Genomic DNA, 144179 nt, shown 5'->3' with positions numbered 1-144179 from the left:
GTTGTGTAATTCTGTCTCACAAAATTTGTACAGAAACACTGGACTTGAGCCATTTGATGGAAAAGTTGTCGCGGGGGCTCTCGTAGGCGTACATGGACTGTTTGAGTTTGGAGGGATGGATGCGAGTTGGCGCTGCCATGTGTGGGGTTAATGCACACGTTTTTCTTTTTTCTGTTTGTTTGACTCGGGGGGAAGTTTGCGGTTTGATTGTTGCACTAATGTTGGAATGTGGTATTTATAATTTTGTTTTTGACACCCAATCTATTTTTTCTCATATGTCAAAATGTCAAATGTTAATATGACTGGATTGTGTCTCTCCACGTGGAATGTGAATGGGTAGGGGCACCCCATAAAAAGAAGGAAGGTTATTTATCTTCTTAAGCGTAAGAAATATGATATAGTGTTTCTTCAAAAAATGCATCTTTTCCCACAGGAAGCTGAAAAATTTGGGAAGATATGGGGTTTTCTTTAGTGCTGGCTCAAGTAAGAGCAGGGGAGTCATTACACTGATGAGTAAGCATCTACAATTCAAATGTCTCAAACAGACAAAAGATAAATTAGGAAAAGTCATTATTGTTTTAGCAGAATTTCAGGGGCAAAGTCTTATTTTGGCTAATATCTATGCACCTAACGTTGATGATCAGGGCTTTTTTATAGATCTTGAAGGGATGTTGCAAGCCGCAGGCACCCCTCATGATATAATATTTGGAGGAGACTTTAATCTTTTGATGGACTCAGTCATTGATCATAGTGAAGCAAAAGTGCGTAAGCCCCCTAGAGCAACATTGACGCTTCACAGGATGTGTAAAAATCTTGGTCTTACAGATATTTGGAGACTTTTGAACCCATCTAGTAGGGACTATACATTTTTTTCATCAGTCCATAAGATTTATTCTAGAATAGATTTTTTTTATTTTTTATCTAAGTCCCTCATTTCATTTGTTGTTGATTGCTCAATTGGAAATATTTTAGTCTCAGATCATGCCCTGGTGAGTTTTGAGGTGTTGCCACATATGGAGAAAATGAAATCACATAGTTGGCGCTTTAATGCATCCCTTTAGCAAAATCCTGAATTCCAACAAATGATAAAGGCTGAAATCAGTGTTTATATGGAGACCAACTGGTCCTCAGTATCCTCTGTGGGCATGGCTTGGGAGGCACTTAAAGCAGTTCTTAGGAGCCGGATCATACAGTATGCCTCATTCACCAAAAAATCCAAAGCATGAGAACACGTGAAGCTGGAAGGGAATATTAAAAGTGCCGAGACAGAACTGATGTGCCAAATGTCATCTGATAGCCTCAGAGAATTGACCCGATTGAAATACAGATATAATACTATTTTGTCACGGAAGGTGGAGTTTTGTCTATTCAGGGCAAGAGAGTCATACTTTGAGTCGGGGGACAAGGCAGGAAAACTCTGGCCAGATATATAAAACAGAGAACTTTTTTCTACCATTCCCTCAGTGAAATCTGCTGGTGGTGACATATTTACCTCAGCCATTGATATTAATAATGCTTTTAAAGAATTCTATCTTGATCTCTATAGTTCCACGTCTTCATCTACTGATGAGGATATTAGAAACTTTGTGGAACCATTAGAACTTCCTAAACTGACAGCTGAGCAAAACAATTCTCTTGATTCTGAGATAACCTTGGAGGAGCTTGGCAAGGTAATTAAGGCCTTGCCTAAGGGCAAGGCTCTGGGACCAGATGGCTTTGCCGCTGATTTTTGTAGATCTTATGCTACAGAACTGGTAGATCCACTCTTGCTAGAAGTTTATATGGAATCATTAAAGAATGGAAATCTTCCGGCAACCATGATGCAAGCCCGGATAAGTCTGATTCTTTAAAAGGACGAAGATCCAAGTGAGTGTAAGAGTTACCGTCCAATTTCCCTGATCCAGCTAGATGTTAAAATATTGTCAAAAATTTTGGCTAACCGATTAAGTAAAGTTATGACATGTCTTATACATATAGATCAGGTAGAGTTTATTCAGGGCGGTAGCTCTTCTGATAACATTAGGTGATTCATCAATATCATCTGGTCAGTGGTGAATGATCAGAATCCGGTCGCTGCCATCTCACTTGACGCTGAAAAGGCGTTTGATATGGTAGAATGGGAATATTTTTTTACGATTTTGGAAATGTACGGGTTTGGGAATACTTTATTGGTTGGATTAAGTCACTTTATAGACACCTGGTAGCGGCGGTACAAACGAATGGATTAATTTCAAATTATTTTACTCTGGATAGGGGCACCCGGGAGAGTTGCCCTCTTTCCCCATTATTGTTCTGTCTTGCCCTGGAACCATTAGCAGCCACGATAAGAAAGGGGGATGATTTTCCAGGGGTAGTGGTGGGAGGTGTGGCACATAAGCTTTTGCTTTATGCAGAGGATATTTTATTATTCATCTCTGACCCTACTAGATCTATGCCTTACCTCCACAGAATTCTAAATCCAAAGCTTTGGCCCTGACAGCGTACTGCCCGGTAATGACTTTTCAGCTGGGCGCCTTCCAGTGGCCCAAACAGGTCATTAAGTATTTGGGTATTATATTCCCAGCAGATTTGTGTGATTTAGTTAGTTAATTTTGACCCTTTAATAAAAAAGGTTTTCGAGTGATGTGGGCAGGTAGGCTTCATTACATTTATCTATAATTGGGAAGGTTAATGTTATTAAAATGAATTGTTTTCCAAAATTCAACTACTTGCTACAATCTCTCCCTATAACTGTCCCCCTCTCTTATTTCAACCAATTTGATAGCATAACGAAGTCCTTCATTTGGAATGGTAAACATCCCAGATTACATTTCAGTAAGTTGCATAGGCCGATTGACAAAGTCGGGCTAGGCCTACCCAAGATTTTGTTTTATTATTATGCATTCGGTCTCAAACATTTGGCTCATTGGTCGCTTCCACCTGAGAGAGCCCCTCCCTGGTTTTGCATTGAACAGGAAGTTCTTGCCCCTATTTCGCCATTGCAAAGCCTTTCTATCATACTAATAGGAGAAATTAAGTTACACCCCGTTATCTGGCATCTGCACTCGATATGGACAAAAGTATCCAGAGTGTTTAATTCGGACATTTATTTAAATGTTGCCTCGAGCATATGGCTGATCCCCAAATTATGCATTATTAAGTGCCCTTTCTGCTGGTCAGAGTGGATTGTGAGGGAGGCTAATACACTCGGTGACCTATATGAGAGTGGAGTGTTGAGATCTTTTGAAAATTTGGTTAAACATTTTGGGATTCCGAGATCTCAGTTCTTTAGGTATTTACAGCTGAGCCACCTGCTCTGTACTATTTTTGGGAGTAGCATACATGCCCCTAAAGTGGCAGATACTCTGGGAGTGGTGATTGCTGCTTTTGGAAAAGGTCATGAAGCATCAGTGTATTACTCCCTGCTAATTCAGAGTCTGGGGGATGGAGCTTTAACTTCTATCAAGAGATTATGGGAGAAAGATTTAAATTTGGTATCGGAGGAGGGAGTGTAGGATAGGATTCTAAAAAACGTCAAGTCTGCATCTAGAGATGCAAGGGTGCGCCTTATGCAATTCAAGATTTTACATAGATTCAATTGGACCCCCTCTCGATTGTATAGGCTTGGTTTTAAAGGCACACCCACCTGCTGTTGGAGACACAACCCATGTTTTTTGATGGTGTGTTAAGATCCAAGAATTTTGACTGAAGGTTCAGAGTTTTATGTGTGACATATTGGGCACTCAAATTTCATTTTTCCCCAGATTCTGTATTTTATGCGATGGGGCAGTCATCAATATAGGGAATAAACACATAAAAAAATATGGTCCTAACCAGTGTCATGATCGAAGTTGTTTTAAGGGGATGGAAGTCGGCTGGAGAGCCCCCATTTCAGGAGTGGTGCTCGGAGATGGAGAGGGTGGCGGCTTTCGAAGAAGGGTCATCTGGAAGACTGGGGAATTTGGATTTGTTTGTAGGGAAATGGGGCAAATATTTGGTGTTCTTGGAGGGCTCTTGGGGTGGGGCAGTGGAGAGAGAGGTGTAGCTATTGATGTGTGTGATTTATATATAAATATATATATATTTTTTTGTGTGTGTGTGTGTATGTGCTCATGTGTGACCGCAGAGGAGTTTGTTGAGGATCGGGGTGGGGTTAGGGGTTGGGGATTGGGAGGGGTGGTAGCAGGGGTTAAATGTTGATTCTGTATATATATATATATATATATATATATATAGATATATATATAGATAGATATATAGATATATATGTTTTGATTTTCTTTGTTGTGTGAATCAATAAAAATGTTACAAAAATGTTGTGTGCTTCAGAAGAAAGAAAGTCATGCACATCTGGGATGGCATGAGGGTGAGTAAATGATGAGAGAATTTAAATTTTTGGGTGAACTATTCCTTTAACTTGAGGATGTGCATGTGAAGTAACTGGACCAGCCTTAGAATAGCATTTTTTTTTTATGATACCATTGTCAGATTTACTGCTGATTTGAAAATGTTATTTGATCGTGATCTTTACCAACCTTTTGGAGTTTTCAGTCTTTCCACATTCAAGTAAAAAGAAGCTGTACCTGTAAATCACTCATATCCATAGAAAATAGCTGCCCGGTAGCATTCCCAAGATGGCACCAAGTGAACTGACTAGCTTTGAATGGGACTTTGTATATGTTGTGTCCTTTTCACCAGACAGGATGTGACATTATTTATCAATATAATTTTACATTTTCTGAAAAAAAACTTGTTGCCACGTTAGGGATAGAACAATGCTTAGTTATGAAGTTGTCTGGCTGCAATTCTTCAATTGCTAGGTGGTTGCTAGGTTGTCTGCCATGGTTATCCCATCATACTAACAACAGAATGTATGCATATATCAGGCAATCTATGTACTGTATATACAGTATCAGACTCGTATTTTAGATAATTAATTTGAAGACCCCATGCAATCAAATGAGAGTTTTGTGGCTTTAAGTCCATATTTGTTTGCTTGGAGGTTATATACATGCCAGTGTACGCCTAAATGTAGACAAAATTTCCTTTTCAACAGAAATGTAAAATATGCTAATACAAATCGTTCTCTTCGGAAATATGGACTCAAAATATTGCTAACTCATGCTGCATTACACAGTTGTTGTCCATGTATACAATGTCTCTCCTCCTAGAATTGACTCAGTTTGCAAATCGTGTTTCATGGCAGTGATGACTCTAAAGCCTGTTGTCTATTTATTTATTTATTTATTTATTTTAAGGGACAAGCCATTCAATGTGTCATGCCCAAACTTCCTGTTCAATAGCAATAAGGAAAACAACACAAATCAGCTCTCGACAAGCAATTTCATGGTGTTTTTAACCGACCGCAAACAGGGGCGTGTCCAGGATTTTCTTTTTGCCAGGGGTGGCAAAGGTGTGGCAAGAGTAGTGTAAGGGGTAGCACCCAGTAAGTTTGTCTGATGGGGATAGGGGGTGGTTGGGATTTGTCTACTGAGGTGGAACGTTGTGTCCTCCCGGAACGTTGTTATGGACCACACGTGACGCGGACGGGTTAAACCATTGCACACCATCCAGGATGTGAGCGGGGTCCGAGTTGGGGTGGCAAAGCTCATTTTTAGGGTGGCCCTGCCCCTGACCGCAAATGCATGCTGCAGCTCTGCCTGTTTTTTTGTTTTGTTTGTTTTTTGTTTTGATAGGTTCTTGTTTTTTTTTCACTACAGCTAATTAAAAGCCTCAAGGGCAAGCAAACTTGTTGCAAGTTTATATCAAACAAAAATGATCACAGCAGGTGCACCACTCTCTTTAAGGAATGCAACAGAGGAAACTAAACCAAACAATGGCAATAAACAAGTTGCTGTTTTATTTAGCATCAGCTGAGTGACAGATGTAAAGTGGTAGCTGGAGAGAGGTGCTGTGAGTTTTTCAGTGTAAGCGTGCCAGCTCTCTCTCATTAGATAAATGCTTTGAACACAGCGGCCAATGAAACTGACACTAATGAATGTGATTCCCCAACACTGGCTGCCAACAGCAGGAAAAAATAACTAATAAAGCATGTTCAGTTCAAACGTAGACAGCTCAATATGGATGGAATAATCGAGAGACTTGGCACACTGAAGTCTGGACTGAAGTACATCAATGAGTAAAAAAGAAACGTATGTGGACAGTAGCCCGGAAAAGACTCTGGGGTGAGCACATTTACTCAAAACTGACGGTATAGAGTATCCCTCCTCTCGTTTCATCCATGTCCAATGAATGTTACCTTCTACCAAAAAAAAAAAAAAAAAGCAGACCTTTTTAAAATCATGAAATTCTCTGGTGTGTAATTCCAAAACAATTCCACAAATAAAATTGATTAAGAGTACACAATAGTACTTTACAGACCAGGGCAGTAAGGGGGCAAAAGGGCCTCTCTTAATGACCAGTTCTTGCATCAGCCATTGCACATCTGCACGCTATTGAGACATTGGTGTATGACTCTGTGTCACCACAGCAAACATACACCTGGAGTACATTATTCATAGAGACCTGAGGTCAGGCAGTTTATAAATTGAATAAATGTTGTGTCAGAGAGGTAATTGGGCCACCTTTTTTACTCTGAAAACTACAATAAAGATAAATTATAGAAACAACAATGTTAGTTTGCATCATTCAACATAAAGACGAAAAATAAAAACACTGATTTATGCATCAGTGGAGTCTACAATGGATATCTACAAATGTTATATTAATAAAAATGCACAACCAGCAAATGTTGTTGTTCAAGTGGGTTTTTTTTTTTCTGTAACCACAGAGATACATAACATATGGAGACACACCAAAGACATACTAGCATTCATAAACAGAAAGATCCCACACTCAAATAAATGCTTTATTATTACGTGTAAAATGTTGCTGATCAGTCAGCTGAAAAACTAATTTCATATTCTCATTAGGAACCTGGGCCAGAGGCACATTCTCATGTAAATGTTTATTACTCTGAAAACAGAAAATTAAAATCATCAGCTTGTTTAGCTCTGGAGCAGTGAATCACCACATTTATAAGAACATGAGGGTAAAAAAGCAGAGGGGAAGAGAAGGAGAGAATAAGGTACTGCAGAATGGAGATGATAATAGGAAACCACCTCGTTCTAACCAAAGCAATGAATTTATAGCTACTATGACCTTTTCCTTCCCTCGAGATTTGTTGCCATGCCAACTTAGATCAAATTTTTTGACGTGGTATGAAGTACAGACTGTGTATTTTGTCAAGGCAATTTCTTTTTTATGGTTACAGAGAAGAATGGGCTGTATGTCTGGGAACACACTCAACCCTCACAGGTTTTGTTTTAAATCTGACGACTAGTCGGCACTTGAAACACAAAATTCCTCTTAATATTTACTGTTCACTTCCATAGAGATCTTGAAGTCCAAGGGTAGATATATTATTTATTACACTGAAAAACTCTTCAAAGCAGCTTGAAATGCCAGGGCACTTTATTAAATGTGACAGCAACACAGATGTTTGCCTTATTATGGGGTTGACTTATACAGTCAAGATAACATTATTTCTGCAACAATCTCCCAGCTTCTCTCTGGCTCTGAGGCAAAACTTTAACTCATCTCACACACCCAACAGAGCAAAAAGTATCCACCTTATTTTGCAACGTTTCTGGCAAGTATGACAAAGTTCCGCTATCACTGACCACAATGTAAATAACAAGAAGGATAATAAGACCGTAATTTAGTGATATGGACTTAAACTATCACACAACCACAGGATGTACAGACAAATAATTTCCTAATGACGGATACTTTTCTAAAGTCAGCATTTATATTAAAAGAGTACCTGTAGACTGAGTATTCACTTGTTGCTTTGTGTTGTTATTGAAGACACAATAATAAAATCTGCTTCTTACTTTACCGAGAGCGTGACAATGCAGTTTTTTAATGTCTCCATGTACTGTAATCCTCCATTTATATTTATCTGCAAAACATCAGATGTTGCCTTTTATTTGTTAATTTCAAAAGGCAATCAGTGCCTGATCCCTCATTCATTCTGCCTGAGCAACAGCGTGGGATAAAACAATGGCAAAATGTGATAAATGGCCAAACTATTTGTGCTACAAACCAATGTGTTTCTGAAAATAATGATTAATGATAATAATATGATGACATCTATTGCCAGCCTTCAATATAAAGCAACATAATGTAGTATTTTTGTGTCGCTAAAATATGTCATCTTGAATTTACACTGACACCAAGTGGTGTGGATGCAGCATCATTCAAACGCAATAGTTTTAGTTACTGATGCCATTGTAGTAATGTACTATTCACAGTCAGCCATGATTAATTTAATCCCTGAGTGAAAGTGTCTAATAACAAGGTGGTTATACCAAGATTAATAGAGTTATGTGCCCTTCAAGTGGGATCGGAAATATCGTAATTACACGTTCCGAGCACATGAATGACCCTGTGAAGTCATATTAACGAGTGGGAAACTCAGAATTCCAGATGATACACAAGCTCTGAGCACATGAATGACCCTGCAAAGTCGTATTAACGAGTAGGGAACTCAGAATTCTAGATGATACAGGAGTTTCCATGTTGGAACGTTGGATGGGGTGTGTCGATATGAAAGTTGATGAAAAGCAATGATTTTGCAAAATTATTTCAACTTCTGTAATTTATTTCAATAACATTAACTTGTTATATATGACAGTCAATGAACGACTCACCCTTCGGGGTTTGTTTTAAGCAAATTACTTAATAATATGTTAGATACCATGCATTAATAAATCATATTTGTTGTTTATAAGTGATGCAGGTTAATTCACTGATGTTTATTCAGCAGTACAACAGAAAAAGAGCGTGTGACGTCGTTCATTGCGAAATTGTTTAAGTTTGGCTTCTTCCGTATTTTGTTTCCCACATGAATGCGGTACATGTCATAGTAACGAATGCCCAACTTGGAGGTACGAGCGTCCTAGGTGCACTTGAAGGCAGCATTATTTTCGGCTGGTCACGTGATCCTAACACAACAGCCCCCATAAGGGGATCCTCTCATTGTAGAATAAAACAGCTTTTATAAGGTTATAATATGACTGGAGTCTACATCTCTTGTGAGGGTTCATGATTTTATACATATGTTTCAAAACTACTAATCATTTCTTTAGATGAAGAAATTTTGTAAATGAGGAAAAATACATTCTGAGTCCAAAATGACTTCAAAGTTGGCACACAGGATGACACATTAACAATCATATTTATGATGCAAAATGGATGGATGCGACTGATTTTCCTGTAATTTCCTCCTCCAAATGTAACAGCCCCAACTATAAATATTCCATGAAGTTTGGTGGTTTTTGACTGCAGTTTTACATCCCTTTAAGGACTTGAATGGTATTTATGCAGTTCCAAGCAGTACAAAACTGCAACGATTACAAATGATTCACTTCAGAATCAGTTAATCTGATGAAAATGAACCATGACATATTGGCACGCAGAAGATGCTCCATCTCCAATGATGTGCAGAGAACCCTACTTTTAAGAAATTGAAGATTATTCCACAGGTTTCAGCTAAAGAGATGCTGTTTATGAGCACTAATCAGTGTTCCATCATCATCTTGCACACTCAACATTACATACTCAACATGCACGTAAGGTTGATTCGTTGCAGTCCCAGTTGTGTTTGTGCACTCTGCTGTATCTAATGAATTACAAGATATGACAACAGTTCAGCCCAAACACAAGCCAATCATGCATCACTTCCAGTGAAGCCTAATGATTTGAGTTTGCCAATCCAGTGTGGGGAAAAAAAGATGGCAGAAACAGAGAACAATAGGGAAAAGTTAATCAGGACTTGGTCACTTCATTTGGCAGGCTGAGAACAGGGCAGCTGTTGAAGAGTCTCTATTGTATTGCGTCTGTGGTCCTCAATAGACCCTCATCCCCCTAAAAACCAGGCCACTGACCTAGAAACATACAACACAACCCCAACATCAAACATGCCTCTCAGAGAGAGAAGAGAGGCAGTTCAGACTGTGTAACTTTGAATCATGCTGTGATTCAGGTGAAGTAAGAGCTCTCCACTTTCATACAGAATGCATCCTTGCATTTAAAAAAGCTAGATACAGTGCAAAGAATAGAATGGAATGCAAGTGTCTTGAGATGTGTTTTTAAAAGTTAAAGTTATTTTTGACTTGACAAAATCTCTTAATAATGCGGTGCTTATGCACAAGAGGCAAGAAAAACAGCTAGGCATGGTGCAACAGTCAAAGACTTCATTCTAATGCATATTTACATGGAAAAACAATTTGCTGTGACAGTTTTCATTTAAAGCTAAAAGTAAAATCAGAATAATCTCATGCTTCCTGTTCCATCATAAAGTACAAGCCATTTCTGGAAGAGCATTCACAAAAGACTCCATAATAAATATCTCCATAACATGTGTTCTGACCTTTCTTCAGAGCCAGTCTCTGTTTTCATTTGTGACTTCTGGAGAGAACATCACAGAGAATGTTGCCATTTCATTTCTGCTGCCTGGATAATTTTTCTCACCTTTCCTCATGAAGAGCAACAAAAATGCATGACTACTAAGTAATGTTTAATACCATCATTATCAACATAATTTATTAATTGTAAACTATAATTGTGTTTTGATTGCACAGACTCTATTATTGTTCATAGCAGCAGCAATTAACACAGATGGGCTGTAATATGAGAGGGGACGGAACCAGTACATTCACACATGTGGAATCAGAATTCTATACATTAAGCATACTCGTAGGCACTTTTACTAAGCCCTGTTTGGATGTTTAATGCACATTTCAAAGTGGCATGGTGTAATCGATTTAAAGATGTCCTGCTGAGTTCAACATTATACTTATTAAAAGGCATCTCTCAGTTTTCTTAAAGCAAATAAACTAATTATAAAAGGCTTAATACTTTAATGCTAACAGTTTGCCAATATATTTTATACACTCACCATAATGTACAACAAAATTGATAACAGCTATTGCAGATAATCTGGCAGGATATGTGTTTCTTGGCTTCATTTGATTTGTGAGCATGTGTTATGTTTTCAGTGCTAACATGGTCATCAATAAATTTAAAACACATTTATTTTATAAGCAAAGGCATTTAGTCTGTATAGTCTGGTACATGCTATTATCCCATTTATCACACTTCCAATTCAACTTGTTTTGATTCATAGGATGGTGTGATTGTATGAAATTTAGGACACTGCTGAAAAAAATGAGGCCCATGTGTTTACACACAGCTTTTGAGGAGGTGGGGTTACAAACATTGGGTGGGGGAGGGGCTCTGTCAACCTGATGTTGATAGATGAACCCTCTGAAGATCATGAACACAGAATTAGTACATTAGGAGCTGTGTGATAAATAGCCCCAGCACTTCCACAGCCTCATCAACACACAATCAAACACATGACAAATTGAATGAAACCATGAACATAACAAAACAGTCTCAAAGCTTGGGCAAACTACATAAACACATATTCACACCCTTACACAATCACATCACTGGGGTGGTCGAAGCACAAACCAATTTTTATAAGAACTGATTTAATATAGAGAGGGATCTTATCTAGGTCTGGTCTATTGCATGCATATAATAATAATAATAATAATAATAATAAATATTGCTGCAAGCAGCAATTAATGGGGTTCAAGCCTTTAAGGTCCTTTAAGTACATATGTAACAGATATTAAGTATTAATCGGACAGACTGTTAGCAACTAAAATTATAAAATGCCTTAATTAGAACCATCATTCAGGTATCACAGAGATATGATTTTGTTTTAGGCTGTTACAGCACCACCAAGAGGCAGACATGTGAATTTTTTTCATGTGTCTTCAGATTGACCTCCTACATAAGTGCTTTAAATTTGGTGATTATATGTTATTCCATTCAAGAGTTTTAACCATTTTAGAAAAAGTGGCCATGCCCACTTTGTACATTTTGACTTACTGTTGAAATGCTGCATGGAAAGTTCCAACTCTTTTTGGTAATTATTGATACTGGGACTCGCTGTTGCATTTGATGACATTTTTCGTGAGTGTCCCTAGATGATACATGACAAATTTTGTACAAATGAGACTTACGACCTAGAACAGGGATCGGCAACCTTTTTGACATGAAGTGCCATTTTTTATTTTCCTGGACATTTTTTATTTGTTTATCCTAATTTAGAAGCGCACTTCATTAACTGTAAGACTTTCTACTCACCACAGGAGTTTTCCTTGTTCATTCTGATGAGTGATTATATCCCGCCACAAGCGTGTGTGAATGCAGCATTGCAACAGCTGCCTGATCACATCACAGACTCGGAGCAACAACACCCGGACTCACTTATTATTATTATGGGAGATTTTAATAAAGCTAACCTCACCCGTGAACTGCCAAAATACAAACAACACATCTCATGCCCCACCAGAGACAGAAATATACTGGACCACTGCTACACCACTGTAAAGAATGCATATCGCTCTGTCCCACGTGCAGCTTCAGGACTGTCTGATCACTGTCTGGTTCATCTTCTCCCTACCTAAAAGCAGAACCTAAAATCAGCTAAGCCTGTTGTAAGGACTGTAAAGAGATGGACTAATGAAGCAGAGCTAGAACTAAAAGCTTGCTTTAACTGCACTGATTGGAGTGTTTTTGAAGCTGTAGCCACAGCCCTGGATGAGCTCACAGATACTGTGATATCATATATCAGTCTCTGTGAGGATATGTGCATCCCTACTAGGACATTTTTATCATTCAATAACGATAAACCATGGTTTACAGGAAAACTCAGACAGCTTCGTCATGCCAAAGAGGATGCTTACAGAAGTGGGGATAAAATATTGTACAACCAGGCCAGGAACACACTGACTAAGGAAATCAGAGTGGCTAAAAGAAGCTACTCTGAAAAGCTGAAAAAAACGTTTTCAGCCAATGATCCTGCATCTGTATGGAAAGGCCTGAAAAGCATCACCAAGTACAAGACACCCCTCACTCTGTAGAGAGTCAACTAATGGCTGATAAACCTCCTGGAACCCCCCTACTACCCCCTGCTGCTACTCAATCTGCACTTATGGTCTGTGAGGAGGATGTGTGCCAGGTCTTTCAGAAACAAAAGACTAGGAAAGCTTCAGGCCCAGACAGTGTTTCACCTGCCTGTTTGAAAGTCTGCACTGACCAATTAGCCCCCATTTTCACACAGATCTTCAATAGATCACTGGAGCAATGTGAAGTTCCCTGCTGCTTCAAACGCTCCACCATCATTCCGGTCCCCCCCCCCCCAAAACAAAATCACAGAACTTAATGACTACAGACCTGTTGTTCTCATGTCTGTGGTCATGAAGTCATTTGAGAGACTGGTTTTGGCCTACCTGAAGGACATCACTGGACCCCTGCTGGACCCCCTTCAGTTTACTTACTGAGCAAACAGGTCTGTGGATGATGCTGTCAATATGGGACTGCATTATATCCTGCAACACCTCGACAGACCTGGGACTTATGCAAGGATCCTATTTGTGGACTTCAGTTCAGCCTTCAATACCATAATGTTTGATCTTCTGTCAACCAAACTAACCCAGCTCTCTGTGCCCACTGAAATCTGTCAATGGATCACCAGCTTTCTCACAGATAGGCAGCAGCTAGTTAGACTGGGGAAACTCACATCCGGGACCCTCACTATTAGCACTGGTGCTCCTCAGGGATGTGTTCTATCTCCACTGTTCTTCTCCCTGTACAGGAATGCCTGAACTGCAAAAGATCCCACTGTCAAGCTCCTGAAGTTTGCAGATGACACCACTGTCATCTGCCTCATCCGCGATGGTGATGAGTCTGCATACAGGTGGGAGGTTGATCAGCTGGCTGTCTGGTGTCGTCACAACAACCTTGAGTTGAACACGCTCAAAACAGTGGAGATGATAATGGACTTCAGGAGAAATCCCCCCTCCCCCCCCTCACCATCCTGGACAGCACTGTTGCAGCAGTGGAGTCATTCAGGTTCCTTGGCTCTACCTTTTCTCAGGACCTGAAGTAGGACACTCACATAGACTCCATTGTGAAGAAGGCTCAGCAGAGGTTGTACTTCCTTCACCAGCTGAGGAAGTTCTACCTGCCACAGGAGCTGCTGACACAGTTCTACTCGGCCGTCATTGAGTCTGTCCTGCGTACATCTATAAATGTCTGGCTTGGTTCAGCCACCAAATCAGACAGAAGGAAATTACAACAGATAGTCAGGACTGCTGAGAGGATTATTGGTACCCCCCTGCCCACCCTCCAAGACCTGTATGTCTCCAGAGTGAGGAAACGTGCAAGTAGAATCACTCTCTCTACACACCCTGCCCACTCCCTCTTTGAACTGTTGCCCTCTGGTTGGTGCTACAGAGCACTGAGTGCCAGGATATCCAGGCATAAGAACAGTTTTTACCCTAAGGCTATTTTCTTCATGAACAATTAAACTGTCTCAGGACTCCCCCATAGTGCAATAATGTAAATACATACAGGGGCAGATAGCCATAGGGAGAACTGGGACTTTTCTCAGTGGGCCGGCCATGAAACGGCACCGAACAGGCAGTGATAAGCTGAAACGGGCCGGCGCATTATGCCGAACGGGCCGTGACTGGCCGAAGATTCTGATGTTTTATGGTGGGTACTTTTCACTCTTACTCAAGTAAATCTCTGATGAAAAATGTTTACTTTGACTTCGTTACAATGGGTAGCATTCCTGTCATTACATTATTGGTATTAACTGGTGTTAATAAATGTGTAATTTATTGAGATTTTTGAATGGGACTCTTACAACAGCGGAACTTCACAGCTGCACGCTGTCACTCAAGTCGCGTTCAACATTACAGCAGCAAGCGTACAAAACAAAAATTTCTTCACTCCACACAATGCCTTTATTTTACACCAAGACAAGGATATATTTCAAGATTAAAACTGCAGCTCCGGGGCCTGGGTAGCTCAGCGAGTATTGACGCTGACTACCACCCCTGGAGTCACGAGTTCGAATCCAGGACGTGCTGAGTGACTCAGCTAGGCCTCCTAAGCAACCAAATTGGCCTGGTTGCTAGGGAGGGTAGAGTCAGATGGGGTAACCTCCTCGTGGTCGATATAATGTGTGGTTCTCACTCTCGGTTGGGCACACGGTGAGTTGTGTGTGGATGCCGTGGAGAATAGCGTGGGCTACGTCTCCGTGGTAATGTGTTCAACAAGCCACGTGATAAGATGCGCAGATTGATGGTCTCAGAAGCGGAAGCAACTGAGATTCGTCCTCCTCCATCTGGATTGAGGTGAGTCACTACGCCACCACGAGGACTTAGAGCTCATTGGGAATTGGGCATTCCAAATTGGGGAGAAAAGGGGAGAAAAAAAAACTGCAGCTCCAACTTAAATCTATACTATGTAACTTTTTTGTTAAAAAATAACAAAATGTTATTAATGAGAGAGTGCAACAAAAATCCATCTTCCAAACCATGTCTTTACCCAAATACACTTTGATAAACATATAATAATGATTATATTTTAGAGCTGACTGAATGGATTTTGCGGGAAATTGCATACATACATAATTCGCCCATGCATGTTCATGTGTTCACGTCATATCCGTACTCAGAGAAAATAAGCTTCGGCTACTGTAGTGTGTGTATTGTGTGGGAGTAGCATGAACCTGAAAGTTTGTTGTCACAACGAACAAGAAAAATTTACCATGGATCATTCAAAAAGGCAAACCTCCGGGGAATCACCGGTTGTACAAACAAAGAAACCCCAAACAGAGCAGAGTCAGAAGGGAAAGCAACAGAGTCTGTAATAAAACCCAAATCAACATCAGTGAGACGAGGAGGAGGGTGTGGCCGGGCCGTGACGGCCGGCGCTGAATCAGCTGATCAGCGGGAGAGCGAGATAAAGAGGAGCTGGAGATGCCAGTTCAAGAGAGAGAGAGAGAGAGACATACACATGGCCGCTGTGTGTGTGCCTCTGTGTTTGTTTGTTTAAGTTAAATGTTTCGTTGACTGCTCAGCCGGTTCCCACCTCCTCAGGCCCGGTTCCAGATCAAAATCACTGAAAGTGCTGAAAATAGTGGGGGTGCTCTGTATAAAGTGTAGATGTATAATAATTACAATTTTTTTTTAATAGATTAAATCATGTTTAAATGCTACTTAAACAACATAAAGAAAAGTTTGTTTTTTTTAATGTACAAAACATTTATTGCTTCAGGGTTTTTTCCCCCATGATCTGTCACTGAAAATGACAGCAAAATGCTGTGCCTGCAGATTAGGACATACTGATTTGCAAAATCATACACATTTATATGTTTTGATGTTGCCTTTTGTGCATTTACGATTTTTTGTGTTTGCTGGGATTCAAGCAAATCTGTTTCCAATTTACAGTATTAGTCTTACATATTCAATTGAGCAGGGATGTGCAGTTATTTTGGTACATCAGCCGTTAACATGGAACAGAGAAGATAAAAAGTTCTGCATAGTTATATCTTTTAATCCCAGACATGCACTCAGTGAATGATGCACAATTTTCTGAAGTGTATACAGATATATGGGACCATTCTGCAGCTGCTTGAAGTTTTGCTGCTATACTTTCTATCATGTGGTAGTAAAACTGAATAAAGTCTTAATAAAATTATTAATTGATTATTTTACCATACTTCAATGCAATGGTAATTTAGTATTCAATTTAACACTCTATATCAGGAGTCTGGTTTAAAAGTAAAATAAAATATTTGTGAAAGAGATTCTAAAAGCGTATTTTAATGTTTGCTGCAAAGTGGACCCGTTTACTTGTTTTATTCTGAAAACATTATCAACCTGTTTACACGCTCATGGGTCATGATGGAAGTCTCGTCAATGGTTTGTTTGGCATCCTATTCTGCTTACAACTGAACAAAACTGGCTGCATGACTATGATAAATGATTACTACCAGAGTAACATTCACATACATGTGTGAAGGACTTCAGCATTTCACAAATAACACAAAGAACAAACATTTTCCTCTCGCTTGGTTTTGCTCACATGTCCCCTCCATGCACTACTGAGCCCTACGTTTTTTTTTTTTTTTTTTTTTGCGAAGAGAGAGACAGCACATGCACTCGCATGCACGGTTGCCAGATTGCATAAATTAAGTGTGACATAAGGTGAAATATTTCCTATTAGTGCAAGTATAAATCTCTGATTGGGGTGTTGCATCTATTATCTGGCAACCCTGAGCATATTAAAAGCTTGTGGATGCGTGATAGGTCCAAAAGCCAGATAAATGAAAGATCTAATTAAAAACGTTCATGATAAATCGACCTGCGGGCAGTAGTTTGCCCTGGTCTGCAATTGAGGGTGCTCTAACCAGGCCTGCGCATCCTCCTTGCCCATACCCTACCTGTTACATTCGGCTTGGATTTACAGAGGCGGTGACAACAGAAAGGATTCAAAAGCAACCCAGAAATGGCTTTTTTCTTACTCAGCAGGTAAGATATTTTATTGATATGGTTTTTGTATAGTTGTGTAATCACACTGTGGTGAAATACAATAATTATACTGAAAACGGTGCAGAACATTTCCCTTGCTAGCATACGTGTGTGTTTTTCTTTATAATGACAATAATTTATATAAATAAATCCTTTAGTCCTAGGCTTGCCAAGGACATGTGAGTCTTGAAATGATGTTGACCACTGGTTGGTAACAATGACAATCTATATATTAGTTACTACCATGGTCTGTTTGGCCAGAATATCCTGCAGTTATAAACATTTTACAACGTTTGACCTTATCAGATTAGCAATCATTATGTCTAATGTTAACGAACATTGCCTAACTTTTGCAATGGCATTCATTTCAAAACATCAATGTTTCCAATAAATCAAAACAACAGCGTAAGATATGGCACTTACCTGCTCAGATGACATGTTTTCGGATATCGTCATGGTTACTTGTGTAACCTCCATTCCCTGATGGAGGGAACAAGACATTGTGTCGATGTAGTGACACTAGGGGTCACTCTTGGGAGCCCGAGACACCTCTGGTCTTTGATAAAAGGCCAATGAAAATTTGCGAGTGGTATTTTTATGCCACTCCCCCAGACATACGGGTATAAAAGGAGCTGGTATGCAACCACTCATTCAGGGTTTATGCTGAGGAGCCGAGACAAGGTCCGGCCATTTCAGCGGGTAGTTCAGCATTGTGGCAGGAGGGACACAACGTCTCATTCCCTCCATCAGGGAACGGAGATTACGCAAGTAACCATGACGTTCCCTACCTGTCACTCACTCGACGTTGTATCGATGTAGTGACACTAGGGGTCCCTATACAAAACGCCGCAACTGGCTGAGCTGTGTTACGTGAACTGGCGGTGTGTGACGGGCAGACAACTGTGTGCCTCGAAGCCAGCGCACCAGGCCGACACGTAACCTCCCCCAACATAGTTATGAGTGTCGAACGGCCCTTTGGGGACAAGTTGACTACCCAAAAGATAGAGACAGGCTAGCCCAGTCGTGGCCTCTTTTCCCCTTCTTTTTTTTTCACTCCCTAAAAAAAAGGGGGATTATCCGACTGGGCCAACCAGGTCTAGTTGGAGGGTGTCCCTCCCAAGGGGAGGACACTGCGGAGACCACACCTCGCCCAGAGGGAGGGGGGGATATTTAAGTGGAAAATACGTCACATGGTCTTGCCGATCATATGGGGAAATCTCATGGTAGATCCTACCCAACGGGGGATGAGTTACTACAAACATGGAGACTGGGGCAGAGGGGGCTCTGCCCAAGGAAGACGCAGTTTGCCAACAGAGAAACGAATTACCGGAAGATATACATCGCATGGGGTTACCTTACAGGGAACCGCCATATGTGGAGCACCTACCCCAGGACAGGGCTCTTAGTTAGCACGTGTACTGGGCCGGCAGCGAGTCTCTCCAAAAACTCGACTGCCACAGAGCTCGGAGGTAGTCAACCAGGGAACATAGTTTGTGAACACTACTGGGTATTAATGGCGCACGTCTTCAGCTCAGAGGAGGTGAAAGTGCTATGTGCAAGCCATACACTCGGCCGGCTATCCCGGGCTTATCCGCATATATTGCATGCCACTACCTGGGACGAAACCGGTTCCGTCCGGAGGTTGTAGAACCTCGCAAGGTGTTGGGTGTTGCCCAGCCTGCTGCTCTGCAAATGTCTGTTAGAGAGGCACCCCTGGCCAGGGCCCAGGAGGCCGCAACACCCCTGGTAGAATGGGCTCGTAGCCCTACCGGGGGCGGCACGTCCTGGGCGAGATATGCCATAGCTATGGCGTCAATGAGCCAGTGGGCGATCTTATGCTTGGAGACAGCGCTTCCTTTCCGCTGTGCACCAAAGCAGACAAAGAGCTTCTCAGAGATCCTAAAGCTCTGCGTGTGATCCAAATAGATGCGTAAAGCGTGCACCGGACACAGCAATGACAGGGCTGGGTCTGCCTCCTCCTGGGGCAGCGCTTGCAGGTTCACCACCTGATTCCTAAAAGGGGTCGTGGGAACCTTGGGCACATAGCCAGGTCGGGGTCTCAGGATCACGTGAGAGTAGCCCAGACCGAACTCCAGGCACGTTTCGCTGACAGAGAACGCTTGCAGGTCTCCTACCCTCTTGATGGAAGTGAGTGCAGTCAGGAGAGCAGTCTTCAAGGAGAGTGCCTTAAGCTCAGCTGACTGCAAAGGCACAAAGGGGGCTCTCTGTAGACCCTGAAGAACTATAGAGAGGTCCCATGAGGGAACGAGGCGCGGTCTGGAGGGGTTCAGCCTCCTGGCACCTCTCAGGAACCTGATGATCAGGTCGTGCTTTCCTAAGGACTTAGCAGCAATGTACACCTTCAAAGTGGCAGGGGACAGCCGCCCTTCCAACCTCTCCTGCAGAAAGGAAAGCACCGATCCGACTGCGCATCTCTGCGGGTCTTCCCGTCGGGAAGAACACCACTTAGCGAACAGACGCCACTTAAAGGCATACAGGTGCCTCTTAGAGGGGGCCCTAGCCTGAGTGATCGTGTCTACCACCGCTTAGGTCTTCTGTGCCCCGTCCAGGGGCCAGGGTCTGGTCGTGGGTGCCAGATGGTGCCCCGTCCCTGAGAAAGAAGATCCTTCCTCAGGGGAATTCGCCAGTGGGGGGCTGTTGCGAGGATCGTGAGGTCCGAGAACCACATCTGGGTGGGCCAGTAGGGTGCTACCAGGACGACCTGCTCCTTGTCCTCCCTGACCTTGCACAGAGTCTGTGCAATTAGGCTCACTGGGGGAAACGCATATTTGCGCAGGCCAGGGGGCCAGCTATGTGCCGGTGCGTCTATGCCGAGAGGTGCCTCGGCCAGGGCATACCAGAGCGGGCAGTGGGAGGATTATTGGGAGGTGAACAGGTCTACCTGTGCCTGTCCGAATCAACTCCAGATCAGCTGGACCACCTGAGGGTGGAGTCTCCACTCTCCCCTGAGGGTAACCTGCCGTGACAGCACGTCCGCTGCAGTGTTGAGGTCGCCCGGGATGTGAGTGGCTCGCAGCGACTTGAGGTGCTGCTGACTCCAGAGTTGTGACATACAATGAGAGCACAGAGAGCCTTGGCGGTTGACATATGCTACCGTTGCCATGTTGTCTGTCTTAACTAACACGTGCTTGCCCTGGATCAATGGCCGAAACCTCAGCAGGGCAAGCAGAATTGCCAGCAACTCGAGGCAGTTGATGTGCCAACGCAGCCGCGGGCCCGTCCATAAGCTGGTGGCAGCCCGTTTTGGAGGCGTCTGTCGTGACCACGACACGCCTGGAGACCTGCTCTAGGGGAACGCCTGCCCATAGAAACGTGAGGTCGGTCCAAGGGCTGAAGAGACGGTGACAGACCGGCGTGATGACCACGTGATGTGTCCCGCAGCACCATGCCCATCTCAGGACTCAATGCTGCGCTCGAGAACTCATCACTTTCGCGGGCTCTGAATAAGAGGTCGAGCTCACCGTGAGACAAGCCAGCGGACTCATCCGGAAGCCCAATCGGGGCAGATGAGCATGCTGGGGAATGGGAGGTCCGCGGGGGGATAACCGGCAGAGGCGGTCCCATTGTGGTCCCTAAATCGCCCCCAGTGCTAGCCGCGCTGGCCTCATACCCATGGGTAGAAGAACCGAGGCAAGGAGCCTCTGGGGTGGCTTGCTTACTTACGAAGGTAAGCCGCGACCGCATCGTTGCCATGGACATGTTCTCGCAATGAGTACATGACCCAGCCACGAACGCTGTCTCCGCGTGAGCAGTGCCCAGACACAAAAGACAGTGATCGTGACCGTCAGAAGACGAGAGATAACGAGCGCAACCAGGAATAACACACAAAGGAAAGGCATCTTTAAAAAGACGCATCTTTAAAAAGAAGTTTCGTGTGTGCCGCTCTTTTAGAGAAATATACTCTTTTAGAGAAATATACTCTTTTTATTTCTGCCAAAGCGCCCAGGGGCATTCTCTGCAGTGCACCAATGCAGAGGGGGGAGAAGCCGCTGAAATGCGCTGTCAGATCCAGCAGAGGTGAATGAACAGTCGTGGGAATTCAGCTCAGTGAGCATGACCGTTCGGCTCCGAAGAGAAAATCTGAATGAATGGTTGCATACCAGCTCCTTTTATACCCGTATGTCCGGGGGAGTGGCATGCAAATACCACTCGCCAATTTTCATTGGCCTTTTATCAAAGACCAGAGGTGTCTCGGGCTCCCAAGAGTGACCCCTAGTGTCACTACATCGACACAACATCGAGTGAGTGACAGATAGGAAACTGTCTTTTCCTTTATTTTGTTATTTATTTGTCCATTCGCTCCGATAAGATGTCCTGTATCCATGTGTACACCTATGCCTCGAACCGCATTCAGCCACACAGAGGAGTAGAGCCAAAGCACAACCAAAACAATGTGCTTCTGCAAGTCGCATGCAGTTTTATTTTTAACCACTAGAGGGCTAAAAGTTACATAGTGTAGCTTTAAGAAAACACGGTGAGGTACGTTTCAGAGATTGTGATAATGTGGGCTTGTCTGTGTCATGGTGATGCTCATTCATTTTCAGCATTAATCTGTAACTATGGGCTGTTATGACCTCAGTTTCTAAGTTTACATTTTTATATCAGCGCTGCAACATATCATTGCCAATTGTATAAGTCCATCCGCGTTAAGTTCAAATGTTTTGCCCTGCCTATTGCAATTGTGAGCATTTCTGCACATGCAAAGTTGGCACGTGCACAGCGTTTGACAGATGCTGGCGGCTGTCTTATGGACAACAAGCTTCCAAACACAGATATAAGGTGCAATTTACCCTTAGTGTATAGAACTAATTATCAAAATTATTTCGACACTGACAATGCTGGACCATCACAACTAAATTCACGCAGGATGTGAAAAGCTGAGAAATAATGACAAAAGGCATGAATAAAGCATGATCTTGCTTCAGTGTATAATTAAACATTATATATAATTTGGGACTGTGTGACATTGTTCATGTTTTTCACCGTAATAATTGCTAGAGGTTTCCATAATTCTCTTCTAATTGACATATTCGTCCAAATCTGAGAAGCATCCTTAAAGTGATAGTTCAGCCTTTAATCAATATCATCATTTCCCTGCCCTCAAGTTCTTCCAACCCCGTGAAACTTTCTGTATTCTGTGGAACCCAAAAGTCTCCATTCCCTTTCAAAATATGGAGGGAAAAAAACATGCAGTGAAAGTAAATTGTGATTAAGGCTAGCATTCTGACTAACATCTCCTTAAAGGAATAATTTCCCCAAAATTGAAAATTATCGCATCATTTACTCACCCTCATGCCATTCTTTTTCTCTTTTTTTTTCTGCTGAACACAAAGATTTTTAGAAGAATATCTCAGCTCTGTTAGTTCATAGAATGCAAGTGAATGGGTACCAAAACTTTGAAGCTCAGACAGCACAAAGACAGCATTAAAGGAATTCAAATGACACTGGTTCAATCTATGTCTTCAGAAGGGATATGGTGTGTGTGATCAGATCAATATTTAAATCATTTTTACTAATAAATCTCCACTTTCACATTTTTCTTCTTGTGTTTTTGGTGATTCAGTTCTTTGTGCATATCGCCACCTACCGGGCGGGGAGGAGAATTAATAGTAAAAAAATGACTTTTATATATTATAATGGTATAGATACTTATCTGTTTCTCAATCTCACCCACACCTATCATATTGCTTCTGAAAATCACTGGAGTCATATGAATTACTTTTATGCTGCCTTTATGTGCTTTTTGGAGCTTCAAAGTTCTTGTCACATTCACTTGCATTGTATGGACCAACAGAGCTGAGATATTCTTCTAAAAATCATAATTTGTGTTCTGCAGAAGAAAGTCATACACATCTGGGATGGCATGAGGGTGAGAAAATGAGAGGATTTTAATTTTTTGGTGAACTATCCCTTTAATTTGATGCATGGAAGAAATAAGTCACATGGGTTTGGAACAACATGGTGTTGAAAGATGACAATTTCCATTATTAACAATAATATTAATAATAGTATTGTTATTATTAATAATATTAATCATTCTGTAATGCATGTTAAATGCGTACCATGTACTGGAATATAGGAGAGTAAACATCCATTACGCTGTATGTGAAAGTAACTAGTTACTCACTACTTGAGTATTCTTTTTATTAGATAATTTCTTACTCTTACTCGAGAAATTTTTAACATTATTACTTGTACTTCTACTTGAGTATTTTTTTTTTTTTAAGTAATTGTACTTTTACTCGAGTAAAGTTTTTGGCTGCTCTACCCACCTCTTTATTTCCAGGTCTAATTTTTTGTGTGACCATGGTTTAAGGAGGGTGTACCTGTTTGCTGGGTTGGAAATCTCAAGGATTAATAGTAGTGTTTTCCATATTACATCACGTGATGTTCTGAAAGCAATAAGAAACAAATGAAACACGGAATGTAGGCTGTCATCCACACAGCCTGACTGAAGCAAAGTGGGCGCATTTACTCGCGGAATTAACTGAAAGTGAAGCGTTGTTTAGCCTCCCATTCAGCTCATGAAAACACGCTGCATGATCATGAGGAAGGATTACATCAAGATGTAGATTGGAATGCAGGTGCGGAATTTATATATATAAAATAGTCTACTCCTCTCTCGTCGTTGCTGGCGTGCCAGTGATTACCCCTCCACGTGCCATAGGTTGCCAACCCCTGACCTAGAAGTAGTTTGAGAAAGTAGGTTTTAAATTATATTCAGAATGGCAGACAAGAAGTATGGCCGACCATGGCAAACTGGGTCTAATTGTACTTGGCATGACCCAAGGAATCTAAAAAGAATAGTCACATGATGATAGATCAAAAGTTAAAAGCATTTTTACATATTTCATCATATCTTTTGACGACAAGGTGGCACTGGCCCCACTCTTGTATTTTACAAACACATTGACGTATTATTACGAAAATTGGTATGCATCATTGGCACCATGCCCTGAGTGTAACTTGGTATGCATCATTAGCACCATAACCTGAGTGTATACATAAGTGTGAAGCAGCACTACTGTGTCCTTTTTCTCTCCATGCAACATTGCAACAGTCTTATGACAACTCATATAAATTCACCTTCTTGTATGTATTATTAAGATATTATACAACTTGGCTCATACGAAAAGGTGCAAATCGATATAATATAGGCATTACATTTTAGCTATCCTCCTATCCAACACTTTATTGTAAGAAAAGTAATGTCTGTGAACAAATTTGGTTACTCATTCCACATTTATTTATGCAAAACAAATGACTGTCGTCTCCATCCACATCCTGACACTTTCTTGTTTCCGTGCAACATAACATTTATTTTCCAATTCAAATCATGGTTAGGTTTAGAGTTTGGATATGGGGTTAGACTTCAAAGTTATGTTTAGGCTTGGGGTTTGGGTTAGGGGTTAAACTTACGGAAAGTCATAAGAACATTCATTCAAAACTCAGATGTTTCTTCGTCCTTCGCTGTACATGACAGTGATTTTCCTATTAAAATCATTGTTAGGTTGTGGGTTTGGATTAGGGATCAAATATAAAAAAAAATCATTATAGCATTGTTCGTTGGTTCATTTATTTTTTATTTATAGGAGTGAAAGTCATACATATTTGTATGAGCCAACTTGTATGATTTCTAACAATTTCACTATCTGTTATTGCTATTATTATGACTTGTCATGAGACTGGGTTAAACATTGTCATCGTCCTTGTTACACCTTTTACTGTTAAAATATCTGCAATCCTTTCAAGCATTCATTTGTATTCTGGCATCCTAATTTGTAAATATTTTTAATGTTGCTATAATGTTGTAACAGGAATTCTCATTGTCACACACTAATGCTGCATTCTAGAGTTGCAGCTCTTGCTGTCATTAGTCTGACTCATCAGGGACTTCAAATGACTAACCATGAATATTTTTTCCTCATTCTATATTTGACAGCCATAATGGAGTCCACCAAGTTCATACAGACAAGAGGAAAGATTTACTATCTCATATGTAACTGTTTCTACTGCACCCTTTGAAAAGAGCATTCCTTCTCGTAATTTGAAAAGATTTGTTTCCAGCCCCCCTTTCATCGAAGCAATGTGTTATTCTACCCTCCCCTTCTCGATCACCCTGTTTCTCTCTCTTGCTCTGTCTTTCAAACTTGTGTGTAACCTTTCTCTGCCCTCATTGTTTGGCTTTTGTTTGGCAACAGCTGTTGGGGTGGGGGTTTTTTTGGTCAGCTGTGAGAGCTCCAGACACAACAGGAGCAGATGGCGTTTTGCCCTGCATGAATGGAGAAACGGAGGAGAGGAGCTGCATAGAGTCTGCCTGAATGGTGTCTGTAGAGCACCTGCCCCTTGTAGCTCCTTGCAGACTTTATAGAAACATGGCCTGATCTGCTATGGCTTCCTTACTGTCGTAAATAATTAGACACAGTGAGGGAGGGATGTAAAGAAAGAGAGAAGTGGAGAGAGAGAGAGAGAGATGGAGCATGGCTTGTTGGGTTGTGTCCACATTTATTGATTTCTCTCAGACCGCTAGAATAATGTGCCGTATAGTAAGTTTGAGTTATTGGATATGACACAGCATGCACATGTAATCTATCACTTTGGTCCCCCAGTACACTTTATCAGCTTTGTTGCTATAGTAACATGTGAGCTCAGTAATAGCTTACATTAACAGCCTAAGTAAGTCACAATAAAAAGCAATTTCAGAGAGTCAGTTTTCTCTGAAAAACACAAGTCCATAGAATTCTGAAGAGAAATTGGAAAGAGGCAACTCGGGGAAACAAGATATGGTTTTATATTCTGCAACTGAAGGAGACAGAATTAAGTGGAACAGCCCTTGCTCTCTCTTTCTTTCTCCCAGAGATATCTATTGGATACAATGTTTAGTTCTCTGTCACAACAAAACAAATATTCCTCAATCAATGACAGCTTGCAGTGCAATTTCTAAAATGAATCTCTGACTGACCATTAAATGAATGCAACAATAACATTAGCACATAAAATTCCAGCTATGTGCAAACTGTTTCTGAGTACCAGTCATCCAAATTAAATTGGTTGTGTTGGCCTCAGAAACACTGACTGTACCATGAATTATGTTTGTAGATTTCCTGATGAGACTTTAAAGAACTGTTTAGAAAACTGCTGGCCTTTAACTGCCTCTGTGATCTTGAACCAGGACTGTTTGTCAACCTTTATGAGTTAGACTCTGAGAGAGTGGAAAAAAGTAGAGAGGTCGTTGTTTGTGCACCTCACAGCATTTCTTGACTATGCTTTCCTTCAATTAGTAATGAATGAAAACTGAAAATAAAATTCATCCTTTATATCCTTTGTTAGTTCATGGAAAATCAATGAGTTACAAACAAACAAAACAAAACAAAACAGCTTGTAGAGTATTGGAGAATCCATGTATCATTCATTCAATTAGGAAAATTAAAAATCGGAAAAACAAAAAACGACTTATTTCATTGTTTGTTTATAAAACATATATTAAAAAACAAATAATGACTTTTTTTTCATAATTTCTATTTAACGCTTAGATGATCTTAGGAGCACAAACCATAGAGAGATAGCTCAGCTGTAATAAATGTGGTGAGTTTTGGAGAATAAATAGTAAAGAATTTAATATTAACTGAACAATTAAACAAAGAGAACTTTTATTCTGTCTCACAGCATTGAGGAAGATGACGGTTCAGGTTGACCAATCAGAAGAAAGAGGCGTTTCAGGTCCACCCATATGTGTGAATCAAATATTCAAGCCAAATATTAGTGAAATCAAATAATCAAAACGCACCATGTCCCATGGCTATTTTTCTAATTTTCCTATTTTTAACTTTAGCATTAAATCAGAATTTCGAAAAACAAGTAATTATTTGTTTGTTTTTTTTATATTGATTTAGTAGAAAAAGCAGGTGGCGCCATGTGGGGGTCGGATATGTGAACGGCAACCTCTGAGCACTTTGCTAGTTTTTAATTATTTTTGTGTCTTAAACTGGGGAGATTCGATACACCCTGCTACATAACTGTTCTATGAAGTCAACATGTCAAATAATTCAAAATCCCCGGCCTCTGGAGACATTAAAAGACACTTACATGCACAAGTTGATACCCCAGACAGGGCCGCAGACCAGAGACTCAATTTGGACGGTGCAGCGGGAGAAATTCAACGGCAACTGTCCAGCATGTCTGTGATGCTGACGAAGGTCGTTGCGGACTTGGAGGATCTTGCTGTAATACGTCGATCAATCACTTCCATGGAGGCGAAATTCTCTGAATTGATTACAGGAATTGGGGACGTCAAGAAACGGATCGATTATCTGGAGTCATCAGAGAGGGAATTAGCTGCTAATCTGCTAGCAACAAAAGTAGATTTGGAATGCATTTGGGAAAACTTGGAAGACCTTGAGAATCATAACGTCCGAATTGTTGGAATTCCTGAGTATGAGGAAGGCCGAGATATGGTAAAATTCCTTGACGAGCTCTTTCCGAATCTGCTCGACATAACAGGTCATAAGCTGGAAATCGAGTGAGCTCACAGAGTTCCGACTCAGAGATCGGCTGAGGGAGACAGGACCCGATCAGTTCTGGCCAAATTTCTGAGATCATCCGATAAAGATCTCGTGTTATGCAAGGCGAGGAGTAAAGTAAGGCTTTCTTGGAAGAAGTTTCAAGTTTATTTTATTTATAAAGCACATTTAAACAACGGTCATTGGCCAAAGTGCTGTACAGTAAAATATATAGAAACAAAAACACACACAAGGAAATCAACAATTTGAACATAAAAACATAAAACACATAAAAGGACGATCTCAGGCTGAATTAAAGGCCAGCGAGTAATGAGTCTTAAGCCTCGATTTAAAAAGAGTCAAAGTAGGAGCCTGCCTAACATGCAGAGGAAGGCTGTTCCAGAGCCTCGGGGCTGCAACGGCAAAAGCACAGTCCCCCCTATGCTTCAACCTAGCCCTGGGAACAACCAACAACATATGGTCAGCGGACCTGAGTGGCCTTGATGGAACGTGAGGTTGGATGATCTGGAGATCTGAAAGATAGGTAGGAGCTAATCCATTTAATGATTTGTAGGTGAGCATCACGATTTTAAAATCAATCCCAAAACGAACCGGGAGCCAGTGTAGAGAAGCCAGCACAGGCAAATTATGTTCCTGTTTGCATGTCCTTGTCAAGTGGCAAGCTGCAGCATTTTGTACCAATTGCAGATGTGAGAGGGAAGCCTGACTAACACCGACACAGAGGGCATTACAGTAGTCCAACCGGGAAGAGATAAAAGCATGTATAATTCTTTCAAAATCTTTAAAAGGTAAAAAAGACTTAACCTTAGACAGGGACCTCAATTTAAAAAAAGCTAGATTTGACTACTGAGTTAACTTGTTTATCTAATTTAAAATCACTATCTATAATGACACCCAAATTTCTTACAGTTGGTTTCACATACTTTCTCCGGAAACACTGATCAGTAACTGAGGCTACAGAGGAGCCATTTGAGCCCAAGACCATCACTTCAGTCTTGTCTTTGTTAAAATGTAAAAAATTTAATGACATGCAAGCTTTGATGTCTTCAAGACAACTCACCAGTGGTTTTATGGAATTTGCGTCCTTATGCTTCAGAAGTAAATAAAGTTGGGTGTCATCAGCATAGCAGTGGAACGAGATCCTAAAAGGAGCATATATAGGGAGAACAGAATTGGTCCAAGAATAGAACCATGTGGGACCCCAGGTGCTGACGAGGTTACACAGCTGCCAGAGCAGACTGAAAAGCTTCTATCGGACAGATAAGATCGAAACCATTCCAGAGAAACTACTTTAACACCAACAAAACGCTCTAAGCGAGAAATTAGAATATTATGGTCCACCATATCAAAGGCTGCTGTAAGGTCTAAAAGCATGAGTATAACAGAGTCATCTGAATCAGTGATTCGGAGGAGATCGTTAAAAACTTTTAAAAGGGCAGTTTCAGTGCTATGACGAGTTTTAAAACCAGACTGAAGAGCCTCCAGAAGAGTATATATTTTAGGAAAAGACTGTAGCTGATGAAGCACCACTTTCTCCGATATTTTAGATAGAAAAGGAAGTTGAGAAATAGGTCTAAAATTTGAAAGGTCGGAAATGTCCAAATTGGGTTTTTTAATCAGTGGTTGCACATGAGCATTTTTAAACTCTGAAGGCACAACACCTGTAGCAAGACTACTATTTATAATTAATTGGATCATTGGTCCAATAGTTTCAAAAATCTTTTTAAAAAAGCAAAGAGGAATAATGTCATTTGGGCAGCCCGAGGTTTTCATATGACCGACAATTTCTTTCAATCTGGAGAGAGACACAGGCTCAAACTGGTCAAAAACAGCAGAGCAAGTTGTAGTAACTGAAGGGTCATAAGAAGAAGGAGAAATTTGTGCTCTAATAGAGGCAATCTTCTCTGCAAAAAAGTGTAAAAATGTATCACAGGTTTGTAATGAAAAAACATTAGTTTGAGGAGCATTAAGAACAGCATCAATGGTATTAAAAAGGTTTATGTGAATTTCTTAAAATTATATCAGTAAAATACTTTGTCTTTTCTGCTTTGACAGTTTTTTGGTACCTATACCAGTTTTCCTTTAGAATGTCAAAAGATACCTGTAGCTTATCCTTTTTCCACTTGCGTTCTGCTTTCCTGCTCTCTCAACTGACAGTACGAGTAGTGTCATTTAACCAAGGTTCATTTTTGGACTTCACACACAAAACCACAACATTTTCTTGTTCCTAGACTTTGCGATCGACAAAAGAGAAATGTGATCGATTCAAGGATTGCAAGAAACTCTTACATCAATAGAAGGTCGCTTTTGCACTGATGTTTCCGGCCAAACTGAGAATAGATACTAAGGATGGCCGCAAAATATTTACATGCACATAGCAAGCATTGTCTTTCATAGAGACAATGGGGTGAGTAAGCCATTTGGTGATTTTCATGTTTCCCCCAAGTGAGCTAGACTCGCTGAACATACACTTGACTTTCTGAGGAAGCTGGGCGCCTTTCTTTTTTTTTTTTTGTGTGTGTTGGTCCCGCCTAGCGGCTAGAGTTTGTTTTGTGTAGTAACACTCCTTCAAGAAACTCTTACATCAACGGAAGATTGCATTTGTACTGATGTTTCTGGCCAAATTGAGAATAGATACTAAGGATGGCCGTAAAATATTTACATGCCCACAACAAGCATTGCCTTTCATAAAATCAATGGACTGAGGAAGTCATGGTGTGTGTCATGGTGTGTTTCTCATGTTGCTCCCAAGTGTGCTTGACTGAACTGAACTTGACCGTCCGAGGAAGCTAGGGGCTTTTTTTGTTTCTTTTTGTGCTGGCTCCACCTACTAGCTGGAGTTTGTTTTGTGGAATAACACTCCTTCGGGTCAGTTGTGGATGAATCTGTATGTTCCTTGTGTTTATGCCTCCCATTGGCTGGAGTTTGTTTTGTGGAGTATTTTTTGCAGGACATTGGAAGGATTAGGTCATCTGCTGCAGTCATGAACAGCCGGCTATTTTTTATTTTTTTTTGTGCTGGTTCCACTAGGAGGCTGGAGCTTGTTTGTCTAAAATTTTGCCTCACCGATTAAGTAAAATTATGAAATCTCTTATACATATAGATCAGGTGGGGTTTATTCAGGGTCGCAGCTCTTCTGATAACATTAGGCATCTATCAATATTATGTGGTCAGTGACGAATGATCAGACTCCGGTCGCTGCCATCGCACTTGATGCTGAAAAGGCGTTTGATATGGTAGAATGGGATTATGTTTTTAAGATTTTGGAAATATACGGGTTCGGAAATACTTTTATTGGATGGATTAAGTTACTTTAAAGACACCCGGTAGTGGCGGTACAAACAAATGGATTAATTTCAGATTAGTGTATTACTCTCTGTTAATTCAGAGTCTGGGGGATGAAACTCTAACTTCTATCAAGAGATTATGGGAGAAAAATTAAACTTGGTATTGGAGGAGGGAGTGTGGGCTAGGAGTCTAAAAAATTTCAAGTCTGTATCTTGAGATGCAAGGGTTCGCCTTATGCAATTCAAGATTTTACATAGATTCTATTGGACCCCCTCTAGATTGTATAGGCTTGGTCTTAAAGATACACCCAACTGCTGGCGATGCCAGTCGGATAATGGAGACACAACCCATGTTTTTTGGGGGTGTGTTAAGATCCAAGGGTTTTGCTTGAGGGTTCAGAATTTTGTAGGTGATGTCTTGGGCACTCGGGTTTCATTTTGCCCCAGACTCTGTATTTTGGGAGATGGGGCGGTCATCAATGTGGGGAATAAACATGTGGAGGATTGGGTCCTAACCAGTGTTATGGTCACCAGACAGGTGATTCTGAGGGGTTGGAAGTCGGTTGGAGCACCCCCATTTCAGGAGTGGTGCTCGGAGATGGGGAGGGTGGCAGCTTTAGAAGAAGGGTAATTTTGATTTGTTTGTTGGGAAATGAGGTATATACTTTGTGATCTTGGAGGGTTCTTGGGGTGGAATAGTGGAGAGAGAGGGGTATTTGTTAATGTGTGTGATTTATATATATATATATATATATTATTAGTTGTTTGGTTTTTGTTTCTGTTTTCTTTTGTATGTGCTCATGACCACAGGGGTGTTTGTTGAGGGTCAGGGTGGGGTTGGGTGTTTTAATAAAAATGTTAATCATAAAAAATATTGGTTTTGTAAACGAACAATGAAATAAGTCGTTTTTTTATTTTTCCGATTTTGAATTCCTAACTGAATATGAAATGAACAAATGATACATGGATTGATACACAGATTGTGGAGTGAGTCAGAACTGTTGTACATAACTACCACTAATACTATTAACTAAAACCTCTCATTACAAGATTGTACATTAAAAACAATGAATGTAACTTAAAACTGGCCTAAATCCAGAAAGTTCATAATAAATTAGATATTGTTTAGCCAAGTGAAGCTGAAATGTTATGGGCTTAATTGTTCATGATTGCAGTGGGTGTGTGAAATTTAGCTTCACCAAATAATCTCACTTGACATTAAGTGTGCATAAGTATCCAGCGTTAGCATAAACCATTTTCTGTGAATTTAAACTTCAATTTAATCCAGTTCTGTTCTAACTGCCAGAGCTGAGTGGGCTGCTGGGAACAGCTAGAAGTCCATTTGATCTCCACTTGGGATGAACTGGGCTCTGCATTGCTGACATTGCCTTGATGAAGTACAGGGAGTGTAAAAAGAAAGGCTAGGATTAACAGCACAGCACTGAGTAAAGATATAATGCTTCTTTTCCACGCTACATATCAAAACTATTAATTGTGGAAATAAAACTGAAAACATTTATTGAAAATAACCTCTCCCCCAAGATACTTTGTAAAGCATGGTAGCAAAAGTATCACAATTAGTAATAAAAAATATAAATATTGCATATAAAAATAAACACTAACTCAAATATTTGGTGATATATACATAGTCTGAACACTATTAACTATTAGACATTGATTACTAGATTAAGTAGATTTCTTCTGACCCTGAGATATACTATATATGAATGACTGTCCTGAGATGTGAATTTGTTTAGGCACCATTGTGACTGATCATTGCTGTGATTCAAGCAAAGTGTCATTGTACAGTAGTTGATCACTGCGCTTGCATAGATACAGTAAAACGAGAATTTCATTCAACATCAGAATATTCAAATAGTGCACCCAGTTTAGTCTACTACTTTACCTCGAATAAAAGCATTATTGTACACATTCATTAAACAACTAGTATGCAACCAGTATGCACACACCACACTGTCCTGGGATAATGACTTGTAGGTGTTTTGGGTAAAATAAATAAATAAACCAAACATCATGGTCCTCCTTCAGTCCTGAAAGTCAAGTTCTTTGCTTAGCCTCAGAGCCAGCTGTTAGCCTTTATCATTCAGTCTGAGGAGTCTTTCATACAAATGTTAACTGCAGCACCAGCAGGTCAACAGCACCTAAACAAAGTTCTGTCTTTGACTGAGAGGTCAACATTGTGCAAACTAAGGCTGCCATCCTGCCCAGGGTTCAACATGATTTGTCCCAAAGCTTGTCAGTGAACCACTCCACACTCTGCAAGGCCAGGTGTCTCAAGTAAGGTCAAAGGTTGTGTGTGTTCTTTGGGAGCTGTGAGGGAAGGTTATGGATGTTCACCAGCTGAAGATGACCCTTGCCCTACTCAAGCTCAACCCTATTTGGTTAATCTTGCTAAGTTACACATACAGTGTCCACAAACAGAAATTCTCCATCTGTCATGTAGTTGTTTTATCGGTGAATACTTTATCAGTACTCAGAGCAAATCGTATAACTTAAAGGAATATTTCACCCAAAAATTATCACCCTCCGGTTGTTCCAAACCCCTTTTGACTTTTTTTCTTATGTGGAATACAAATGATGTTTTAATGAATATCTCAGTATTGTAGCTATATCATTTCAATACAATGACAGTGGATAATGCATAGGCATGTGAAAAAAATACAAATTTTCAGTTGGTCGGTTGTTTGAATAACTAGTCGGTATTAAGGAAAATAATGTAAATTATGTAAACCTATATTTTTGTTGAATATGCATCCTTTTTCCACATTTTGTTGTTACAGCCTTTTTCCAAAATGGATTAAATTCATTATTTTCCTCAAGATTCTACAAACAATACCGCATAATGACAACGTGAAAGAAGTTTGTTTGAAATCTTTGCAAATTTATTTAAATAAATAAATAAATAAATAAATAATCTCATGTACATAAGTATTCACAGCCTTTGCTCAATACTTTGTTGAAGCACCTTTGACACCAATTACAGCCTCAAGTCTTTTTGAGTATGATGCTACAAGCTTGGCACACCTATTTTTGGACAGTTTCTCTCATTCTTCTTTGCAGGACCTCTCAAGCTCCAACAGGTTGGATGGGGAGCGTCGGTGCACAGCCATTTTCAGATCTCTCCAGAGATGTTCAATCGGGTTCAAGTCTGGGCTCTGGCTGGGCCACTCAAGTACATTCACAGAGTTGTCCCGGAGCCACTCCTTTGTTATCTTGGCTGTGTGCTTAGGGTCGTTGTCCTGTTGGAAGATGAACCTTTGCCCCAGTCTGAGGTCCAGAGCACTCTGGAGCAGGTTTTCATCAAGGATGTCTCTGTACATTGCTGCATTCATCTTTCCCTCGATCCTGACTAATCTTCCAGTTCCTGCTGCTGAAAAACATCCCCACAGCATGATGCTGCCACCACCATGCTTCACTGTATGGATGGTATTGGCCAGGTGATGAGCGGTGCCTGGTTTCCTCCAGACATGACGCTTGCCATTCAGGCCAAAGAGTTCATTCTTTGTTTCTCATGGTCTGAGAGTCCTTCAGGTGCCTTTTGGTAAACTCCAGGCAGGCTGTCATGTGCCTTTTACAGAGGAGTGGCTTCCGTCTGGCCACTCTACCATACAGGCCTGATTGGTGGAGTGCTGCAGAGATGGTTGTTCTTCTGGAAGGTTTTCTTCTCTCCACAGAGAAATGCTGGAGCTCTGTCAGAGTGACCATCGGGTTCTTGGTCACCTCCCTGACTAAGGCCCTTCTCCCCCAATCGCTCAGTGTGGCCAGGCAGCCAGCTCTAGGAAGAGTCCTGGTGGTTCCAAACTTCTTCCATTTACGGATGATGGAGGCCACTGTGCTCATTGGGACCTTCAATGCTGCAGAAATTTTTCTGTACCCTTCCCCAGATCTGTGCCTCGATACAATCCTGTCTCGGAGGTCTACAGACAATTCCGTGGTCTTCATGGCTTGGTTTGTGCTCTGACATGCACTGTTAACTGTGGGACCTTATATAGACAGGTGTGTGCCTTTCCAAATCATGTACAATCAACTAAATTTACCACAGGTGGACTCCAATCAAGTTGTAGAAACATCTCAAGGATGATCAGTGGAAACAGGATGCACCTGAGCTCAATTTTGAGTGTCATGGCAAAGGCTGTGAATACTTATGTACATGTGATTTTTTTCATTTTTTATTTTTAATAAATTTGCAAAGATTTCAAACAAACTTCTTTCACGTTGTCATTATGGGGTATTGTTTGTAGAATTTTGAAGAAAATAATGAATTTAATCAATTTTGGAATAAGGCTGTAAGATAAAATGTGGAAAAAGTGAAGCGCTGTGAATACTTTCCGGATGCACTGTATATCCCTCTGAAATGTGTGTGATCGGGGTGAAATGAACATAACTAAATAACTATTAGATGTTATTGCACAAAACTCTCAAAGTAAGAGAAGTAAGAAATAAGAAAGGCTCTAATACGGAGTGGCACATAACCGCTTATCCGCATCCTGAATGCAGAATGATGCACTTCAATGTAACCAGAGCATTGGGAGTCTCAGGGTGATCCTCGCTGCACATTAAAAGCGCAGAGCTGCGAGATGATGCGGGTACAAATCTAGTTCATGACTTCAAGCAGTTTAAACCTTTTTTACTGCAACTATTTATTCAAACAGTGTTAGATATAAACAGCAAAAGCACAGCAAGTTATCGTCACGCAAAATGCTCTCAAAAAAAGAAGTTACGTCTCCCAATTAAATAAAACCACCACCAATAAAAATATTAATGTTAGTATTTGACCCTACCAATCGACTAATCAGTTGTTGGATACTAGTTGATTAGTTAACCACCAAGGCACATTCCTAATAGTGCATTATAATCCAAGTCTTCTGAAGCATGCAATATGTTTTTGTGAGAAATAACCCGAAATTTAGATACATTTCAGTAAAATGTTGACATTTTGAGTGAAGCTTGTACACAGTCGCACACATGTTTCTGCTGAAACTTTCCTTGTGTTTAGCACTAAACAAAGAGCTACATGCTCTCGTGAACATGCAAGCCACTGTGAACAAGCTTCTTTCACAGCCCTCATGAACGCACAACATTCAACTTTTCCACTTTCAACTTGCCTGTGTAAAAAGTGTGCTTTAAATGATTGACTCTACGACTAGTCATTTCTCTTAACACACTAATGGAAACTGGCCACAGAGACCACAGGCTACTGACGTCACATTCTCAGCCTCAGGCTACAGACTTTTTGTCACACAAATCATATTGTATCTGTGTAGACAGCAGGGTAATGAAAAATACCAATCAGTCATTGATTGATATTGCCAAAATGAGGCATTCACATTGCATATGACCTTTACTATAAATTAAGATGCATGTATATGCACACACATACATACAGAGTGATGAATTGCAGTGGGCTTGCATTGAAAATTTGGTTATATGAAGTAGAAATATATTATCAGATCATGTGCCTGCAGTATGAACTAGATTCTGTAGATGCAGAGGTGTATAGTAACGAAGTACAAATACTTCATTACTGTACTTCAGTACAGTTTTTTTAATATTTGTACTTTACTTGAGTATAAATATTTCTTTGGACTTTTACTTTCACTTCACTACATTTTGAAAAGAAAATTGATACTTTTACTTCGATAAATTTCTCCAGACTTTTCGTTACTTATGCGACTGAACACCACAAAAAAAATAAAAGCTGTACGTACAAAAATGCATGCAGATCAGCGATAGTAATGTGTGATTCTTTGAAAGAATCATTTGAGTCGAATCTTTTGAAATGTATTCCTTTGAACTGAACAAAAAGATTCAAAAAGTGGTGAATCTGAATCAAAATCACAAGCGAAACGTGCCAGATTACGTGTTCTGTCGTCTGTCTCCATTGGGGATGACAAGAAACTGCTCATATGAGTTTATTTTTTAAATTTTTGACTAATTAATTTAAGTTTAGGCTTAAACATTATGAAATCTGTTAAATAATGAAGTTATGTGCGATCAGTCTCCCGCTTTCCAGACCTGTTCATATAAAAGTCAATCACATGCGTTTACATTTTACATTACCAGCGCTCATGAAAATGTCCAACAATATTTATTTTTATACTCTATGAAGATGTGAATGGTCTTTGCCTAAGCAAAACTAGTTTTCTGGTGGTTGCTAAAGTGATATAATTGCTCTGTAGCACATTTATGCTACAGTATGTGGTATCTAAGGTTTTCTGGATGGTTGCTAGGGCATGCTATACAGTTGTCAAGGTGGTCTTTGCTGTGTGTTTTGGCGCATTGCTACTGTATGTGGTTGCCAGGTTGTTACTATGCTGTTTTTTTCTGTGTTTTTTTTGCACATTGCTCTGCAGTTGACAGGGTGTTCTAGGTGGTTGTCAGGTTGTTGCTATGCTGTTAAGTTGTTTTAACTATGTTTCAGCACATTGCTGTGCAGTTGTCAGAATGTTCTGGGTGGTTGCTGGGTGGTTGCTTATTGGCCCAAATGAAAAGAGCCCACCCCCACCCTGAAGTCTCTGTTCTGGTCACTAATATGACTCAACTCTCTCCTTCAGTGCTCCAAGTTTTATGGATTGTGGCATTCATTTACACTCATCCCATAAATATGATCATTCTGATGTGACTTGAATGTGCCATTAAAGGGATAGTTTATTTAAAAATGAATATTCTCTCATAATTTTCTCACCATCATTCGATCCAAGATGTGTATGACTTTCTTTTTTTTTTTCTGCAGAACTCACACACACAAAAAAAAAAGATTTTCAGAAGAAGATCACTGTTATGTAGGTCAGTTCACTGTAAGTGAATGGTGGCCAGACCTTTGAAGCTCCAAAAAGCACATAAATGCAGCATAAGAGTTATCCATAAGACTCCAGTGGTTTAATCAATGTCTTCTGAAGGGATCCAATTGGTTTGGGGTGAGAATAGACCAAAATATAACTCCTTTTTCGACTATAAATCTTGACATTAGCAGTCTCCTGGGCAATCAGGATTTCAAGCTCGATTACACTTCCTATAGCGCCATCTAGGGCTTTGCGCATCTGTCAAGCACTAGAAAGTGAAATCAAGCTTGAAATCATGATTGTGCCTAGAGATTGCAATGGCAAGATATTAAATGAAAATGAGTTACAATTTGGTTAGTTCTCACCTAAAACCAACTGAATCACTTCTGAAGACATGGATTTAACCACTGTAGTAGTATGGATAACTTTATGCTCCCTTAATGTTCTTTTTGTAGCTTGAAATTTCTGGCCACCATTCACTTGCATTGTAAATATTCTTCTAAAAATCTTTGTATGTGTTCTGCAGATGTCATACACATCTGGGATGGCAAGAAGGTGAGTAAATTATGAGCACTACCAATCAAATAAGTTGCCATGGGTTTAATTAACTGTTCCGTAATTTATGCAATTTACTTGTACTTCTGATTCCTTAGTAAATTTAAAATCAGTTACTTTATTACTTAAATCGTTTTCTCATGAGCTACTTTAACTTTTACTTGAGTCAGTTTGCATGAAGGCGTCTTTACTTTTACTCAAGTATGACAAATGGGTACTTTATGCAACACTGGATAGACGTGATATGATCGCTCTAATGGAAAATAATTCAAGCATGATGTCAAGGTGTCATTTATGCTTGGTGAATTCATGCCGTTTTTTAAATACTATGCACATTTTACTTAAATAAGCCTTTTGGGTATATGGAGAAACAGTTTACATTTTCTGGTACATTTTAAAACATTCACATTTTTCACCTCATTATGATGCAATGATTGAATTTAAATTAGATCCATTAGATGTTCAGTTTTCATTCTGAAACAGCACACAATGATTCAATTCATAATCATTTGTGTGCCAACATCATCAGCAATGTGAGGACATGCAATCAGTTTTGAAAATATCTGCAAACCCTTACTTATTTATTCATCACTGGGGTGTGCCAGAGTTTCAACCCTCATTGTGAGATATTTTTCCTCACTGAGACCGCAAGGATAACAAGGTTTACCAAATAACAATGTACTGCATGCATTATTGATGGTGCCCTCCATGAGACTGTTCGGAATAATAACTGCTATTTTCCAGCCCCTCATTACTGGCTGTTTTTAAAGGATGTGTTTGGTCGCCATGGACACCACTCTTACATTCTATGCTTAGCAATCTTCACCCTCTCTCTCTTTCTCTCTCCCCACTTCTTGTCATTGAAATTCAGGGCATGTAGGGTACTCACTGTTTTTAATTTTCATTTCATCATAACAGCTTTAAGACTGTTGCCAGCACTTATTTGCAGCTTTCCTGCAGACCTCTCCACTACACCCTCTGACAGAACAGATGCTGCAATTAATCACGGAGTGAGAGCGTGGACTTCTCTATGACACAAATCCAGACTCAAGAGCCAATCACTGCAGCCTCTTTTAGAAAAATTGCACATGCATTCTTGAAATTAACTAATTGGGGACAAAATACAGTTTGAGAATTCTATTAATGTGGAGCAATATATGCAAAGAACAGATTCCTACCCTTCTGTTCTCTTTCTGGCCTAACGTGTAAAATACCGCAGATAAAGACACGCCACTGTCCTCACATGCTTATTGTGTGGTTATGATAATTAGCCTTTGCAATCCTACCTTCCCCCACAAATATTGTGGGATGGGGGCTCAGGGGTCATATTAAAAATACACAAAGACATTTTCTAATATATCTGAAGAAATAATAAAAATAATACCTGTTCCTATTGAAATGTCCGTATGAGTTGAATGCACAAAAATACAATTATATTCCCAAATAAACTGAATACTTTAAGTACTGATGTCTTTATTTTAAATCTTACATAACTAACAAGGACACATTGAGGAAATATTTTATACAAAAGTATGGCTAATATAATCTTTGAAATGAATCAGTTCCTTGAAATAAATATTTTTGATTGTTATTTTAATTGCAAACAGTGAGACACAGAGAAATATAATACAAAATTATGGCTAGTATCATTCTGATGATGGAATGCCTCTTTTTAATGTGTTTTTTGGATGGCAACAAAATTTGCAACTTAATAAATGACATGTAAAATTTTAAAAACAGATGGAGTTTCCAACCGACATGAACTGTATTTATTTTACAGTTATGTTTTAAAAGCAATTACTTTTGAACTGTATAAAAAAATACAGAAAACAAATTATTTGCTGCTACTGTAACTCATAAAAAGTAGAAAAGAGTACTATGAGATAAAGCAGGACACAGGTAAGCTTGCCAAATTCTGCATTTTAAAGCCTCACATATTAAAACTTTACAACAAGAGGTATGAAATATATACAACTTAATTTTACTTTTATCTTTACCACTGATTCATGTACAGCTGGCACAATATATACTGTACTTCCATGCCCTTTCCATGATAGTGCATAAACAAAAAAAAAACAAACAAACATCTAATAAGATTCCTGTATAACTGTTTTCATTGTGTAGTGTTGGGTATCATGGAATAAAAATACCTCCATTAGTAAACCATCAGCTTAAATTCAGTAATTTAGCCTTTTTTCATAAAATATGTGTTTTCATTACACAAAAGAAAACGAACAAAACATAATTTATTCAATGCAACTTCTGAGGTAAAATAATTCTTTTCGGAGTGCCGTTACAACACGCTGGAGTGAATGAGCTTTTGAGAGTTTTGACCAGATGAGATGAAACCTCCAAGAACTTCTTCAGCTCTTTCCTCAGAACAATACAGCAGGTCACACAGAGTGTGTTTGGAGACATGATGAGACTGAAGAGATCAATGGAAGTGTGTCAGATTGTCCAATGTTCTATCCAGGAAAACCAAGATTGTTATACATATTTTAATTAAATGTCACTCAAGATTTCCTGTTTGATAACACAGCAAAAAGATGGATGATTTGATTGAGGATTTCCCAAAAGTGACTGTTAAACAGTTGCATCTGGGAGAATGACAAGCAGGATAAGGAAAAATGGAAGAAAACAAGGTAGACTTCTGGCAGGAGAGTGCAAGAGCCATTAAAATATGTCTTTGATGACCAGTTTAGTACTTGTTTATTGTTCAGTTCAGTTCTTTCCCTTTTGTTATACAGTGCATTCTTTCTGAATTCACCATCCACAGAAATCCAGTCTTTTCATTTTGTCTGGTGTTGAGAGTAAATCCAATGACACCATTCTCATAAATAAAGCTGTTAAATAAAACCATCAGGTGTTCCTGTGATCATCCCAAAGTGTTTTACCCACGTCATCATGCTCCGACAGAGTTTACATTCCACAATGGAGACAACGAAAATCAATGAACTAAATGTACATACAAATGACTACTGGGCACTCAAGTCTATGAACAGACCTCCCTGTAGCTCAGCCTATCTTATAGACAAAAACTCCAGCTAAGATGCTTTGTCCTTTTAACACGTTTCGTATATCCATCTAAAACAAAGGACAGTTCTTTGTAAAACATTCATATTTCTTACACACTTCTTAAGTGCAACTTAAAAAAGCAACCTTGTAATGATGCTTTTTATTAACAACTTCCTTCTGCTGTTCTCTTGGAGTTGGGACTCAGGGTTTTAGTTCAGTAGATGCTCACTTGTGACAGGACCTGGGCATGAGCCTGTACCTGGGAGGGGTGCGGCTGGGGCGGAGGAGGAGGTGGGGGGCTGCTGAGAGAGGTGGAGTGAAGTGTGCTAGGCGAGTGCTGCACAGGCGAACACTGAGATTGCTGATGCGACTGCTGGAGATGCTGCTGCATTTGATGCTGATGCATCTGCTGCATCTGATGCATGTGCTGCATTTGCATTTGCTGCTGTTGCATTTGCTGATGCTGCTGTTGCATGTGATGCTGCTGAAGTTGTTGCTGCAGGTGATGCTGGAAATGCTGCTGCTGCATTTGCTGCTGAATCTGCTGGTGGTGCATTTGCTGCTGCTGCATTTGATGGTGCTGCAAGTGCTGTTGCATTTGCTGCTGCTGTTGCATCTGCTGCTGCATGACGGCGTGCCGCGGCTGCATCGGCGGACTCATTTGCGACGGCTGTGGACCGCCCGGTCCCATCTGCCCCAGCAGCTGCGACTGAACGCTACCGGGTGTCATGTTCTGGTGAGCTACCGTGACGGAGGTGATGATCTGGCTGTTGCCAACGCGCATTTGCAGAGGTTTGGGGGCGATGGCTCGAGGCAGTGCTTGCTGGAGCGCCTGTGCAGCAGCAGACATTGAAGGGTGCTGGGACAAAGGGGAAGGCATCACAAGCGCTGGGGAGAGGCTGGTGGAGGCGAGGGTCTGCTGCACTGAGCGAATAGTCTGGGCCTCAGCTGACTCTGCAGCAGCCTGAGACAGAAATAGAGAGCAGTCAGATGAATGTCTACACTGCTTACATGAGCAGACATGAATTCTAGTACTCAACAAATTCTTTCTTTTGTTGTGTCCTCTTCTTTATTAGTGCTGATCTGGTGACTGACTCAACAGAAAAGAGCAGCTCAGAGAAAACTGCTGCTGTCTTACGTTCACTAATCTAAAGAACTTGCCATGGGAGAAATTTATATTATTTAGCAGCCTATGAAAAGATCTGAAATAAAAACTTAAAGGTATAAAGATTTTGAAAAAAACAAAAGGCTAAATTAATTTACTCAATAGCTGAACCAATGTGATGATGATATCAAAATGACATAAATTTAGCATGAATTACATTCTCTAGTAGCTTAGAATTTAACATTCATGAATAACAGTAGTGCTTAATAGTGTGTAAGATGATCTGCTGCTCAAATATCAGCATATAATTTAGCACGAAGTAACAAATATGCAAATGCTGCTGGCTGCCTGGCTGATACAGGGAGATAATGAGGCATGATGGATCATATGAGTAACTCATTCTAATTCATTAGCTGTATTTACTGCTATTTTTACACCTCTAATGTATTGGTAGAAACAAATTCACTGTCACACTTACGTATATAAGATAATTTTGCTATTAAAAGAAATAATTTATCTGAATGCAAAGTCTTTCCAACTGGTTTTTAAAAATGCAATTTTAGGAAATCAGTATATGTTAACTAATGCACACAGACAAATAAGTTGAGTTACAGAGAGATAAACTGCTTTTCAATCTCTTTTCAGCTGTACATTTATTGCTTTCATTGTAAATTTAGCTCTGCAGAAGGTCTTATCTTTTAAAAGTGGTTAAAAACTGAAGGTGAAAGCTATCCAGCCTCAAAGTGAGCCGAAGTAAGTCAATCTTAACTCTCACGTTTTTAATATATGTATATTATATTAGATTCAGAAACAAACTGAATTGTCATTCATACAAACTGCCATTTTTGAGATACATGGTTTTTGTCATGACAAAGATAAAAAAGTTTGGTGAGTTCCAATTGTGAGTATCTAATAAGTCAGATTTTAGTAAGAAATAGAGGTTGACTGATATTGGATTTTGCAGATACCGATAACTAAGATGCTGGAAGAAAGCCGATAACCAATAAATATCGGTACAATACTCCAATGCAAAATACTCCAAGAACCCTCCAATGCTGCCTATTGAAAAAGAAGAAGAAAAAAAAAATACCTATCGGCAAACTGTCCTTATTGATTTTTGCAGATAACTGACTATCAGCCAACTACTGGCGAAGATTAATCTGCTAAAACTTGGTCGACCTCTAGTAAGAATGGTAAACTTATTAAAAACTGCAGTGAGATTGACCCTTTTAAACCAAGATACTGAAGAGGTGAGACTCAGAAGCCACAAAAAGCCTTTTCATATCATAATAACTGTTCCATTATGTCCACATTTCTGTAGTGATCAAATAAAAGTCCTATTAATTTCAGTGCTCACTCTCAGAGTTGTAGCAGCCTGCACTGGACTGTTGATGTAGGCACAACATACTGCTCATGTTTGGTGATAGAAATCTATCAAAGATGGCTAGCCTCATATATCACCTCCAAATAGCAAAGAGAGGGAATATATCTCTGTATAATCAACTCTATGAATCACTGGTAAAGGGTGAGATTTAATAAATTTGTTATGCTCTTTTTCGCTATCAACTTCTGAATATTAGATCATGCTGACTTTACATGGTTTTGCATACCTTGCATGATGTTTTTACATGATGATTTGTGTGTGGGTGGTGTTTTATGTATTGAGGGAGTGGGAAATGCAGGGGCCTGAAGTGTTTTGCATTGACTGACCAGGGAGTGAAATTAAAGCAGTTGCCAGACTCTAGCAGCAACCAGATTACAGTGCAAAATCATCTCAAACAGCTAGAGAAAACCAAGAGTTCATTTGATCGCCTTAGTTCATTTTTCAGTCAAGTTCTTACTACATCAACTCTCTCTCACCATCTGGTATTCAGAGACTCAAACTCAATATCTGTATGTGTCAACACATCATAAAGCCGTGCACCTGGCCTTATTGGCTAGCCCTGCTAAACCCTCTCCCTTAGTACAATACTCTAACTAGGGCTGGGGAAAAAAATGTATTCTGTCACAAATCACGATTCTTGAGCCAAACGATTTTAAAATCATCTCCCTGGTGAAAAATCTATTTTTTTTTATTTAATAAAAAAATACCTGTTTATCTTAATGATACAATGATTAATAGATTTTTGTTATTAAAATAAATAATGTATCTGAATGCAAAGTCTTACCAACTGGTTTTTAAAAATACAATTTTAGGAAATCAATACGTTAACTAGTACACACAGACAAAATAAGTTGAGTTACAGGGAAATTAACTGCTCCTCAATCTCTTTTCAGCTGTACATTTATTGCTTTCATTGTAAATTTAGCTCTGCAGAAGGTCTTATCTTTTAAAAGTGGTTAAAAACTGAAGGAGAAAGCTATCCAGCCTCAAAGTGAGCCAAATCATTAACAGATACTGGTAAACAGAAATACAATAGAAAACAGGATGAAGGGAGAGAATAAGGAAATAGAGTGAGAGGTAGACTGAAATGAGGAAAGAACGAGAGAGGAAGGTAATAGGAGAGATTTACAAACAGAAAAAAAAAATCACCTTTGAAACAAGACTTGCACGGTATGCTGCAAGAGCTTTCAGGTACTCCTTCTTGGCTGCTTCTGTTTTGCTTTTGTAAACCTGCAGAGAACAGAATACGTGAGGTGTGATAAACAGGTAATTAGCGGAACACTGACTGGCAAGCATGCTTCTCACAACAGGGAGAGCCTGCAGGCTTCGTCTCAGCCGGAAATAACAAAACTATAGAAGGGTGAAAATATCAAGCAGTCTGTTACAACACTTGACAGGAAACATTCAGAGCAAAATCGAGAGTAGAAATTAAGAACACTTGTTATACTAGCTCAAGCAAGAAGACCATTGATGCTCCGTAACAGACTGCTCTATTTACAGAACACTCATTGCATCGAAACAAGGTCCAAATATTAAACTGGACAGCAGTTTGTTACCTGTTTCTGCTCCTCTCCCAGTCCATCCCACATAGAAGCTACAATCTTGGACACCTCTCCAAATGTAGCATTTGGGTTCTGGCCTTTAATGGCTGCCTGTGTGTCTCTGAAGAACAGAGCGTATGCAGACACTGGCTTCTGGGGCTCATTGGGATCCTTCTTCTTCTTTTTCTTGGGTGTCTTTGGCTTCTTACCTGTGTCGGGGGCAGGACGCTTTTCACCAATTACCTGGCCGGAAGAGGGTAGCTTATTTTTAAAACTACTGTACAATTATACTTGTGCCTAGTATCGCTCACATATGGGATGTTCATTTGATTTTTATTTAAAAATAATGATAAATTGCAAACATTGCACAAAACTCACCCTGTTTCCTTCCTCTTGATCATCTTCATTAATAGAACTGGAGGGAGATGGCGTGGCCGATTTGCTGGCGGGTGGAGATGGGGATGTGTGAGCTATGTTTGATCCAGTCATATTAAGCCCCAGCTGTGTGTTGATCTGTGACTGGTTGATGGTTGTAAGCTGGTTTTGCGACATCATGCCATTGGGGTTGTGCATACTAATGATGGAGCGCATCACCATGGTGGGGTTTGGAGGGTACTGACGCAGGTGGGTCTGACCAATGCCCTTCAGAACAAACAGATACATACTTATGAGTCAATCTTAACTCTCATGTTTTTAATGTATATTATAGTACTAGATTAAGAAACAGATCAATTAGTTGTCATTCTACAAACTGACATTTTTGAGATACATGGTTTTTGTCATGACAAGGATAAAAAAGTTTGGTGAGTTCCAATTGTGAGTATCTAAAAAGTCAGATTTTAGTAAGAAATAGAGGTCGACCGATATTGGATTTTGCAGATACCGATTACTAAGATGCTGGAAGAAAGCCGATAACCAATTAATATCGGTACAATACTCCAATGCATAATATTCCAAGAGCCCTCCAATGCTGCCTATTTAAAATAAATAAATTAATTAATTAATTAATATCGGCAAACTGTCCTCGTTGATTTTTGCAGATAACTGACTATCGGCCATCTACCGGTGACGATTAATTCGCTAAAACTTGGTTGACCTCTAGTAAGAATGGTAAACGTATTAAAAACTGCAGTGAGATTGACCCTTTTAAACCAAGATACTGAAGAGGTGAGACTCAGAAGCCACAAAAAGCCTTTTCATATCATAATAACTGTTCCATTATGTCCACATTTCTGTAGTGATCAAATAAAAGTCCCATTAATTTCAGTGCTCATTCTCAGAGTTGTAGCAGCCTGCACTGGACTGTTGATGTAGTTACAACATACTGCTCATGTTTGGTGATAGAAATCTATCAAAGATGGCTAGCCTCATATATCACCTCCAAATAGCAAAGAGAGGGAATATATCTCTGTATAATCAACTCTATGAATCACTGGTAAAGGGTGAGATTTAATAAATCTGTTATGCTCTTTTTCGCTATCAACTTCTGAATATTAGATCATGCTGACTTTACATGGTTTTGCATACCTTGCATGATGTTTTTACATGATGATTTGTGTGTGGGTGGTGTTTTATGTATTGAGGGGGTGGGAAATGCAGGGGCCTGAAGTGTTTTGCATTGACTGAACAGGGAGTGAAATTAAAGCAGTTGCCAGACTCTAACAGCAACCAGATTACAGTGCAAAATCAACTCAAACAGCTAGACCAAGAGTTCATTTGATCGCCTTAGTTCATTTTTCAGTCAAGTTCTTACTACATCAACTCTCTCTCACCATCTGGTATTCAGAGACTCAAACTCAATATCTGTATGTGTCAACACATCATAAAGCCGTGCACCTGGCCTTATTGGCTAGCCCTGCTAAACCCTCTCCCTTAGTACAATACTCTAACTAGGGCTTGCAAAAAAAATCGATTCAGTTACAAATCGCGATTCTTGAGCCAAACAATTTTAAAATTGTCTCCCTGATGAAAAATAGATTTTTTATTTAATAAAAAAATGCATGTTTATCTTAATGCTACAATGATTAATAGATAAATATAGGAAGCTATATTTGTGCAAAGTTCCACATTAACAAGGTTTTCTCTCTGAGACATGTTGTCTCCTTAATTCTTTACATTAAGTCCTTTAATGCATCGCTGCTACAGCCATCAAAGTGCCGCTTGTTCACTGTCGGACGTGAAAATCCTCTGCTGTGATCAATATTCCTGTTATTATGCATAACCCAAAAGTTTATTTGAAATGTTGTGGAGAGTATTTGTCAGGCGTCATCCTGCAGATTCTGTCTAACACTTCTTAACACATAGTTTAGTTGTAAAAAGGCTTCTCAAACTGTTGGATGCCTTAAACTACATGTTGCATCCCCACAGTATTTATAATCTAACAGCAGGGTATTCATGCACAGTGACGGGTAATTTCACACATTTACCCACCACTGTCGACAAGAATTGCCGCTACACACGAAGATGCGTGCTTTAAAAAACACACCTGATTATATCTTGAAGAACAGACGAAATAAATCCCGGCGATGCACGTGTCTGATTTGCTTTTTTGTTCAGAAGTTAATTTACACATTGGCGCCAATGCACACAGCCCTATCGTGTCTCACGGAACACGTGAAAATCGCTTTTTTCTCAGTCATCTGGGAGCAGTTTGTAAGAATGTTTTTGTCTATGAGAACACTGAACAGGAGCTAAGACCTCAGGATGCATATGCAAATAACATGCAATGACACTGGGACTAAAGGTGAATTGCCATGTGTGTCATAATTCAGTACAGCCCTAGCAACGGTTCTTGAACAAGTTTACTCTTTAGCCTCCATTTGTATGTTGCAAAATTATCATGATAATAGTATTAGCCTATGGTAATTAATGTTATATTTTATATTCTAAAATAACAAAATTAGTAGGGCTGCCCCCTAATAGTCAACCAAATGTTAGTCGGTGAGAACAGTCTTGGTCGACCAAGTTTTGATTGGTCGGTTGGTCACGTTCAAACCGACTAACACCAGTATTACCACTGGTTGGATGCTAGGTGGTACTATGGGGTAATTTTCGTTAAGCAGGGTTAGGAATAAGTCTACACAATTAAGCAAGACACCTTGATTTCAAACTTTGAACTTTATTTTTTATTTATTTTAACTAAAAATTCAAATGAAACTGGAAAAAAATTAAGTGCAATTAAAATGTGTTTTGTAAAAATTTTTTTGAAAGATAGCTTTACAACAGTTGTGAAGGGCAACATCTCTCTGGCAAAGAACCTACGTCATCTGTGCATTCTCTACCGGTCGGGTATTTCGTTGTCCGGGAAAATACATCATGTGTGTGAATAAATTCATTTTGTTCCCTCTTTTACGATATATATATATATATATATATATATAGGGTTGGGGAGTAACGGAATACATGTAACGGGGTTACAATTTAAATCATTGGTAATTAGAATACAGTTACATTCAAAAAGTATTTTGATTACTGAAGAGATTAATTTGCATTTTATTGTAATTTGTTTCATTTAATATCTAGTCCTTTCAGATGGAAAACATTTATACATATAAATGATGCGATCCAAAGAGCATTTGAACAGCGGTGAAACACTTTCTTATAATGTGTTACATTCATACAAGCAGACAGAGAAGTAAGTTTGAAGTAAGTTTGGAGCAGAATAAATAGAAATAAACCTTGTGTAAATTGTCAGCTTTACGCTAAGCTAAAATGCTATTTCTAGCCATTTTACATGCACGTTACTAGGCACGATCATGTTTTTTAATCAAGAAAATTCACTTTGGATCATAATTTCTATTTTTCTAGTAAGATATTAGGTCAAAAATCGTATTCTTGATAATAATTTTTGTATTGTTTTCTTGTAAAAATATAAAAAAAAATCCTTAAAACAAGATTAATTTGATTAATCTTGTTTTAGAAACAACACTGCATAAGATATTTAGGTTTTTCAGAGAATATATTTTTAACATGTGTATTTTGTTTTACTGTACTGACAGAGTTTTTATAGTCAAAACAAGTGAAAAAATCTACCAGTGCTGAAGAAGTAATCCAAAGTATTTAGAATATGTTACTGACCTTGACTAATCTAACGGAATACATTACAAATTACATTTACAGCACGTATTCTGTAATCTGTAGTGGAACACATTTCAAAAGTTACCCTCCCAACCCTGTATATACATATATATATCGCATCATTTATATGTATATATGTTTTTCATCTGAAAGGACTAAATATTAAATGAAACAAGTTAAAATAAAATGCAAAGTAATCTCTTCAGTAATCAAAATACTTTTTGAATGTAACTGTATTCTAATTACCAATGATTTAAATTGTAACCCTGTTACATGTATTCCGTTACTCCCTAACCCTGTATATTTATATATGTAAGTAATCACCTTTCCATTTATCGTCAGGCAAGTATCCGTCTAAACATGCAGGCGGAAAATTACTTGCAAAAATGAAGACATAAAAACAATTAGAAATGTAAAAATAATAATTATGATTATGATAATAATCACTGAAATATAAATCATGGTTCGAGGTGAACGTGTTTTTGTATTATTTTATGTTTTAATCACAGATGTTGGCTGCAGAGTTGTGGTCACAATGAACTACTACTTTACTGTGGAAATAAAGTGAACTGAACTCAAAGCACCTCCTGAGCTGAGATGTCTGACGTCATTTGCAGCACTCACAGATGATACTGTTCTTGCAAAAAAAAAAAAAAAAAAAAAATCAGAAGACAGAAAGAGTGAGAACCTTTCAAATGCACATGTTCCATGAGACTGCACGCCTCCGTACAAACAGCGTGTCGTAAATGCGCATAGACGGCTTTTCTGTCATCTGTTCTTAATAATATAATAAATTGTGTTTCTTCAAGCGCATGTCTGTGGGCAAATTATTTGTAATATTAATTTGATAATAATAATAGCTTATAATAATTTAATAAATGAATTGGAAAACGAGCCAAATATCATCTTGACATCTTCAAAGGCATAAGCTATTGGCGATCACTCTGACCATCGTCGATCCTCGAGATCATCGTCTGTCGGCACAACCCTAATGCGCATTTCTCTCTATAAATTAAATTTTTTTCCAGACAGCCTCCTTGCTGTTTTTTCCAACACATTCAGAATCATTACCACTTTTGCTGGTGTCGCTGCAGCTTGGTTTGTGCGGGCACTTGTAAAATTTATGTTTTAAAGGCTCATTATAACGGTTTAGTATTTCTCTGTAATGTAGAACTTACTTATAACATTCTTTCTCAGCCCTGGAACTCAAACCATTTTCTGATGCCCCCCCTAACACCAAAAAATATATTTAAGTAATTAAATTAATATCATAAACGTGCAACAGCTTGTTGACTAATGGCTTAAACTAAAGACTACTAGTCGACTAGGAAACTCTTTGGTCAGGGGCAGCCTTAAAAATTTGTTTGAAAGTTAAAATGATATATAGTAGGCCAATATTTTTATTTGTTGAATACAAATGGACATAATGCAGCCTTATACATGGCTCAGACAATGCACTGACTGGTCCATTGGTAGTTTTAAATTGATAGTTTTGCACATCCCTACCTTTTACCTGCAAATGATATATTACAGAGTAAAAACAATTGTCATTTCAGATACAACTGTTCTTCAATAGACATTTCTTTCTGAGAAAAAGGACTTTTATAGGACTTAATCTTTTTATAAAGTTTTTATATCAAAACATCAAATCGCAATACTTACAGAATCGCAATATCGCAATACATATCGAATCGACTAGGAAATATCGTTGTAATATTGAATTGGGAGGTCTGTGGCAATTCCCAGCCCTAATTCTAGCATCTTCCCTCACACAGATTACATTCTCTCTTTTTTAATTCCCTGGGCAAATATTGAATCCGTGCCTAATCAAAAAACACAATTTGCAAAACAATAGCTGTTTTCAACATCTGTTAGGTTGAAAATATATTTTAAAGAAGCATAACACTGCATTTCCAAAGGATAAATCAAGTAAACTGGAAAATGTACAGTATAAAATGAATAAATGAAATAATCATCAAACAAATTAATAACTGAATAACATATATTTGATGGATTACATGAATTACATATTATATTTGCATTTGTGCTAGGTTAACTCTCCTTTCAGTTCCATCATTAGAACAAGAGGGCAGTGACAGAGCCAGCCATAGTCTTTGTATCAGACCTGTCTACTGTGTTCATTAGCCAAGACCATCTGTGTCTAACACTTCAAAACAGTCCCGGCAGGACTACTCAACTAACAGCTACCAATACCTCACTAACATCACTTCAACATTTTTAATCTGTCATTAATGTAAAGAGCGAAGAATCACAGAGATGTATCACAGCCTTTGTGAGCTCATATTTATCATCAAAGTCTTTGGTAGTCTCTATGTTCCGGCTCTTCCCCATGTGAATACCTTATACCCACTTACTCTTTAGATTTTTTTTTTTTCTTTAGTCAAAATGTTTCTGCTTGTACCGAGTGCTTTGGCAAATGAGGTCCTGGGAGTGGACTGGTCTTTAGTTTTAGCACTTTGATCACTGTGCACAAAGCTGAACAGATGTAAAAATAATTCCCATAGAGGATTATGAAAAATAGACTGCAATTTATCTTGAAGCATGATTTGACAACGTTATCTTCCCAATTCCAGACATGAAAATGTGTGATCAAACACCACATGTTTTTGTTTACAAAATAAATATTTATGCATAGCGCACAAATCAGTGCATCGACAAGAATGTGGAATGAATGGAACATTCAAACTAAACCAGCACGAATGGCAGGCAGTTTTTGCTAATAACAGACTTTGTAGGCAATGAAAGAAATGTGATTTGTGCTGTCAGAGTAGTTTAGCTGGTAGACTACGTGAGTCAGTATCTGATCTGTTTATTTATGTCCCCGCTGTACACCCCTCCATTTGCATTTTGATTGGAACATTGTCTACTGACACACAGCTCACATCTACACAGATGCCTTTGATAGTCTTCATAAATCTGTAAATAACTTCTTATCTGAAGAGCACAGAGGCCAGATGTGCCCTATCCTCCACTTTGTGTGTTTCTATGTGCTTGTGGAAATGTTGCTATTATTCATGCAATCAGCCTATCTGACTGTATTCCAGCAAAAAAAAAAAAAATAAAAAATAAATTATATCTTATCTTCATTTCCCAAAATGCATTAAAAGGTTGAGATTCAAGATATTATTATGGGCACAAAAGCTTCCAACATTCTAGGCTGCTAAAAAGTATATTTTGACCAAACTGTCAAGCCACTTGTCCAACACACTAAATCAGATGACAGTTTGGTTCTGCCTCAAACAGTATCCTCACCTCTTTCATCAAAAGCAGTAACCACAACTTTTCAACAAAAGTTGAAAGTTTTCAAAGTCAACAAAATACCCTTTAAAAAAAGACCTATTTTACCACCATATGTTCATAACCATAACATAACCAATACTACTTTCAGACAATCAGGGATAAGAATCTGAAGATGCTGTGTCAAAGGCTTACAGTCTGGGGCCTGCTCTTTAAGATACCAGCCTCAGGATCTGGTGGGGGGTGGGAATGGAATTGGAAAGTTTATTAAAAGCAGCTTGGTATGAGCTGTTTGATGCTGAAAAGAATGTTAACAAGTTAAATTTCAGTTCAATCTTTCCCCAGAGCTCTTGGAAATGTTCCATAACAGAAAAAGGAGTAAAATCATCTATATGGTAATTATGAGGATGAATCTTACAACTTTGGCCAGTATGAAAAGGTCAGCTCTATTATGGATAGTTTATCAGCCCCCTGCACATATTCACAGCTGCATTGGAACCCTAAAAAAACATATTGCTTTATTTTTCAACCATTTATGGGTAACTGCATAACTGGCTGCTCAAGAAAATAAATAAATAAATAAGAAAAATGGAATTCTGAATGCTTGCAGAGACCATGGTAGCATGAAGATAAATTGATTTCTACTTCTACTTCACCTCCATCTGCTCATTCTCTCTCTCTCTCTCTCTTACTCCATCTATAAAACACACACACATTCTCCTGTTCCATACAGCTAATATACTGCTCATGCTCAAGGCACCCCAAACTTTTTGCACCCCTTAAAACATGTCCAAAACATCCATCCAATGCCACATCCAAAAAAGAAAATTCTGTCATCATTTACTAACCCTCATGTTGTTCCAAACCCGTAGTCACTTTTCACTTTCATTGTATTTTTTTCCCCCTATTTAATAAAAGTGTATGGTGACTTTGAATTCTACAGAAAAAAAAGAAAGTCTTATGGTTTTGGAACATTATGAGAGTGAGCAAATGATGACAGTTTTCAGTCCTTCCCCTCCTCTCTTCTCTCCTCCAGTTCATTCTCATCTCATCTTTTCTCCTTTCCTCTTCCCTCCCTCCCAACACTCCCATTGCACTATGGGTATTTAAAACTTGTTCAACGTGATTTCATTTCATTTCAAGTACTGGCTGAGAAAACTAAATTACAGAATCAATCACACAGAAGGTCAGGCTGAGACTTCATTACAAGTATTGCATGCCTGCATGAATATCTTTCAGTTCTTACTGGCCCAATATGTCACAATGGCTGTCTGGTAGAAAAAAAAGAGGCGAAAAAAGAAAAATCCACTTTCAGAGATTGATGTACAACTGATGTCACAACTACTCAGCTTGGAGATAAGATAACAGAAGGTGCAAAGAGAAAGAATGGGGGAGAGAGTGTAAAGAGTGTGTGTGTGTGTTTGGTGTTGGGGGGGGTGGGGTTCTGCAACACTGGTCATATTTTCCATTTTATTCACAGACACAACTGTCAGAGCCTTGTCATTTTGTGAGGAATCACGTTTTAAAGACAAGATGAACCATTGCAGTGTGCTCTGCAATCCCACCAACATCTGCTCTGTACAGACAGGTAAACATGCACTGCCAGTAGCCATTCAATGAGCCACCATTCTATTATTTTTTATATAGCTGTATAAACTACCTGATATAATTATCAGTCAACTCCATTTATCTATTTATTTGTTCAATCGTTCATTCATTCCTGATCTTTCCAAAAAAATAAAATAAAATAAAAAATAATGCCTTGAATAATGCATTGTATTGCTGTGCATCACATGTATGAAGATAATAAAAAAAATGTCAGCAAAGACATTAACTGTGTTTGGATTGTTGTAGTGGCTTTTCCATCCAAGCCCACTGTCTCAAGAAAGATGACATCCTATAGAAAAAAAAGGAAGGGTCAGGGGCACCGTTCCTTCTGAGCTGCATGTGTGCACGGTCGGGCACTTCAAAAATGTCTCCCGCGCAGATGGAAAAAAACATCAGCACACAGTTTGAAGGCTCAAAGGTGTGTGGGAGTCCATATAAATGTTAATATTTTTTTCTAGTAAGGAGCTGAATCTTTGAGTGAAATCTTGTGTGAAAATAAGGTGGAAATACACATTATTGAGTCATGAATCAACACATAAATATAACCACATTTACCACGAGGCGCGGGTGCTATTGGTTAATGTGGAAATGTGGCTGCGCGACCGAGTGTTTAGATGTTGTTCAATGCCCGACCCACGAGTGATAAACATAAATAGCCGCTTTTGTCTTACGTGAATACATACAGATGCAACAAATCAGGTATGTGTCAAAATATGTAAGATGTTGCATTGTAAATGCACTAATTCAGGCTAATAGATCTGCCACTGTCTCTATTATGTTGATAATATTAATCAAACAACAAAATTGAAAAGAAAGCCACTGACTGCACTTTATTTGTTTTTGATTAGCCTTCTTTGCTCTTAGTTTCCTTTATACTCAGGCTACTTCTTTAATATAATGACCATTTACCTGAATTCAAAACATTAAACAATGCTTACTTAATGGAGAAACACTAAGGAAATATGTCAATGTTTTAATATAATAGGTTAATATGTCAATAAATATTTAACATTTTTAAATAAAGAAGTGTGTTCAATAGCATATTATAAATTTTTACTGTGGTATTGAAATTTCAAATATCTTATCGTGTCTGCTCTAATAAGACCCATTTGCCATTTGTATTGGTAGATTTAACATTTTCACGAATCGCATACACTCCGATCGCAAATGACTGTTTTTAATTTCCAAAGTGCACCACTGAGGCCAAAAATGATCTAACGATCTTACATGAACAAGATCACCATTGAAGATCTAACGGTATGAATGGTCCCGTCTAGCCACCAACGTGCTTACTGAACACAGTACATAACTTGGTCGATTTAAATTTAAATAAGTTTAAATATTGAATATGCCATATTATTTACTGTAAGTGGACTAATAAATTAAGCAGTAATTTAGCAATAATTTAATTTATTCTATACTATGGATATCAATTTAAAATAATTTTTATTTGCCTTACCTTAAACATTATTACAATATAAAATACAATACAATATAATGCTTAAAAGATACTTAGAAGTAACTGGAGCACAGCTCATATCCACCATTGAAATCTGCTACTCTGAAGAACCACATGGTTGCTTACTTTGTGATGTCACAGTAATTTTGTATTTTAATCAACATTAATAATCGCGATTACAATATCAAGGGCAGTAATTGACAATTATGATTTTTGCTATAATCGTGCAGCCCTACTGTCCATCTATTTGAAATATTACATCAATCTGATCCTGAATTGTCCTTCTTGGTCTGTCAGACTGCATTAGATATAAAACCACAAATCTTAAATACATAAAAATCACTGAAGGACAATGTTAGAGGTTACAGTGCTAACTTCTGCTAGCCCTTACAGAGTCCTTCATAAATGTGAGACATTGACTTAAACGCACAGCACTGTCTGTACCAGTCCCAGAGAGCAGGACAAACTGAGATCAATTCCATTAAGAGGGGAGAGACTGAGAGTCTTTCAGGAGGACAATGAGTGATGAGCGATAGAGACGAATCAGAGGGATGGTCACAATGCCACCAGGCACAGAGCAGGGTGCCCTCATTCTCCCCAAACCCTCCTAACATAGTCTCCACACAATCAGAAGCGCTGTCCACAGAAATAGCCGCTAAAGAGGAAATGTTGGAGAATCAAATCTAATTCCTACACAGTGCAGTGAGAACTGTCTGTGTTGTAATTGTGTCAAGGTTCCATTTTTCTTCCAGATGCATAAGAGCTTAACTGACCATGAAATGAAAGTTAAAAGACTGCTGCAATGAAATGCTGGTGCAGTGTTAAACTCTGCAATATTCATGAAACTCTTTGGGGGAAAAACATCAAAACCCTGCCGCACATCATCTGCTGGCTAATGTCACTTTGTATCCTTTTATGCATTCAAATTTCTTTGACAGCGATTTCATTTCTATAATAATGGTTTTTCATATATCTTGCCTGGCCATGACATTTTCAATGCTTCCTCTTCGGTGAATCCATGTCAGTGGCATTTAGGAGCCATTTCCCTATCTGAATTAACAGCCATAAAAGCTTGATTGTAAAGCATGATTGTTATGGAGCGAATGATTGCCTAGACCTTCATTTTATCTCATATATTAGTCATCAAAGCGATGCAAGTTAAAAGAACAAATATATTCATCTAAATCTGAGTGTATTTTACTAGACACATTGGGTCTTAGCAGGACTGCTGTCTCTTAAGTCTCTGCTCTCAGTCTGTACGTTTACATGCACAGTTATAATCAAATAACAGTGGGTTTTTGAGTAGTCGAGTTACAGTCTTCATTCGTCTATCCAAGTAAACATGACGCAATGCCTATTCAAATATTTAAAGGAAAGACAGCTGAGGAACAGTTAAATTCACGTTGCACGTCAACTGTCTTTCGGAGCATGAGCACAATGGCAAGGCCAATTGAGGTCTTATTAACATGTGTATTTGCTAGACGAAGCTGAGCTACAATGGCATTTTCTAGGTCTGTTAATCTGACTTTGCAAAAAACCCAAAATGGTACAATTTCAGTTACTAAACTAAAGTACTAAAGCATTTCAATGACATTTAAAAATGATTAATTATTGTTTTATCCTGACTAAAATCAAGATGCATGTAAATGTACTGAATGTCTACAAGAACTAATCCAGTTGTATAACAGAAAATGTAACAGCAAGATTTAACAGCACATCCTTAATTTGTTTTGCACAAAACACCTTTGGCAAACTTATTAGCATTTAGAAGAGGAAAACCACATGGACTGAAATCTTTACTTAAATCCAAATGGTGCTGTAAGTATCTGCTGGTGAATTTGAATATTGAGGCAGAGACCATGGCGATATACCAAAAACATTTTTTTTTTAAATGTTTATATATATATATTAGTGCCCGACCGATATATTGGTCGGACGAAATTATTGGCCGATGTTAGCCTTTCACCGATATATCGGTATCGGCATATATGTTTACTGATATGCGCAGATATGAAGACTTTTTTTCAGAACATATAATGCAGAAAACAATGCTTTAGCATTGGTGGCATAACATAGTTTGCCCAGCAGAGCGTGCTCCGACTCCATTGTTTACAGAGCTGACTCTGAACTGACGGTGGTTCTGCTGACAGGGCGGAGTTAAGCGGTGTGGAGTTAAGCAGTGTCTTCTCGGTAAGTTGCTAACTAGTTTGTGAAATACATACTGGAAAGTTAATAAACAATGACCCCATCATTTTCCCTTTTCAGTGTAACTAATATAATGTTAACCCTGTCCCTGACAACCATGTCACTCATGTTTATCACATCTGTTTGCTATGTTAGCCAGCTATAGTTTGTCATTGCAGTAAGTAACGCAGTAGATTGAAAGGTAAACATCAGAGCATCTTTTTGCAGCTCAGCAGACAACGGTGCGGTGGTGGATTGTGTCTGTTGAGTGTTAATTTCACGCCACGTTGTTACCTAGTTGGTGAGACGCAGTGCTGATCCATATTTTACTGTCTGTGACAACGAGCTTATAGCTAACTAGCTAACCATGTAGCTACTTTCATTGCTTGTCAGCTGAGTGGAAGCTAATGTGTAAACATGTATTCACCAAACTGTTCTGTTCAGGATTCACAGTTTGGTACCCCCTTCAACCGAACAATTCCATTCGTTGCATTTATAAAATGTAATATTTAAAAATCTGGTTTTCCACCATTGAAAGTTTCCCCTGAACTTGTATAGCAGAATACGGTGTAACACCGCTGCCGCTGTTTATCTCTTGACTAGGCAGGTGTAAATACTTCTTGTTTTACAACCTGCCCCTAATTGACTGTCAGTATTAAAATAGTCAGCATTTGACTGATACTAAACAGTACTGCTGTTTATTTAGCTATTTATTTTATTTTTATTTATTCTTTATTTTAATGGTCAGCATTTGACTGATACTAAACATACAGTACTGATGTTTATTTAGCTATTTATTTTATTTAAATGTATTCTTTATTTTAATGGTCAGCAGTTGACATACTAAACAGTACTGCTGTTTATTTAGCTATTTATTGTATTTTTATTTATTCTTTATTTAAATGGTCAGCAACTGACTGATACTGAACATACAGTACTGATGTTTATTAAGCTGTTTATTGTATTTTTATTTATTCTTTATTTTCTTAGTGTTCATTTCTAGAATTTGTTGACAATGTATAATAATAATGTCAAATATTCTTTGATAAAAATATTTAAGAAAGCAGCCTTCTGAGTACCTGAGCAAAATCTATATCGGCCACCACATTGGTAATCTGTGAATTTTCCCCCTCTAAAATCGGTAACGGTCTCAAAAATCCCATATCGGTCAGGCTCTAATATATATATATATATATATATATATATATATATATATATATATATATATATACACACACACACACACACACACACACACACACACACACACATATATATATATACACTGTTGAAGTCAGAAGTTTACATACCCTTAGGTTGCAGTCATTAAAACAATTTTTTCAACCACGCCACAGATTTAATATTAGCAAACTATGGTTTTTGCAAGTTGTTTAGGACATCTACTTTGTGCATGACACAAGTAATTTTTCCAACAATTGTTTACAGACAATTTCGGGACTCGAGTCTGAAGCCAGTGCTGGAGCGGTCTCATATGCATCAACCCGAGCAGCAAAGGTGGCGCTCCTGGATCACCAAGGTGGTACTCGCCTGCCCGGAGTGCCTGCGCCGTAACCTTCGTCGCCCAGAGGGCAAGATCGGTCACAGAGCGCAGCTCCTGCATCACTTCGGGGTCAGGACTACCCACATACAGCTCTTTCAATGCCTTGGCCTGGTGTACTTGCAGGAGGGTCATGGCATGCAGGGCGGAGGCGGCCTGTCCAGCGGCACTGTAAGCTTTGGCCACCAGAGAAGACGTAGACTTACAGGCCCTGGAAAGGAGTCTCGGGTGATTCCGCCAGGTGGCTGCCACAAGTGCACTGCAACTGCCTTATCCACCTGAGGAATCTCCGTGTACCCCCTGGCCGACCCACCGTCGAGGGTAGTGAGAGCGGACGAACCCAGAAATCGGGTCCAGGCAGTAAAAGGTGCCCGCCATGACATCGTGAGTTCATCGTGAATGGAACCGGGGCAGGGCGCAGCCGTGAGTGGCGCTCCGAACCCAGGAACCAATCGTCAATCCGCGAGGTCTCAGGGCAGGGTGGAGGGTTCCACTCCAGCCCACATGCTCGCGACGGCCCGGGCAAGCATGGCAGTCAGCTCCGCGTCAGCCTCAGACTAGGCGGTCACAACCGAAATTGGAAGCCCAGTCAAGTCCTCAGTGTCCAACTGCGCCAACCCGCTCTCCAATGCTGCGATCGACAGCTTATCCTACTCACGAGCTCCGAAAGAGACATTAAGCTCGCCCTGAGGTGAGCTGCCTGTCTCATCCCAGAACTCGAACGGGGCAAACGAGCATGCCGGGGAATAGGAGGTCCGTGGGGGATTACCCGGCGGAACCACTCCCATTAAGGTCCTCAAATCACCCCCAGCGCTAACCAACCGGGCCTCGTTCCTGTAGGTAGAAGGTCCAGGGAGGGTAGCGGCTGGAGTGGCTTTCCCCCAGAAGAAGGAAAGCCACGACCACAATGTTGCCATAGTCATGTTCTCGCAGTGAGGACATGAACCATCCACGAATGCCGCCTCAACGTGACTACGGCCCAGACATGTGAGACAGCGCTTGTGGCCGTCAGAGACTGAGAGATAGCAACCGCATCCAGGAATTACATACAGACGGAAAGACATCTTTAAAAAGATGCTCTCCGTCAGTGCGCGCTCTTTTAGAGGAAATATACTCTTTTATTTACAAAAATATGTACTCTCTCAGCTGTCGAAGCACCCAGGGGCGTACTCTGCATCAATCGCGCAGAGTGGGAGAAAGCCGCTGGAATGCACCATATATCCAACAGCATATGCTTCTCGATGTGAGGTGAATGGAACGGCAGTGGAACTCGCTGCTCAACACCACTTGGCTCCGAAGAAAAAATCGGAATGAGTGGTTGTGAGCCAGCTCCTTTTATACCCGTATGTCCGGGGAGTGGCATACAAATTCCACTTGCCAATTCCCATTGTGTTTGGGGCTCCCAAGAGCGACCCCTAATGTCACTACATCAACACAACATCGAGTGAATGACAGATAGGGAACCATGATTATGCTATATATTGTAAACATGACAGTAACCATATTGATTTTGTGGTTACTATTTTTTTTACTACAAATACAATAGTTAAACTATGGTTACTATAAAACAATGATTTGTATTCAGGGCAAACATGTTTAAGTGTTTGTTACCAAATAGAGTATTCTTACTTTGGATTTGGCAGTAATTATTTTTTTTTTTTTTGTGTGTACATTGCAAATACCGAACTGTACCGAAACTGTGACCCTAAAACCGTAATACAAACCGAACTGAGAAATTCGAACCATTACACCCCTATATATATATATATATATATATATATATATATATATATATATATATATATTTATAATTGTCATTTATTTAATTAATTATTTAATTGTAAATTACAATTGTAATTGTAATTTCAGACTGTTTTTGCATAACAACTCCCTTCAACATAATAATATCTTTATCATGTCTTATGAAAACATAAGAATAACCTGATACCAACCCCGGGGGGTCCATTGTTGATTCCTTCCTGCTCCATCATATTTCTGGAAATGGTGATTGAGGGGAGCTCCAGGCTCTGAGGTGGAAACTGTGGGGTGAATGACCCCCGCTGAGAGCTGGGGTGGTCAGGTAGCCCGGGGTAAGGCAAGTCCATCTCCTGAAGGCCCAAACCAGGCTCTGTCTCAGGAGGAGGTGTGATGGGGGGGATTTCAAACTCCTCGTCACCAAGACTCGGAGTGTGAAACGTCTAAGAAAAAAAGAGATGAAAATCAGAAATGCAAGGACTGATTTTGCTCAAGATTTTTACGAAAGTTCAGCAAACAATGCCATAAAGTTAGTGATGAAATGGCTGGAGAATTCTAAAGCATGTGCAGTACAGCCTATGATAGAGATGAATTCCTACCACCCACACTAACTATCACTGTGTATGTTCTTAATAATATGTTACAAGCACAATAGCAGCAGAAACTAACAGCCAACAGACTTCTCATAAACTAGAAACACATGTAATCTCTGAGCAGAAAAATATCTGTTGAGAAATAGTTTTGAACTCTTGTACAAGAAAATATTTACTCAAATCACTACAATCTCCATGAAACAGCGTGTGAAATTATATCCCGCTCTGAAATGAAATATTGTACTGCCATCAAACTAGCTGGAGGACACAATAAAAGCTTCTTAATCCGTGCTGGCTGATGCTGGTTGGAGGAGAATAGGGAGTGCTGGGAGTGATGGGTTAACAGAATATTCACACAGATTATTTTGGCTGGCCAGAAGTGTTGCACTGTGTTCTTCTCAGTTACACCTCCAAATCTGCTCATCATACAACCAAATCCCTCTGCTGGTGAATTACAGCTTATCGTCACACTTGATTTACTTATGTTGACTTTTTGGAGATGCGATTGCTTACCTGCTTTGGGCTCCTCCTCATAAAGGAATTCTCTGACCTCCTCTTCTCTCTCTCTCTCTCTCTCTCTCTCTCAAATCTCACTTAAAGTATTTAGTAATTTATGAACAATTATTTAGATAATTGACGAATCTAATGATTATTTGACTATTCGGGCTATTATTGCTAAGATTAATCATTAGCTCTTAACCAACTATTCTATGGAAGCCCAGGAGTACCATTTACAAAAGAATAAAGGAATAAATTATCAATTTATTAGTTTAAAAATAAAAATTTGAATAATTTTTTTTATTTTTTTATTTTTATAAATGGACAAATAAATAGACACACTGAAATATGTTTATTTAATTCATGTTTTAAAATATACTTATATTTAGCAATAAAACAGCACATTAATAAGTCATTTTTAAATGCACCTTTTAAGTTGCGTTTTAATAAGCATTTGGGCATTTTTGTTTTTCTTTATCCATTTGCCAGTTGGTTTTCTTCATCAGTTTGCCAACTGGTTTTCTTTATTGTTTGACTTCTTTTACCATTTGCCAATCCATACCTGCTGCCAATTAAAAAAGTTAATCTATTAATTTGAAAATAAAAACTTGAATAAATAAGTTAATTTGTAAATGGACAAATAAATAGACACATTTAAATGTTTAATTCATGTTTAAAAATGTCATTATATTTAACAATAAAATTGTGCATTAATAAATCATATTTATTTCATGTTTAAAATGTCATTAAATGTAACAATAAATGTCTTTTAAATGCACTTTTTAATGCACTTTAAAAGCACCTTTTAAATTGCATTTTAAAAAGGTATTTAACAATTGCTTGTCCTCATCCATTTGCCAATGGCTTTTCTTTTCCGTTTTGCTTTTCCTTTTCTTTCTCCAATTAAGAATTGAGTTTAAAAAAATGCCATTGGACTGCTGACTCATGGGAGCAACCAATGAACTTTCGATTCAGTTATAAGATGCACCCCCTCTCCCACGCGCCACTCGAAGAGGATGTAAAACATCCTGTCATTGGATGACGGTACGAGCAGTTAACATGATATTATTGGATCTGCGAATCCCGCACATAAGAAATGGATGCAAAGCATATCAGAAGTTAATGGTGGCTTGTTCACTGTTGCTGTGAAATGCTGGATGTGGCCCTACCTGTGCGTGCACAGTGATATGTGTCCAGAATGGGAGCTGGTAATCGTGATGCTGTCAACAGAACCAGCCTCCCAACTCACGCCCGAACTGAAACACGCGACGAAGGTGAGCAATTGCAACAGCTCGAGTCGCTGGAGAAAGCCGATGGACTTTCCTGAACTTATACTGAAGAAAACACACATCCCCTTTCAGTTATATCACATTTATTTTAAAAACACTGTATGATCATCTTTAAATATTTTATTTTTATTAAAATAATTGCCTGCATATGATTAAGAAAAGGCGGACTCTCAGAATGACGGTCAGCTGAGAATACAGAGAAGGCAAGCGAGCACACTTTTGTGGAACAAATGGTAGTGTTTAAACTAATGTTGTGTATTACTTGTGTGTATTACAAAAGTGTCTCTTTCGAATGAAAATTAAAAAATAATAATAATAATAATAATATATATATATATATATATATATATATATATATATATATATATTTTCCACACCAACCTGCTGTGTATATCTGTTTATAATGTTGCAAATAAAGTTTGTGCTTAATCTTTTGTTGTGCTCATCTTCATAAAGAAGTTTATTGACTGACAGTAGCTATACACAGAGTAAACACACAATGTACCCATTCTTTTATCACATTCGTCTTTTACAATTGTAGTCTGGGTCTTATGGATTTTGAATTTGAATTTAGAATGAATTTACATTTGTATCTGTATTGATTATGGTATAGGCAAAATTTAATTGACACAGATAATGGCAATTAACATGTCAAAGATGTTTGATGCAAAATGTCCAAGATTTAGGCCAGACATTTTCAGAGAGAAAAAAGCAATAACCAAAACGTGTTTTACTCCTTCACTGCTAGAACTGTGTGAAATGAAACAGTCACTAAACATAATTTTTAATGAAAAAAAAAAAAAAAAGCTTCTGGTTGTGTAAACGAAAGATAACACTTTATTAAGCTTTATAAACAGAAACAGTTTATCAAAGTTTCATCGTGTCCTAGTGCTTATGATCGATGATCTAACAGTGCACAGAAGGTACAGTATGGGCTTTGTTCACAAATATAGTAGAGAGAGCGGTCATACAGTAATTAAACAGGTGAATAGCTGTAAGGTCAGGCAGTGCCGAGAAGCAATTGCTTTAGTAACCTCCGTGAAGTTGGCACCCCATATAATTAAATCATTACCAAATCTATACCATTCGTTTGTGCTGATTTGTGCTGCAAAAATGAACATTTGTGCTGGTTCAGTGTTTGAGATATTAGACATAATTTTTTTTACTGTGTGACATCACCTTCCACCCCTTGTGGTCCAAATCGCTCCAAACCTGTGCTGTTCATTTGTGCTCGATTTGTGCCTTTAAAAGAAACACTGTAACTATTTCCCTTCATTACATATAGCAAGAAACTCTTCGGAAGTAGTGACGTCACTCTCCACCCCATATTGTCCAAATTGCTCCAAACCGGTGCCGTTCGTTTGTGCTCGATTTGTGCTAATTTGTGCCGATAAAATGAATCTCCTATCTATTTCCCTTCCTTAGAAATAACATCTTGTATTCGGGAGCAGTGACGTCACTCTCCACCCCATGTGGTCCAAATCACTCCAAACCGGTGTCGTTAGTTTGTGCTAAATTTGTGCCGGTTTGTGCCGTTAAAAGAAACATCATAATGTTGTCCTTTCTTTGTATTAAACAAGATAGCTTTTGGGAGCCGTGAAATCGCACAGGCTAAACCCCATGTCAATCACTCTTGCCTGTCTCCATCGTTTGTGCTCGCTTCTGGTTTGTGCCGTGTTTGGTATTGTTGAAGCATTCATTTTTTGGCAAAAATTAATCTTACAGCCTATCAAACTCCAAATGCAACAGCAAAAATTGTCCGTGTTTGTGCTGCAATTTATGATTTGTTTATAGGCTATATGTGAGACTGCTGAACAAAGCTGTACATGATGTTTATATAGGCTAATTATTCCGAATTTTTTTCACAAGTAAACAGCCACATTCTCTGTTTGTGCCAAACAGAATTTCTGCCAAATTCACAGCTCTGAATTTGCTTTTATTCCTTTTAATTTAGCTAGAAGCTGGCGTGACTTGCATTGACGGTGTTTGTGTAATTGCATAGGCCAATATGGTAGCTAATATTCAAAATATTTATTTGAAATTTCATCGCAATGTTTGAAAACATGTTAGGTGCCGTTCATATGCTGGAATGCGTTGTTGTTGCACTAAAAGTACACGCAGTGCCACAAAAGTAAAATGTAAAACATAGGTGTCTCAATTCGAGAAGTACATTTAACAGCTTAGGTTCTCTTTTAACTTGACATGCCATCTAAAAACATGAACAAGCCATCAAAGATGTCTATCTAGTTCACGTTTACATTGAAATCAATTATAAAACAGTGCGGATGGACACAAAAACATGCTCAAAGTGAAAGGCCCCTCAGTGTAAGAATAGAACTCTTTAGAAAAGTTTGATCACACTTGCCTATTCTTTATTATTTGTTACTGCACATTTTATAATTTACAGTAGGCTATTAAGTCATCAAAACTAAGAAGTAACACAAAAGTATGGAAATTATGCAGTGACCAAAACAAATTAAATCAGAAACATCTTATATTTGAACTTCTTCAGTTTAGCCTTTTGTCTATTCCTGCTCTGCAAACTCTGTTCATTTTCTCAATCAACTTCAGGTGCATCCTGGGATGCTTTTTAAACAGTATTGAATGATTTCATATGCTGGACACTTGTTGAAATAAAATAAATAAATACTATTAAATAAATAAATAAAACAAATAAATAAAAGGTTTGTATAGACATCTATAATTAGGCACAATTTATGTATTTTTTCTTATTTTTTTCTTTAAATATTTGTGGTTTTATTTCACTTTGTTACACTTGCTGTGTTCCCGGTCAAAAATGACCGGCCATTGGAAATGAATGGATTACATTACACACAGACACACACACACACACACACACAATGTTTTTGTGCATCATCTTTCCATGTACACTCTTTAATGATTTTTATTTTTATTTTTTTATTGTTGTAAATTAGAAAAATACACTTGAATATCTCAAGACAAAACTTCACAATAAAATTCTACAATTGACATTAGCATTGAACGGATCTTCTTACAGCCTTGTATACATACATATATACATACATACATACATATAGTATATAAAGCCATGTATTAAATACTGGTAAATGTATCGATATATACATATACATTAGGGATGTAACGGTTCAAATTTCTCACAGTTCGGTTTGTATCACGGTTTAAGGGTCATGGTTTCGGTACGGTATTTGCTTTGTTCAGAAAAAAAAATATTACTGCCAAATCCAAAGAATAATCTATTTGGTAAACACTTCAACAGGTTTTCCCTTAAATAACAATCATTGTTTTACAACAGTAACCATAGTTTAACCATGGTATTTGTAGTAAAATCATAGTAACCACAATGTAAGCATGGTTACTGTCATGGTTACAATATATTGTAAAATCATGATTACTATATAGAAACTACAGTATTACTGTTATAAAAACATGGTTAACTGTATCAAAACCATGATTTCTGCTCAGAAAACCATGGTGACAGCAGTCATGGTTACTGCAATATTACTATAGTAAAACCATGGTTAATTTTTGTCAGGGACCTTAACAAAAAAACAAACAAAAAAACATTTTCTCTAATTACTAAATCAACATTTTAACATAATACCTGCACTAATATGCTACATTCATCAACATAAAGTGCACTTCAAACTCATCTCAACATACATTCAATATTCAGAAGCTGTACATCACTTTAGAAGGAATAACCTTGCTATTAAAATGCATACCAGAAGGGATGTTGTGATAATGCTGCTCGAGTATTTTAATTATACGTGGTCATCCCACATGAACACCCCAAGTGCTTTAGTTATTGTTTCATGTCTGTCCAAATTAGCACCGAGTGTCTGCTTAAAAATGGAAGGGAGTGTGGCCCTTTCCCTGTAGCGTAAAAGATTAATCATGTATCAATGTATTACTATAATGGCATCTTAATGTCATTAATCAAAGCACATTATTGACAGATTACAGCTGTGCGAGGAAACAGGAAGAACTTGTGTGCGCATTTTAAATAAACCCTCTCATGCATTATTAACATTTATACCATGGGTCTGTTAAATGCCTGATTCTGACTGGTTCTAATGTGTGCAATTATTTTTCAAGGAAACGCACAGCTATAAAGTAGTTCCAGGTCTTGACCGAATAACGGTTCCATATCACTTTGCCAAATTATTTCAGTTATTTCAAAGAGCCCTACAGGTTACCACCACAAAATAACCAGTTAAAACAAAGACATTGGTTAATGTAAATCAGTTAAGAATGTCAAACAACGTCTAAAATATCCTACATTTATTTTAATTTCTGTTAAAAAGATCCCTCATGCTCCCTCGTCTCCCCCACATTTACACACGCTCACACACACATACGCACACACACAAACACACGTTAACACACATACACACGCATGCTCACATACGCACACACATGCTCACATACACACACATGCACACGTGCACACACATGCTCACATATGGCCAAATTCTCCCCATTAACCCTTCTCAATCATGGCCACCTAATAATCCCCATCCATTAACTAGCTCTATAACTCTACTCTCTCCTCTCCACCAAAAGCTGGTGTGTGGTGAGCGTACTGGCGCACTATGGCTGCCGTCGCATCATCCAGGTGGTTGAGGAGAGTCCCCTGTTCACCATGTAAAGCGCTTTGAGTGTAGTGTCAGAAAAGCGCTATATAAATGTAACCTTCATTCATTCATTAACATACGCACACACAGTGGTGATTTCTCAGGGCCAGCAAAGCCTTCTCTGCTGGCGTAATATGCCTAACAAATAAATATTTTTTCATCCTTTCATTCTCATTGACCTTTTTGCCTATGTATTTTCAATCACTTTCCACTCCTAATTCATCTACAAACGAATAGCAAAAAACAAAAAGTTTATCCAACCAGAATTTATTCCTCGATGCTAACAAGCAAAGAGCGACAACTGTTTCACAAATCACATGCCCGAAGCCATGCTCCTGAAGCAGCGCGTGAGTCTGAGCTCCACCCTGTCAGGCCTTCAGAATTTCTGCAGAATCCCTCAACACTGAAGTGAATAGGCATCTAAAGTCAGATTGTCAGATTCATCAGCCAATCAGATTGATTTATTTGTTCTTGGTGGGTGTGGTCTTTAGGATATGTCCAAGTCCAGGCCTTCTAGCTGGCCTTGAGTGACGCAATCACTCTTTAAGTGATGTACGTAATTTGAAAGCGAAGAGTGCGAGATCGGCTGTCATCACTACTGTTATTGCCATTGAGAAAGAGATCCTTATGGATTTAAAAATCTGAGATGTTCTGCATGATCGTGTGATTGATTAAACAGGAAAGGAGGGCTGATTTTCATTTCAAGTAAATTGGTAAGTGCTTTTTGCATTGTTATAGCAACATCAGGAGTTTAAATTAGTGTAAAATTAGGCTGCTTGAGCATTCAGTGTCAGATCAAGTTTTGAAAAGTAATCGTGTACCCTGATGAAACAATTTATTGCAAGCAAAATTTAAATTGCAAATATTATTAGAGAGATTTTTCTTCATATTAGACCTCCTTGGTTCTGGCTTTCGTGCATGGACGTGTTTTTAAAATGTCAATTGGTATTATTAGTTGACTAATACGTAACGTATGATAGGCATACGGTGTCTTATCCATTGTGAAACTGTGTTTTCTTAATGGTATGAATCGCACTGAAGGCCTAGACTTAAAATGCACGGGCCGCGGCTGCGCACACACAGGCTCACATACACACACGTGCGCTCACATACGCACACGCACGCTAACATATGCACACTCACGCTCACATATGCACACATGCACACACACTGAGACTCGAGTCATAACCAATAAATAGAGCCACACCCCCGTGACTTGATCAATACAACAATTTCTATTATCCGAAATAACTTTTAATGTTTCAATGTATTTCGCCCTAATCAGCCTCACACAGCTATAGTGGAAAGCACCGCGCTACCCCCCCTCCCCCCGTTTTGCTTTCACACACACACATACACACAGAAAAGCAGCGCATCCTTCGTTGCTAGTTCTAAAATTATGTTTTCAAATTAGCAGTGAAGGCTTGAGCTGTATCAAAGCAAGATAAACTTGATCAATACAACAGTTTCTATATTATCTGAGATATCTGTGGGAAAAACCCTCGCGCACCCCCACTCACACACACACTCCCACACTCGTGGACACACATTATATGCGTAACGCACACATTTAAGGCCCAAACATACTCGTGAGAGAAAAACAGAGTCATCATGTCAGCACACTCTTGCATCTCAGTGGGGATGAAAAAAGTAATTAAGGTTTATAACGGGAATATGGCGACATGCATCTTGCCGATTTTGAAGCGATGTTACTTCTGACAAGAGCTGCAACAAAAAAAAGGTAATCCCAGAAGCGATCGCTTTCATTTTCTGAGTTTCTCTCTTTCGACACCTCAAATACAAACTTACTCACACACACACACACACACACACACACAGAAAAGCAGCACATCCTTCGTTGCTAGTTCTAAAATTATGTTTTCGAATTAGCAATGAAGGCTTGAGCTGTATCAAAGCAAGATACACTTGATCAATACAACAGTTTCTATATTATCTGAGATATCTGTGGGAAAAACCCTTGTGCTCCCCCTCTCACACACACTCCCACACTCGTGGACAAATGTTATATGCATAACGCACACACTTAAGGCCCAAACATACTCATGAGAGAAAAACAGAGTACTCATGTCAGTGCACTTCTGCATCTCAGTGGGGATGAAAAAGTAATTAAGGTTTATAACGGAAATATGGCGACACACATCTTGCCGATTTTGAAGTGATGTTACTTCTGACGAGAGCTGCAACAAAAAAAAGGTCTCTCTCATTTTCGGAGTTTCTCTCTTTCGATCACTCAAATACAAACTCACACACACATGCACAAACCCACTACCTTATTACTCCAGTAAATCCTCGAGTAAAGCAGTGCAATCCTCCGTTGCTAGTTCTAACATGTCGAATTAGCAAAAAGGCTCAGACTGTATTAAAGTAAGACGCTGAATCCGTGATGGAATAAAGTAGTTCCACTCATAAGAGCATTTAAGGGACGAAAACCAGAAAATTTGTTGAGATAAAACCCTGAATGATGTCTTAAGGTGTGGTAACTGTGGTATAAGTGGAATAATTGACTCCAGCCCGTTGAATTGTTGAAAAATAATGCACACCACCTCGGGTGTGCATTATTTTTCAACAATTCAACGGTCCGTCATCAATTATTCCTTACATATTACCAGTATTCAGCACTCGTGTCGAGCGATGTCTGCAAACAGTTCCTGTTTTTTAAAAGTTTTTGACCATCGCTGTTGTATTTGACTGCAAAAAGAAAATTTTCCCAGAAAGGAGAAACGCAGGGGGCTTCTCTACCAGCAGCTCGTTTTCTCCACTTGCCATTTTCAACTACACACAATGCTTGCAGAACTGTGATGTCATCAAGTTGACCCACGTGAAACACAGGCGGAGCGTCCATCTACAAAGCCATACAGGAGCAGTAGCGGAGGTTGTAACTGCGCCTGTCTGTTTGACGCTTTGTTTTCTTGTGCTCCAGATGAGTCATTAAAATTGAGGTGAACCGACCGCAGTGCCAATGCTTCCCGAACCATGGGTGGTGAACCGTACAGTTCGTTTTTTTACCAAGAACCATTACACCCCTAATATACATATACTCACATACATACTTAAACATATACAAAATAAATAAAACAATAAAAGAACACATTTTAGCCAGTACCGGTCTCCTTAAAGTAACGAAAGAAAGGCCCCATGACTTAGTAAAATATTGGGTTTCTTCCGAATTACAAATGCAATTTTTTCAAGTTTGAGGGCAAACAGTAGGTCCAAAAACCATTGGCGATATGAAGGTGGGGATGTTAACTTCCAATCTACAAGTCACCTGGCCAATAGTGTGGAAAGTGCTATACTATCAACTTCCAATGCTGTTAATTTAATATTTTCTGGAAGAACGCCAAATAGAGCAGTCAATGGATGGGGGTCTATTGCTGTAGCAAAAATTTCTGAGAAACAGCAGAACATTTTCCCCCAAAACCCTAACAGTTTAGAACAAGACCAAAAAGAATGGAGCAAGGAGGCTGGCTCAACAGCACAACATGGACAGGTAGGGTCCAGATCAGGAAATATTTTGCTAAGTTGTGCTCTTGACCAGTGAATACGGTGTAATACCTTAAACTGAATAAGGTTGTGCCTAGAAGTAATTGAAGTAGTATGTATTCTATTCACGACAACATCCTAGGTTGCATCTTCACACGTGAACTGCCCAAATACAAACAGCACATTACATGCCCAACCAGAGACAGAAATATACTGGATCATTGCTACACAACAATAAAGGATGCATATTGCTCTGTCCCTAGAGCAGATTTGGGACTCTCTGATCATTGTCTAGTTCATCTTCTTCTAACCTACAGGCAGAAACTAAACTCTGCTAAGCCTGTAGTAAAGACTGTAAAGAGATGGACCAATGAAGCAGAGCTGGAACTACAAGCCTGCTTTGACCGCACTGATTGGAGTGTTTTTGTGGCTGCAGACACCAATCTGGATGAGCTCACAGATACTGTTACATCATATATCAGTTTCTGTGAGGATATGAGCATTCCTACTAGGACTTATTTAACATACAACAACGGCAAACCGTGGTTTACAGCAGAACTCAGGCAGCTTCGTCAGGCCAAAGAGGATACTTACAGAGGTGGGGATAAAGTCTTGTACAATCAGGCCAGGAACACACTGAATAAGGATATCAGAGTGGCTAAAAGAAGATACTCTGAGAAGCTGAAAAACAAGTTTTCAGCTAATGACCCTGCATCAGTGTGGAGTGGCATGAAACAACTTACAAATTACAGGACTAATGCCCCCAACACTGTAGGTGACCAACATCTGGCTGACGACTTGAACGTGTTCAACTGTAGATTTGAAAGGCCCAATCTCACACCCGCTCTGATCTTCACTTCACACAAACACCAACACCTCCTGCAACCCCCCTCCTCCCCCCTCCTGCTACTCAACTTGCACTTAAGATCTGTGAAGAAGAGGTGTGCAGAAAACAAAAGATAAGGAAAGCACAGGGCCCAGACTGCGTTTCACCCGCTTGTCTTAGATCCTGTGCTAACCAGCTGCCCTCCATCTTCACACTGATTTTCAATAGATCACTGGAGCAGTGTGAAGTCCCATGCTGCTTCAAACACTCAATCATCATTCCTGTCCCAAAGAAACCGAAAATCACAGGACTTAATGACTACTGACCCTTCGCCCTGACATCTGTGGTCATGAAATCATATGAGACTGGTGTTGGGCCACCTGAAGGACATCACTTGACCCTTTCTAGATCCCCTTCAATTTGCTTATCAAGCAAACAGGTCTGTGGATGATGCAGTCAACATGGGATTGCATAATATCCTGCAACATCTGGACAGACCAGGGACATATGCAAGGATTCTTTTTGTAGACTTCAGTTCAGCTTTCAACACCATCATCCCAGCTATTCTCCAGACTAAATTACATAAACTCTCTGTTCCCACGTCTTTCTGTCAGTGGATTACCAGCTTTCTGACGGACAGGCAGCAACTAGTGAGACAGGGGAATCAATCAGCACAGGTGCCCCCCAGGGATGTGTGCTCTCCCGACTACTCTTCTCCCTGTATACAAACGACTGCACCACCAAGGACCCCTCTGTCAAACTCCTGAAGGAACACACCAACACTGACCCCCCTCACCATTCTAAACAGCACTGTGGCAGCAGTGGAGTCATTTAGGTTCCTGGGAACTACCATCTCACAGGACCTGAAGTGGGAGACCCACACTGACTCCATTGTGAAAAAGGCCCAGCAGAGGTTGTACTTCCTTTGCCAGTTGAGGAAGTAACCTGCCACAGATGCTGCTGATACAGTTCTACTCAGCAGTCATTGAGTCTGTCCTCTGCACTTCAGTAACTGTCTGGTTTGGTGCAGCTACGAAATCAGATATCAGAAGACTACAAAGGACAGTTCGGACTGCTGAGAGGATTACTGGCTGCCCCCTGCCTTCCCTTCAAAAACTGTACACTTCCAGAATGAGGAAAAAGGCTGGAAAAATCACTCTGAACCCCACTCAGCCAGCCCACTACCTTTTTGAACTGTTTCCTTCTGGCCGATGCTACAGAGCTCTGAGCACCAGTACCGTCAGGCAAAGGAACAGTTTTTCCCTCAGGCTATCCATCTCATGAACAGTTAAAACTGCCCCATTGAGCAATAATTATGTGCAATTCACAGTTTAGTCTTTTATATTTATCCAACACATCCTACCTCTTCTGCCATTACATTCCCTTGCACTGTATATAACAGATTTGTATTTGCACTACGTATGTGTGTGTGTGTGTGTGTGTGTGTGTGTATATATATATATATATATATATATATATATATATATATATATATAGAGAGAGAGAGAGAGAGAGAGAGAGAGAGAGAGAGAGAGAGAGAGAATTTTGCTGTGCAAAATTTTAGGCACTTAAGATGTTTCACAAAAACATTTGTCTTAAGATGGTTATTTATATCTTCAGCTTTAGTGTGTCAATAGGAAAAATACATTTTAGACTCCCAAACATTACTTTTGCAAATAGAAAAGATTAGAATAGAAGAACAGGGCACTCTGCAAGAGATGGCATTGCCCCCACAGATCCCCCCACTGAAAATCAAGTCAGTCTGGGATTACATGAAGAGACAGCCTAAATAGATAGAAGAACTGTGGCGAATTCTCCAAGAAGCTTGGAACATCCTATCTGCCAACAACCAAGAAAAACTGTGTCCAGGTGTACCTAGGAGAATTGGGGCTATTTTAAAGGCAAAGGTGGCCACACCAAATATTGATTTAGCTTTTTTATGTTTACTGGACTTTGTATGATGTTAACTGATAAATGAAAACTATTTATGGCATTATTTTTGAAGACATCCTCGATATGCAACATTTTTCACAAGTGCCTAAAACCTTTGCACAGTACTGTGTGTGTATATGTATATATATATATATATATATATATATATATATATATATATATATATATATACACATATATATTTATATATATATATTGTCTTATTGTGTATTCTATATATACTTTATTTTCTATCCAATTTTTATTTTTATTCTATTTCTATTTATTTATATATTTTTTTATTATTTTTTTATTATTATTATCTCTGTCTTGTTGCTGTATTGTATTGTTGTGCACTGGAAGCTCCTATCACCAAGACAAATTCCTTGTATGTGTAAGCATACCTGACAATAAAGCTGATTCTTATTCTGATCTTCTAATGTCATATTCAAGTCCTTCTCCCAAAGAGATTTTAGAGCCTTATTGGAAGGGGCTTGTTTCTTATTTATTATATAGTAAATTCTAGAAATAGCACCCCTTATACATTTGTGCTGATCTAAAATGCACTTTAGAATACTGTTAGGTGGTATAGAGGGAAAATCTGAGAACTGTTTCCAAATAAAACTCCAAATTTGAAGATATGAAAATAAATGCGTGTTGGGCAAATATATATATATATATATATATATATATATATATATTTAAGTTGTTCAAACAAAGCAAAGTTATCATCTATAAACAGCTGATTAATTGTAACTAATCCTTGTGCTTTCCAATATTAAACACTCCTTCATAAAGAGATGGTGAGAAAGATGCATTGCCCCAAATAGGTGAGGCTGGAGAAAGACCCTTAAGCCCTAGTACTCTGTGGAACTGAGACCAAATCCTCAAAGAATGTTTAACAATGGGGTTCTTAATTGTAAACACTTCTAGTGGGTGGGATAGAGGAGCAGAGAAAAGATGGCAGTGTAGCTGTGGAACAAGATATAGCCTCCATTTGTACCCAGAAAGGTTTACACTGCTGCAGGTACATATACTGTGCCCAGTACAATGAGTTTCTAAAGTTGGCTGCCCAATAATAAGTTTGAAAGTTTGGCAAAGCCAATAAATCAGCTTATTTACAAGTCACTTGAACAACCAAGTATCTAAATTGACTGTTAACAACTTTGAATTGGAAATCTGAATATTAACATTTCAATGCAGCCAAATTTACTGGAAATAATTCACTCTTTGAGAGGTTCAGTTTGTATCCTGAAAAGATACTAAATGAGTCTAAATTTGAAAGTACTAAGGGAATTGAAACAAGGGGATTAGATAAAAACAGAATAAGATTGTCAGCATATAAAGACAACTTCTGCTCCAGCCCAGCACGAGAAATACCCGGCACCCCTGGGTCGGCACGCATTGCTATGGCCAAAGGCTCGATAGCAACTGCAAACAAAAGGGGGAGAGGGTACATCCCTGTGTTGTTCCCCAACAAAGTGAAAAATAACGTCATGGTTACTGGTGTAACCTCCGTTCCCTGATGGAGGGAACGAGACGTTGGTGTCGATGTAGTGACACTAGGGGTCACTCTTGGGAGCCCGAGACACCTCTGGTCTTTGATAAAAGGCCAATGAAAATTGGCGAGTGGTATTTGCATGCCACTCCCCCGAACATACGGGTATAAAAGGAGCTGGTATGCAACCACTCATTCAGGTTTTACGCTGAGGAGCCGATATAAGGTCCGGCCATTTCAGCGGGTAGTTCAGCGTTGTGGCAGGAGGGACCAACGTCTCGTTCCCTCCATCAGGGAACGGAGGTTACACCAGTAACCATGACGTTTCCTATCTGTCACTCACTCGACGTTGGTGTCGATGTAGTGACACTAGGGGTCCCTATACAAAACGCCACAAGGCTGAACTGTGTTACGTGAACTGGCGGTGTGTGGTGGGCAGACTTGCTGTGTGCCTCATAGCCAGCACACCAGGTCGACACGTAACCTCCCCCAACACAGTTATGAGTGTCGAACGGCCCTTTTTGGGGACAAGTCGACTACCCAGAGATAGAGACAGGCTTAACCCAGTCATGGCCTCTTTCCCCTTCTCTTTTTCCACTCCCTAAAAAAGAAGGGGGATTATCCGACTGGGCCGCCAGGTCTAGTCGGGGGGTGTCCCTCCCAAGGGGAGGACACCGCGGAGACCACACCTCGCCCCAAGAGAGGGGGGGATATTTAAGTGGAAGAATACATCACATGGTCTTTCCAACCATGTGGAGAGCCTTCAAGGTAGATCCTACCCAATGCGGGAGGAGTTACTACAACATGGAGACTGAGGGGCTCTGCCCAAGGAAGACGCAGTTTGCCAGTAGGGAAACGAACTAGCGGAAGATATAGATCGCATGGGGTTAGCCTTACAGGGAACCGCCACATGCGGAGCACCTACCCCAGAACCAGGCTCTTAGTTAGCGCGTGTACTGGGCCGGCAGCGAGTCTCTCCGAAAACTCGACTGCCACAGGGCTCGGAGGAAGTCAACCAGGGAACAACCTTTGTGAACACTACTGGGAATTAACAGCGCACATCTTCAGCTCAAAAGGAGGTGGAAGGCGCTATGTGCAAGCGATACACCCGGCCGGCTATCCCGGGCTTATCCGCTTGTGTTGCGTGCCACTACCTGGGACGAAACCGGTTCCACCCGGAGGTTGTAGAACCTTGCAAAGGTGTTGGGTGTTGCCCAGCCCGCTGCTCTGCAATGTCTGTTAGAGAGGCACCTCTGGCCAGGGCCCAAGAAGCCGCTACACCACGAGTAGAATGGGCTCGTAGCCCTACCGGGGGCGGCATGTTTTGGGCGAGACATGCCATAGTTATGGCGTCAATGAGCCAGTGGGCGATCCTCTGCTTGGAGACAGCGCTTCCTTTCCGCTGTGCACCGAAGCAGACAAAGAGCTGCTCAGAGAGTCTAAAGCTGTGCGTGCGATCCAAATAGATGCGCAAAGCGCGCACCGGACACAGCAACGCCAGGGCTGGGTCTGCCTCCTCCTGGGGCAGCGCTTGCAGGTTCACCACCTGGTCTCTAAAAGGAGTGGTGGGAACCTTGGGCACATAGCCCGGTCGGGGGTCTCAGGATCACGTGAGAATAGCCCGGACCGAACTCCAGGCACGTTTCGCTGACAGAGAACGCTTGCAGGTCACCTACCCTCTTGATGGAAGTGAGCGCAGTCAGGAGGGCAGTCTTCAAGGAGAGTGCCTTAAGCCCGGCTGACTGCAAAACTCAAAGGGGGCTCTCTGTAGACCCTGAAAAACTACAGAGGTCCGATGAGGGAACAAGGCGTGGCCTGGAGGGATTCAGCCTCCTGGCGCCTCTTAGGAACCTGATGATCAGATCATGCTTCCCTAAGGACTCACCGTCGACTGCGTCATGGTGTGCTGCTATGGCAGCAACATACACCTTCAAGGTGGAAGGGGACAGCCTCCCTTCCAACCTCTCTTGCAGGAAGGAAAGCACTGATCTGACTGCGCACCTCTGGGGGTCTTCCTGATGGGAAGAACACCACTTAGCGAACAGACACCACTTAAAGGCATACAGGCGCCTCGTAGAGGGAGCCCTAGCCTGAGTGAATGTGTCTACCACCGCAGGTGGGAGACAGCTTAGGTCTTCCGCGTCCCGTCCAGGGGCCAGACATGGAGATTCCAGAGGTTTGGGCGCGGGTGCCGGATGGTGCCCCTTCCCTGAGAAAGAAGGGCCTTTCTCAGGGGAATTTGCCCTGGGGGAGCTGTCACGAGGAGCGTGAGGTCCGAGCACCACGTCTGGGCGGGCCAGTAGGGTGCTTACCAGGATGACCTTCTCCTCGTCCTCCCTGACCTTGCACAGGGTCTGTGCGAGCAGGCTCACTGGGGAAAACGCATATTTGCGAATGCCAGGGGACCAGCTGTGTGCCAGCGCGTCTATGCCGAGGAAGACCTCGGTGAGGGCGTACTAGAGCGGGCAGTGGGAGGATTCTTGGGAGGCGAACAGGTGCACCTGTGCCTGACTGAATCGACTCCAAATCAGCTGGACCACCTGAAGGTGGAGTCTCCACTCTCCCTTGAGGGTAACCTGTTGTTACGGCGCATCCGCCGAAGTGTTGAGGTTGCCCGGGATGTGAGTGGCTTGCAGCGACTTGGTGCTGCTAACTCCGTTGGAGGAGACGGCGGGCGAGTTATGACATACAGCGGGAGCGCAGACCGCCTTGGCGGTTGACATATGCTACCGCTGCCGTGCTGTCTGTCCGAACTAGCACGTGCTTGCCCTGGATCAACGGCCGGAACCTCCGCAGGGCGAGCAGAATTGCCAGTAACTCGAGGCAGTTGATGTGCCAACGCAGCTGCGGACCCGTCTAGAGGCCGGCAGCTGCGTGCCCGTTGTCAACAGCGCCCCAGCCCATTTTGGAGGCGTCTGTCGTGACCACGACGCGCCTGGAGACCAGTTCTAGCGGAACACCTGCTCGTGGAAACGAGAGGTCGGTCCAAGGGCTGAAAAGACGGTGACAGACCGACGTAATGGCCACGCGGTGTGTCCCGTGGCGCCATGCCCGTCTCGGGACTCGAGTCTGGAGCCAGTGCTGAAGCGGCCTCATATGCATCAACCCGAGCGGGGTGGCCTCCGCCGAGGACGCCATATGCGCCAGGAGCCTCTGAAAATGTTTCAGTGGAACCGCTGTTTTCTGTTTGAACGCCTTCAAACAGGCCAGCACCGACTGGGCGCGCTCGTTCGTAAGGTGCGCCGTCAAGGAGACTGAGTCCAACTCCAAACCGAGAAAAGAGATGCTCTGAACCGGGAGGAGCTTGCTCTTTTCCCAGCTGACCCGAAGCCCTAGTCGGCTGAGGTGTGAGAGCACCAGGTCCCTGTGTGCGCACAACACGTCTTGAGAGTGAGCTAGGATTAGCCAGTCATCGAGATTGCGAATGCGAATGCCCACCTCCCTTAACGGGGCAAGGGCAGCCTCTGTGATCTTCGTAAAGACGCGAGGAGACAGGGACAGGCCGAAAGGGAGGACTTATACGCCTGACCCTCGAACGCAAACCGCAGGAAGGGTCTGTGTCGAGGAAGGATCGAGATGTGAAAGTACGCATCCTTCAGGTCTACCGCCGCGAACCAATCTTGATGCCGGACGCTCGCTAGAATGCGTCTTTGCGTCAGCATCTTGAACGGGAGTCTGTGTAAGGCCCGGTTCAGTACTCGCAGGTCCAAGATTGGCCGCAACCCACCGCCTTTTTTCGGTACAATGAAGTAGGGGCTGTAAAACCCCCTCTTCATCTCGACTGGAGGGACAGGTTCTATCGCGTCCTTCCGTAGGAGGGTAGCGATCTCCGCGCAAGGTAGCAACGTTTCCATCTTTCACCAAGGTGAAGTGGACACCGCTGGACCTGGGCGGATGCCCAGCGAAGTGAATCGTGCAGCCGAGTCGGACGGTCCGGACCAGCCCTCGCGACGGACTGGAAAGCGCAAGCCATGCACCCGAGTTCCGCGCAAGGGGGACCAAAGGGACAACGTCATCGGATGTACCGGCGGGTGGGGCCTCGCGGCGGGGCGGAGCTTGAGGTGCCACACCACATCGTGGCCGTGCTGAGTCCGAGGACATCGAAGCACTTACCTGGCTCCTTGTGACCACCCCCGGAACAGCCTGGGACGGGGGAGGAAGAGGCCTGTCCTCATGACCCGTGGAGACTGTCACATCGGGGGCGGATTTGTGCCACAGCTGGGCGCTCAGGGCGGGAGACCGCCGCTGGAGCGCCAACCTGCCAAATGGAGTGGTGGACGGTGGTCGTGATGCCAGCCGTACACACCGAATATGTGACCCAGGGAACAAGGAAACCACTCTTGCGGAGCTCTTGAGTACTGCAGCCACTTGGGCATGCAGCGCAATTAAATGCAAAAGGTAACAAAAAGAAGATCTGCTTACCAGCTCCAGAGCAGCGGGTTTCGTTGTCCCTGGGTCGCCCGTCTCAGGGGCGCTTCGAAGACCTCCGTGGGTTCTTCGGTGCCGGCTGTGAGACGGGTGGCGTCGGCTTCCTGCGGTGGGCTCCACGCCGGGGCCGGGCCGGAGGGGCGGGCTGCGGCGGAGCCGGTGCAGTCACCGCAGGGGGACGCCCTCGGCGATGAGTAGATGGGGGGATCTTGAGCCACGCCGGGGCAGGACAAGCCGGCTAGCATCCATCTACTGCTCTACCATCGAGAACTGCTGGGCAAAGTCCTCGACAGTGTCGCCGAATAGGCCCGCCTGGAAAATGGGGGCAGCAAGGAATCGTGTCCTGTCGGCCTCACCCATCTCGACCAGGTTGAGCCAAAGGTGGCGCTCCTGGACCACTAGTGTGGCCATCGTCCGCCCGGGAGACCGCGCCGTGACCTCCGTCGCTCGGAGAGCGAGGTCGGTCGCCTAGCGCAGTTCCTGCATCAATCCCGGGGCGGAACTACCCTCGTGCAGTTCCTTGAGCGCCTTGGCGGACTTGCAGGAGTGCCATGGCGTGCAGGGCGGAGGCGGCTTGTCCAGCAGCGCCGTAGGCTTTGACCGTCAGAGACGGCGTAAACCTAAAGGCCTTGGACGGGGGCTTTGGGCACCCACGCCAGGTGGCGACGCTCTGCGGGCATAGGTGCACCGCGAGCGCCTTTATCCACCGGGGGATTGCCGAATAACCCTTGGCCGCCCCACCATCGAGGGTAGTGAGAGCGGGGAAGCTGAAAAGATCGGGACCGGGCAGTAAAAGGTGCCTCCCGCGATCTTGTCAGCTCTTCATGCACTTCCGGGAAGAAAGGAACGGGGCGGGGCGTGGCTTTGAGCGGCGCCGCGAGCCCAGGAACCAATCACAGAGCCGTGAGGGTTCAGGGAAGAGCGGTGAAATCCACTCTAACAGACGCTCGCGGCTGTCCGGGAAAGCATGTCGTCATCTCCGCGTCAGCCTGTGACTGGGCGATCGACCCCGAAGGGAGGAGCCCAGACGAGGCTTCCGACTGGACGAGCCCGCTCTCCGATGCTGCGCTCGAGAGCTCATCACTTTCGCGGGCTCCGAATAAGTGGTCGAACTCGCCGTGAGACGAGCCGGCGGACTCACCCGGAAGCCCGATCGGGGCAGACGAGCGTGCTGGGGAATGGGAGTTCCGCGGGGGGATACCCGGCGGAGGCGGTCCCATTGGGGTCCCCAAATCGCCCCCAGTGCTAGCCGCGCTGGCCTCAAACTCGTGGGTAAAAGGACCGAGGCGGGAGCCTCTGGGGTGGCTCACTTCTTTACGAAGGCGAGCCGCGACCGCAACGTTGCCATGGACACATTCTCGCAATGAGAATGTGACCATCCACGAACGCTGTCTCCGCGTGAGCAGTGCCCAGACACGAAAGACAGTGATCGTGACCGTTAGAAGGCGAGAGATAACGAGCACAACCAGGAATAACACACAATCGGAAAAGCATCTTTAAAAAGACGCGTCTTTAAAAAGACGTTCCGTGTGTGCGCTCTTTTAGAGAAATATATACTCTTTTAGAGGGGAAAAATGCTCTTTCAGAAAATATACTCTCTAGTTTTTCTGCCGAAGCGCCCAGGGGCGTTCTCTGCAGTGCACCAGTGCAGAGGAGGGAGAAGCCGCTGAAATGCGCCGTCAGATCCAGCAGGTGAATGAACAGTAGTATTCAGCTCAATGAGCATGACCGTTCGGCTCCGAAGAGAAAATCTGAATGAGTGGTTGCATACCAGCTCCTTTTATACCCGTATGTTCGGGGGAGTGGCATGCAAATACCACTCGCCAATTTTCATTGGCCTTTTATCAAAGACCAGAGGTGTCTCGGGCTCCCAAGAGTGACCCCTAGTGTCACTACATCGACACCAACGTCGAGTGAGTGACAGATAGGGAACCAGAATTAATGTTATTTGTGCATACAGATGCTTTGGGAGCTGCATAGAGAATTTTATCTAAGAAATACATTTATGACCAAATCCAAATCTTTCCAAACCATTGAAAAGATAGTCCCACGTGACACGGTCAAACATTTTCTCCACGTCAAGTGAGACTACAACCTCTGCGCTTTTAGAGGCGGGGGAGTACATGACATTAAAAAGGCGCTTAATATTGAAAAAAAGAGTGCCTATCACAAACAAAACCAGTTTGATCGGAATTATTTTATTTAGACTATTTTTTAAGCCGAACTGATAGTATTTTAGCTAATACTTTATAGTCACAGTTTAAAAGTGATATTGGACGATATGAGCCACAGTTCAGTGGGTTTTTATCTTTCTTGAGTAGTAGTGAAATCATTGCTTGATAGAAAATTAGCAGTAGCTGAGCATTATGGAGGCTCTCTGAAAAGACTGAGAGCAGTATTGGGCAAATAATTTAGAAAATACCTTATAGAATTCAGATGGAAAACCGTCAGGACCGGGAGCCTTACCGGTTTTCAATGATGCAATCGCCTCAACTATTTCTTCAATTTGTATGTCTTCATCTAATAAATCCCTAAAAGCTTTGTCTATAACAGGAAAATCTATTTTATCCAAAAAGATATTCATTGAGGATGTGTCCTGTGGAAGTTCGGAAGTATATTGATTTACAGAGTATTGTTTAAACTCTACTAGTTTCATGAACTCTATGAGTTCATTTTCTTATAATTAACAGAAATAGCTCCTGAGGATAATCTGAGCTGAGGTATCAAACGGGACATCTCAGATTTACAAATCTGATGGACTAATATTTTACCAGTTTTTTCCCCATACTCACAGACCCTAAGTTGGGCACATAAAAGTAAATTCTCTTTGGGGGCATTTTTTGAAATTGAAGCTCCATAGCAACCGAAGCGTGGTCGGAAATTACTATGCTTTCATATGAGCAGTCATGAAGAGAAGGAAGAAGTTTGTGATCTAAAAAGAAATAATCAATTTGGGAATAGATCTGATGCACATGAAAAAAAAAAAAAGAATATGTTCTTACAGAAGGATTCAGAAAACGAAAAGCATCACAAATGCCATATTTCTGAGCAAGCCGCAAGCAAGAATTGGAATTCAGAAATGTCTAATATTTCAGCCAAAGCCTCTGCCACAAACTTTGTTGGATGTGGGCCTTCCAGGCCTTCTGGGACGCCCACCAAACAGAGGTTGCTTCTAAGGGAACGGCACTCTAAGTCGATGCATTTAGCTTGCAATGCAGCTACCTCCTGGAGAGAAGCCACCGTCAGCTCAAGTGAGTGAAGAGTGGTCATCCATTCTGAGGTAGCATTTTCTAAGCCAGATATGCAATCTCCATAAGCATTGAGATCCCTCTTCATGGATGAAAGTGCATTTCTTTGCGCATTGATGTGATTTCACAACGAACTGTGGCGGATTGGATTCTGGCGAGGAATGTTCGTCATACTTAGCCGTTTCTGGCAATGAGCTGCACGTTGCAGCCAAGTCAGCTTTCTTTTACCATTAGGCTTTTGTAGACATCGTTTAAACCCAGATATCCAGCACAAATGTTGTGAAAGTCACCTATGATGATTATGTAGAATATGAAAGGTATCGCTGTATTTAGTATTAAAGCAAATTTGTAAAAGCTGTTTGCAGACCTCCCAACTTTGCGACCTCACATAGCAGATGGCGAACCAGAAGTCCGGCACAATTTATTTTTGAGTACAGAAATAATCCCAAGCATTTGACCATAAGCCTTTAGATCAAAAGGTTCTAAGCCTATGAGAAAAAAACTTAGTGTCCTTTTGGAATGGTTGTGTAGGCTACATTTATTTTATATTTATATTTTCTTAATAATAATTTTATTTACTAACTTCAAGTTTTTTAAGTTTTTAAGCTTAAAGTAACCATTAAAGTGATTTTAATAAGGACAATTTAAAAATTTTAACAAACAAATTGGGCAAATTAGCTTCAGAAAACGTGACTTTTACCTTAGAAAAAGGTGAGTAATTTTCAGCCCAGGTTTAAATATCAGACCAAATCTGATATTTCCTAACAGAGAAAGAGAGATGTGTTTGAGTTTGATGAGGTGAAAGATTAAATCATGTATGCTTCAACTATACCAAACACGACACAAACCAGAAGCTAGCGCAAACGATGGAGAGAGTGACTGACATGGGGTTTAACCTGTGCGATTTCACGGCTCCAAAAAGCTATCTTGTTAAATACAAAGAAAGGAAAACGTTATGTTTCTTTTGACAGCACAAATCGAGCACAAACGAACAACACCTGTTTGGAGCGATTTGGAGTGATGTCAATGCTCCTGAAAAGTTTCTTGCTATATCTAAGGAAGGGAAATAGTTACAGTGTTTCTTTTAATGGCACAAATCAGTACAAACCAAGCACGAATGAACGGCAACGGTCTGGAGTGATTTGGACCTCATGTGGTGGAAAGTGACATCACACAGTCAAAAAAATAATGTCTGATATCTCAAACACCGAACCAGCTCTTTTGGTAAAGATGTAATTATATGGGGGTGACAACTTCAAAGAGGTGCTTTAGTACAGGATCTGGTGATATTCTTCATCGGCTCGGTACCTCAAGCGGTGAAGTAGCATCACGATTACCAGCACCAATCCTGGACACATATCACTGTGCACAATCAGGTAGGGCCGCATTCAGCATTTCACAGCAACAGTGAACGAGCCACTGTTGGGCTCTGCCCAAGGAAGATGCAGTTTGCCAACAGGGAAACGAATTAGCGGAAGATATACATCGTATGGGGTTACCTTACAGGGAACCGCCACATGCGGAGCACCTACCCCAGAACAGGGCTCTTAGTTAGACCGTGTACTGGGCAGGCAGCGAGTCTCTCCAAAAACTTGACTGCCACAGGGCTTGGAGGAAGTCAACCAGGGAACATAGTTTGTGAACACTACTGGGAATTAATGGCACACATCTTCAGCTCAGAGGAGGTGAAAGGCACTATGTGCAAGCGATACACCCGGCCGGCTATCCTGGGCTTAACCGTTTGTATTGCGTGCCACTACCCGGGACGAAACCGGTTCCACCCGGAGGTTGTAGAACCTCGCAAAGGTGTTGGGTGTTGCCCAGCCCGCTGCTCTGCAAATGTCTGTTAGAGAGGCACCCCTGGCCAGGGCCCAAGAGGCCGCTACACCCCTGGTAGAATGGGCTCATAGCCCTACCGGGGGCGGCACGTCCTAGGCGTGATATGCCATAGCTATAGCGTCAATGAGTCAGTGGGCAATCCTCTGTTTGGAGACAGTGCTTCCTTTCCGCTGTGCACCAAAGCAGACAAAGAGCTGCTCAGAGATCCTAAAGCTCGGGGCTGTCGCGAGGAGCGTGAGGTCCGAGAGCCATGTTTGGGTGGGCCAGTAGGGTGCTACCAGGATGACCTGATCCTCGTCATCCCTGAACTTCACTGGGGGAAACGCATATTTGCGCAGGCCAGGGGGCCAGCTGTGTGCTAGCGCATCTACGCCGAGAGGTGCCTCGGTCAGGGCGTACCAGAGCGGGCAGTGGGAGGATTCTCGGGAGGCAAACAGGTCTACCTGTGCCTGTCCGAATCCACTCCAGATCAGCTGGACCACCTGAGGGTGGAGTCTCCACTCTCCCCAGAGGGTAACCTGCCGTGACAGTGTGTCCGCTGCAGTGTTGAGGTCGCCCGGGATGTGAGTGGCTCGCAGCAACTCGAGGTGCTGCTGACTCCAGAGGAGGAAACGGCGGGCGAGTTGTGACATACAACGAGAGTGCAGACCGCCTTGGCGGTTGACATATGCTACCGTTGCCGTGTTGTCTGTCCGAACTAACATGTGCTTGCCCCTGGATCAACGGCTGGAACCTCCACAGGGCGAGCAGAATTGCCAGCAACTTGAGGCAGATTACGTGCCAACGCAGCCGCGGGCCCGTCCATAAGCCGGCTGTTGCGTGCCCGTTGCAAACAGCGCCCCAGCCCGTTTTGGAGGCGTCTGTCATGACCACGACGCGCCTGGACACCTGCTCTAGGGGAATGCCTGCCCGTAGAAACAAGAGGTCGGTCCAAGGGCTGAAGAGATGGTGACACACCGGCGTGATGACTACGCAATGTGTCCCGCGGCGCCATGCCCATCTCAGGACTCGAGTCTGAAGCCAGTGCTGAAGCGGTCTCATATGCATCAACCCGAGTGGGGTGGCCACCGCTGAGGATGCCATATGCCCCAGGAGCCTCTGAAAGAGTTTCAGTGGAACCGCTGTTTTCTGTGTGAACGCCTTCAAACAGGTCAGCACCGACTCTACGCGCTCGTTCGTGAGGCACGTCCAACTCCAAACCGAGAAAAGAGATGCTCTGAACTGGGAGGAGCTTGCTCTTTTCCCAGTTGACCCGAAGCCCTAATCGGCTGAGGTGTGAGAGCACCAAGTCCCTGTGTGCACACAACATGTCCTGAGAGTGAGCTAGGATTAGCCAATCGTCGAGATAGTTGAGTATGCGAATGCCCACCTCGCTTAAGGGGAAGAGCAGCCTCTGCGACCTTCGTGAAGATGTGAGGGGACAAGGACAGGCCAAAAGACCTTGTACTGATACACCTGACCCTCGAATGCAAACCGGAGGAAGGGTCCGTGTCGAGGTACAATCGAGACGTGAAAGTATGTGTCCTTCAGGTCTACCACCGCGAACCAAACTTGATGCCGGACGCTCGCCAGAATGCGTTTTTGCGTCAGCATCTTGAACGGGAGTCTGTGTAAAGCCCGGTTCAGTACTCGCAGGTCCAAGATTGGCCGCAACCCACTACCTTTTTTTGGTACGATGAAGTAGGGGCTGTAAAACCCCTTCTTCATCTCGGCCGGAGGGACAGGTTCTATCGCACCCTTCCGTAGGAGGGTGGCGATCTCTGCGTGCAAGGTAGCAGCGTTTTCGTCCTTCACCAAGGTGAAGTGGATACCGCTGAACCTGGGCGGACACCTGGTGAACTGAATCACATAGCCGAGTCGGACGGTCCGGACCAGCCATCGCGACGGATTGTAAAGCGCAAGCCACGCATCAAAGTTCCGCGCGAGGGGAACCAAAGGGACAACCTTGTCGGATGTACCAGCAGGTGGGGCCTCGTGGCAGGGCTCGAGGTGCCACACCATGTCGTGGCCGTGCTGAGTCTAGGGACATCAAAGCACTTACCTGGCTCCTTGTGACCACCCCGGGAACAGCCTGGGATGGGGGAGGAAGAGGCCTGTCCTCGCAACCCATGGAGACTGTCACATCGGGGGTGGATGTGTGCCACAGCTGGGCGCGCAGGGGCGGGGAGACCGCCGCTGGAGCGTAAATCCTGCAAGGGAAAAAAGGTGGACGGTGGTCGTGATGACGACCGTGCACACTGGGTATGTGACCCAGGGAAGGAGGAAACCACTTTTTTGCTGAACTGTTGGGTACCGCAGCCACTTGGGCATGCGGCGAAATCAAATGAAAAGGCAACAAAAGATTCTCCACCCAGCCCTCCACCGGGGGATGGAGTGGTCTTACTATCAGCTCCAATGCAGTGGGTTTCGTCGACCCAGGGTCGCCCGTCTCAGGGGCGCTTTGACGACCAGGCCGGGCCGAAGGGACGGGCTGTGGCGGAGCCGGTGCAGTCACCGCAGGGGGACGCCCTTGGCGACGAGCAGACGGGGTGAGGGATCTTGAGCCGCACCAAGGCAGGATATGCCGGATAGCCTCCGTCTGCTGCTTCACCATCGAGAACTGCTGGGCAAAGTCCTTGACGGTATCGCCAAATATGCAAATATCTTGTCGGCATCACCCATCTCGACCAGGTTGAGCCAAAGGTGGCACTCCTGGACCACTAATGTGGACATCGTCCGCCCGAGAGACCGTGCTGTGACCATCGTCGCTCGGAGAGCGAGGTCGGTTTCAGAGCGCAGTTCCTGCATCAGATCTGGGGCGGAACTACCCTCGTGCAGTTCTTTTAACGCCTTGGCTTGGTGGACCTGCAGGAGAGCCATGGCGTGCAGGGCAGAGGCGGCTTGTCCAGCAGCACTGTAGGCTTTGGCCGTCAGGGATGACGTGAACCTACAGGGCTTGGACAGGAGCTTTGGGCATCCGCGCCAGGTGGCAGAGCTCTGCAGGCATAGGTGCACCGCGAGCGCCTTATCCACCGGGAGAATCACCCGGATTACACCAATATAGCCCCTGGCCGCCCCGCCATCGAGGGTAGAGAGGAGGGGGGAACTGAGAAATCGGGACCGGGCAGTAAAAGGTGCCTCCCACGATTTTGTCAGCTCCTCGTGCACTTCTGGGAAGAAAGGCACTGGCGTGGGGCGTGGCTGCTTTGAGCGGCGCCGCGAGCCCAGGAACCAATCATCGTGCCGCGAGGGTTCAGGGGAGAGTGGAGGGTTCCACTCTAGCCTGACGCTCGCGGCCTCCCGGGAAAGCATGTCCGTCATCTCCGCATCAGCCTGTGACTGGGCAATCGTCCCCGAAGGGGGGAGCCCAGCTGAGGCTTCTGCGTCCGACTGCACAAGCCTGCTTTCCGATGCTGCGCTCGAGAGCTCATCAGCTTCGCAGGCTCCGAACAAGAGGTCGAACTCGCCGTGAGATGAGCCGGCAGTCTCATCCGGAAGCCCGATCGGGGCAGACGAGCGTGCTGGGAAATGGGAGGTCCGCGGGGGGATACCCGGTGGAGGCGGTCCCATTGGGGTCCCCAAATCGCCCCCAGTGCTAGCCGCGCTGGCCTCAAACCCGTAGGTAGAAGGACCGAGGCGGGGAGCCGCTGGGGTGGCTTGCTTTATTACGAAAGCAAGCCGTGACCGCAACATTGCCATGGTCATGTTCTCGCAGTGAGAACATGAACCATCCACGAACGCTGCTTCCGTGTGGGTCGCACCCAGACACGAAAGACAGCGATCGTGACCGTCTGAAGTTGAGAGGTAACAACCGCAACCAGGAATAACACACAAACGGAAAGGCATCTTTAAAAAGACGTGTCTTTAAAAAGATGTTCCGTGTGTGCCGCTCTTTTAGAGAAATATACTCTTTCAGGAAAATATACTCTCTTTTTTCTGCCAAAGCGCCCAGGGGCATTCTCTGCAGTGCACCAATGCAGAGGAGGGAGAAGCCGCTGAAATGCGCCGTCAGATCCAGCAGAGGTGAATGAACAGTCAGCTCAGTAGACATCAACCATCAGAATGGGAAAAAAATGTGATGTCAGTGATTTGGACCATGGCATGACTGTTGGGGACAGATGGGCTGGTTTGAGTATTTCTGTAACTGCCGATCTCCTGGGATTTTCACACACAACAGTCTCTAGAATTTACTCAGAATGGTAACAAAAAACATCCAGTGAGCGTCAGTTCTGCGGATGGAAATGCCTTGTTGATGAGCGAGGTCAACAGAGAATGGCCAGACAGGTTCGAACTGACAGAGTCTACAGTAACTCAGATAACCACTCTGTACAATTGTGGTGAGAAGAATAGCATCTCAGAATGCTATTCTGAGATGTGGGTTGGTGCTGTTTTGGCGGCGCAAGGGGGACCTACACAATATTAGGCAGGTGGTTTTAATGTTGTGGCTGATCGGTGTATGTATTATGATTCACTACATCGCGAGCCATCACGTTATAATCTAGCTGCAGCAAGCACACGCGAGGGAGCGCATCAGCCGGGATACAGTTTAGATTGGGTCACTTCTAGGGATGCACCGATACCACTTTTTCTCTTCCGATTCCGATATTGGAAATCTCAGTAACGGCCGATACCGATCCCAAGCTGATACCAGTGTTGTTTTTTTGCATAATCAGTTTAGAATATCTTTACATTATTGTGTGGAACTAATTGGGAGTACTCTTTAATATGTAAAGAAACACAAACCTCTAACTACACATTATTTCAATATAAATGTATAGCTTATTAAGAAACACTTTATTATTAACTTGTATACAGGATAATGTAGCAGCAAAATTAACAATAATTCCAGTCTTCAAGTCTTCAGTAGAAAAGAAACCAGTGTTTTATTTTTGCCTTTTTTTCCCCCAAAAAATGTTTCAAATTGCATCTGGACTTTAAAGGATTCAGTTCTCTTTTTTTGTTCAATTTAGTTGTAAGACATCAGTCCACTTTTCATTCACACAGTTATTTTTTGGAAACCATTCAACTTAAATATTGTTATAAATTGTAAACAAATACTAATGATGACAATAATAATAATAATAATAATAATAATAATAATAAATTGTTATTAATATTATTATTATTGACTTTTAATTGTAATTTATATACAACAGTATTCACTTTGTGCACTTTTTAAACCCTCACGCTTTTATTTTGACATTCTAAACTCTCCAGGAAGTCCTGTATGTGTCTGTTTGTAGGCAAGTTCACAGTAGTTTAATTAGCTTCTTATTCAAATTCTGGTAAAATCCACCTCCGGTGCCGTTCTAAATGCATATTATAAATGAACCGAACTATTGAGCATCTACATCTGAGATGCTGTTCTTCAGTAGCGCTCAAATATTGCGCATCGCTGTGAAGGCTAAAAATAGCTGCGAGTGCATCACCAGCCTGTGCGTTAGATTGTGTCAACAGAGCAGCACCATTCACTAACGCGCTGGCACTGCGCATACTATACATTTACTTATTAAACACAGCCTTTTGGAATTCACAGAGATATTGCACGTCTTCAAGTGGCTTTGAATATAATGCACGAGTCATATGAACTGCTTTAATGGTGTTTTTATGGTTCGGAGCTTGACAGTAACGAACATGACTAACACAGTATCGAATTTGGATCGGGCTCATCGGACCGATACCCGATCCATCTAAAAGCTTCAGTATCGGAGCGGTGCATCCCTAGTCGCTTCACGTGACTCATAGAAGAGGCACTGACAGTACACAGAAAGCCAGTTTTGGAGTTTGTACTCAGTTACATGACCTGCTTCCTTATTATTTGAACTTTAATAAAGGATGCATTAAAGATATAATGCCGGGGGGGGTGGGGGGTTCTTTTAAAGACGTTCGACATGCACGTTTTGCTTAAGCGGAACAACAGTTTTATTTCACAAGAGAGTGTTTCTGTATTTACTTATTTTGTATTTTTGTATAATTGATACTTTGCGATCTACATCACCGTAAGCTGTTTGGAAAATTTGGAGTGCGTCTGGTCTGTGAGCAGTGAATTCTTCCTCTCCTCAGTCAGGCGGGAGCTGCAGTGCTCTTCTCTCTCACCATCATTAGTTTCATATGATCTCATGTTACGTTAAACGAGATCAAATGACTATTCGACAACAAAAAATGTTGTCGACAATTTTTTATTGTTGACGTCGATAATGTCTACTAATTGTTTCAGCCCTAAATTTATTCAGAATGAGTTTATCTTGTTTCATGTCCAATCATGTTCCCCATCTATACTTTAATACTCTCAATGCATTGCCTTCACTGTTTCAAAAAACATATCCACATCATGTCAATATATTATTCATCTCAAGCTGTTTTTCTTTCCTCTTGCTATCACTTTCATGTTCCCACTTCAGTTGCTTACCACTTTTTTCCCCCTATTTTGTAAAAGCAGTATGTGCACAGAGAACATGCCAACAAAATCTTTGATTAGCACATATTAACCCTTAAACGCATACCTCAGTCTTTAGAGACCCGGGACCTCATTCAAACCCCTGTACCTCATCCAGCTGTGTTGTTTTCCTCAATCTATCTTTTATAAATAGTGTAACACTCACACACAAAATATTTTTTTGGTTGAAAAAAAATATCATGGTTGAAGTACCAAAAGTGTATATAGAGTGTTTTTTTTTTTTTTTTTTTTTTTTTATTATTTTTTTTTTGTTGCATTCCATAAATTATATTTTTATGATTATTTCATATCTATTTAAGTTTACTATTACATGATATCTATTTCTTTGTTTATTACAACAGAAATGAGCACTATATTCATACAGATAAATACTGTATTGGACTCAAGATGGCGCCGAGAATGGCTGCTGCGTTGTGAGCTCCGAAACAATATTGTAGTTTTTTGTTTTGTTTACAATTCTTATGTTTTTTGTCTTGGATGTTGTCTGCCTTATTGTCTACGATAGACAAACACTTTTGGACATTGGTTCTGCAATTGCACACCATAAACCGGACTTCAAATTCCACAATGCCGACCCGCTGTTTTCAAACACATCAGCGGAGCCCTTTGTCTTGGCTGCCCGGCTGCGAAAACGCAGAAGGAAAAGGGGAAACAGAGCCGGCGTTCTCATCAGAGTAAGACGTCGCAAAAATCGACCCCCGCTACCCAGTATTCTACTGGCAAATGTTCAGTCTCTGGACAACAAGCTCTGCGAGCTGAAAGTGCGGATCTCTTTCCAATGAGAGACGAGAGACTGCTGCATTATCTGCCTTACAGAAACCTGGATGTCTGCAGAGATTCCAGATTCAGCCATCGAACCCGCTGGGTTCTCCGTACACTGAGCGGACAGAGCGAAAGACCTCTCAGGAAAAAGCAGAGGTGGTGGTGTATGTTTTATGATCAACAAATCCTGGTGTGATCAGAGGAACGTACATTCTATCAAGTCTTTCTGCTCTCCTGATCTGGAATTCCGAGGGAATTCACAGCGGTCATTATCACAGCTGTGTACATCCCCCCACAAGCCGACACAGACCGGGCACTCAAGGAACTGTACGGGATTATAAGCAAGCAGGAAACTGCACACCCATAGGCCGCGTTCATTGAGACCGGGGACTTTAACAAAGCCAATTTTAAATCAATTGCACCAAAATACCACCAACACATCAGTTTTATCACACGATTTACCATTGCTACTCTCCCTTCCAGGATGGCTACAAATCCCTCCCCCGCCCACCATTTGGCAAATCGGACCACTCTTCCATTCTGCTTCTGCCCGTTTACAGGCAGAAACTGAAACAGGAAGCACCCACCCTCAGAACGATCCAGTGTTGGTCAGACCAATCAGACTCTATGCTACAAGACTGTTTTGATCATGCAGACTGGGAGATGTTCCGGTCCGCCTTTGATGACGACATCGAGGTGTACGCTGATAGCGTAACGTGTTTCATCAGAAAGTGCGTAGAGGATGTTGTTCCGTCCAAAAACAATACGGATCTACCTGAACCAGAAACCTTGGATTAATAGCGATGTGCGATGCTGGGCTTAATGCGCGGACCTCCACTTTTAATTCCGGGAACGCGGAGGAGCATAAACAAACCAGTTATGCCCTTCGAAAAACTATCAGAGCAGCAAAACGCCAGAACAGGAACAAGATTGAAGGACAGTTTAACACCACCAACTCTAGAAGCATGTGGCAGGGAATTGATATCATCACGGACTTTAAAAGGAATAAAAACTCTGCCGTGAACACCGCTGCCTCTCTACCGGATAAGCTAAATACTTTTTATGCACAGTTCGAGGGAAATAACACAGCCCTCGCAGAGAGAGCTCTCGCGGCCGAACCTACAGAGGTTAGTTCACTCTCCCATCTCTGTAGCGGATGTAACCCGATCCTTCCAATGGGTGAATATCCGTAAAGCCGCAAGTCAAGATGGCATTCCGGGCCACGTCATCAGAGCTTGCGCGAACCAACTTGCTGGTGTTTTTACAGACATTTTCAACCTTTCCCTCTCTTTGTTTGTAGTCCCCACATGCTTTAAAACATCCACCATTGTGCCTGTACCAAAGTAATCCAAAATCACTTGCTTATATGACTGGCACCCTGTTGCTCTGACCCCCATCATCAGCAAATGCTTTGAGAGACTAATCAGAGATTACATCTGCTCTGTGCTGCCTCCATCACTGGACCCATTGCAGTTTGCTTACCGCAACAACCGCTCCACTGATGATGCCATTGCATCTACAATACACACTGCTCTCTCCCACCTGGAAAAAAGGAACACTTATGTGAGAATGCTGTTTGTAGACTACAGCTCAGCATTCAACACCATAGTGCCCTCCAAGCTAGATGAGAAACTCCGGGCTCTGGGCTTAAACAGCTCGCTGTGCAGCTGGACCCTGGACTTCCTGTCAAGCAGACACCAGGTGGTTAGAATGGGCAGCAACATCTCCTCATCACTGTCCCTCAACACTGGAGCCCCACAGGGCTGTGTTCTTAACCCACTCCTGTATTCCCTGTACACACATGACTGTGTGGCAACACATAGCTCCAATGCCATCATTAAGTTTGCTGATGATACGACGGTGGTAGGTCTGATCACTGACAATGATGAAACAGCCTACAGAGAGGAGGGGCACACACTGACACGCTGGTGTCAGGAGCACAACCTCTCCCTCAATGTCAGTAAGACAAAGGAGCTTGTGGAACTCACATGGTCCGTCCACACTGAGGCCATTGTGAAGAAGGCTCATCAGCACCTCTTCTTCCTGAGACGGCTGAGGAAGTTTGGAATGAACCGCCACATCCTCACACAGTTCTACACCAGCACTGTAGAGAGCATCCTGACTGGCTGCATCTCCGCCTGGTACGGCAATAGCACTGCCCACAACCGCAAAGCCCTGCAAAGGGTGGTGCGAACTGCCAGACACATCATCGGAGGTGAGCTTCCCTCCCTCCAGGACATATACACCAGGCGGTGTGTGAAAAAAGCTCGGAGGATCAGAGCCACCCGAGCCATGGGCTGCTCTCACTGCTACCATCAGGCAGGCGGTATTGCAGCATCAGCACCCACACCAGCCGACTTCAGGACAGCTTCTTCCCCCAAGCAATCAGACTTTTGAACTCTTGATCTCTCACGATCAATATACATCAGCACTGCACTTTATTAATCTTATTATCTCACACTGGACTGTCATAAGTTATATTCTCTTAACAACACACTGGCAACTGACTATCAACTGACAGCCTGAATGTCAATACAGTCAAATATAACCTACTGTACATTTTATATATACTATATATACTATTTTTTTATTGTATAATGTGTATTCTATATTGTGTGTATTGTATAATGTACATTGTATGTTATTATTTGTATACTGTGTTGTGTGTAATTATGTGTATATTAGATTTTAAATTGTGTTGTGTAAATTTGATGTTTATTGTAGATTGGTATATGTCTCATCACTGTCACAACTGCTATGTTGCTCGGAACTGCACCCAAGAATTTCACACACTATTGCATTTGTGTATATGGTTGTGTGACAATAAAAGTGATTTGATTTTGATTTGATTTATATCATGTTGACTTTCTGTGCAACAATGAATTATCATCAATGGTGAATTATCAGTATCCCACATAGGCCTACATGTACACATTCATATTATACTTGCAATTTCTCACTCAAGGTGGCGCTGATGTTTCAATGATTGACTTGATTTACATTGCTATTTAATGAAGAAACAACATAAAATTAAACTATAGCAAGTACAACACATGAACAGTGTGATACGACTGTTGTCAGGTGTACTATTGAAATAATGTAAGTTGTGCATCTATTTAGACTCAATTGTAGATTATGTGTTATGTGTAGCTCAATATTTGTTTGACAGCCAGTTGCATCTCATGAAATTTCAGTGTGAAAGTCATGAATCCTGTTCTAGATTTGTCCTGATTTGTTGCATTATCTCTTTGATTTATGAAAAATAAAACATCAAAATAGTCACATCTCCCTATTTTTCATTTTCTCACTCTTAATTTGCTTTTTTATGTGGCTCCATTCCAGCATTTAACTTTCTCGCTTTTTCCACAGCTGTGAGCAGCAGATCTTTTAAAGGCAGTGGTGTGTTTATCATAGTGAGAGCCAGGGGCTTCCAGTGACTAACACATGTTCACATTACCTCCAACTGAAGCCATTAGAGGCTAGCCCCGCTCTGTCTCCCAGTTCTCCATTAACCACAGCTACAAACTCATTTTCCCTCCCTGTGGCATTGCAGCAGTTAACAGTGTGTTAATGAAAACAGCAGCGCTGAGGCATAAATAATAAAAATTGTGTCATAAGAGAGGAACGCTCTGCATATCATACACATGGAAGTGATCATGGGACAACAGCATACTGGAATTACTCTTAAAGGGATAGTTTACCCAAAAATAAAAAAAACTCAGTCTTCAGAATAAAAATAAATAAATAAATAAATAAATAAAATTAATTAAAAAGATTAAAGGGAGAGAGGAACTAAACAAAAAATAAATACGAAAGCAATAAAATGAGAAGGCAGAGAGAAAAAGAATTACAGAGAGAGAGAGAGAAAGAGGCACGCTTTTCATTTAATTTACCTCATGACCTTTCTCTATGAATAAGACCTGCAGTGCCAGCATGTTTTTACAGTACAATACCACAGAGAGAAAGAGTGAAAGAGAGTGTGTGAAAGAGAGAGAGAGAGAGAGAGAGAGAGAGAGAGATGCTTCGACCTAAATGTCCCAACAACACACACCATCTGATCTGATGATCTAAGATCTGATACGACATTCAAAGATCAAATGTGAGGTACAGTACATATAGTCTTTTTTCACATATTTTTACATATCATCTTTTTCACATAAGAGAATAACTAAAATGACACTGACCTTTACAAATAACAAAACTAAACACTGAACACCTGACTGAACAAAATGAGAGTAGAGAGACAGCAGAGATTAAATTAACATCTGCTCTGGGGGAGTGAGTTGGTGTGTGCTGAATTGAGATGTGGTTGTGGCTCGTCTGCTGTACAGAAGCTGACAGTTGTCAGTATAAGACTGCTGTTGTGGGATAAGGTGGAAAAAACACTGTATGGTAACATAAAGGTAGTTGATATGGGAGAACATGTGTGATTCAGATCAGGTGGGGGGAAACCATAGTTTTAAAGTATGTTCACACGTGATTTGTTTATGTATGTGATCTTGGAGAGGTTTGATAGAATTTTAAATTATACAGTATGTGAAAGCTCCAAACAAACTCGCACCCTTCTAAATTTAACTAGTTTACATGCACAGTTATAATCGAGGTACAGCGGGTTTTTGCATAGTCAAGCACTACAGTTTGTCTGTCCAGGTATATATGACACAATGCGTAATAGAATATTTAAATGAAGGATGTCAGATTTTGGAACTCCACAATCTCCGTGTGTGGGGGCACATGACTGGATTGTTGCTACTACTTCCATCCATCTTCTTTGCCCTGTAACAGCTTTATTTGAGGTGCTTCCATTGTACATGGATCTGTTCAGGGTTTCAATTAAGAACCGCTTCTGCAAGCTTTTTTTGGCAACTTTTTCTTTAAAGTCTGCCATTCCTTGTTTTTCACCCTTTCATGTTTTTCATCTGTATTTAAGAATGCTTATTTATGTTGTGCGTTACCTCTGTTTTTCAGAATGTGGAAATACTGGATGATGCTGAGCTACAATCGCATTATCCATGTCTGTTAGTCCGACTGTAACGATTTACAGTCTGACTGAAGTTTTTACAAATTATTGTTTAAGTCTTACTGAAATCAAACTTTTAAAGTGCATGTATATGTACTGAGTGTGAAAGCAAAGCAGATTCTATCTGTTTTGAGTTGAGGTCAGTGTGAACACAATGAGAACTGGGTTGTTTTTTAACTAAGCTTGCTTTTTGGTCCATTTAAGGAGGTCTAAGTTTGGTTCTTTTAGAGAGGACTCAAGTGTGAAAACACTCTAAATAAGAATAGCTTTCCATTGTCCACCCTGTGTTGATCAAGACCATTCACTCACTATCCAAAATGCACTGCAGGGTTACAACAGATCCAGATGCTGACATTGTGGGGGTCTGTATGTGTATGTCCTAATTTGCTTTTTAATAGTCTAGTCTAAATGGTCACAGGGTCTCAGGGATGAAATACATGTACTGTAAGATCAACAAAAATGAAATTTTTCAAACAAAATGACAAACCAATAGACTTGCAATTCATCCATCTATCAACCCTAATTCGCTAAACTCAGATAACCATGGTAAACCAATTTTACATATTATGAAGCAATAGCCACTTTTACTTTTTAGATTTAGTGAACTGATTCAGCAGAGTCATACAAAGCACTTGTTAAAAGGCAGTTCATCACAATTACTGAGCATGATGGTAAGAGGGCTCGACAGAGCAGAACTCCTAATATCAGTTGAGCAGAGAGAAACCCACTACTCAGATGGCAGTGGCTTAGACTCACCGAGTACACCCTCTCGGAATACCAGCCATTCCAAATCCATTTCTACATATATACTAGTGACTATATGTGTGTAATGAGATTGTGTGATAAGTGATATTGCTGAGGAGAACTCAATATTGTGGAATCAGTTATAGTTCTACAGCAGGAAGGAAGAGGTCACCTTATTGGGCACACTGATATATCATGTTTTCATATCATGTTTCATTACGGTGGTCAAGATAATGAGGTATAATATATTATCATGTATGAAATCGTATTAATCTCTATTGATCAGTGTTTTAATATGTAGAATGAATTACGGATTTGTGAGACGGTTATTGTCGAAGGTCTATTTCAAAAGATCCAAGAATAAAGTGCTGAGGCCTGGTTTACATTTAAACTGATGTTATACACTTATATTCAGGTCTATACACAAAGTGCGGAGTGCCAGACTCAAGAGTTGCTTAGCCTCCTTCTCCCACTATTTATTTCTCTCCCACAGCCTAAAGTTGACACATTAAGCAGATTTATGAAAGAGCTAAAGCTCATGGAAAAGCCATCACACTGTGAAATTACAGCACTCACAAGGGTAAAGTCCTTTTAATTTCTCTTCAGTTTGAGTAACAAGAACCAATATCCCCCCACCCAACAACAAAGACACTTCAGGTGTGGCTAAAAAGACTCTAAATATTAGTGCTTTTGATTTGATTGTGTCATGTAGAATAATACCATCTGCTGTATGGAGAAATCCTTCACTACTTGGAACAATTTCGAATGAGGGACATTTTCCTTCAACACTTAACAGTTCTACTTCCATTGCAGGTGCCAACAAGGAGCTTGGCCTCAGTAAAGGAACACTTTTATCAGAATAATTCAAAAGTGAGTACAACTGCTTGTGACAAAACTGTTACCACACTGCCTTAAAGGGATAATTAATCCAGAAATTACAATTCTGTCAACTTTTACTCACCAAAAACATATGACTGTCTTTACTGTCTTTGTTGCATGAAATAAAGTGAGCTATCTAGCAGAAGTTCCAAGCTGCTCTTTTCCACACAATGAAAGTGAATGGTGACTACAGCTGTCCTTTGTCCCCATTCCTTTTCTTTTCATAGATAAGAGCAGCATGGACATTCTGCTAGATAAGCATCTTGTGGTTCACACAAGAAAGAAAGTCTTACAGATTTGGAATGAAATTAAAAATTTTGGGTTGAAGGAATATTCCAGGTGGTGCTGTCAAAAGTACTGGTACTTCTGTATCAAGTCAGTACAAAAATACAAAAGATATAACAGTGTTTCTGCAGTACCGGTAATACCGAGCACCGACTTATTTCGGTACATGCACACTGTCTGACTGACACGACTGCTTCCAAATGCACATTACCATATTTGCTAATTTTTGCTTTGGTATCGAAATTGGCATCAAGAACCGTGAAATTCCACTGGTATCGGTACCGACTACTGAAATGTAGGTATCGTGACTACACTAATTCCAGGTTTAATACAAGTTAAGCTCAATCAACAGCATTTGTAGTATACTGTTGATTACCACTGAAAATACTCGTCCCTTGACTAAAAAGCAAAAATAGTGGTTACAGTAAAGCACTTAAAATGAAAGACCCCATTTACACCTGGTATTAAGATGCATTTTTGGTGATCCGATCATGTGGTCAGTGATAAATACAGGTCTAAACGGGTCTGAAACTTGGATAAAAAAAAACATAAGAATTTGGTCAAAAACTTATCTGAACGCATCACATTTGGTGTGTAAACACTAATCCGTCCTGTATGCGTCCCAGCAGCAGCGAAGAGCCACCCCCCACCTGTCAATCAACCACTGCGCTAAAACAAGAGTTTAAACTTTGCCGGTTACGAGCGGCAAGGAAATAGCCGTCCGATCTGAAAATTAAAAAAAGTAGATACATAAACAAACATGAGAACTTCACAGATCTTCTTCAGTATGTCTGAAATCAACATGCAGGGACACTTATGAGAAGCACGAGCAACTGCAGCTCAGGCTAATACAGGTTATCCACTAAAATAATTTATAATTCTGCTCAAAAGTTTGCGTTTGTGCTTAGATTACATTTCAGCTGCATCTAGGAGAAATAGTGCGGCATTTTTTTTTCACACTTTCTTTGTCTTTTCTGACTTTGTTGCAGTTTATTATCATGCAGTAACACACTGACATAGTATGTCATCATGAGACAGAGTCCCTCCCCTCCAAATCCGAACACAAGTGGTTACAGGAGATGCATTTAAACAACCAGTTGTAAACAGTGATGTGTCTCACCTGACCACATGTGATCGGATCACCTGAGATGCATCTCAATACCAGGCAGAAATGGGGTCAAAGTGAATGCGGCCAGTTCATAAATGTTACAATAAACACTGTTTTCAAAAGTATATCCACAAGATTATACATGTTACTATGATTTTAGCAAGACAAAATCTCTATTCAATGTTACATTTTATTGTGATAGAATCAACTACAGGAGGCGTATCCCAAATGAATAGTTTGTGCGAGTATTATATCAATTCCAAAAATGCAACAAAAAGAAGTGTAGTATGAGTACCTGGATGATGCACTTCTTCAACCGTCAAAGCGGAGATTGTTGGACACTTCATGCACTCAGCACTCACGGCTTGCCGTAAGTAGCAGAAATCATGGAGTTACCTGGCTGCATGTGGTCTGACAAAACAATTGTAAATAATGGAGAATGTAGCAACTAGCGGAACTTCAGTGAAGACAGCATTTTACAACTGTAAGTTGAAAGCTTTACCATCACTCCAAATTGTAAGTGCATAGTGTATAGTATGCATCATTTAAGACATCTAGGGTTTCTCGGCATTATGTTTCCATGCCAACAACATTGTAATATTGGATATAACTTTAAACTAATAAGGTTATTTTAACACAATAATATCATGTTAATATGTGTTTAGGTCATGTGGCTATACTTTTGAAACAATGTGTATTTTAACATATATGGACTGGCCCATTCACTATTGTAAGTGCTTTCCTGTAACTGTGATTTTTGTATTTTTGTATTTTTTTTTTTATAAACAAGGGACAAGTTGAAATATTTTTTTGTGGAAATCCACACTATACCAAAAATACTGTTGATTAAGCTTAACTTTTATTCAACCTGGAACATTCCTTTAACTATCCCTTTAACTCTAAATCAGAAAATAAAACTGTAGCAAGCCAGTCCACCCAAACTCTTCATCACAAACAAACATACACAAAACAAACATGTGCAATAAAGCCACTTCACATTCACAACCTCACACACAAATTATCTTTGCTTAGCTAGCACAAGTCCATCAATTCCATTGAGATGTTGATATTTTCATTGAAAATGTGATGGAAATAAGGCAGTGGCAATATTGTGTGTAACAGTGAGTAAGAACATGTACTGTATAAGACCAGCAGAACAGTGTGTGTACAAACACTCATAGCAAGTGAAGCCAGCCTGAGTTATAGGACTGGGGATTTGCAGTACATGTCAGACTCAGTGATGGAGGATAAAAATGAGGGAGAAAAAAGAGAGAGCGAGAGTGACTTTTGTGAGGGGTGACACTTTTCTTTCCTTTACTGGCTTGATTGTATCTTTAAATGAGTATGGGGACAGGTTTTTACATGCATACTACTTCAGATGCTTTCACTTCGAGCACATCAGCACGATTCAATAGCACCTGTGGTATATTCCCCAACAAAATAAACACTAATCCTATCTCAACGCTGTGCCCTTGTGCTACACAACCTCTGGTCAGTACTGAGCCAGGTGTTGGCACTGGTAAATATTGATACCTAAACATAGCAGCTCCACTGGAGGAATCATGCAGTCAGATTATAAATTCAGGAGTGGATGTGTATGAACATATAGCCACAGTCATAACAAGCTCTAAGCTTTAAGGTTGTGGGCTGTGGAAAATCTCATTGCAGTTCAGGAAGGCGTGTAGAAAACAAATAATGTCTTATGTAAATGTAGCAGCCGCACATCTGCCACTTAAATTAATCATTTCATTTTAACTTATGGAGGCATGCAAGCACAATTAATTGATTATGTTTTAAAACAATAAATGGTTATGCATAGAAATGACTGCTTAGCAATCATACTATAGCTCGTGGCTTTAGCTCACAATGGTTTACCATCCAATGTAAAAGTTATTAGTTGGGATATACTCACATCTGCCCCTGCTAACAGAGCTCCATTGGCATCAGCCATGTTCATGTAGTTGTTGTTATTACCAAACTGCAAAAGAAACAAGAAAACATTAGTTGTTATTTCACTTGCATCAGTCTCTCAACATACAATGTTCTAATCCACTGATTCACCATACAGGAATGACATTTGCTTTATGCACCAAATAGTAACTACGTTACAAGTCACACTTTACATGTAAGTGCATTAGGTACCATGAACTAACAATAAACAATATTTTTTACAGTATATTAGTTGATGTTAATTTATACATTTATAACTGTCTATTGTTAGTTCATGCATTAACTAATGTTTACATACAAACACTAATTGTTAAATATGTACTAGTATAGGCTAAAATTAACATCAACTAAGATGAATAAATGCTGTCAAAGTATTTTTCATTGTCATTTCATGTTAACTAATGTTAACAAATACAACCTTATTGTAAAGTGCTACCATGTTACTTCTTTATAAGAAATCAGCTGAGTACCTCAGCTGAAAATGTATTCATTCTTCAATTTACCCCTTATGTATATAGGTAAGACTAACACTGGAAGTAACCCAATTGCTTATTCACCTCACATCTTCATGTAATGCATCTGAGAGACAGGCAGGTATGGCTTGCTGCCTATAATGGAAATGTTTACTTTCCATAACAAAAGTGGGGGAGAGTCACACAGACATATTTCTAATGGTAAATTACCTTGCAGGCTGATGAAGGATCACTGTTTTCAAAAAGTGAAAACAGAGCAGATTGAATTGGATTGTGTGTAGGGTGGGTTAATACCTCTCCAATGAATAAAAATTAAAAAAAAAAAAAATCAATAACAACACAGAAACAAGAGCAGAAAAGGTTTTTGAACTTTGAAAATAATAAGCAAATGTTCAAGACATGTGCAAAGATGATGGGATGTTGTGTTTTTTAAAGCCTAATCTTGCACAGGACATCCATGTACACTTTAAAAAGGTGGTAACCTGCAACTGTGACCTTAATAGTTCACCCAAAAAGGACAATTTTCTCACCTTTATGCCATCTCAAATTTGTATGACCTTCTGTCTTCTGTGGAACACAAACAAAGATATTTTGAAGGGGATAGGTGATATATTCATACAATGAAAATCAATTGGGTATAATACTTCCAAGCTTCAAAATTGACATAAGACAGCATAAAGGTAATCTATACAACTCATATAGTTTAATCAAAGTCTTCTGAAGCAATACAATTGGTTTTGGGTGAGAACGGACCAAAATGTAACTATAAATCTTGCCATCTGCAGTCTCCATGCTTCAGAAGACATGGATTAAACCACTTGAGTTGTATGGATCACCTTTATGCTGCCTTAATGTTTGGAAGTGTTGGTCCAAACTGACTTGCATTGACTGAATATAAACATATCATATCTCCATCAAAATATCTTTGTTTGTGTTCCATAGAAGAAAGCAAGCCATACGAGTTTGACATGGCATAAGGGTGAGTAAATGATAAATTATAATTTTGGGGTGAATTATTCCTTTAAGGACCTGATCCAACCCTTACAATTAGTTTTGTTGGTGCAGGTTAAACATTTTTTTTCAGTATATCATTGTAAAAAGTTTTAACCTGCAATTGTTACCTTAAGAAGCTATTACTACCTGATTAAACCATTCAAATTAGTTTTGTTGGTGTAACCTAATGTATTAAGGTTAATTCAGTTATCTTAAATCATATTTTTTACTTGAATAAAACCAGTAAATTCAGATGTTACCACATTAAGCACATTTTTAGCTTAACATATTTTTCAGTGTAGTATGTCTAAGCTTTCTTACCAAATTGAGCTTTTCCTTATTCTAATCCTTTATTATTTCTGTATCCCTCTAAATCAAACATGATGTAATCATTCTTCTGAGCCACAAACACACTGACAGGTAGGAACAATGGAACAGCAAAATGAGGAATTATGGGTAAGCAGCTGTCTATAACCAGACAAATCAAACACAAACACACACACACACACACACACACACACACACACACACACACTCATGGGAGTACACATGCATACACACAAGCATCAACCAGAATAGCCAGAAAAGTCATCCTCACAACAGCCTTAAGGCCCTGATTCAAAGCCTCAACCAACAGCAAGTTTTTGTCTGTTTATAACAAAATGATTCCTTCAGATGCTACACACAACCAAAAGAGTCGAAATAAGAGGGAAAAAGTGCTTTCTTATCTTATTGTGGAGGGCAAACAATAGCAGAAACAAATTAAAATCAGCGCAAAATTAGAAGAGCATTAATTTTTTTTTCCCCTCGCTTTGTTCTCTCCCTCTCCCCCTCATCTTTTTGTCTGAGTGGTTAGTAAGCGAATGTAATTACCGAAGGAACTGTAGCTAATCAACTGCGGATGGTATCCATTAATTAGTCTATGCCCTGGAGAGAGAGTGAGCAAGAGAAAGAAAAGGGGAGATGAAAAAAGGAATGAGCTGCTATGTTAAAAGTCTAACCACCACACATACACGTCTACCCATGCACAACACAAACTCAAACACACACGCCGGGCTCGCGGCAGCTGCAGGACTTGAAGAGCAGGTGTTTTGGGCTGAGAAGGCCTTTTGGAGCTCTCACCTGGTGCTATCTACACTAAAGAGGAACACACACTCATTCATTCAATACAGCACCATAATGTCAGTGGCAGAATGTCTCTCTGAAAATAGAAACAATGAAAAATAACCATCTCTCCACGCTGTTTGTTTGACTGTTGTCTCTTTCTCTGCTATCAAGCATTCTGATCATATCATTAGGTGTCTACACTAAAAAAAAGTGGTAACCTGCAAGGATCTATTTCTACTTGATCTAACCCATAAAAATACTTTGTGGGTGTAACCTAATTGGTCATGTAAATTTAGTCAGATTAAATAATATTCTGGAATTAAAAGTGCAATCAGTAATGTTTTGCCCACTGTACAAAGATGCCCTAACCCCACCCCCACCCTAATCCTAACCATATGGAGCCTGTAAGGTACCTTGCTAGGAACAACCCATGGCACCTTTCTCTCATCATGTAATTTTTTTTTTTTTTGGCATCGTCTTGGACTTAAACTGACACTTATGGGGGTTTTCCACTGTGGATAGTACCTGGTACTTGTTTTAGTACCACCTCGGTCGAGGTTCCAAGCGAGCCGAGCCGATACTAAATGTGACGTCAAAACCCTGCAGATCACTGATTGGTCAGAGAGAATCATCACTACCAGTGTCACTGGATTTGCGACACGGGACATCAACCTGCTAGTTTTAAAGTTAGCAACAGCAATAGCAGTATCATTTGTTCACGCGACTTTCTAATTGTAAATAGAAATGGCTTTGCGCAAAACCACGCCGTGGTCAATAAACGAGGTGCAGACGTTCCTCTCGTTAGTAGCCGAGGAGTACGTTAGTAGCTCTACGGCAGTAGAGGCGGCGCAACTATGACGTTCAGCCTATAATCCCACCCACGTTGAGGCTGCACTAAACTGCAGTGGAAAAGCAAGCTCAGAAAAGTAAAGTGAGCAGAGTCGAACCATAACGTGCAGTGAAAAAGTGCCACTAGTGGCGTGGATGTAGCATCATTCAGACACAGTAGTTTTCAGTTACTGACGCCATTGTAGAATTTCACTATTCTCAATCAGCCTTGAATAATTTTATCAGTGAGTTAGTGTCCAATAACAGGGCGGTTATTGAGATTAACTGAGTAGTATCTGGCTGGTCATGTGATCATAACATGGCTGCCCCCATGACGGGACCCTCCACATGTAGAATAAAACAGCTTTTATAAGGTTACTGTAACGAACTCAGACTGGAGGTCGGGTTAGAATCCATTATGCATTAGAGTTTAATGAACAAATCCAAATCAGAAGGCTCAAACGTGGTCAGTACATCAGGCAGAGGTAGGTAACAGGCAAACAATCCAATAAGGTCAACAAGACAGAAAGGGTAATGCAGAAACGTGAATCCAATAAACAGGCAGAAGATGATAACGAGGCAGAATGAGAATACACTTGATAAACACTTGGTAAAGCAGGTGAACTGGCAATACTTCACAATATGGGAGTGTGAATGCATGGCTTATATACAAGGCAAACAGGAAGTGACATGGCAGGAACTGATGTGGCAGGAAACAGGAAGTGACAGTTCAGAATTCAGGTGAGGGCTCCCTCTGGTGGACGGGAGACCGCTCAGCTGTTACTTTTACTGACATAACTGGAGCTTCCACATCATGCGAGTGCTCATGCTTTTATACATATGTTTGAAAATATATGTTTCAAAACTTTTTGAACATGAAAAAAGTGCACCTTTAGATAAAACCTAACCTATCCTAGACCTACAGTACCCAGTCAACCTACAACGTTTTATTCACTTTCACACATATGACAACTACAACGGTTGATTTTGACTTTATAAACATTTATTTTTCACATTATTACTCACAAACTGCTATGTTATGATATCAAAACACTTTTACTATAATGCATCATTTGAAAAATAATACATTGTAATGCATGTATTACAGGCTCCCCAATATTTACACACTTATTCTAAATGTAATTAGCTTGTGCAGAAGATCACTACAGAGAGTGTTGGAATTTGGACTCTGAAGCCTGGGGTTCGAGACCAGTCATGCATGCAAGCTGACACATGTGACAAAAGTATCACAGAAGTGACGAGAGATGGGGTGGTTGCTTCAGAAAATGTACTTTTCATTTCGCACTTTCTTTTTGGACACCATCAGGATTTAGGCTAGTATCCACAGTTTTCCTGAGGAAACACTGGGTGGCGCCATTATAATTCTAATTGTCTGTTTTATGTTTCTGATCTCAAGATGCGATGTAAAACTACCAAAACAAGCGATCCAGATAGAGAACAACAACCATTTACGTTTTTTAGGAGTAAAAATTAATTTCAGGCTCAACTCGTGCTGTTGTTGGCTGTCATAACAACTCAAAGTAGTTAATGATATCAACGTAACTAACTTTGGACCATCGCTTCATGACATGTTTTTTGACAATTTTTTCAAATGTAGTACCTTAAATATTACCCACTAAGAATATACACCAATGCGAGTGAAAACACTGGAGACCGGAAACTGAAAATGGTCAAATGGTGGAATACTTCCGCGTTCAGGAAAATGGTGGATAGGGTAAGGATGTCTGTTTTGTTTACACTATTGGTTAGGTTTAGGTTAAAGTTTTAGGTTAGGGAGGCAAGTTTTAAAACATCCATTTAATATTCACCGTAAAAACCTTGTCTGATTAGGACACCATTTAGGCCACCCAGCTGGACATTTCAATGGGAAACTAGGCAATTTTGTTTCATGAAACAGTTGCCACGGTCACGTAATGCTCATGAGACCAGGCTGATAAAACCAGGTAGTTCAGATGTTACCACATGAAGCACATTTTATGTTACCTCACAAACATTTTTTTTTTTTACAGTGTACTGTCAGTGGTCCAGTCTCCTGTCTGAATGCCTCAAGTGCCATTTAGGTTTTGTTTTTTTAGTTTTTCCTGTTTAAAGACATGATGGCGAATCGGCAGTGAAATTGTGAGCCAGCTGTGGGTAGTTTGACGAAAAGCAAATGGTTTCGGCTTCAGGCTCTTTTTTAAGTGTGTGTCTGTGGATGAAAGTGAGTTTTCGGAACAACATAGACCAATGGGGAGAAATCTCTGAAAGAAAATTCCAGAGGTCTGTTTTTTTAGGGTCTGACAACATTCACCTCATTAAAGAAAATGAATTAACCTATCAATCTAGAAAAGAATAATTATAAAAGGAAAGCAATTAAAAAACTTAAAGTAATAAAACTGATGGACCTAACAGTACTGCACTGTTAAAAAGTGAATTTGCAAAAATAAATACCATCTCTTGAAGACACAATCGAATGAGAAATAAAGAAAGAGAGATTACAGACAGACAGAATGAGAAAGAGAGAGAGAGATCGCAAGGTGGATTCTCAGAAGATGGAAAAAAGTTCCTGCCTCATTTCATCGCTAATGTGGGTCTTCATAATACAAACAGCAAGGGGAGAGAGATGTGTGTGTTTGTGTGTGTGTGTGTATGAACTTGCACTGCTGCTCATTCACACCATCAGCATTCACCTTGTTTTAAATCCCATTACCTGCCTCTCTGCCTCACATCACTGTCACATGCAGATCCACAACTCATGAATATTAATTGAACAAACACTGCTCTCAAGCAAATACAGTAACATACAGGACAAGAAATGCTGTTTTAAATCATCTTGCTCTTGTCAACTGTACATTTATTAAAAGACATCAGTAAACAGAAATATAACCAAGAAAGTGGGGGGGGGGGTATTCTTGGCTCTTCAGTAGGAGAGCAGACCCTCTAATGTTCATGGCAGGATGGGATTGAGCCAGATGCCAAATGAGATTAGCCATGATGCGAGGATAAGACAAACTGAAAGAATGAAAGAGGGAATGCTGTAAAATGGGTCAGATCAGACAATGGAGCCTCTGTAATTAACAAGATGAGAACCACAATGTAACCACTACCTCTCCCTCATTAGTGGACAGTAACAAGCTCAAGATGCACCCCTAAACTTACTTAAAAATGCTCCAATCAGACAATCTTACATGGTTATTTTTGTAATTATGCGCATAAAAATAATGTGACACTTGCATATTATACTTCAGGATGCATGAAGCTCCTGGTTGGTTTGGGACACCAGTGTCCATACTGAGAAGGGTTTCCTAACCTTAGTGTTTGTATATGCTTATGCAAGTGTTTCCAGGAGGAAATAAGCTATTATTTCAACAGAGTGAATTCAATCACATTGAGTTCCAAAGACGAAAGAAAGCCATCCAGGTTTGCAACAAAATTAGGGTGAGAAAATGATGACAGAATTTTCATTTTTGGGTGAACTATCCCTTTAATATTTTAAGGGAGATAGTAAAGCTCATGGAAGCTTCTATGATGGCATGAAAACACACACACAAATATAAACATGAAACTACATAAGTACAGCCATGGCCAAAAGTACTGGCAGTGACATACATTTTGTGTTTTGCAAAGTTTGTTGCTTCAGTATTTGTAGATTATTTTTTCACGTTTCTATGTTATATTGGAAAACAATGATACACATTTCATAAGTTTTAAAGGCTTTTATTGGCAAAAACATTTAATATATGCAAAGAGTCAATATTTACAGTGTTGACCCTTGTTCTTCATAACCTCTGCAATTCGCTCTGGCATGCTGGATATCAGCTTCTGGGCCAAATCCTGACTGATGGCGATCCATTCTTGCCTTATTAGTGCTTGGAGTTGATCACAATTTGTGGGCTTCTGCTTGTCCACTCACTTTTTGAGGACTGACCACAGGTTCTCTGTGGGATTAAGATCCGGGGAGTTGCCTGGCCACGGATCCAAAATTTCAATGTAATAATCTCTGAGCCATTTCTTTATCACTCTTGCCTTGTGACATGGTGCTCCATCATGCTGGAAAATGCACGGATCATCACCAAATTGCTCCTGGATCGTTGGGAGAAGTTGCTCTTGCAGGATGTTTTGATACCATTCTTTATTCATGGCAGTGTTTTTGGGCAGAATTGTGAGAGAGCTCACTCCCTTGGATGAAAAGCAACCCCACACATGGATGGTCTCAGGATGCTTCACTGTTGGCATGACACAGGACTCATGGTAGCGTTCACCTTTTCTTCTCCGGACAATCGATTTTTCAGATATCCCAAACAGTCAGAAGGGGGCTTCATCAGAGAAAATATCTTTGCACCAGACTTCTGCTGTCCAATCCTTGTACTTCCTGCAGAATTTCAGTCTGTCCTTGATGTTTTTCATGGAGAGAAGTGGCTTCTTTGCTGCCCTTCTTGACACCAGGCCGTTGTCCAAAATTCTTCGCCTCACTGTGCTGCAGATGCACTCACACCCACCTGCTGCCAATATTGAGAAAGCTCTGCACTGGTGGTGACACGATTCTGTAGCTGACTCCTCAGAAGGAGATGGTCCTGGCGCTTGCTGGACACTCTGGGACGTCTCGAAGCCTTCTTCACTGCAGTTGAACCTCTCACCTTGAAGTTCTTGATGATCCAGTTCTTTCGGGTGCAATATTCTTTGCAGCAATTTCCTTGCATGTGAGGCCATTTTGATGCAAAGCGATGATGGCTGCACATTTTTCTTTGGAGGTAACCATTGCTAACAAGAACACAATGATTGGAAGCACTGCCAATACTTTTAGCCATGGCTGTACACACATCTTCACACAGTTCTGGGGTGGAAATTTGTAAAGCGACGTCTTTGCCCAGCATGCCCGCACAAAGAGCCTAAAGCAGAGCTGATCTGCAGGAGCAATCGATCACTAAAAGTCAGTTTAAAGCTAAAATCATTACATGAAAGCACTGCACACAGAGAGAATACAGTCACACTAACAGAGACACTGCTTCCTCTCATCTCTCTCTATTTTATACTCTTTCTTCCCTTTTCTTTCTTTTACTATTCTCTTCTATTCTTTTTTTTTTTTTTTTTTTATTACATTCAGCTAAACCACACTTTTTCTTCTACTTTTTTTTCTTCTTTTTTTAACAGTGGCAGATTTGAGTCTACAATGAGTCATGAAAAAATGAAAACACTGCTTTAAAGGCTGGCTTGATATCTATCACCTTTCACAAACATATCGGGGAAGAGAGAAACAGAGAAGATTTAAACCAGAGCACTAATGCAAAAATGAAGTTACAGAGCTACAAGTGGCCACAATGAAATCTGAGAGCAACTTGAGCTTTTTTTTTTTTTTTTTTTATCAGGAGAATGATATAAACGGATCCATAAAAACATACTTGATCCTCATTCCACTGAGCTTTTTGTAAGCCAGACATTATACAACTTAATGCCTGAAGAGGGATGATTGAATGGAAATGAAAGAGAGTAAATATGATTTTGAAAAATGCAGGATTTCTTATTGGTTGAGTATACTAACTTTAGAGTATTAATAATAATATAAATATTAAACACTTTCTAATTATAAATATTATAATGATTATAAATCTATAGTTTATAGTATATATTACTACATAATTATTATTATTATTATTATTATTGTGTAAGATATTAAAATCAATTACAATGCAAAAAGTGCCCTTCTATTTGTTTGTACATCTTTAAGTGAAACATATCATACAAGATAAGATGTCACACAAGAGTAGACTCGGGGTGAGTCATTACCTTCCACTGCCCTGGCATTTGTTTCTGCTGTGTAATAGAGTTGGACCTACCAGCAAGGCCGTTTTGTCTTATCTAAATACCTCGGATTAACGACAACCCCCATAACTTCCTATGTTGGCGTCACAGGCCAGCTCTTCTATTTCAATCCTTACAGAAAACCTTTAAAGAAACCACTGACTAGCTGAAGCTTCATCTTTGATCTTATCATGTACAGTGTCTACTGGCTCTCTGCCACAGAAAAGCTAACACCATGGATATAGCTTCAGAGATTCCCACAATAGAACAGAACATCCAGTTACCTCCACACACACACACACATACGGAAATGAGGACATAGACGATGACTTACAACTGATATCATTTCAGATGTCTGGACTCTGGAATGTAGCAAACAAGCCCTCTGTAATAAAAATGCAATGCAATAAAAACCTATATAACCCTGTGTACCCCTCTAAAAATGTTAGAGTATAAATTATACTACCAAGTTCCACTTTCAACAAAACTGCAATATTTTCTACTGTATTCATCATTTCTATGCAACATGATCACACGGGAAGTCGGCATGCTGTTTCCAAAAGTTCCGGTACCCTAGGATTAGCAACAGTATGTCGACTCGGACATATTTGGAATGGCTCAACAACAATTACTTTCCCCCATGGCACGACTGGTAGCGCGTTGCGTCAGTTGCATGGGAGACCACAGTTCAATCCCCATTCAAACAAGGAAGTAATCACGTTTGTATAAACAAACACAAGCGTGATAAGGAGGTTGCTGTAACACAGACTCCGGAGAACACAGGTTAAGATCCATATGCAGTTTAATAGTAAACGTGCAACTCATAAACAGACAGGCAGGGTAAATCACCAGTAATGGAACAGCGTAGGCAGATGAGAGATGTAGTCATAAACAGGCAAAGGTCAGGGCAGGCAGCAAACAATCACAGTAAGAGTCCGGGTAAATGATAGGTAAACAAGGCAGGCAGCAGAGTATTAAACGGTGGGTAACAGGCAGAAGTCAAACACAGGCAGGCAGTATAAACAGAGGTAAACGCTCAGAAATGTTAGCAGGAGCGAAACCAGACTTCGCAATGATGATTGTTAGAACAGCGCTTAAATAGTCTATGAAACAGGGAACAGGTGTATGTGTAATCAGTCCAGGTAGGCATGCTGGTAAGTGTAGTTCGAGGTGCCCTCAGAACTCGGGCGAGGGGGACCTCTGGTGGTGAGTCCTTGTGTTCGTGACAGTTGCATTTTTATCCCTAACATTGCATTTTCTCTCTGCTAATGGTTAGGTTTAGATTTGGGTTTTGGTTGGGGGGTAGATTATTTTTTACAACTGGCTTCTGGCGAACTCTCCTGGATATAAATGGATGTCACACTTGTGTATATGCTCTGAAACACTTACCGATTTAGCCTCTGGGGGCAGTGTTTTAAAATTCGGTCAATGTATAACGATTTCGGCTAAAGAAAAATCGGCACACACTAACCGATTTTTATGTGAGATCAGGCTGTTCTATGACTAATCTGTCTGATATAAAACCAAAGACCGGCAGTGTGTGTATTCAGACCTTACGTAATATGGATTTCCTTTATTGCTGTTTGGATACATCTGCAATAGGTACATTGGTAGGGCTGTGAAACACAAACTGTTAAGAGTCAGCTCATACATCAGCTCATTATTCTACAGAACACTCCACCATATTAAACAAATGGATCAGCCTACAGCTGCAGAGAGGAGCCTGTGTGAGGGGCCAGAGGTTATTGTCTAATTTAAATCTTGGCAGTATTCCCAGGCCAGTGCCACATTCCAATTTGTGGCTGTATAGCTTGGCGCCACTGACAAGAGTGCTGCTGGAAACACAGTTATGGCCGCCCTCCAGAAATGTGTTGAGAAATGGCGCAATCAACAGGTTGGGGAAGATTAACAGTGTGGTTGGCATAAATTAGCCCAAATAATGAAAATGTCCAAATATTGATGACTAATTTATAGGTTTATAGTTTGTGCCACACAGACTGCTTACACCTATTGTATACACAGCTGTATGGAGTTAGAGGTTTTGCTGGTATGTGACAAACAAACCAGGCTTTATGCTAAAGAACAACCAATCAATAGACAAGGACAATTCAAGTCCAATTGCCATATGTGTTTATACCTGAACTGTCATCTTGAACGTTCTGCATTTCAAAAGAGGGCTAAGATTACGATGGCAGTGCCGCAGAAAGTACAATATCTAATCTTCCTTATTCACTTCTTGTCATTATGGTGACACTCTGAAAGCTCATGAACAAAAGAGTACTAATGATTTGCACAGATATGCCCTAAAATTATTCCACTCTTGAAGACAGGGTGACAGCAGAGAGATCAAAGAAAAAGTTAAATAAATCAGGGAATTACTGGAACTGTGACACGTATTTTTAAAGGGTTTCATCGTGGTGAGGATGGAGAGAACTTATTTTAAACAACATAGAAGTTATTGAGAGAAAAGAAGTGACAGTTTAAATCATCGTTTGAATCTGACACAGCAACAAATAAAGTATAAAGGAACCTCTGTCCATGTATGTCAATCACTCATTTCTCACAAAGAGATCCTGTGCATACCTCTGAACTTTACAGTTTTACTTAACATCGACATGCATCCTAATTAGATAATATGATAAAAATGTGTAAACAATCACTAGGATTACCTTCTGCATAACATCTTCTTTTGTGCTTCACAGAAAAATGAAAGTCAAATAGGTTTGGAACAGCATGAGGGTGAGTAAATAATGACATAATTAAAATGTTTGGGTGTACTATCCCTTTAAGCAGTTTCTCAAACCGATAACTATGTTTCAGAAAACAAACTACAATCTTTTAGTGCAAGGACAGCATGCAATTTTTCCCCATTTTACAGTGGAAAGTCTGAAAAGGGGGTCAATAACACATCCTATATTTGAGTCTTGACCTCTGTTACAGGCCAAATTGGAAAAGTGCTGTACAAAAATAACAGAGTGTGCAAAGCACATGAAACATTCCACAGGCCAACCATCATCCTCAGCACATCCGTAGACACTGTCCACATCCATCTGTCTTCATTAGGTATGTTTTTGACCTGTTTCTCTGCATATGAAGAGGTCTTTAAGGACCTTCTGTGTGCTCCTAACACTGTTAGCTTGGATATTTTGAAAGTCGTGACCTCACATCAGCATAGCTAGCCAATTTACCACAACAGCAGGTCCGGTAGAGACAATGGCAAGCGGCTAATCCGAGTCCTTAGAGCAAAAAGATATAGAAAAGGTCTGGCATGGAATGGAGCTAAGGATGGTGGGAAAAGAGAGAAAGACCACTTTCATTGACTTGACAGACTGGGATGCTAACATAAAATGAGATGTTATTCGGTCATTTATTTACAAAACAGGCATCAAGCCCTCTTTTCCGCTGGACCCAAACCCTGAAGTGTGGTTTCTCTGAACAGAGATCATGCCTAGTCATTGACTTTAAAGCAATGTCATGCTTATTATTCCTGAACTAATGTTTATCCAGAAATATTGAGCTAAAGAAGACTGTTTTTGAGGGACCTGACAAAGATGAACAAGTGATCCTTCTACAACAGCAAACAGAGTGATTTTCTCTATTATATTAAAGGATAATGGCACATGGTTTATTTCAAAATATACAACAGTTAGTTCCGGTCCTCTTATCTGATTGGATGAGAGACGTTCCATGAGTACTGATGGTCTCATACCATCAGCACTCTGACACTTCACTGTGTGTATCACTCCACTTGTGTTCGTGCCGTTCTAAACTAAAGTGTAAGAGCAGTGCAGATGTGTTAAGAGCTACTGTATATGTGTCTCTTTACATGTTTTTTTTTTTTTTTTTACATTACATATGTTAGCCAGCAGGTGGTGGCAAAAGATAATTTTTGTGTGTAATATGAGCCAGTTGATGAAGTGAAGTGAATCCGCATCAGTCAGTGTTTACATACAACAGCTCTACGTGATCGCTCGTATTACTACTACAGTACTAAAGCTAGGAAATAGCTTTAAACGGCTTTAAACTAACAACTTCAGCATTTCGGCTCATCACAGCTGAGAAACACAACAGACTGATTAATTACAGAACTCAAGGTGCTTACCTCTTACCGGACTTTCCACATTGGAGAGGACGTGCTGTTTAAAATGGCGGAGAAGATTGCGGTTTCTATAGTGAATGACTCCTGCGCACTGGCTACCGTGAAATAGGGAGGAATACCCCCACTTGGACAGCTACTTTTCCACTGAGACAGCTGATCTTCAGAAAGCTGACAGCATCTCTGCTTGGGAGTGGAAACAGGTGATCGCACACGCTCCATCCTCTCTCTCTCTCTCTCTCTCTCTCTCTCTCTCTCTCTCTCTCTCTCTCTCTCACACACACACACACACACACACACACACAAACACACATACACATCCTTGTTTCTCCAATAACTTGTTAGAAACAGCCCAAGCTGTGATTTTAGTTCTAAAGTGAAATTTTTGAATTACTAACGAAGGCTTGGATGCATCGTTTGGTTTGAACCAGCAACGGCAGATTCTGATCCGTCGCATAAGAAAGTAGTTCCATGCACAAATGCGTTTTTTGACCATACTCCGTTTTTCCTCATTTTTTTATTTATTTACTTGTTCATTGAACTGTTGTATATAAGCAATATCACACTCGCAATCATGCTATATGGCCCTAAATCAGCACTGCTGTGATTACCTACGGCCGAATCACAGCAGTGCTGATGTAGGGCCATATCGCACTCTTGCTCGTGTGATATTGCTTAATTACAAAGTACATATTCACATTTCAAGCAGTTTATTTGGTGAAGCATCTTTTCTTCCACCAAATCTTTCGCCACTCTTAAACTCAAAATTGACTGAACCAAAGATGAAGATGAAGTTTTATTTTCATTCACGTCTCCCACTCATCCTGTGACTTTCCAATTAAAATCAGAGTGACTAATTGAGTATAATCGTAGCCAGAAGCATGACGTTTAAACACTGGCAGACTCGCTGTCAGTGTGGACTTGTCATGTACAACAAAACATGTTTAAAGCATAATTGAGGCCAGATGGCTTAATCTGGTGCCAAGACAGACAGGCAGTCCATTTGCATGTCCATAGAGTATTAGTATAACTGTAATCAAGAATCATACAAGTGTCTGTCAGACAAGTCCTTTCACTCAGTGTAGTATTTCTTTAAATCCAGAGACAAGATTCACAAGGCCTTCTTCAGTATTGTGACAGAAGCTTTCAATTGGCACTATGTGGCAATACAAAGTCTTTCACTTCAGCATGCTCTCATTCTCCAAATTAAATTAATTAAATACGGTTGTTGTGTGCCTACATGAGAGCACTCCAATGTGTTCAGTGGCTAAACGGTGAAAGTCTTCTTGTAAGTACTCTACAATGCTGGTGACCAGACAATCACAAATGGTTAATTCATTAAAAATAAGTCCCATGATGGAGACTGAAATCATGAGCAAATCTGCACTGGGTTTGGTTGCACCAGCTGTGCGTAAATTCTCACGTAATTTGGTACGTAAAGTTCACACTAAGGGCTTAGTTACTATTAGTTAGTTTGAAACTAATTCAGTGCTGAAGTTGGTTGCACCACCTGTTCTTAAGGCAAGACTTAACTAGTAAGTCGTAAGCTCTCCATAAAGTGATGCATAGTCGCATAATATAACGTTTACCTGTATTTATCCAATAAGCAGCCTTCAAATTTGTACACAGATGTATTAAAAAGCCCTGCATTTCAGTTTCTCTCGCACTGGTTGATGTTCAAACCTTGTTTGCTCACGTAACTGTCAGCTGTAATAAATTATATTTCCAATAAAAATACGATACGTAATAAAAGTAGATTTAATAAATAGTATATTTGCCCTGTGTAAATAACAATATATAGGACCTGTTTCTAAAATAAATAAGGGGTGATAAATAAATAATAATACAACAAGCTGGAAAAATAGGCATTTATTCATTTTAATATCCTATATATATTTTGAGTGTAAATGAGTGTAAATGCCAACACCATCATATACACTACCGGTCAAAAGTTTTGAAACACTTGACTGAAATGTTTCTCATGATCTTAAAAAATCTTTTGATCTGAAGGCATATGCTTAAATGTTTGAAATTAGTTTTGTAGACAAAAATATAATTGTGCCACCATATTAATTTATTTCATTATAAAACTAAAATTTAATTTAAAAGAAAAAGTTTTTGAAATTGATGACTTGGACAAAATAATAAAGAAAAGCAGCCAATAAGTGCCCAACATAGATGGGAACTCCTTCAATACTGTTTAAAAAGCATCCCAGGGTGATACCTCAAGAAGTTGGTTGAGAAAATGTCAAGAGTACATTTCTGCAAATTTTAGGGAAAGGGTGACTACACTGTAAAAAATGTCTGTAATTTTAACCGTAAAAGACTGTAAAAATGCTACAGAAATAAAATGTTAATTGATTAACGAGTATTGACTGTAAAATATACAACATACAAAATATATAACATTTTTTAATATATTTTAAAAGACAATACAGTAGTTTTTACAATAAAATGTTGTAAAAATTTAAATTTTTAGATGTAAAAAGTATGATTTTCCTGTATAATTAATGGTAAAAATGTACATTATTTTTAACAAGAGAGTACATGTACTTTTTACAGTAAATTATTGTTAAAATTACAATAAAAACATTAATCAGGCGTTCCCAGAATTCCCTGTGTGACCCATTACATTTCATTATATTTTATGGGAATAGTTATGATTCTTCTTATTTTTAATATCAGTTATGTACATTGGGGTGTTCTGTTTTATATTTGATGTAGTTTAGTTAATGTTTATTGCATTATTTTAATTTCACATGTGTTACCCTGATGGTGTTTAGTGTTTGTGTGAGTGACATTGAGCGCTGTCTCTACATGTTTATTGGTCATTGCTCCTGGAAGAGCCACTATTGTTGAACTTCATGTCATCATGTGCCCTTCTGTAGTTACTACGGTGATTAACAAATACCTTATAAAGTAAAAAGCAGACTTTTACAGTTTCAGAAGGTTAATATCAAGTTTATGAGGTTTTTATTTTTTATTTAATTTTTTTACATTGCCATTGTGGTCATGTAAATTACAACAGTTTTAAACTGTAAAATTTAAAGATTGTTCTGTAAAGTTGTTTACATTTTTACTCTATTTTTTACATAATTATTCTGGCAACCACAGCTGCCAGGTTTTTTTTTTTTTTTTTTGTGAAAACAGGATTTTTTTTTTTTTACTATGTACTTTGAAGATGCTAAAATATAACACAGTTTTGATTTATTTTGGATTTTGTTTAGTCACAACATAAAGTTTTGATGACTTTAATATTATTCTATGTGAAAACAAAAAAATTATAATAAAGAATGAGTAAGTGTTTCAAAACTTTTGACCGGTAGTGTATGTCGAAAGGACTAAAGCCTGTCATGCAAAACATGAGCTCACTGATGTCATAAAATATCAGTCTGCTTTTTATTCCATCTGTTACTCTTGGTCAGAGGCATCCGTAAATATTTAATTTATACCTAGGGTTACGTCCTACCTAAGTTTAATGGTGCAATGCTCAAATATTTAGTAATGCGAAAATTGTGAATTAGTGCCCATTTACTTCACAACTAGGCTAAGTTGTAATGTACGTATAGCTGGTGCAATCGGCCCCTGTTGCTTAGTGCAGTTACATCGTCTTCTAGCGCTTCTTCGTGACAGTCATGGTTCAACTGTGAATGTTGCCACCTTGTGGATTCACTTATTAGTGCAAATAATTTGAGGCGCATGTGCATACTGCAGGTTCAGGGTACGCGTGGTAAGAAATAAAACAGGCTGCACATGCTCAGTGCTCGAACACTCTGCAGTTTGTCTCACAAGTCACTAGACGTAGATCAAAATGGTTGTTGTGACAAAAGTGATTTTCTGAATTTAGGTGGAATTTTTAGGTGAACAACATTCCGATCATGTTGCATGCACAGCAGGGCTGCACCTAACGATTATTTTTTTATCGATTAATCTAACGATTATTTTTCCGATTAGTCGATTAATCTAACGACTAATTTGCCATTTATTCTAATGATTTTTTTATCATTATTACTTGATTAATATAACAATTAATTAACCCAAAATAAATATAAAAAACTTGTCTCATTAATATTTCAATATTTTATTAAATCATCTTCTCTTAAACACAAACAAATGTACAAGAAACAAAGTGTGCACTGCAGGGCATTATTCTGCAACAAAAAACAGTGTTACTATGAATGCAAATTTTAATACAGTGAAAACGAAATGTCTATTAGCATAACATATATATATATATATATATATATATAAATAAATAAAAATTTCCAACATTCTTTTCAATGTCCATGTACTAAAATAAAATAATTGATGCCATGAGTGTACCTTCATTAACTATTACTATTATTTTGAATGGCCATGGAAAATGAAGCAATGTGATAACAATTTTACCTGGTCGCAAAAAGTAGTTCGTTAATTTACCTCATGAACTTTCACCTTTTTCAACTTTTTCACCCTTTATGCTTCGCAGAGCTAATGTGTGCTTCTAAATCACTTGCACCTTTATTAGCAACTGACACATAAGTGCCAGCTTTACATGTCATACATTCTGCTTCCCACGGATCTTTTTCACAGGAATTTTTTTTGCAAATCTTCGGTAAATTTGAACTTTCGTTTGGGCATGGTTTCCACTCAGCTGTCATTTGCTGCTACTGTCAATCATCTGTTTGATGCCGAACACAACAGTGCTTTGCGCGTTCACGGAGGGATTAACAGGCAGAAATTTGGCCAATAGTTGCTGCAAGCCTCTTATAATTGACCAACTGGTGTGCGAGAAGGCGGGACTTACAAAGAGGGGTTAAAGCAATGCAAATATGCGTGAACACAATGTATTAGACCAGATGCACATCACAATGCAACTAAAGTCACCCTATGTTAGCAGTATGGTCACCCTATGTTAGCAGTGGTGCAAAAATTACTTTTAACATGGGGGTGATGAGGAAACATTTAGAAAATCAATTTTAAGTGACTACTACTAACAGAAGTACGTGTCGTAATACTAAATGTCATGCTTGGGTGGGGACAAAAAGTAAACAGGACTTACGGTGCTGCCTTGCTGCTGTCTTGACAAAGCGCTTCGGGATGCTTTCGCTTCAAGTGTTCGTTCATGGTGGTTGTACTGCTGTGATAAGCCATTTCCAATTTGCTTAGCTTACACAGCACCACACTGTTGGGTCTCTGGCTAAAATACTCCCACGCTTTAGATGACCATAGGCAAGTTTTTTTTTTAGCTGCAGCTTGTTCTTCGGGGGAATCCATACTTAAACCGGGCGCTGCCATTTTAATTACTCCACTGCAACGCGCCGACACGTGTTATGCAAATTGACGTATTTCTGTAATCGATGATGTCGATTACGTTGATGAATCGTCCCAGCCCTAATGCACAGCTGTCTTCTAAAAAAAAAAAGTACAGTAAAAAAGTGAAAAATAACTGATGAATGATCAAGTTACATAGTAATTTCCCATCAATGGTCAAAAATGAAAATTTTATTGGTTGACCACAAATATGTTGGTTGCCTTTTTGCCAATTATAACTGACACTGAAGCACAACATTGAGCATCCCTTCAGATTACTCTGTGACAAGAAAAATATCATAAACGCCTTCGTAAAATCCAAATAGTCCACGTAATCCCATCTGGGTAATTCTGCAGTGAACACTCTGGCATTCTTTCATGTAAACTTCTCCGCCAGTAACAGCAATCCTTGCAATAATCTCTCTCATCAAATCAACAGCACTGGCAGAACGTCTGGCAGAGTGCCTCTGCCATCACACTTTATGAATTATACAGAAATAGGATATAACATCGCACATGTTCCAAAACATACAAGCGATGCTCTGGGGCCTAATTTATCATTGTTATTCAAGTGCTCACTCACCTCACACTTAAAACAAAATCCTTCTAGATTCTAATTAAGCTCTAAGGTACATCCCAAGGGTTCTGCTTTGGCAAAGAAAAGCACTTTGATTTATGTAGCACTTTGTCGTTAGCGCTTCAGGCCTGCCTGTTGCGAACAAACTAGTGATAAATATGAGCATAGAGCAATTACTCATATTTGTTAATTAACTCCTGCTAACAATGTTTTTCTCCACAATGTAATGAAAACACAGCAGATTGAACACAAATATGCCTCATTATTTCATGTCTCCACCTACACACAATTAAGATGGAAATAATTTTCTGCCATGGAGCCCTTGCTTTGAGGGGCAACTTCCACAGCATACCAAAAAAAGGCTGTTTAGCCAGCACAAGCAGCAATCACATGGAACTGATAGTCTTTAAATGCTGTAATTAGCTCTCAACCTTGTGGCTGTCCGACTGCATCCCACTAATATGTGAACACATGCACTTGTGAATTTCTTCAAATATCATAGCTCTCCTCTGCAGCCCTTAAGCCTCCGTTAGATGAGGGCCAGACGTTCTCTCTCCCTCTCTCTTTCTCTCGTTTAAAGAGAAGATAGCTTAGGAATCTTTTTTAAGGAATGGTATATAAATAGATAGTATCCTACAGGACTTCAGCAGTAGTACTGGATTGAGATCAAAGATGTTAAACATAGATGTCTCACATGCCAAGGCAGAGAGCTCCAGTGAAAACCTATATGGCTAAATAAATCAGATCCTTACATATGCACAGCCTGTCATTTTCATAGACTGAGCAGCATGGAATGTTACTATACTGAAGAGACATTGTTTATATGCTCATCCCACAAAGATTACACTGATAACAATTCTCTCTCTCTCTCTCTCTCTCTCTCTCTCTCTCACCACTAAGAGAATGTGTGCAACAGATCAAAATGGCCGTTCAGCAAAGCATTTACAGACACTGGATGTCAAACAGTATCAGTGTTTCAGCTCGGACTCCACCCTGCTGCCTAATTAGTTGCGATCACAACCTTCTTTTACACTCTCAGTGAGGCTGAGGAGTGAATTGAGCCCGTGTGTAAACAGAGCAGTAGAGTATCCAGCCTACAGAGCATTGACATGTGGCTTAGGAGAGCAATGGGAGATCAATGCTCTCATACAAGGTTTATCAGGCTGAGTAAGAGTCCTAAAACTGTATACCCTAGTAAGACTCCAAACTGTACTGTCCAGCAGGCCAAATGAGCAGATGCTAACACTGCAGCAACAGCTGGTGACCCCTGCAGCAGTGCACAAGTGGACTGACTGTATATTTACATGAAAGTGGGCAGACAGTCACATATATAAAATGCATTGAACAGCAGAATGAACGTTTGCTAAAGGTGAAGTGTGTTATTTATCTTCAACTAGTGGCATCAAACTGGTGTCGCAAAAACTCCGCTTGTCTGACATTGGTCTCTTAAACTTGTAGTCTCATCCCAAACTCAATATTGTTACTGTGTCGGGCCACTCAGACAAACAGAGCAATACTGAAAATGGCACAGAGCACCAGTGTTTACACTTTTCAGGGAAATCAGTGCATGAACGGCTTCAAAACACATCAAGTACAGCTACAAATAATTGTCTATGCATATTCAATATCATAAAAAAATGTAATACATATTACTTTTGAAGTGCAATTCATGCTATCCTCATGCTATGTAATTTTTTTATATGTGGCAGTTTAGGGGAGATATGAAATTTAATTTAAATGCTGCTAAAGTCACAACAAAACTGCAAATGATCAAGCTGAAAATACTTTTAAATCAAACAGCAGGACTACATAGGGATACTTTAAGTCTATTCTCTCTGAAGGACACCGAGATTCTTCCAATCACTGAGCATATTGCTATTCATTTTACTATTTTCACACTTCATTAGCTGTTCACTTTAAATAATTTTGCTCTAATCATTCAGCTTGCATTACAACTAATTATTATACATTACTCCACTGCTCCCTTAAAGCAACTAATGGAGAGGGGGGTGAGGAAAAGCTGGGTTTCTATTTACCTTAGGTACAGAACAAAGGGTGAAATGGTAAGAGTGAAAATTGTATAACAATAGATTAGCTGTAATAAAAGAGTCAAAGTGCTCATCAGTGATGAGTTACATACAGTATATAGTCCCATTAAAACCCTGCGATCTCTTTTCTTCACTCCAGATGCGTTTAACCATTATTTAGGTAAAGGTGTTTCTAAGTACTTAGTGAGAAAAACACCTTAGTGCAACTGAAAGCACAACACTTTCTGTTCGCTGAACAACAGAAGTGTAAATCATGTTTGAATACGACGCTGGAAAAAACACTAAAAAACCATGAAAAACAATGTCTGATTCCTCAGGGTAAACATTAAAATACTCTTGTGTATCTTTCTTTCCTTTTTTCTTAAAACAAAACAAAAAAAAAAATTGCAAATTGCATATTAGTTTCAACCAAACACCATGTCTCAGATATTATGAAGGTCCTCCTGTAGCTAACAGGCTTCTGTGGCACAGCTCTTGTAAAAAAAAAAAAAAAAAAAAAAAACATACCTTAACCCTACATTAACCATAATATACAATGGTGACCAAAAGTTTTGAATAATGTACAGATTTTGCTCTTATGGAAATACATTAGTACTTTTATTCACCAAAGTGGCATTCAACTGATCACAACGTATAGTCAGGACATTAATAATGTGAACAATTACTATTAAAATTTGAAAAAGAAAAATTCAGAACTTAAGAGTGTGTTCACACTTGGCAGGTTTGGTTCGATTAAAACAAACTCTGGTGCAATTGTTCTGTTAGTGCGGTTCATATGAACAAGTGTGAACGCTGCCATCCGAACCTTGTTGCGCACCAAACAAGCGAATTGTGCTTGAATTGTGGGTCTCGGTCCACTTCCAAACGAACTCTGGTGCGGTTCGATTGATATATGAACGCAACATGGACCAAAGACGTCTAAACGGATCAAAAACAGGAAGTAATTTGCCTAATACTGACCTCAAGCATACCTGGTTCTTCTCATCATAGGAGCTATGTTGCCTATTACAGTTCAGTACAGGTTTCGTAACTGCCGTCAGCTGTCCTTGCAGCATATCTTCGTTTGTGTGTGCAGCGCAGGAAATCCTGCCGCTGTTTTGACTCCTTTACACATTTTATTAGCTCTTCATTTGTTCTCAGCTGGTAAAAATACCACCATATATACATATATAAATCTAACGAGCGCATTTCGCCCAGCAGCCAACACTGTTTTGGATGTTCAGCAAGTTCCGTTGCAAAATATACGTCATAAAAGCTGTCCAATCAAGTTGTGACTTTTTCCTGATGACTTCTGTTTCGTATCTTTAGGTTCGGTGTTAAAAATGCCAGTGTGAATGCTAAGCGAACCAGGACTAAATGTATCGTTTTCTTTTTTGGTCTGGACCAAGAGAACCGAACTACAAGTGTGAACACACCCTTAAACTACTTCAAAGAGTTCTCATCAGAAAATCATCCACATGCAGCAATGACAGCTTTGCAGATCCTTGGCATTCTAGCTGTCAGTTTGTCCAGATACTCAGGTGACATTTCACCCCACGCTTCCTGTAGCACTTGCCATAGATGTGGCTGTCTTGTCGGGCACTTCTCATGCACCCTACAGTCTAGCTGATTCCACAAAAACTCAATGGGGTAAAGATCCATAACACTCTTTTCCAATTATCTGTTGTCCAATGTCTGTGTTTCTTTGCCCACTCTAACTGTTTCTTTTTGTTTTTTTGTTTCAAAAGTGGCTTTTTCTTTGCAATTCTTCCCATAAGGCCTGCACCCCTGAGTCTTCTCTTTACTGTTGTACATGAAACTGGTGTTGAGCAGGTAGAATTCGGTGAAGCTGTCAACTGAGGACATGTGAAGCATCTATTTCTCAAACTAGAGACTCTGATGTACTTATCCTCTTGTTTAGTTGTACATCTGGCCTTCCACATCTCTTTCTGTCCTTGTTAGAGCCAGTTGTCCTTTGTCTTTGAAGACTCTAGTGTACACCTTTGTATGAAATCTTCAGTTTTTTGGCAATTTCAAGCATTGTATAGTCTTCATTTCTAAAACAATGATTGACTGACAAGTTTCTAGAGAAAGCTGTTTCTTTTTTGCCATGTTTTACCAAATATTGACCTTAAGACATGCCAGTCTATTGCATACTGTGGCAACTCAAAAACAAACACAAAGACAATGTTAAACTTCATTTAACGAACCAAATAGCTTTCACCTGTGTTTCATATAATGGCAAGTGATTTTCTAGTACCAAATTAGCTATTTAGCATGATTACTCAAAAATAAGGTGTTGGAGTGATGGCTGCTGGAAATGGGGCCTGTCTAGGTTTGATCAAAAATTACTTTTTTCAAATAGTGATGGTGCTGTTTTTTTTTACATCAGTAATGTCCTGACTATACTTTGTGATCAACTGAATGCCACTTTGGTGAAATAAAGTACCAATTTCCTTCCGAAACAGCAAAATCTGTACATTATTCCAAACTTTTGGCTGCCAGTGTAGGTGCTCAATTTTCTTCCTACCTAAATATATTTAAATAGTAGCCCCCAAAACACACACGCACACATTAATACTCTCTCCACAAACTCCAGATGGGAGCCAGCTGCTGAAGTCTTCAATAGAACTTTATTAGAGGCTAAATGCAACATTCAATCACACTTAAGCAGCGAGTGCAGACTGGTGTTTCTCTCAAGGATTCCTCAGAGGCTTATAAAAGACCCATCAGCAATGAAGCAATCATGGTACAATTTTTGGAAACCATCTACAAAGCATCCAGTCTCCAGTATTAATATGCATATCAAATAAATATCAGCAGCTGGCTCAGCAGTGAGGAAAACCATATGGTTGGTGGCTATAAAAATGAATGCAGCTTCACACATTTTTCTCCTTTTCTTTCTATCGCCTCTGGCAGAGGCTTGTCATCAAACAGAGAACATAAGTCTTAATGTGTTACAGTACAAGCAAAAGAAAATGAATGTCCACTGCCCCATCTTAATGAGAACAAAAGCTCTTCCATACAGAGCAGATGTGTGTAATTTTCATTGCAAGAGAAAATACGCTGTCATGGGCATGATAACAATTTCACGGTTTGTGACTCGGAGAGGAAGAGCAAATGTATGAGAGGTCCTTTTCTCTCTACTCTGTCTGTGATACAGCATCATTCTACATGCTAGTCAAATGATTAATTGTCCTGGGTTGTTCTGTCAAGCACAATTTAAACTAATTGGCATGTCAGCACAAGCTGCCAGTCTTTGGAAATCAGTGCCCTTGGAGCAAAGTGCCGCAGCTACAGAACAAAACCATGTACCTGTTTCGCCTCAGGCACAGGAGAAAACAGTAGGTCCTGTCTATAGACAAAGTAACTGAATAAACGAGCCCAAATGAAAAGCAGATAATCCACCTGATGCAAATCTGATATTTGTTAAGTGCTGAAGTAAACATAAGATGAAGGAAATCCACTCAAATAGAAGAGATGGCAGAGACAGAGGAAAAGAAAAATAATGGAGTGTGGGAATGCAGAGTGAGAGAGCATACTCCTGTACTGCAGAGCCACTGTGTACGAGGTCTAACATTTTATTTAACCTTAATTACAGAGAATTGCATTCCCATGGAAAACAAAAGGTATTTCTTATCAGTCTAATGAGCCCCTTTAAGGATCCAATAAAAATAGAGATAGAAAGAGCGTGAGAGAGAGATGGTGCCTTATCAATTTGAGTTCTTAATTCTTATGAAGAACTTAATTTAAAGAAAAGTAATAGTTACCCTATCTTGTGTGAGTGTGGGGGAGGGTGTTATCCATTGTATCAGTAACCAATGACCTTTATAAACTAATGGCAAACATACATTGTTCCCTAATTTCCATAACACTGTCTCCAGCTGCATACTATCACTTTCCTGCTTTGAAAATCGAACAGAATGTCAAGATGAGGAAGGAAGGAAGGAAGGAAGGGAACCAATAAAGAAAGCAAGAAAGAAAAAAGTTTAAAAATATAACACTGCTCTGTAAGTAGCCTTGACTTCACCAACTCTTAGGTCTGTTGTTATTCTTTCTAGTCATTTCAATATGTGTTCTGCTTGCTTATTCAAATGAGTCTTTTGTTTACCCCACTATTGATCTCTTTGCTCAGTGAGCCTTACTGGTATTTGCACACCTGCTGTCTTTGTCAGTTCATACAGGACAACCTGGATCCACAAAGCATTGTGGGTATGTGTGGTGCAACACTGGGCAATCTGACAAAGAACTTCCAGAAGCACTGCTGTATGATTTTATATTGTCACCTGGCACACAGTATCAGAAATATCATTCTTCAGTTAATGAGATCCACCCTCTTTCTTTGCCCCAAGAGTATTGCGTCAAAACAAGGACCCTTTTACAAAAGTTTGAGTGAAGACAGAATAGTCATATAGAGAGGCATGAGTAACTAACTGACCTGAACAATCATGGTGTGAATTACGGCAAGAACCGGAGACCCATTGGAAACTATTTTGTGAATAACCTGATTGAAGTCTTCGCTGATGCAGATCTGAGCAGATCCCTTCCTGTTCGCTGTAACTCCGCCTCGTCACTTGCTTCAAGCACCGTAACTTTGCTCTTCAAGCCCTTGCAAAACCGCATTTCACTGATGTTACCATTCAGTAAGCCAGAAGTCTTTTAGCCTATTAAGAGCACTAGAGTTTTAGTTAATACTGAGCTCTTAGAATTTGTTTTTAGACATTTTTAATTTGATAAATAATAGTCTCAAGAGCAGCTTTTGAGAAGTAAAAGTGGCTGTTTTAACCATAAAGTAAGAAAATGTGCATTGTGATGCAAACTTATTGAGTCACGTACTCTAGGAGTGCCATTAGGGATGTCCACGGATAGTTGATATTCGGTTAACCGCTCGAGGCACCACTGTTCGAATTACCAAAATCATGTAGGATATTCTACACATTCAACAGAGGTCTTCAACCCAACCTGAACTCAACATGTTCGGACAAACCGTCGGGTTTTGGGTCAAGTAAAAGGCGAGTTGGGAGGCTGTTCAAACATGCTTTTCTGTGCGTCTGTGCTGTTTTTCTAAATATTGTTAATATCACATGCTGGAAGGACATCTTTGAATGTTGGCATTTCACTGTTTTTCTTTCAGCATTTTGTGCAAGATCACCACATTTTTAAACACCAAGTAAAGTTAAAAAGAACTTTCTTTTTTATAAACATATCACAAAACACCTGCATGTTTCATTCGCTGCGTTGTTCTGCTTTCTGAAGAAGTTCAGGTTGCAAAGAGGCCTTCATGTGACTGTTGTGCCATTAAACATGACTCCAGATTGTTTTTCACCAAGGAAAGTTTCAGCACTTTATAAAATGTAAAACAGTGTTTTTTTCCCCTTTTGCTCTGGTGTGCATATTTACATACCACTCATTTACATAGCACATTCGATTTACAATAATTAGACATGTTCAATGCCATTTGATTTTAAACCATTTAAAGAGGCTATTTAACCACAGCAGTGTAACTCCACACACATGACAATACTTGTGTTTGCTCCCTTATGGAAATGTGAACCTTCCTGGACAGAGTGCATATAAAGGCAGTAACAGTTTGATTATTTTTGTTTGAGTTTAATGTGGGATTTTATCACTTGAAGATCCATATATTGTGCTATTTAGACTCACAGCACACTGTGCACATTATTTGCTGCTACTTTGAGTGTTTGAGGAAATTCCATTGCAATAAACATTCTTTATTCCCACATCCCGACTCTCGATGAAAAAAAATATTAACTGTTCATGAAACCTTGCGGTTAACTGAATGTTAAAAATGGAAACCGTGCACATCCCTAAGTGCCTTCTTTGAAAACAGCTTGATTCAGAACAAAAACTGTTTTTAGGTCACTGAAAATATTCCTGCAATAAGCCTGAGAGGTCGATAACTTGAGAGAAGCAGGACAAAGCTTGAAGTTGCGAGAGCTTTGAGAGCCCAAAATACACTGTGTAGGGTTGTGCATATGAACAGACTGTAAAAAATGAAATTGCATTTTATCCAGCATACAGGGGTTTTTGAGTCACAGAAACTTTGCTTTGCATCTATATAAAAACACGTTAGACCAACAATAGTACCCCAAATGTTGTCCCAACTAATCAAACAGAGTTGTCTGAACAAACAATTTCATGTTGCTGATGTGTGAGTTCCCAGCATGCATTGCAACATGAATAAATTATGTGGTTAGTGTTTTAGGCTTGTTCCTTGCTGTTTGCTGACTTTATTTATGCTTTTTGTTGTTGTTGTTGTTCTTGTTGTTTTTGGCACTGTTAGTTAATAGCTGTATGGTGATGTTAGGAGCTCATCTTTTAACTTAATGAGGTTTGTTGATAGTCACTGTTATTGAGGTTTGTGTATTAAGAATTGAGGTCTATTGTGTCAACATCAAACAATTGTTCATACCACCTTGCCTCGCAAGACATACCTCTCCAGAGAAAAAGATTGCTCGTAACTTCATATAAAAGTACTTAAAATGGTGACAAAATGAAAGTTCTCACATTGTGAATTGTGAGTTGGGTGAACTAGAAATGAGTAGTTCTCTCAACAAGAATTTTTGCATTTAGTGAACTACGATTAACTGGATAAAAATGAACATTTTATTTCCTGTATTTTATTAAAATATGATTTTTCAAAAACTGAAATGATAAAGGGCGTAAGGATTTGGTTTGATTTACATTACTGAATTAACAATTCTTTACTCTCACAAAACTTTGAACAAAGCCTGAATCATAAAAAGTTAAGTTTAAATGTATTATTATTATTACTTTCAGGACATCTGCGAAACAGTTGCTTAACTTGAAAAACTTAACAAAAAAAAAAAATGCTCATCAGTAAAGAGTAAAATGATCCATAGGGCATCTAGTGGGACAAAACTTAGCCCAGCAGAAGGCAATAGTGACACCAGAATAGAAATATTAACAATTCTGCCCAACTGAAAAATACATAATTATGTTAGACTCATACAGTATGCTTGTACACTGTCACTAATTATATACATTTAAGTATTTTAATATTATAGTTTTTAAAATAGTATTTTCACTGATTACATGTTTCTAAACTATTCTTTTCAAAAAAATTGCGTATGTTTATCCAGCAAAATAATGTTTGCCATTGTATAAATTTACTAGTGAAATCAGACATTACATGTGGCATTATCAGGAGGACTTTCAAATATGAGGACCCTTAGCATTATTATACATTATATTCAGCATTGCATACAGTTTAATATAGTACAATCATCTGTAAACCCTGTGCAAATTCACTCTCTCACTGAAAAGACTTATCCCGGTGCTCTCTGTATTACATGCGCTTCCATGGGCAGGAGAAAACACTTTAAAAACCAGCACACCTTGACTGAGACTTCAGTCTGATATCCATGAAAGCTGCACAATTGATTACATTGAAACTGAACTCGTGGTATGATGTTGGACAGTTTAATCAAAATGATTGCGCTCTCTTTCTCCATTGCGATCGGTTTGATTGACACGGATGCACGCGCTCGCTTGCTCGTTAGAGTTTAACAGAAACTCGCTTGTGGTAAGAACAAAAAGTTTTGCGAAATACACGGCTGATTTTGAATTCATGACATGTTTACATTATAAAACATTGACAATAGCAGTAAAATGTAAGTGATGCGCTGGAGAGAAAAAACTCTTCAGTGCAACAAACTGCACAATCACTCTGTAAATGCACATGACGCAGCAACCGCTCCACATTAAACTGTATACTATCTTCTTTGAAGTGTTTATAAAGTGCTCTTGTGCACTGAACAACTTGGGTCATGTTTTTCCGCTACAGCTTGTCTATGTTGTTTTTCAAATGAGTTTTATCACGCAACACATTTTTCACTGGGCTGTGAAGTGACGTCACTGATGGGGCTTCTCCGTGCTTACTGCAAATATCCAACTAATCGATAATGAAATTCGTTGTCGATGATTTCCATTATCGATAATTATCGATTTTATCAATTAGTTGTTGCAGCCCTAAATCGTACTGCATCATGTTGTGTTGAATTTTTAAGTTTGCCCAATGATTCATTTTTTACAGTGAACATACACTTTCCAGACAGTTCTTTAAATGGTCTGTCTTCCCTTTTTTAGCTTTAATGATGTACAAAAGGTCAAAGGAAATGAGAGCAATCATTAGTCCAATTATAATCTCAGAAACACTGCACTTGAAGAGCTATAGACAGAACAAAATAAATTCAGACACACGTTCTCTTCTTTGAAGAAAAACAATTTTACAATTTTGAATTTTATATCAATACACATGCAATCCACAGCCATGAGACTTTACAGTCAGTAGCTAGGTGTTAATATTACTGGATATGAAAAGTAAATATTCTATGTAATCATTAACTCCAGTTTAAAAGTTCTATAAATGTAGCAAGTAGCTAAAAATAGTAGCAATAATACTTTATAAAATTTTCTTTGCTCAACATGACAAAGACATTTTGTAACCACACAATGACAGACAGATGTGACCTGTTTTTTTTTGAAAAAAAAAAAAAAAATGTATGGAAAGGTTTACCTCAGCTCTTATCAGAAGCTATTGTCATAACTGGAATATCTTTCGACTGATCAGCATTCCAGATTGGCACCCTTTGTTTTGTAACAATGCGATTTCAATGCGAGTATTTTGGAACAGGATGAGAATCAGAATTTCAGCTCAGCTCTAAACAAAAGGAGGAGGACATGTTAAACCCTCTCCACATAGCTGACTGGCACAATGTGTTGTCAGAGGCACTGTGCCCTTAGCATGGGGCACATTCCTGTCTTGAAGAGGAGCCATCAAACATTTGTTCAACACAATCTCAGGGGAAGATTTGGTGACAGTTTTCAGCAGCTTGGGATCAATGATGCCTTTTTCTTACCTTCTCTCTCTCCTAATCAAAACACACACACACACACACACACACATGCAAACACAAAGAGAAGTGGCTCTGCTACATGATGTGTATGGAATAACATCACACTAGGTTTATTTAATCAAATATTCACTTATATCTCTAGTGAGGAACAAACCCACAAAAACAGACAATTATTTAATCTGGCTCACTTAAATAAAAAAATCGACATATAGGACCCAGATGTGGCATGTAGGTGATATAGGAGGAAATTGGATGAAGAGCATTTACAGGAAGCATCATGTAGAGGATTAAAGACGTGATTTATAGAGCATGATCTGGCCTGGCTAATGGTGTGTGTCAGCTACAAATTTACATATATTTGCACAGCCACACAGCATCATATCAGCCAGCTACTAAATCAATCATAGTGAATGCTAAAGAGTGCTGAAGATAGGGGTTAGTGTAAATGAGCTCCTGAGCCTCAGGCTTGTTCTGGCATGGTTACCTTTTCTTCCATCAATCACTGATGCATCTGAGATGGGCACTGGTCACAGTTAGCTGTGGAGGACTCAAGTGAATTAGAGGCCGTTCACATAGGATGAGCAATTGCGTCAGTCTGCACTGTTTTGGAATTTTGTTTCTTTATAAACAAACGTTAGAAAATAGGGTGGGTGGTAAACCAGTTAAATCAATATATCAGTAGAAATGTGTCAGCCATTTTGAGTATGGTCTGGTAGGGAATGAGCATGCCAATTAGAGGTTGTACCATAAATAATCATTATACAATTTTTATACATAAGTAGTTACTTTTGATAATTTGCATTAAAATTTGCCCTTTTTCTCACGGTTGTGGACAAGATTCCTTAACTTATTTTCTTTCTTATTTTCTTTTTTTTTATCTGTCAAAATGATGGGCAGTATTGTGCAATTATCCGTCCAAGTTGAAAACATCTGGTAAATAGCGAAACATTTCCTTTGTATAAACAATAATGTGTAGGCCTATGTCGTGATACATATCTTTATCAACAACAACCAAAACTCATTTACATTCATGATGTAAACGCCTGCCTATATCCTATTTTTTTTAAACGGTGTGTATAAGAGAACTTATCTCAAGACAGCTGCATGTTCAGTTTGATGTGCTGTGACTAGCTGGTTTAACGCAAGGCCAGGTTATATGTGAACGGCACCTTATATTGCTACATTGCTAAGTCACTTCCACACACACAATGAGATTAGAGGTGGGGAAAAAAATATTTATGTTAAAGTTTCATGATATTTTTCCACGTGATATTGTATCGATGTTTGCACGCCAAATATCGATATTATTATTTACATTTGTCCACATTAATAATGTGGTGATGGGCAAAATGTTTCTATTTGCCAAATCAATGTGCAGTTATCATGCTTTACACATAATCACCCTCCCTTACTAAAATTTGTTACGATTTTACAGTAGTAACATTAACTTATTTTGTTATTTTGACAAAAATTTTAGTATCAAATAAATTAGGCTAACCTTTTAGGTGAAACTGTGTTGTAATAAATGTTTTTTTTTTTTTTTTTAAGTGTTTAGGCTACTATTGTATTCATAAATACAATAATTTATTTTTAGAAAGACCAGCTACATTGACCTAACCACAGAAATAAGGAACCATTATGGTCTTATATGCTTATGGCTTTGCATTGTACATTGATATTAGGAAATAAACTGGCCTTGTTTTGTAAACTGGCACTTTTATATTAATTTAACATTGCTGTAACAGTTAAAGGACAGGCAAGGAGGAGGCGGGAACCGACTGAACAGTAAACATAACGTTTAATGATAAAACCCAACATAAAACATAAATGAACAGACACACATGCAACGTGGCCGCGTGCGTCTCTCTCCCTCGAACCAGCGTCTCCGGCTGCCCCTTATCTCGCTCTCCCGCTGATCAGCTGATTCAGCACCAGCCAGGCTCCATCACGGCCCGGCCACGCCCTCCTACTCGTCACAATCCTCCCCCGCCCGATTCAGGGCGAGCGAAAACACAGAGAGAGAGAGAACTTGCTTGCCGGCTCCCAGACACGCTGTCGCCCGGTCCTCAACCGCTCCTCCGCCCTCTGGCAGACGCCAGCTCACTCCACCTCCGGCGGACGGTCAAGGTTCCTTCAGCCCCTGGCGGATGGAACTGCTCCTCCCCTTCTTGGCAGCCATGGCTGTCTGCCTGCGGACGGAGGGGTCGCTGCCGGCCGCCGAGAGCCGGAGGAACCGCGGCTGCTCCCCTGGCAGATGGCAGCATCAAGGACTCCGCGACAGCACATCCCTCCTCCCTACCGGGTTTCGGCACCACTGTAACAGTTAAAGGATAGGCAAGGAGGAGGCGGGAACCGGCTGAACAGTAAACAGTACTGTAAACAAATGTCTCCGGCTGCCCCTTATCTCACTCTCCCACTGATCAGCTGACTCAGCGCCGGCCGTGCTCCATCATGGCCCGGCCACGCCCTCCTCCTCATCACAAATGCATTTGGTGATTTGGAAACAGTTTTCTTAAGTCCAATGAAGACGAATGAGAAACACTGAGTGAAATACCGCAATATATAGTAGTTTTGAATTGCAATACACCAAAAATAAAATCGCAATAATATCGTGTTGTGACCTAAATATCAATATTATATCGTATCACCAGTTACTTTGTAATTCCCACCTCTAAATGAGATACAGTACATAAATTATACAATACAGGGCATAAACAACTACCCTCAAATGTCTTCTTGTCTGGGAGGCAAATGTCTAAGTTCACTTAAAGAAACGGATCAATAAAAGACAATAGAGTGAAAAAGAAAAGAAAATAGAGGCAAGGAGGAGACTGCGCACCTGAGAAGTCAGTACTTCTGCAACAACATGAATGAAGGGAACACAGTTTGATTGGTGTGTCATTTTGTTGAGTGTCAGCACAAGATCTGAACTTTCAGTAGCAGATTACATTAACCCTGCCAAATAACAACCTTTGCATCTGTCTGCCATTTCAGGACATAATAGTGGTGATATCGTATCCTGATGAAATATTTCCACTTTCAGTAAATACATCAGTATTCCTGGCAGTGAAAAGCATTTCACTGAACACTTACACATGCTCACGCTCTCAAAATGATGTGTTGTGTATCAAGAATAGGCACAGGAAACTGTATCTTCAGTTCACTTATTAGCAAACAGCTGCCATTTCTTCAGCTGTCAATACTATCTTTCCATCAAATATTGTGTTTGGGGATGTGATAGGAATTTTATCTTTCTCCAATGAACAGCCTGAAAAATATTTTGTTCTCTTATTTCTGATGCTCAGTAAAATTTTACAAATTTGTTCCACTGTCAAACAGAATCCATTTAGAAAGAATCTGACACACGAATTTCTACAAATACACATCTCCACTTCCCCGACAAAGAGGTACTGGGTTACAGAAATTAAAACTCATGAATCAGAGAGTATCCTGCTTCCTGTGTATGTGTATAATGACACTCACTGTGTACACTAAAACACTGTACACAGATCTGAATGTAAGAACGTGTATGGGGATTAATTTAACCCTTGCTTTGAGGATCAATACTAGGCCTCAAAAGGAAAAGCTATATACCGAGGGGAGGAGAGTCTACAGTATGTGTGAGTGAATGCATGCATCTGAATGCAGTCTCCACTGTAATTTTCTATCTCCAGTTGCTGTCAGCTTGTTTCCACCTTTCCTGCATGTAATCCTGAGCAATACTCGTGACGGAAGTACTGACATCATTTTAAAAAAAAAAGAAAAATTTTCAAAAGCATGGATTTTTAATTGAAGTCCAACTATCAGTATTTACTACTTGTCATTACCTTTCAAAAAAGCATTGTTGTTCTTTAACTTGATCTCATGTTACAATGTAATTTGAAATTTCAATTTGAACAATCTCTGATTATACAATTTGAGTAAACTCATAGAAGTTGTTATTCAATGTCCGGAGATTGTATAAAGAAAAAAACTCAGTGTTGGCTATAGTAGTCTTGTATGGTTTTGTTTGTATGATTTGTACAACATACATGGTGCCTTTTACACTTAAAAAATAAAAGACCAAGTGTGTGTGAAATGTTACAGCCATTCCTAAGTGATGTGTTGATGTACACTTCCAAATGCATATGCACATAATCATTTATGGGACAACAAGACAAAGAGATTCAACCATCATATGCATAACTGAATGATGCTTTTCATCAGAGTGAGCGAGAATGAGAGAGGGGGATTGAGAGAGAAAGAGAAAGAAAGAGTTGCATAGAGAGAGAGGGTGAGGGAGAGAGAGAGAGAGTGAATGAATGGGGTTAGGAATGCTGACGTCCACCAAATGAAAGTCGGACTCAGATAAACATTCCCTGCCAAAATGTGCTGTCTCATTATCCCTGTAATGGTTATACTACTTTCTCCTCTGCAACAGCCTCAAATTTTTTCAGTCAAATGTACTGCCTTTGCATAATAAAAAGGATCCTTCTATTACACATCTGCAAAGTATCAGAGTAAAAACAACAATTCAGGTAGGATGCAAATTAGTCCTACCTGACATTATGTAACAACTACCACAAGCTAAGTACTTACAAAACAAGCTCAGAGAGAGTTTGCTTTAGTGTGACAGATCTGTCTTTGACATTTCATTGCTGTTGTTCAATGCAGACCTAAAATTGACCAAATACACAAATGTGCCATTTAAAATGCCACAAAAGAAAGAAAAAAAGAGAAAGGTAAAGTCACATTGCATTCAAAAAATATGTCTGCATTGGTGTATTTAAGCCATCAGGAACACTTTTCTAGTAGATTTGACTGACTGCTACCACATGTTCTCTTCATAAACCCAATGCTCCTGCACAAACCACACTCATTCCCTAGAATCCACCGAATCCAGTGTGGTTGCAGACACAAATCATGAACCCTTATAGCTGCCTCAAGGGTACAGCCCAAAATTTATATCAAGAACTTATAGCTCCAAGCATGAATTTGTCTGTATTTCATAACTGCACTAAAATTATTATTTTTAAATGTCACAGCTGTTTACGGTGCACACCCTTCTAGTTTTTGGCTGTCTGCAAATCAGTTGTGATTGTTGACCTTTCTCATCAAAGCAAATGGTTCATTTTCAACATTTTGGAACTGTTCTGCATCCCAATCTCCTTTTTCTTTCTCTCCTCTGCCACTTTCTTCTCATCTGATTCTTATACAGTGTCTGGCTTTGTAACGTTTGAGTACAGTACCTAAGTTTGTGCCAGTCATTTTGCTTCTATTCTAGATATAAAGAAACATTTGATGGCTGAAACATTTGATGTTGTTGTGATGTGAACTTAATAAAAATTGGACTGGCTCCACAGCCAGGACATTTGCGGAAGCAATACAAGTGAGAACAAAAGTTAAGTGTGGGATGACTCTCTTGAGGCACCATGAGCTGTTTGAAACAACCCAATAAACACCAATACATTACATGCATATTGCATTTCCATGGGAACATTCTTAAATACTTTGTTAAAATAAGTTTGATCAAACAAGCTTTTAGGTATTCTTACACCCTGTTTGCTGAAGCCCTATCCATGCCCCATCTGAAAAAACAAAAACAAAAACAAGCATCTTCGTTAGGTACACACTTGGTGATATTAAGCAACATGTTCACACGGGAAGTCGGCATGATGTTTCTAAGAGTTTCAGTACCCTAGGATCGGCCACATTGTCCGGACTCACTGACCAGCACTATCAAACCTTTTTGCATTGGCTCCTGTGTGTTTACCTTCCCTTAAAGCGTGACTGGAAGTGCGTTGCGTCAGCAACCAGTAATTGAAACCAGTAATTGTGTTTGCATTATCAGTGACGAGCGTGATTCAGAGGTTGCATTTTTCACTCTAACATTTCATTTATACTCTACTTATGGTTAGGTTTAGGTTTGGGGTACAGTTTAAAAAATATGCATTCTGCTGTTGAAAATAATCCAGAGAGCATAATTTTATAAATCGCAAGTGATCCTGTAACAGCTGCCCTGTTTGATTGACAGGCGGTGTATGTGTGTGTTATGAACATGCACGTGTGTTCTGAAAATGCTCGCGCTAATGCGCACCTGAACGGTCAAATACATTTCAAAATTCCGGCAAAATGCCCGTCTTGATGAGGTATTCATGTTAACACAGAGAGTGATGTCTAAAGTGAATGTAAACAGCAGAGAAAAAAGCGGATTTGTATTAAAATGTCGGACTTGTAAGTGTAAATGTAAGCTAATAGACCTGCTTCCGTCTAGTGTGTCATTATAATAATCAAACAACCATAACAAGAAAACGAGAAAACACTCACTGCCCTTGACTGAGTAACTTTAGTAGCTTTAAAAAGTATTAATGTATTATAATCAATCATACAGTGAAGACCAGTAATAGTTTTATGTTGCATTTCATTCTGAATGTTTCCTTGAATACTTGATAGACTACTGCTGTTAAAAACTTTTAAAGCTGTTAAAAAAATAAAAAATAAAAAAATAAAAATCACTGAATTTTCTTAATTTGTATTTTTTGTTCTATTATTTTTAATCTATTTTTATTCATTGCTTTTTTTATTGTTATTTTATTACTGACTGTTTACTAGTCTTGAATAATTACTTATGAACTTGAAACAATTCTTCCATAATTAACAAATTAAATTGTGTTATAATTTGTTTTCGTTTTGAATCTTGTATTGAGAATCGTCAAATTTCACTACTGAAATTTTGGTATTGTGATAATGTATAGCCTGTTTTGTACATGGTAGATCTTGCTGCAATGATGAAAAATTATATCTCATTCCATAGAAGTGTGAGCATCCCTGCTGTTAATGGTGGCGATGGAGGCTTTCCTTTATTTGACTACCATATGTAACATAAAATAATTATCATGTGACAATAGTCTCCTCACCTACCCAGTGCAGTTTACATTTCAATTTCAAGGAAATCCACTGTTAAAAAGATACGTTTTTTTTTATTTATTTTTTTTAAGTTCAATAAATGCATGATGTTTCCAAAGTCAATGAGTAATTGTGTTAAATAATCATGAGCTCAATACTGACCAAAATAATCGTGATTATGATTTTTGCCATAATCGAGTAGCCCTAAATAAAACCCAACCTTAACCCCTTTGCCATTCAATAAAAACAGCAGCACGCTGTCAGTTATGGTTTATGCTGTAGTAATTAAATGAGCTATGGTTCTACTGCCTTGCAGTTTGAGTACATTATAAGTTCTGTGCCGTGGTTGCGGAGTGACTATAAGTCCTGTACTTCATTTAAGGGGGCAGCCAATTAGAGTTCTAAATATGCAGAAAGTAGTGCACGGGCTGGAGTTGGTGGGTCTAAACTTCTCATAAAGATGCTGTAGGCTGATCAAGGGTGATACAATTGTGTATTTAGCTGATATAGATACCATGTAGAACAGCCAGCAATTGCAAAACCATAGCCTGTAGTGTACTTCTAAAACTATATCCATCTCTATTCAAAGTTACATAAACATGCCTTGTCCCACAGTACACTTAATACATCGTAACAGGGTAATAATAGGCTATATCCTACAACATGAGTTTTTGTTAGATTTAATTAGGGGAAAACAAGGGATTTTATTTTTTAACAATAAGGCAGATTTGCAATGATTTGCGCTCCATTACTGTGTCACTTGACACTATTAACAAGGTCAAAATAGTTCAGTCTAGAGTTGTATAAATAAACTTTTCATAACATCATGCTCCTTTAATACAAAGATGGCTTTCCAGTTAAGACATTCTGACATATGATTTTATGGTTTTGTGAATTAGCGAACAACAAAATTTGCACAGAGGGCTAAAATCCTGAAATCACACAACTGTCCCCTCAAGAGCACATAAAAACATTCATGTCATATCAAGCAGAATGTGTAAGGCAGAACAATTCACTCACTGTCCAGTAACACTGAAAGCCCTTTGTCTGAAAGTCAGTTTAACTGCTGATTTAAAAGCATACTATGCATGGTTTGTGTCAGACCTAAATCTAAACGACAGTACTATATGGGGCATTGGTAGAAACTACTGTACTTTAACTACCATCAGAAGGGCATAATTGGTTACTCTTTACAATAAGGTTCTGTTTGTTACCATAAGTTAATGCGTATCATGAGCTAACCATGAATATTGAGTTCTACAGCACTTATTAATCTTGATTAATGTTAACTTATATAAAAAATAAATGTGTTCGTTATTAGTTCATAATAAATTAACTAATGTTACCGTATATAACTCTTTAATTTAAAAAATAAAGTAGCCTATTAAACGTGCTGAGTTCGGGTTAACTTGTGTATTTAACGTTAACAAATACAACCTTAATGTAAAGTGGTATTGAGAAAGTTGTCAAGGGACAAGAAAAAGCGTGCTCGAATCTTGTCAAGCGAACTCTCTATAATAATGTTTTGCACTGAGTGCTTTAGGAGAAATATCAGAAGACTGAAACTGAAGAGTAGGTGAGCAGCCGCTCTTCCACCTGTTCTATATGATGTTGGTGCTTTGGAAAGTAAAAGCACTGGAAACATCAAGAGCAATTCATTAAGCCTCTCCACAGTGTCCATTATTTACGCAAACTCTATGAAAAAAATAAAAAGTGTGTGGCCCCAGGTAAGTCTCGACATTTGTGATGATCTCGAAAACAAAACAGCGAATCAACTTCGCCTCTAGGTTTGAGGAACCAGCTGAGGAGTTCAAACTGCGTCTCTCACCTTGTTGTAGTTGTAGTATCCCAAGCAGTGTGAAAAATCCAAGTTCTGCGGGTCCCCGGGAAGAGAATTCCCTCCGGCTGAAGGATAAAATACATCCATGTTTCCTCTCGCGCTGCTCTATGAAAAGGGCGCAATTTTCGCTCGCTTGTTCCTCAACAATCCAGCCGCGGTGACTGAGGGGACACTGGGTTTAAGGCGGATCAAGGGTGAAGAGAATGGGTAAAAGGGGTGACTTCGGGAGTTTAAGTAATCCTCTTCTATAAACTGTGATCATTGGCCATAGTTTGGGGATGTTGAGGAAGGTTTGGCGATGCTCACACTGCCCGTGCGCCGCGAGGTTCAAGCATGCTTAGAGAAGAGTTGCACAAAGAAAGACAAGCGAGATACCGGCAAACAGCAACTCCGCTCACGAGAGAAGATACACACTTATAGAAACATAAAGTCGCTGAATTTAAAACAAAACGTTGGTCCCGCGCTCAGTGTTTGAAAGACGCATCCATCAATCCACACTTTGCGTTTCAAATGAAGCAATGCAGGTCAGTTGGAGATCACTTTTACTTCTCAACGCTTAGCGAATTGAATCAAATTAACCGCTCCACACACGTGGATAATACTCTCCGACTGCACTGTTAGTCCGTCACAGAAACTTGGGAAACGGTGTTTGCATATTCATCATAGCGCTGTTTTGAGGGAATCTGGACAGCCAATGGTCTTCTGTTTACTTCAGCCAACATCGAGCTGCGATGGCAGGAGTATGAAAGAAGATGTGGAGAGTGGGGCTCATTGCGACCACTCCCCGAGTACCCTTTGCCACACCCCTATCACACTCCGATAGAGTTTGTTTATCACAGATTTCAAAATGTATGGAGGAAAACATACTGGATATAGTCAAACCTCATAACTTCACTTTGCCAGAGAAAACATTTAGCCCAGTTCATTAGATTGTGGGTGTTTGGACAGAATATCTAGGGCACAGTATTTGCATGCAGATTGGCCATTTCCTCTTCAGCTTTTCCCAAGATATTTTCATGAGTACGCACTGTGTTATGGAAAGTGGTTAGTAGTTATAAGCACGTGCATTGAGTTTGGGGGCAGTTGCAAAGAAAAAAAAAATCCTGGTGAGAAACTGTCAAATACTGTAGGTCCTTGTAGCCAAATCAAACGTGGCTAGCCTGCCCTAATGTGACCACCAGGGGCTGGCAACTAAAGACACATCGGCTGCATCCGAAAACGTAGGCAGCTGACTTGCTGCCTTGCTGCTTAATCAGTGAATGGCTTAACTGACAGCTGTTTTAAATGAATGGAACTCTTAAGGAAACTGGTCTCCAAACAGTTTGAAAAGCACCTTATTTTCATCCTGCCTCCATATACAGCCTTCGAAGGCAGCATTTTCCTGATTTCGGACGCAGCCATTGTAGGCATTTTGCAAAGGGTTATCAGCAAAACAATCTCATATAACAAAGTGATCTGAATGGTTTAAAACGTTGTTGTTTTCTGATTTTTCACTTTGAAGCCATTTCATTAGACTTGTAATATGACTTTACAACATCCATGCATTGAATTTTATGCAAGCAACCAAATTATAATCACTTTTGGATAAGTTACTCAAAAATTAGTGATTACTTCTCTAAAATTTACTTTAATGGTTACTTAATTGAAAAAGTAACAAATTACTTTACTTTTACAGTAAGTTACTACTGAAAAGTGTTTGTTTTTCTCCTCAACAAATTCAAAATGTGTAAAATATTTCCTACTTGTTAATTTTTGTCCCTTCAGTAGTCACGGAAACAGATGTGCAAACGGTAAGAACATAATTCATGTTTTAAATATATTCTATATAAATAATATAATTTCAGAAATATGTGTAGCTAACCTAAGAAATGTACTAAAAATAATTAACTTTTATTGAAAGTCAGTCACTGTAATCAATTACAACAATTTAAATTAAAATATGTTACACTAATTTAGACTAGAAAGCAGTAATGGGCAGTAGCTTTACTACAAGAAGTGAAGCTATAAGCTTAACTACATTTCTCAATAGCGAGTTTTTAAATCAAGTAGCTTTTCAGTATAGCGAAGCTATATTTTTCATTGGGTAGCAGCGTAGTGTTGACAAAAGCTACACCTCTACATCATGCCATGTACCGAGTGTTTACCATCACCAGTTTTATATCAAAACAAAAAATGTCCAGTTCACAAAAGAACCACTAATATGAGTCAGTTTTTTATAATGAATTGGTCCCACGTGATAGCAAAGCGGTCTGAATTGGATTTGTGATTCAATCTGAATGAGTAAGAAAGCTCACGGGAGCACTGCTGAATCA

At 40.2% G+C, this 144179-nt stretch overlaps 1 protein-coding gene across 2 annotated transcripts; it reads right to left on the bottom strand.

Moving 5' to 3' along the window:
• Positions 1 to 40103: 40103 nt before the first annotated feature.
• Positions 40104 to 142589, bottom strand: LOC127444157 (TOX high mobility group box family member 3-like). 2 transcript variants are annotated; one of them, XM_051703385.1, is made up of 7 exons: positions 141856 to 142589; positions 103013 to 103078; positions 61775 to 62020; positions 46057 to 46320; positions 45694 to 45921; positions 45287 to 45367; positions 40104 to 42612 (listed from the first exon to the last, which is right to left on the bottom strand). In XM_051703385.1, the coding sequence occupies exons 1-7, from the start codon at positions 141952 to 141954 to the stop codon at positions 41863 to 41865; spliced, it is 1734 nt and encodes a 577-aa protein (XP_051559345.1). In that variant the 5' UTR covers positions 141955 to 142589; the 3' UTR covers positions 40104 to 41862. The 2 variants fall into 2 exon arrangements, with proteins under 2 accessions (XP_051559345.1, XP_051559354.1); XM_051703394.1 differs by lacking the exon at positions 141856 to 142589 and adding an exon at positions 101396 to 101511 and having other exon boundaries at positions 103013 to 103070.
• Between the last annotated feature and the right edge of the window lie 1590 nt (positions 142590 to 144179).

The sequence above is a fragment of the Myxocyprinus asiaticus genome, chromosome 1 (genome assembly GCF_019703515.2).
Source record: "Myxocyprinus asiaticus isolate MX2 ecotype Aquarium Trade chromosome 1, UBuf_Myxa_2, whole genome shotgun sequence".
Lineage (NCBI taxonomy): Eukaryota > Metazoa > Chordata > Actinopteri > Cypriniformes > Catostomidae > Myxocyprinus > Myxocyprinus asiaticus.
Note: the sequence above shows the minus strand (reverse complement) of the source record. Positions and strands in the feature narration are given on the sequence as shown.

Excerpts from the sequence above, each read along its gene's own strand:
- LOC127444157 (XM_051703385.1), bottom strand. The coding sequence starts at position 141,954 with ATGGATGTATTTTATCCTTCAGCCGGAGGGAATTCTCTTCCCGGGGAC. Across the intron at positions 45,922-46,056 it reads ATCAAGAGGAAGGAAACAGG|GTAATTGGTGAAAAGCGTCC; the intron begins GTGAGTTTTGTG and ends TCTTCCGGCCAG. Across the intron at positions 45,368-45,693 it reads TGGGAGAGGAGCAGAAACAG|GTTTACAAAAGCAAAACAGA; the intron begins GTAACAAACTGC and ends TGTTCTCTGCAG.